The 128,165-nt window shown below is 38.1% G+C and overlaps 1 protein-coding gene and 1 non-coding gene across 6 annotated transcripts; both read left to right on the top strand.

Annotated features, from left to right (window-relative positions):
• Nucleotides 1-11,292: 11,292 nt before the first annotated feature.
• On the top strand, nt 11,293-124,283 carry LOC134792076 (calcium-activated potassium channel slowpoke). Of its 5 annotated transcripts, none has more exons than XM_063763209.1 (27): nt 11,293-11,963; nt 88,858-88,919; nt 91,236-91,332; nt 92,487-92,598; nt 93,221-93,372; nt 100,873-101,040; nt 102,055-102,146; nt 105,814-105,924; nt 106,824-106,929; nt 108,209-108,361; nt 109,154-109,309; nt 110,728-110,840; nt 112,307-112,462; nt 112,663-112,739; nt 114,075-114,140; nt 114,760-114,810; nt 115,871-115,933; nt 116,615-116,650; nt 116,735-116,864; nt 117,784-117,849; nt 119,110-119,281; nt 119,824-120,048; nt 120,394-120,688; nt 120,966-121,102; nt 121,231-121,367; nt 121,733-121,958; nt 122,551-124,283. In XM_063763209.1, the coding sequence occupies exons 1-27, from the start codon at nt 11,637-11,639 to the stop codon at nt 122,647-122,649; spliced, it is 3,585 nt and encodes a 1,194-aa protein (XP_063619279.1). In that variant the 5' UTR covers nt 11,293-11,636; the 3' UTR covers nt 122,650-124,283. The 5 variants fall into 5 exon arrangements, with proteins under 5 accessions (XP_063619279.1, XP_063619280.1, XP_063619276.1 ...); XM_063763210.1 differs by lacking the exon at nt 114,075-114,140 and adding an exon at nt 113,097-113,132 and having other exon boundaries at nt 11,294-11,963; XM_063763206.1 differs by lacking the exon at nt 114,760-114,810 and adding an exon at nt 113,097-113,132 and having other exon boundaries at nt 11,294-11,963.
• LOC134792563 (U6 spliceosomal RNA) lies at nt 95,662-95,765 on the top strand. The gene has a single exon (XR_010144459.1). It is a non-coding gene; the product is annotated as a U6 spliceosomal RNA (small nuclear RNA).
• Nucleotides 124,284-128,165: the final 3,882 nt, after the last annotated feature.

Genomic DNA, 128,165 nt, shown 5'->3' with positions numbered 1-128,165 from the left:
TGGTTTGTTTGTGTAATGGACGCAATCCTAACCTAACCTAACCTACTTTTCTGGTAGCGGTTCGTTTTATGTAGGGGTCGCAGTTCTTAACCTAACCTAACCTACTATTCTGGTAGCGGTTGGTTTTGTGTAGGGGTCGCAGTTCTTAACCTTACCTACCTAGTTATAAATAGCAGTTTGTTATACGTAGAAAGAGTATCGTTTTTTGTAGTGTGTAATAGTAAATGTGGAATTATATATCTAATACATTATATCAACACAGGTTATAACAATTCTACTTTAGATGAAATAACTTTATATCATAAATTCGGTATAGGAAATGGGTAAGTAATATAAGACATAAAAACTTATACTATAATATTCATATTATATACGCTCATATTGTATAAGTTTGTTTTGTATACCGTGCAAGGTGTATAACGAACGTGAGATATAACATCAAAATATCTATTTTTGTTAAGTATAACGTTATTTAAGTATAATATCATTGTCTATAACGATCATTATGTATAACGTTCATAATATCTCAGATTTATAATGTATATTACTCAATACATCTAACACCAAAATGCATAATGCTCGTATAGAATAAACCAGTTCGCAGTTCTAACCTAACCAAACCTACTTTTCTGGCAGCAGTTTGTTTTCTGTAGGGGTCGCAGTTCTAACCTAACCTAACCTACTTTTCTGGCAGCAGTTTGTTTTCTGTAGGGGTCGCAGTTCTAACCTAACCTAACCTACTTGTCTGGCAGCAGTTTGTTTTCTGAAGAGGTCGCAGTTCTAACCTAACCTAATCTACTTTCTGGCAGCAGTTTGTTTTCTGTAGGGGTCGCAGTTCTAACCTAACCTAACCTACTTTTCTGCCAGCAGTTTGTTTTCTGTAGGGGTCTCAGTTCTAACCTAACCTACTTTTCTGGCAGCAGTTTGTTTTCTGTATGGGTCGCAGTTCTAACCTAACCTAACCTACTTTTCTGGCAGCAGTTTGTTTTCTGTAGAGGTCGCAGTTCTAACCTAACCTAACCTACTTTTCTGGCAGCAGTTTGTTTTCTGTAGGGGTCGCAGTTCTAACCTAACCTAACCTACTTTTTTGGCAACAGTTTGTTTTCTGTAGGGGGCCCAGTTCTAACCTAACCTAACCTACTTTTTTGGCAACAGTTTGTTTTCTGTAGGGATCGCAGTTCTAACATAACCTAATCTACTTTTCTGGAAGCAGTTTGTTTTCTGTAGGGGTCGCAGTTCTAACCTAACCTAATCTACTTTTCTGGCAGCAGCTTTTTTTCTGTAGGGTCGCAGTTCTAACCTAACCTTACCTACTTTTCTGGTAGCAGTTTGTTTTCTATAGGGGTCGCAGTTCTAACCTAACCTAACCTACTTTTCTGGCAGCAGTTTGTTTTCTGTAGAGGTCGCAGTTCTAACCTAACCTAACCTACTTTTCTGGAAGCAGTTTGTTTTCTGTAGAGGTCGCAGTTCTAACCTAACCTAACCTACTTTTCTGGCAGCAGTTTATTTTCTGTAGAGATCGCAGTTCTAACCTAACCTACTTTTCTGCCAACAGCTTGTTTTGTATAGGGGTAGCAGTTATAACCTATTTAGTATATCATACGCTATTATATTTTATAATAATTATACTAAAAGATAGTATATACTATGATCGATATACGTTATGTATGTTATATAAAATGAATTTATAGTATTTGAGTGTTATATAAAAAATCATTATACAGAATGAGTATTATGTTAATTTACCGTTATTCCTAATAAAAATATTGATTTTGATGTTATAGCAAACGTTCATTATATCTTGTGAATGTTATTAATATGAAATGATATATTATGTAGTTATATCTCATGGGACGCACCCATAGGAAATATGCATTATACTTCAAGAATGTTATGCTAAATATTATTAGATCAATTAATCATTATATAAAATGATAATATATATCATATGAAAATATATTAAGTGTTGTTATATCATTTAATAATTATACTAAATAAGCGTTATTGCAACTGATATTATAATAAAAATGTTTATAGCCATCGATACGCACCCCATAAATAAGAATGGGACAGCATGATTCGTCCCTGAATCGCTGTCAAACTTCGGTTTTGTAGGAAGTTTCTTTTCTGTACGGTAGTACTATTAATTATTCTGTGATGGAGATGACAGCTGTCACCGTACCAGTGGGGAGACACTCCTTACTTCGGGCAAACCCGGCTCCGTTCGGCTCAGCATTGCTCCGAGCAATTATTAGGGTTGACACAACTTGACGTCCCTTTGCACGCACGACCACAGATTAGATAATTACTTGAATTTTGACAACCCTAAATAGTAGAAAGGAATAGTGCCATAAGTTAGAAAGGGATATCATGATTCGACCCTGAATCGCTGCCCTGTCGAACTTCGGTTTTGTAGGAAGTGTCCTATCTGTACCGGTAGTTACTATTACTTATTCTGTGACCGCACCCAAGCAATGTGAAAATTACTATAATTTGAGTAATAGCACAAGATTTTCTGTTAGGACTGAACCCTAAAACGGGCATCAGAAGCGATGTCGCCGAAGACAGATCGGGGGCGAATGTGACAAGATGAACGAGCTGATTACAATTTGTGGATCGGAGATTGCGATTGGACTAATTGTAACACGATAAGAAAAGGCAAGTAAGTAGGTACGTAAATAACTTCTGTAAAAAATAAAGGATTTAAAAAGTATGTAGTGCGTTGAGGTAACTTCGAAAGCGAAGTTATTTTCGAAAGTACCCGAGGCACTTCTTACTCGTACTTTAGCAACACTTACCTATTGACGCTACTGCACTGTTCAGTTATCAAGGCATCTTGCTTACCTACTGTTGCTACAGTAGAAAGTGCTTCTAGTTTAGTAGATATTTGCCATTTTCTAAATTAACCCGCTTTCGAAGTAACCCCAGTTCGGTAGGTACACATTTAGTATTTGGCATGGTATAATAATATACTCCGCCTGGTACTCTATTCCGAGATTCGCGTATGACCTAACTGACACGGGCCTACGTCATCATGCTGTTTACAGGTTCTCAAACTTTAAAATGTGGGAGAATTTTAACCAACGGTGAAAATTATTTTAACGGCATTAATTTTAAGTTATTCATGTAGAAACATAGTAAAATAAAACAAATCTAATGTATTAAATTAAACTTTATTTATCTCATGGTATAATAATATACTCCGCCTGGTACTCTATTCCGAGATTCGCGTATGACCTAACTGACACGGGCCTACGTCATCATGCTGTTTACAGGTTCTCAAACTTTGAAATGTGGGAGAATTTTAACCAACGGTGAAAATTATTTTAACGGCATTAATTTTAAGTTATTCATGTAGAAACATAGTAAAATAAAACAAATCTAATGTATTAAATTAAACTTTATTTATCTATACATGACAAACGTTTGAAAAACGAATTCACAGTTACACATTAATTACCAAGCTTACGACGTGAAAAGTTGGAAAACACTGCGACTGCTGACACTGAGCGAGAAGGAAATAACAACGCGTTCGACAAGGATGACGGTCAGGGCATGAAGTTATCTAGATCCGAATTGTCAAATGTGACAGCGCTATCCTGTGTTGTCAGTAATGTAAACAGAATTACCCGAACGTCTGAAATTTATTTCGTGAATCGGAAGATATTGCTAACGAATAATTAAAAATGACGTGTTATTGTAAAATTTAAGATAAAATACATATAAATGAAAATTATAAACTTATAAAGAAATATTTTAACTTATTAACCATAGGTATAATGTACCCATGTAACATGTTATGTTGAAATAAAGTGGCAATGTTATTGTGACGTAGGCCCGTGTCACTCTGGGAATAGAAGACCATGTTTTATTAGACCATGATTTATCTATACAAGACAAACGTTTGAAAAACTAATTCACAGTTACACATTAATTACCAAGCTTACGACGTGAAAAGTTTGGAAAACACTGCGACTGCTGACACTGAGCGAGAAGGAAATAACAATTAACACGCGTTCGACAAGGATGACGGTCAGGGCATGAAGTTATCTAGATCCGAATTGTCAAATGTGACAGCGCTATCCTGTGTTGCCAGTAATGTAAACAGAATTACCCGAACGTGTGAAATTTCTTTCGTGAATCGGAAGATATTGCTAACGAATAATTAAAAATGACGTGTTATTGTAAAATTTAAGATAAAATACATATAAATGAAAATTATAATATTATAAAGAAATATTTTAACTTATTAACCATCGGTATAATCTACCCATGTAACATGTTATGTTGAAATAAAGTGGCAATGTTATTGTGACGTAGGCCCGTGTCACTCTGGGAATAGAAGACCATGTTTTATTAGACCATGGTATTTGGTACAAAAAGTAGGCAGGGTTAAAGCAACTGGTGAATGGTGATTCTATATCGGTAAATAGCACTTAATGGTAGGTTGCGACGAGACTCACCCGGTATGTTGGTATCGGTAGACAGGTAGGTACATAAATGCAGTCTTAGAACAATTTCGTCTTAATATTGAGCACAAATTGTTAGAGTTACACAAAGGTTTTTGTCTAAGCTCTAAACACCAAAAAAGCTCCAACGTAAACAAGTCGCGAGTCAAGATAGATAGCGGCGCGGGGGTGAACGTGACAAGATGAACGAGCTGATACAATCTATCAGATCGAGCGGCAATTGGACCGACTAATTGTAGCACGATAAGGATGCACAAGAACCTACTGACATTATTTTTTTTTTTATTATGATAATTTTATACTTTTAAACGAGCAATTCTTGTATATATATTTATTTATATATACAGGGTGTCCCAGAAATCGACGTCAAGCCGTAAACGGATGATAGACCAAGTCATAACAGTTATCATAAAACTAAAAAAAAAATCCAACTCATGTTCTTTAAAAAATTATGGTCACTTTAAAAATTGACTAAAAAATCCACACCCTTTAATGGTTCTTTAACTCTTGTTACTGCAAATTCCATAATTTATTCTAATTTTTTTATTATTATGTAATCTTGAATAATGGTTCTGTCGATTTTTGCCTAAAATTTAAAGCCAAGTGCTATTACTTGGAAGAAAATTACACTTTTTCAAAACCAAATTATTTAAATTTACTGTTTCGCCCAACTTTAACTGACTGTACTGAAAAAAAATGTACTACGCTAGTTTGGCAAGTAACGTTAAAAACTGGCGCGTTTAATAAGGATTCCAAAATGGTATACCACTTGCTAGATTACGTTTTAAATAATTGGTAATTTTTTTTTTGTAAATAATCCCAGTTTTTCACAAAATGTCCATACTTCCTAAAAATTACTTTAGCTTACCTAAAGCTTTGCTCAACGCCGTTTCTTAGTTTGATAGAGACGGGAAGAGTCATTTTGGAGTATGAGCGAGATAAGAAATCAAATTTCCACGTAATTTAAGAGCAAGGTTATGATATTGACTCAATTTTTTACTTTAATTTAAGACCAGTTTTCTCAACAAATTATCAGATTTGAATTATTTTTTTACAATAAATGTTCAAACCGCCTTCCTTCAGTGGCAATGCACGCACGACATCTTCTTAAAAAAGATCGGGTTATTTTCCGGGCAAATCTTCCCCTATTTACAAATTTAACCGCGTAATTCTCAATTGTTTTTGAGTACACTTTCTCTTTAACCGCTCCCCAGTAAAAAAAATCTAGGGGATTTAAATCAGGCGAACGGGGTGGCCACAAGACTGTCCCAGCGCGCCCTATCCACCTGAGCAGGTATTCTTCATCAAGATGTTCTCTTACTAAACGGGCATAGTGCGCTGGGCAGCCATCTTGCTGGAACCACATTTCTCTGTAAATGTTCAGTGGCACGTCTTCTAATAAATCTGGTAAAGTATTTTGAAGAAAATCCAAATAAACTTGTCCATTCAAAATCTCTGGCAGCTCAAAAGGTCCAATTATTCTGCCATTTAGTATCCCGGTCCACATGTTTACTTTAAATTGATGTCGTGCGTGCATTGCCGCTGAAGGAAGGCAGTTTGAACATTTATTGTAAAAAAATTAATTCAAATCTGATAATTTGTTTTTTATTTTTATTTTTTTCTTATGAGAAAACTGGTCTTAAATTAAAGTAAAAAGATTGAGTCAATATCATAACCTTGCTCTTAAATTACGTGGAAATTTGATTTCTTATCTCGCTCATACTCCAAAATGACTCTTCCCGTCTCTATCAAACTAAGAAACGGCGTTGAGCAAAGCTTTAGGTAAGCTAAAGACCTAAAGTCATTTTAAGGAAGTATGGACATTTTGTGAAATACTGGGGATTTTTACAAAAAAAAAATTTACCAATTATTTAAAACGTAATCTAGCAAGTGTTATACCATTTTGAAATCCTTATTAAACGCGCCAGTTTTTAACGTTATTTGCCAAACTAGCGTAGTACATTTTTTTTTCAGTACAGTCAGTTAAAATTGGGCGAAACAGTAAATTTAAATAATTTGGTTTTGAAAAAGTGTAATTTTCTTCCAAGTAATAGCAGTTGGCTTTAAATTTTAGGCAAAAATCTACAGAAGCATTATTCAAGATTACATAATAATAAAAAAAATAGAATAAATTATGGAATTTGTAGTAGCAAGACTTAATGAACCATTACAGGGTGTGGATTTTTTAGTGAATTTTTAAAGTGACCATAATTTTTAAAGAACATGAGATGGATTTTTTTTTTGTATTTTTATGATAACTGTTATGACTTGGTATATCATCCGTTTACGGCTTGACGTCGATTTCTGGGACACCCTGCATAGATTTCGGGGATCTCGGAAACGGCTCTAACGATTTCGACGAAGTTTGCTATATGGTGGTTTTCGGGGGCGAAAAATCGATCTAGCTAGGTTTTATCTCTGAGAAAACGCGTATTTTTGACATTTTTTATGTTTTCCGAGCAAAGCTCGGTCTCTCAGATATTGAATAATAAAGCCTTATGGAGTAACTTTGAAAGCGGGATTATTTTGTAAATGGCAAATATCTAAAAGCACTTTCTACCAGTAAGAAAGATGCCTTGGTAAGCGTTGAAGTAGCGTACGTGTTGCTTAAGTTAATATGAACTGCTTCTGGTTTTATATATAGATACTAGGGGCTGTCCATACATTACGTCATCGATTTTTGACGATTTTGTGACCCCTAATAGTGAACGTGCATGAACTGTAGGAGGCAGCACAGGACCCCCTGTTTATTGGCGACAAGTGTATATGTCGAGTTTAAGCTTCCAATGTAGCCCACAAAATGGCAGAACCTATCATGGTCTAATAAAACATGGTCTTCTATTCCCAGAGTGACACGGGCCTACGTCACAATAACATTGCCACTTTATTTCAACATAACATGTTACATGGGTACATTATAGCTATGGTTAATAAGTTAAAATATTTCTTTATAATTTTATAATTTTCATTTATAATGTATTTTATCTTAAATTTTACAATAACACGTCAATTTTAATTATTCGTTAGCAATATCTTCCGATTCACGAAAGAAATTTCAGACGTTCGGGTAATTCTGTTTACATTACTGGCAACACAGGATAGCGCTGTCACATTTGACAATTCGGATCTAGATAACTTCATGCCCTGACCGTCATCCATGTCGAACGCGTGTTAATTGTTATTTCCTTCTCGCTCAGTGTCAGCAGTCGCAGTGTTTTCCAAACTTTTCACGTCGTAAGCTTGGTAATTAATGTGTAACTGTGAATTAGTTTTTTTAAACGTTTGTCTTGTATAGATAAATAAAGTTTAATTTAATACATTAGATTTGTTTTATTTTACTATGTTTCTACATGAATAACTTAAAATTAATACCGTTAAAATAATTTTCACCGTTGGTTAAAATTCTCCCACATTTTAAAGTTTGAGAACCTGTAAACAGCATGATGACGTAGGCCCGTGTCAGTTAGGTCATACGCGAATCTCGGAATAGAGTACCAGGCGGAGTATATTATTATACCATGGAACCTATAAAGCACAAGAAAACGTAAGCGGACTGTAGAGGGCAGCACTTGCTTTGGCGTGAAGAGTCAACTACTTGTAGCTACATATACCTACACTCGCACGGCAAAAATCAATTGTAAGTTGAATAGGTAGGGTAAACTAACATTATATTGGCACGGCTCCAATTAATTATCTTTCACGCACGTTTAACATTGGGTTGTAGGTATTCAGAAAAGCGAGCGTAGGTAACGTATGATATCAATTGATATTGATACAAAATATAGGCAGGGAAATGACAGACACATTTATCAATAGGTACTTCTATAAGTAAGCGGTAAGCAAGCTAATGTCACGTAAACGTAACTTATATTTTCTCAAAAATGGACGGCAAAGTCGACTTTGCCGTTTAAAAAATAGGTAGCGAAGCGCGTAGTTTATGGTCAGTCAAAAATTAAAAAGTTAAAAACATTGCAGTCTCGATTTTGGGACTGCAATGTTGCATACAAATTCCATTGTTTGTCGAGTTCCAAACTTTTTAAAAGTTGAAATGGCCATATCAAATGAAGGCACAGGCCCATTAAACAGCCAAACAGATGATTAGTACCGCAACTACTTAGCTGTCTCAAATAGGTTGGCGTATTTTCGGCAGAAAAATACACTTCTACTTTTTTATTAATAAAATTAAAAGGCGGCAAAGCTAATTTGTTTCAATTGTTTCTACTTTTTTCTGTGAAAATATATACGTAAGAACGTTGCTTTTGTAAAATATTTCTATGATATTTATATTTCTTGCACCATTTTTGAGAAAAGCACTATATATGACTCGACTGGAAGGCTACTTGCTGGCTTCGGATTCAATTAAATGGACTCCCAAGGTCGTCCGTTTAAAACGAATCCTCAGCCTGCAAGTAGCTACTTCCGAGCCTCGACAATAATGTACTATTGTATGTCTTTCCCATCACGGAACAATGGTGTTTCGGGCATTTTGTAGGCGTGCGCGGAGCCGAAGTCAACACGTATTTTAATATTTTAACGAATTGTAAGAGGTACTTGCCTACACCGAACCGAGTGGATGCTGTCCTTGCCCTTGTCAAGGGACGCACGCAGAGCCAGCACCGGCAAGGGGGTAAGGACTATTGAGAGCTGATGGAATTTAAAATGAACTAGGCTATTGGGTGAAAGCGGGTGGACTAAATACCTACTGGGCTATGGGATATTAAACCGGACGCCTGCCTAATCAAATGGTAGGTATACAATTTTATTTCCGACAGACAGCGACTCGCCCCCACAAAAAGCGACATCTACGACGGCTCAAGGGCAACACCGGTGTGAAGGCTGAGGGTAGAGAGGTGTCACTAGACTTGCAACATAATTATAGCCAACTAGACACGATTCCACATCTACCTCGAGAACGCAGCTCGATACAGACGAACTGCAACCCGACTGAAATTTGTATGGGCACTGCGCGCCAGCCTGCAACGTTGGCGTGCAGTTCCCATACACGTTGCAGTCGGGTTGTAGTCCATCTGTACCAGCCCTAAGGCAAGCCAGATTGTCCCGCGATCGTTTATAAATATTAATATAGTTTTCTGTATGTATCATACGTTCTCCTCATAAAATAGAAAACCCAATAAGTGGAAACTGAATGGATATTGGATGCGTTTGATATGCTAATGAGGTTTTCCGAAGTTGGTCGGTTGCTTCAGTCGCTAGAAGACTCGGAAGAGCTCTTGACTACATAATGCGATGGATGATAAAACTGGGAGTACTTAATACAACATTGCACACTAACAGTAAGGGCTGAATTAGACGGCGCGTGAAGTCGTATGCGATTTTAGTTAGGTAACATTGAGGACTATTGGTTGCATCCAATTCAGCCGACCAACTAAATACCGCAATGTAATGAAACTCGCATGCGAGTTCGCGCACCGTCTAAATGAGCCTTTATTTTAATGAAAATGAACTTCATCGCGTTACTTTTTAATCCATTTTTAGTGTTCCGTACAAAACTTAGTTCACGGAACACTTAAAATGGGATCACTTCCCGTTTGAAGTAGATACCTAAAATTTGGAACAGTTGTAGCAATTATTTCTTCATGGGAACTGATTTTGATATTAATATATAAATACAATTTTATCGTCTTCGCTAATATTTGCTATTGTTTGTAAGAAGTGTGTTTATACAATAAGTGCGCTTGGTGAGTTATTTATTTAGAGACAAAAAAAATTGTTGAATTCTCTTATTCCGTATCGGATGCATGATTGTGTTCCTGAGGGCCTAGCCAAGGTGACAATCGTTGATTGAAAACATCAATAGACACTTAAATTCTTATGGAAACAGTCATGTGACTTTTCGTAGCATCTGCGAAGTTGTGAAAAGAGAAAGTGTATCGGCATGACAGACGTATGAAAAGTCACACGAGTATTTTCACGATCGGTCTGGTCTAGTGGGCAGTGACCCTGCTTATGAAGCAAGTACCTACGGCCTCTGTGTACACTGAAGAAAGCAGTTGGCAATCTGGAAACTGTTAGGTTTCGTGGGGTGGTTAGAGTAGCGCTCGTATTAGATACAAAATAGATAATGGCCGTCGATTTCAGAAAAAAATGTTACTAAATAAACATAAATATCTGCGAGACCGAGCTTTGTTCGGAAAACATATAAAACTGCGCGTGTTCCCGGAGATAAGACCTAGCTAGATCGATCGCCCCCGAAAACCCCAAATAGCAAACATCTTCGAAATCGTTCGAGCCGTTTCCGAGATCCCCGAAATATATAAATATATGTACTTAAAGGAAGGCAACGAAAAGCAGACCCTGCAAAAACTAAACGATAAAGATTTTAAATATTACCACTGTTTTCTTAGGACTTTAATTTCAAACTTTCAAACTTATTTAGAATAAAACCTCCCTCGCAAAATTTAATATCGATATCAGTTCAGTAAGGAACCTCAAGTACCTACACAAAGATAGATACAACCACATTCGAAAGTTGCGTTCGCTTTCCTCCGTCAATCTTACTGCGTTCTCCAAAGAGTTGTAAATTTTATCGAGTTTCATAATCACATACGGCTTTTTAACTATGAAAGCCAGGATCGCGGCGTAGCGGCCGTCTACGACCCGTAGCAGTGACGCAGTCTCCGTAGCGCTACGGAGGCTACAGGCTACGGCTCCGGATTCAACGACCTTTGTTTAAACCTCCGCATTCCCCATTGACAAATTTCTATCTTAGATTTTTTTTAAGTGTATCGGTTCTTCTTGTGAAACGTTGGAATGAATTCGTGTTAGTAAAATCATCATAAACAGTCTTAAGTTTATTTGAATCGTGATATGGCCGTAGTGAACACGAAAACCTCTGCAGTCATAAAAATCTGCCGTAAATCGTCTGGAGGATCGATGAGAATGTTCGTGTGAGTTGCACAACGTGTCACATGGTGTGGTGAGGAGCGTGGAGCGTGGATGATGGCGGGTGTCGGCAGCAGGGCCCGGCAGTGGCGCGCGTGCGCGGATCGATCGCGCGGCATCGACCGACGCAGCGCGTAGGCTCGGCGCGCGACCGGCGCGGCGCGGGCTCGGCGCGCTCTCAGTCGCGCGCGGTCACGGCGTGCGAGCGCGCGCATCTAGACACGTGCATGGCGCGCCGATCCGCATGCCTCGCGCCCTCGGGGAATGGCTTCGTCCGAGGCAGATGCGACTACCGCGTCGATACTTGAAGTCGAAGTCGAAGATGACTGCCTCAGTGTTCGAAAATGGTGGTGTTTTCTGCTCTCGTCGATCTTCACGTTCCTCGCGGGGTTGCTCATCGTGGTGCTATGGCGGGCCTGTGCGTTCGTCTGCTGCCGGAAGGAGCCGGAGCTGGCCCCGAACGATCCGAAGCAGAAGGAGCAGAAGGCGGCGCGGCAGGGCAAGCAAGAGTTCGAGGGCACCTTCATGACCGAGGCCAAGGATTGGGCCGGCGAGCTCATCTCCGGGCAGACCACCACCGGACGAATACTGGTAAGTCTATCTCTCCGTTATCCTGGGCTACGTCACGTCACCTCCACATTCGCGCATACGAGTCCTTTAAAACGACATCCATAAATAAATAAACCCAGTTCCGCGCCCTACTTTCGGAGGTTTCCGTTAGCGGGACCGCGGCGGACCTTGTCGATTTTCACAGCCTATCTATCAATTAAAGATGCCCTAGTTTCTCCGAAAAATGAGGGTCGAAAGCATTATATGGTTAGGTTAGGCTTCATACAGATGGCAGCTCTCGCCATGGGAGTCAATGTCTCGATTAACCACATAACTATGTACCTACATCAGATATCGCGGTATCGAACTTTCAACTTTGGCAATGTCATGCAAAATTGAGCCCAATTTGAGGTGCGTTAGGGTGTTGATTAGATAACGAAGGGGTAATTTTCAAAGGAGGATATCGAATAATGATTACCTAACCAAGGCCGGGTATACATGACGTCAGAGGGTAACTTGTCCCAACAACAAGCACGGGTTTGCCAATTTCCTTACTTTTTGCCATCCATCAGTTATGAAGGCACAGGGTCGTCCGTAGTGGTATATTCTCGTTCACACATATTCGTTCCGAGTTTCCGACCCCCGCGCTTCAATTTATTTTCTTCAGCAGTTTGTAAAACGTGGGTAGTATGAAAAAGTATGATTACGTTTAATATCAAATTATTAGGAGGGTACGTTACATTACAGGTCGCTAGGTCGATACACCAAATTTGTATCATGTCAACAAATTAAATAATTAGATATTTTAGATGTAGGTATGAATTGAATGAAAAGTTAATTAACATTTAGACACCTTTAATGAATTCCAAATATATCTTATTATTCCTACTGTGGCGACATGTATTTTATATTAAACCGTATGTTGTTATTCCTTGTAAGAAATCAAGCCCTATGGAATAGTTATTTGTACAACAAGAGATCAAAGTTTGATATTTCTTCGAGTGCTTATTTTGAGTCCCGTGCAAGCGAAAGATTCTATAATAGATTCACGAGCGTAGCGAGTGAATCTAATTTAGAATCTTGAGCGTAGTAAGGGATTCAAAAGCGCACGAGATGTAAATAACTTTGATCTCGTGTAGTACACAAAATTTTTCACCCTAAGCAGTGAGAACATACCTAGAGGGACAGAGATAATAGAACCCCAGTATATCGAACTTGTATTAGACCCCGCATGTTGAAATGACATTTGATTATAAAGGTAACTTGAATGTAATTTTGTCTCACTCAGTGAGCAAAATCGCATTTTGCTCACTGAGTGAGACAAAATGACTCAGTGAGCAAAATCGCATTTTGCTCACTGTTTTTAAGAAGCAAAGTACCCTTGTTCGAGCTGCTGAGGTGAAAAATTAATTATAATGTAAATTATGTAACAACCAACACAAAATATAATAACAAAGACCAGCCAGAAATACTACTTTATAAAACTACTAGCGACCCGCCCCGGCTTTGCACGGGTTAACAAATTATACACCTAAACCTTCCTCAATAATCACTCTATTGATAGGTGAAAACCGCATAAAAATCCGTTCAGTAGTTTTTGAGTTTATCGCGAACATACAAACAAACACAGACAGACGCGGTTGAGGACTTTGTTTTATAAGGTGTATTAGTGAATTTATATTAAATTTAAACTAATAAGTCTAAATTAGTTGAAAATGCACTACTATGACTGCATACTTGCATAGTTTTACGGTTGATTATTATTGAATAAGTACGTATTTAAAACTTGGTACATCGGGGCAATTTGATAAGTTGATAACCTCTTTTATCGTAATAAAAATTGTTATTGTTAAGAGCGCTATTACATTTCGGCGTTGAGCGAGTTTAGGTATTTTACGCGCTGCGGCAGGCCGTGCGAGCTCAGTACGCCGATCCCTTCTACCACACTCGCACTACAATGATGGATTAAACATTCTTGATCCTTCGCGAAGCATATTGAAATCAACCATAACAACACTAACTGTACTTAACTTTTAAAGTTCTAAAACTGTTATTTGGTAAGTACGAAAATACTAAATGCAGTGCAAATGTACATAGGGGCTGTTCATAAATTACGTCATCTATTTTTGACGATTTTTGACCCCCCCCCCCCCCCTCAAATCATCCAAAAATCAAGCTTCGGATGAATCTGTTTCCTCCTACGTCATGTTACCATCATCCGATGTCCAGACCCCTCCCCCCCCACTCCTCCCATTTGAAACGACGTAATTTATGAATAGCCCCATACTCGTACTTATGAAGGTATATTACTCGAAAGAAATTATAGGTACCTACTCGCTTATTTACATGTTTCGTCATTGCATTTGGTACCTATAGGTTGTAAAGTTTGTATCAACGAGGGTTTAAAAACGAACTGGTACTGAGGATCTGATGATGATTAAGGTGGTCACGGATACCAATCAACCATGTAGTAACATGATTAGGCTCGTTTGATTCGTCTCAACAAGATCTTTGACACTGAAGATACACAGGGTCTGATGATGGAGCTGGAAGGTGGCCACGGGTACCAGTCTATCATGTAACTAAACAACTTCGTGTTTGGGCTCGTTTGATTCGTCTCAACAAGATCTTTGACACAAGACAGTACTCAGGGTCTGATGATGGAGCTGGAAGGTACCATTACCAATCAACCATGCAACTAAACCACATCGTGTTTAGGATCGCTTGATTCGTCTCAACAAGATCTTTGACACTAGGTGATACTCAGAGTCTGATGATGGAGCTGGAAGGTGGTCACCGGTACCAATCAACCATGCAACTAAACCACTTCGTGTTTAGGCTCGTTTTATTCGTTTCAACAAGATCTTTGACACAAGATAGTACTCAGGGTCTGATGTTGGAGCCGGAAGGTGGTCACCGGTACCAATCAACCATGCAACTAAACCATTTCGTGTTTAGGCACGTTTTATTCATCTCAACAAGATCTTTGACACAAGGTAGTACTCAGGGTCTGATGATGGAGCGCGAAGGTGGCTCATCATCAGCTCCATCATCAGACCCTGAGTAGTATCTTGTGTCAAACATCTTATTGCGACGAATCAAACGAGCCCAAACACGAAGTGGTTCAGTTACATGGTAGACTGGTACCCGTGGCCACAGTCCAGCTCCATCATCAGACCCTGAGTACTAACTTGTGTCAAAGATCTTGTTGCGACGAATCGAACGAAGCCAAACACGAAGTGGTTTAGTTGCATGGTTGATTGGTACCGGTGACCACCTTCCGGATCCATCATCAGACCCTCAGTACTACCTTGTGTCAAAGATCTTGTTGCGACAAATCAAACGAGCCCAAACACGAAGTGGTTCAGTTAAAGTCTATTTCAATAGAACTTGCTAACTGTGTTAACAAACCGCCATATTGAAATTGTCTCTTTATGATGAATTTACTAGTGATGGCCAAGACTCCTACTTACTACTTTACTAATGTCAAACCATATCGAATAATAAAATACCAAAAGTAAAAAACAAGTAGTTACTTATTTTTAATTTGTTTAATCACGATCAGAAGACAAATTAGTACCTAAGAATGATGTATTGATGTATTTTATAACCTTGGCGGTAGGTACAGAGCGTGGGTTGGGTAGTGTGTAGCGGGTTTATATCACAAACTTTAGTCACAACACTACCCATCATAGACAATTGTAGAATTTAAAAGAAACAAAACCGTCATTCCAACAGGTCCTAATAACCTAACTTATGAACCCATTTTAAACTTTTAATTAAATATCCAAGATACAGTTATATGTTTGTGTATTTTACGGAACGGACCGTTTCTATAGTGTATATGTGTATGGTTTCAATGGTATTTGATGAGGTGGTGTGAAAATTCAAAGAGAAACAGTGATAAAACAAAGTTAAGTTGTTTGTTTACATAGTTAGCAAGTTCTATTGAAATAGACTTTACATGGAAGACTGGTACCCGTGGCCACAGTCCAGCTCCATCATCAGACCCTGAGTACTAACTTGTGTCAAAGATCTTGTTGCGACGAATCGAACGAAGCCAAACACGAAGTGGTTTAGTTGCATGGTTGATTGGTACCGGTCACCACCTTCCGGATCCATCATCAAACCCTCAGTACTACCTTGTGTCAAAGATCTTGTTGCGACAAATCAAACGAGCCCAAACACGAAGTGGTTCAGTTACATGGTAGACTGGTACCCGTGGCCACCTTCCAGCTCCATCATCAGATCCTGAGTACTATCTTTTGTCCAAGGTCTTGTTGAGACGAATCAAACGAGCCTAAACACGAAGTGGTTTAGTTGCATGGTTGATTGGTACCGGTGACCACCTTCCGGCTCCAACATCAGACCCTGAGTACTATCTTGTGTCAAAGATCTTATAGAAACGAATAAATCGAGCCTAAACACGAAGTGGTTTAGTGGCATGGTTGATTGGTACCGGTGACCACCTGCCGGCTCCATCATCAGACCCTGAGTACTATCTTGTGTCAAAGATCTTGTTGAGACGAATCAAACGAGCCTAAACACGAAGTGGTTTAGTTGCATGGTTGATTGGTACCGGTGACCACCTTCCGGCTCCATCATCAGACCCTGAGTATTATCTTGTGCCAAAGATCTTTTTGAGACGAATCAAACGAGCCCAAACACGAAGTGGTTTAGTTGCATGGTTGATTGGTACCGGTGACCACCTTCCGGCTCCATCATCAGACCCTGAGTACTATCTTAAGTCAAAGATCTTGTTGAGACGAATAAAACGAGCCTAAACACGAAGTGGTTTAGTTGCATTGTTGATTGGTACTGGTGACCACCTTCCGGCTCCATCATCAGACCCTGAGTACTATCTTAAATCAAAGATCTTGTTGAGCCGAATCAAACGAGCCCAAACACGAAGTGGTTTATTTGCATGGTTGATTGGTACCGGTGACCACCTTCCGGCTCCATCATCAGACCCTCCCATACAACCATTTCCAGTCGCCGTTACGACGCGGTGTTGACACATCTTGTGTCGACACCGTCTGTTTCGGTCACAATTCCAGTCGCAGAGTCGTCGCCGTGTCGACACAGTTACCAGAAATGGGGAAGGGTCGACACATGACACAAAGTGACATAAAGTGTGGTCGCCGTGTGCACACATTGTTTCGGGTTTGCGACTACTTTATGCCAAAATCATTCGTTCATTCGTTCATTTTGTTCCTGTCAAATGGAAACTGTCAGATGGAAAAATACTTAAATAAAAATAAGTGACATTAATACGCCATCTCTTAAACGGATTACAAGACGTAATTATATATTGTTTGCATTTATATTACAATATGACTTAAATTATTATGGGGAATTAAACTGCTCGAGTGATTTGATAAACTAAGTGTAATATAATCAACGCGCCACCACATTGTTGTAGTTTAGCCGGAAATGAAATTGTTTACTTCTCAGTGCCTGTGTTCATAACTATATTATTTGAAGCATTTTTAGTACTTCGATGCGTATACTATACTTAAATAACAGAAATAACGCTTTACATACTACCAAACTTGTTAATTATGATGTATAAATATGGTTTAAGGCTGAGAAATATTGCAGTCACAAAGTAGTTGCAATGTTTCGACTTTGTGTCGACTCTGTGTTGACACATGACACGCGCTGTCAAAAGTAATAACAAAGTTACTGGATTTACAAAATGGCTCCTTGTGTTGATTTGTTTTCAGATATTCTCAAAGTGTAAAAATGCCGTGGTGAGAGATGGGCATTAATCGATTAACTGTTTATTCGACTAATTAATGGAATAAAAAAAGTTAATTCTCAAATTTTAATCGCGATTAGTTTAGTCGACCTAACATAGATTGAAATTGAATTAATCTGAATATTAATCGAATAAATTATCGATTAAATCTCGATTGAAAGTTGACAGGGGGCCATTTTTGTACGTAAAAATAATAGAAATGTCTTGCATGCAGATGGTAGCAAAACACTTTGTCATAAAAGTCGAGATGGGTGTCGATATATAGGTTTTAGGGAGTGCCGATTTCGAAAATAATGATCATTTTGGAATCCGAAATGGCGGCCATGCACTGTGTCATAAAAGTCGTCATGGATGTCGTTTTATACGTTTTAGGGGGCCCCAATTTTGAAAATGATGACCATTTTGGAATCCAAAATGGCGACCATGCACTATGTCATAAAAGTCGTCATGGGTGTCGTTTTATAGGTTTTAGAGGGCGCAGATTTCGAAAATGATGACCATTTTGGATTCCAAGATGGCGGCCATGCACTATGTCATAAAAGTCGTCATGTATGTCGTTTTATAGGTTTTAGGGGGCCCCGCTTTCGAAAATGATGACCATTTTGGAATCCAAAATGGCGGCCATGCACTATGTCATAAAAGTCGTCATGGGTGTCGTTTTATAGGTTTTGGGGGGCGCAGATTTAGAAAATGATAACCATTTTGGATTCCAAAATGGCGGCCATGCACTATGTCATAAAAGTCGTCATGGGTGTCGTTTTATAGGTTTTAGAGGGCGCAGATTTCGAAAATGATGACCATTTTGGATTCCAAGATGGCGGCCATGCACTATGTCATAAAAGTCGTCATGTATGTCGTTTTATAGGTTTTAGGGGGCCCCGCTTTCGAAAATGATGACCATTTTGGAATCCAAAATGGCGGCCATGCACTATGTCATAAAAGTCGTCATGGGTGTCGTTTTATAGGTTTTGGGGGGCGCAGATTTCGAAAATGATAACATTTTCAATTTAAAAATGGCGGCAATGCACTATGTCATAAAAGTCGTCATGGATATCGTTTTATAGGTTTTAGGGGGCGCAGATTTCGAAAATGATGACTATTTTGGATTCCAAGATGGCGGCCATGCACTATGTCATAGAAGTCGTCATGGATGTCGTTTTATAGGTTTCTGGGGGCGCAGATTTCGAAAATGATGACTATTTTGGATTCCACTTTTATGACAAAATACGTAGCCGCCATCTTGGATTATAAAATGATCATCGTTTTCGAATTCTGCACTCCCTAAAACCTATAAATCGACATCCGTGACGACGCAAGTTATCTTTATTTTCAGATCTAACAAATTGCTACAGAATACAAAGGACAAAAAAGAAGCGAGGAGGTAATGAAACAAGCAAAAATACAGATGATTCCTCGACGCAATTGGGTGATTCTTAAATTGTGTCCAGATTTTTTTTGTCATAAAAGTTTATATTTTTCACATATTACTCTCACAAGTTCCGTGACATTTCGACCTTGTAATTTTTTAAGTAAATGTTTTTGTTTATCTATGAGGATCTCACTAGAATAGTATAATCAAGGTATGTTTATATTTGATGAATGAAATAGTAACGCAAAAAAAAATATATTTGTGTCTTATATTCCTGCCGAAGACTTTTATTTTACCTTTTCCTTCTACACAAGTTTGGCCAAGTAATAAGAATTTAGGGCTCTCAATTTTATTTTGACTTCTACAACAGTAAAGCTACGAGGCCATGTTTGGTATCGTTTTCGTATAAATTCGCAGTACCAAATTTAGTTAAGGTATCACATTGACACCATTCCGAAGTAAAAACATATAAACTTATTAAAATACTTTCTTTTAAACTCCTCTTCACGCTTAAACTGCTGAACAGTTTTAATTTAAATTTGGTACACATATATTTTGAGTCCCGAGACAGGATATAATAAGTTATCTCAAAAATCATCCTTTAAAGGTGTGAAATGAGGTGTAGGGGGGAATTCAGAATTGACTTCTTGAAGAATACTGTTTAAGTTTAGGTTTGAAGCATGTTTTTTCATCATTTTTAACTAAATCAAAGATGTAGACCATCCCAAATTTCATATAAATCGGTTCAGCGGTTATTGATTTCCCGTACAAATTTCCACGCCACTTTTCACACCTTCAAAAGATGATTTTGGTTATAAGATCTATCCTATGTCCTGTTCCGGGACGCAAACTATTTCTATACCAAATTTCAACGAAATCGGTTCAGCGGTTAAGCGTCAAGAAGAGTTTCAAAAAAACCGGCCAAGTGCGAGTCGGACTCGCGTATTAAGGGTTCCGTACATTAAGTCCGACTCGCGCTTGACTGCACATTTCTAATAGGTTTTCCTGTCATCTATATGTAAAGAACTATTTTGTGTATTCAGACGGACATACATACAGACGCACGAGTGATCCTATAAGGGTTCCGTTTTTTCCTTTTGAGGTACGGAACCCTAAAAAGATTTATTTTTATTTTGGGGAATGGTGTCAATGTGATATCTTAAATGGATTCAGCACCCCAGATTTATACGAAAACGATACCAAACACGGCCTAGCACCTTCACTGATATAGATATATCAAGATAAAATTGAGAGCCCTAAATAAACTTTCAAGAGCGGATATCTCAAAAACTATTCAACATATCGAAAAAATTGACTGAATAAACTTGTAACAAATTAAATAAACTTTCATTTTGTATAAGTGGCCATGTCGCTGAGATGCATAGTTTCCGAGATATAATCGAAAAACGGGAAAATGGGACCTTCAAAGCCCCCTCTCTCCCCCCCCCCCCGCTCAAGGGCTACGGCCGGGGACTTTTGATATGTTCACCTCCTAACTTGTCAAACCGAGTTACGGAGTCAAAAATTGTGTTCCGAGCATTTCTCTCTACAACTTTTGGAGCATTCGTTGCCTGACCTAAGTAGCTTATTGAATTTCTTTAAAAACTTTTCTGTAAAAGGTTGACGGGTGTTGGGTGTTTATATGGTTTCGGTCGATTATTATCATTTGCATTGCCCATGATGACTTACTAGAATTACGAGCACACGAGATACTAATAGTAGTTTGACAAACCTTGGTTTTCAAGAGGTATTTTATATTGACATTTGCTGTCACAAATTTGCTGTCAGATTTAGTCGCAAACCGCACGCAAAGTGCACACAAATGTGTCGACACCTTGTTACGGAAAAGTGTAGACACGGCGACGACACTTTGTTTCGAAACAATTCTAGACACATTGTGTGGACTCTGTTACGACACATCTGACATTTAGTTACCACTTTGTGATTCTGCGACTGGAATGGTTATATGGGCTGAGTACTATCTTGTGTCAAAGATCTTGTTGAGATGAATAAAACGAGCCTAAACACGAAGTACTATCTTGAGTCAAATAAATACATATAGAATGTCAGGTCGTTTCAAATATTTTTAATCCTGTCCGGTAGTTTATTAAACTGTACCATTATAAATTATAATACTATAAAAACAGTGCTAGGATCAAAGTCTCTCGTTGCGGTTTACACGCACACAGTATAGCGTTTTACACGGCGCCCGCCGCACACAATGATAAAAAACCTCGTCGTCGCCGTTGAAAATGTGCGGAGCCGACCGACACACGTCCTGCCTCTACAAGCTCTGCCGCGGCACTGAGCTGGCGCAGCGCGCGTCATCGGTAATATAGAGTAGTTTTCAAAAAATTGCCAAAAAATTATAGTAGAATTTCATAAACACTAATGTATACCAACAGTATAAGCAAACGTTGCAGATTGCTTGAGTATGAAAATGACTTCGATATTAAGTAGATTTTCGTAGGAATTGACACTTGTTTCGGAAAGAAAATCGAGTTCGTTTTACTTTGATTTTCTCTTTCTCAAAGGTATGTAGGAAAAATATAGTTTGATATGCCTAAAGTACAGGGTATTAGTAATACAAAATAGCCAGGTTTAGCAGAGTAAAATTCTCAACATTTCCAAATAAGAGCTCGCCATTCAGTGCTTCACGGGGTTTTTCGGAAACGACCATCAGAAAAAAAATCATTACTAATTTAATAAGTCCTTTTTCTAATATTCACAACGATATTTATAAAGATAAGAAGACGCTTTTACTGGAACAAGTACTCATTGTTTCTAATAATGAGCGCAAAGTCCTGAATTTCGTCGACTAGTATCATCAATTTTGCATTATTTCGACTTTTCTTGTAAGAGCGCTCTTAAATATGTAGGTGTTACTAATTAGTCTATCGCAATTCACAATAACAGTGATATTTATCATATTACTTTTATAAACACAAATACCTATGTACTTATTTGCAATATTGTCACTACCTAGGTCATACGTAGGGTAGGTACTAATATCATAATATCTGGGAGACCGAGCTTTGCTTACATATAAAACATATAAAAACTCAAAAATGCGCGTATTCCCAGAGATAAGACCTAGCTATACGTAGATAGATTTATCGCCCCCGAGAATAGCAAACCTCGAAATCGTTAGAGCCGTTTCCGAGGTCCCCGAAATAGGTATACCTATATACATATATATGTTACTGTAAAAGCCCGAAGTACGGCAAAACCTAGGTTTTACCGGTAAATCCTAGTTTTTACCGATGCCGATCGGTAAAAGCCCGAAATGTTAAATCTTACTAGTTTACTTCCGGCTTTTACCAACACCGATATGGTAAATCCTAGGTCTTACCACGGCGACCGGTAAAGTTTGAATCATGCACTGATTCTTGAGATTATTAGATGATAATTTTTAAGAAAAAAAAACCGACTTCTATGGGGCCCGATGAAAGATTATGGTAGATGGTGCACTATGTAGAAAAGGAGGTAAAAACCACCCACTTTTCTAGTAGCATTTCGTTTCTGTAAGGGTCGCAGTTCTAACCTAACCTAACCCACTTTTGTTCGGTTCTGTGAGGATCGCAGTTCAAACCTAACCTAACCCACTTAACGGCGCATGCGGTGCGGTGTACGGGGGTTTGAGCGGGAGGGGTTGAGAATCAGTGCATGATATAAACTTTACCGGTCGCCGTGGTAAGACCTAGGATTTACCATATCGGTGTTGGTAAAACCCGTAAGTAAACTAGTAAGATTTAACATTTCAGGCTTTTACCGATCGGCATCGATAAAACCTAGGTTTTACCGGTAAATCCTAGGTTTTGCCGTACTTCGGGCTTTTACAGTAACATATATAAATAAACAAGAATTGCTCGTTTAAAGGTATTGATTAGCAATATGTACAATTTATGAAATAGTGACGGCCAAGGTAGCCAAATATATCGAAACACATCCTTATTTCTATGGTAACAAAGGTGTTACGATAAAATATGTATAAATGTTACGATATATTTAGCCACTTTGGCCGTCAGTACATATTTGATGCTGACTATAGGTACATAAAGTATTGATCTTAGCCAATTCGAGATTTGTGCCACAGTAAAAATTGTTCAGTATGATCTATACTATATTATTAATTAATCTAATATCTACAAAAACATTCTTCGTTGCGCGATTTTCTTGTATACTGGATGGCGAAAAAACAAGTGTATTCCCGTTGCCAGGAGGGTTTCGGGATTATACTGAGTAACTTTTACTATGGGACCAACCCTGAAATCTCGAAAAAGAAAGTACCCTTCCATAGAAAATGGACCAGCCAAAATGTATGAAACAGCCAAATTTGTTTTTCGCGATTTCCGTGTTGGTCCCATAGTAAAAGTTGCTCAGTATAATCCCAAAACCTCCCTGGCAACAGGAATGCATTTATTTTTTGGCCACCCTGTATATGTAATATAATATGTAACTACACTAACTACCTACTTAATAAAATTGAGTTGAGAAACCAAATATTATCGAAAAATGAACTCCATTTCCCTTCTCCACGTCCTAAATTCGGCTATTAGCCGTTAATCCTAACCTTAATAACTTAATTGCGTGTGTAACTTAATACTAATAAAACTGAAATCTAAGTAGAAACAATACTCGTAAGTTATAATAATTGGTAAGCTCTTAATAAATAAATTAATAATATGAATAAAAAATATTTTCAAACTGCCAATCGACAGATATCCATCTGGCAAATGCTAACAATTGACACAGTTTCCTTTTGTTATATATACGATCTCATATTCGACCAAAAATGTTTATAGCTAGAGTTTTAGAAGTATGCCAATGAAGTATTCAAACTGACCAATAATTTTGGCATACCTTCACATTTTCAAGAAAAGAGCGAACTCCCATATTGAAGGCCGGCAATGCACTTAAAACGCCTCTGGTGTTTTAAGTGCGTTTCCAGCTCGTTTGCCTCTAATATCATAAAAAAAAAGCAAAAACGATATCATCAGAAAAAGGAAAACAAACTCTAAAACGTACATAGCAAAAACGTGCACACACACGTCACGCAAGCAGGGTGCCGATGCCGTCTCTCATAAACTCATAAGGATCTGTATATTACAACGCGCACGTGGACATATTATCTACCTTTAAATTTACAGTGGAAGCGTGCTGGGCCCATAACCTATAATTAATAAAATACGTTCATGTTAACCGAAGACTATTTATTGTGTGACAGAACGACATGACAGCGATTCATATCTAAAACATATTTGGAACACCACAGTTCCATATTTAAATCAACACTGTAGATGGCGCTGCTGGATATCATAAAACTACAATTTACCTACCTACCCATGACGCGTTAAATATAGCCGAAACTCCTGCATCTGGCTGTATCTGGGAGACCGAAATTTCTTCGAAATCCTTAGAGCCGTTTCCGAGTTCCCCGAAATATATACATACTTATACAAGAATTGCTCGTTTAAACGTATAATATAAGATTATAGAATTTATACAAATTCCCTACCCGAACTCTAACGGAATCAATACGAGCCTGCAATATTAAACCATTTATTATTTAGACATAGGTAATAAAGTGTTCCGGGCGGGTTCTGCAATAAACCTATTGTATTCCAGCTAGCTTGATTGTTAGGTTAAGTGGAGCACGAATCTACTAACAAATTAGATTCCGAGAGAGCAGGTATTTTAGGTAGAGGATTTCATTTATGTAGAGGATTTATATATGATTCACCCGAACATTAGATAGGTACCTGGGTACAGTCACCTGCAATAATATGTTCCACAACGAAGGCCGCAAAAATATTTGACACGATCTTATTTGTAGAGCCATTAGAGCGTGTCACATATTTTTGCAGCCTTCGAAGAGTAACATATTATTGCAGGTGACTGTACCATCACGCTCCGCGATTGTTGCCCCATTTAGGGTCCCAGCTAAATTGGTTGTCAATACTTACGCTATAGAATTTCCAATTTAGCAAGAACCCTAAATGGCGTAACAATCCCGTGTGGTGACTGTACCTATTTGACTACCGTTGACTACCTTTATTCTGATTGTAATTGCAATTTGTGAATTTGATCTAGATTTATTTTGGATATGATCTGTAAGTGTAAAAAGTGGCCTTTACTTAACCAGGAACCGACTCTTGATCAGCCTAACTGGAAAAGCGCCTTCACCTATATCGTAGCCACAATAAATACGGCTTCTTAAGGGGCCCACTGATTAACAGTCCGCCGGATGGTATCGGCCTGTCAGTGAGAACAAAATTTTGACAGTTCCGAACAACTGACAGGCCGATACCGTCCGGCGGACTGTTAATCAGTGGGCCCCTTTATATTGTGTTGGTATTTTCTATGAGCCTTTAGCTACTTTTGCAATTAAAAAAATTGACCAGACACGACTGACAAAAGCTGATCCCACATTTCAGAGTGCAATTTTCAAGGGACACGTTTTCCTTTTCTTTAATTCAAAACCTGTTATGATTCCTTCATGTGCCAGCGAGAAGCTATGTTCTTGAACTAGCACGCCGCAACTGGGTCACGGACGCTCCGATTGCTGGCAGATCGAAGCGTGCTAGGGATTCACTTCGAAGGTGTTCCATGGCTTTAAACTACTTACAGTTTGCATTGATAAATATCAAGAGTTGTTGACACTTCTTAGCTCGGGATAATGTTGATAATAATAACCACTTTTGATAACTGAAAAAAATGCATAACAAAATTTGGAATGATATTATCATAGAAGGGAAAATAAATTGAAGGAGAGGGAGGGAAAGACCAAGAAAAAGTTATATGAGAAAAGTAAAGGAGCATGTAGGGGCCGTGTCGTACCAGGACATTAAAGGGGTGGCTTCGACCAAGGTGGAGACAACTTCATCACGCTGCACCGACAAGAGCCCAGCTCTTAAATTGAAAGATGATGATAAGGATAACCTAATTTATTTTCTTAATTTCCAAATAGACAGGATAGTTTATAACAGGAAATATTGTAAAGAACGCAAATGCGACCCGTTTTTATGAAGGCTTGTAATGTGATAATATGATTGGCAATATTTTATAGATAGATAGATAGATAGATTTATTTATTGGTACTGATCATACACTGTCAACATGGGTTAATATTTACAATTTACAATGAGATTCAAGTGAATTACAATTAATGATTTCATAGTAGGTATATAAAAATTTCAATTAGATATCAATTCAAAAAATAATAATACGATAATAATCAAGTCCGTACAATAAAAATTACAATAAATTAAAATTAAAACAATAATAATGCATTAAAAACAATAAATTTATAGTAATAATAGTGTCAATGTCAATTATGTATTTTTTATAGGTATTTTTATTCATCAAAGAACTCGTTTACTGTGTAGTAAGCCTTCATTAGACAATATATTTTCAGCTTGTTTATGAATTGGCGTTCGGTGGCAACGTCTTTAATTGCCTCAGGAATCTTATTATAGACTTTAGCACCCATTATCTTGATAGACTTGCCGGTTTTCTGTAGCCTGTGTGCGGGGACAGCCAGCCCAGGTTTCCTCCTTGCGGAGTAGCTCCTTACTACGGGGAATTCATCTGGGTTCTTTCTCACGTACTTACCCACCTCAAAAATATAGAGTGAAGGCACTGTCAAGACTCTGAGGTGAATGAAGAGCTGTCTGGCTGTCTCATCCGGAGGAACTCCGCATATTAGGCGGATCACTTTCTTTTGCAGCAGAAATGGCCTGTCTCTGTCAGCTGCTAAGCCCCATAAGTCTATGCCTCTGGTGAGGTGCGTGTGGAAGTAGGCATAGTATGCCGTCATTAGGTTTCGCTGTGTTAGCATCCGCTTTAGACGGGATATAGCATAGTAGGCGGAGTTCAGTTTCATGCATAAGGCGTCTATGTGCTCTCCCCATTGTAAACCTTTATCAAACGTGAAACCGACATAACGACCATGGTGCATAGGTTCAATTCGATCACCATTGATATTGACATCCAGCGTCGACTGCGTTACACAGCTGAGTGAAAAATGGATTAGGTTCGTTTTTCCTATATTCAGTTGCATGCCATTGACGTCAAACCAATACTGTAATTTAAGTGTCACGTCCCTAATGTTACTCTGTAGTTCCTCGGAGTCGTAGCCTTGAACAATCGCACAAATGTCATCCGCGTACATAATAAATTTTACGATTGCGCTAGGAAATGGCAGGTCGTTCATAAGTAATGCGAACACAGTGTTTCCTACATTGGAGCCCTGGGGAACTGATCTCTCTCCGATTGCTCCAGACTCGGACCTGTCACCATCTACTTCCGTTATTTGGCTACGGTTTGCTAAGAAGGACTTTACTATATCTAGGGCCATACCGCGCATTCCGTAGTGTTCTAATTTGGCAGCTATAAGTCTATGGTCAACCAGGTCAAATGCACGAGAAAGATCAAAGAAAATAGCGGCAACGTACCTTCTTGCCTCCAAATTTTCCAGGACAGTTGCAACTAATTTGCGCGCCGCGCCCACTGTAGAGCGACCCCCTCGGTAGGCGTACTGCTGGTTGCAGAGTGCCCCATTCATGTTGAAGAACCGAACTATTCTGTCACAGAGACCCGTTTCGAAGACCTTGGAGACCACGGGTACAAGGGAAATTGGACGGTAGCTTTTCATCGTGTCTTTAGCACCTTTCCCCTTGTAAACCGGAGTCACCTTGATCTTCTTAAGGGAGTCTGGATAGTAACCGTTTAAGATGGAGTCATTAAAGTGCTCACACAGTTCGTGAATGAAGTTAAAAGGCAGTTTGTGGAGAATTGAGGTCGGGAATCCATATATGTCTTTAGTTCCCTTAGCTTTAATTCTTTTAATTATATTTAATACCTCCTGGGCTGTAAATGGTGACACAAACATGGTGGACGCCTGCAACGGGCAGGTAGCACGCAGTAGACGTACTGCATCACCCATGCACGGGCGTACAGGGGTGTCGCGCACAACGCTCAAGTAGTGCTGGTTGAGCACGTCGGCCAGCTCCCGGCCAGTGCCGCGCTCACCACACACCGCTCGTCGCAGCACGCCTAGCTCGGCTCGACCACCTGCCCGGCTCTTGTTTGTCTCCATTTTAATTATATCCCATAATGCAAGGGTTCTGTTTGAGCTAGACTCAATTCTATTGTTCATAAAAGCCTTCCTAGTTTTACTCAAAAGGCTGTTATGCTTACATTTGTAGTTATTTACAAACTGTGTTAGACTAGTATTATTATAACGAATGTTACCGATGTAGCAAACTAAGTATGCAGGCTGAAGTGGCAATGTGTAGGGCCCATAGCTCGCAGAACCGATGGCCGTTGGGGCAAAAAGTTTCTTGAGTGGAGACCACGTACTGGCAAACGCAGCAGGTAACCTATAGGACGGCGGGTGCAAGGTGGTCGGACGACCTGATTAGGATTGGTTTAGCTGGTGTGACTAGTCGTATGCCTATTGCCTAGTATTAACCTCATTTTCATTACAAAACACAGAAAATAAAAGGAAATACCTTGTAAAACTAAAGACCTCTTCAGTTGCATATTTCATTCATGATTCCACCTAACAATTGAAACTTGAAGCAATTCCATGGTAATCCATAATACTTATCACGTGTCTTTCTTTTTTTTTCATTCTCTATTTTAACTTAGAAATAAACAATATAAACCCTCAGGAAATAATCAACAACAAATTGGTATTGACGTTGACAATAAAACTGATGAAGACAGCTCAACGTTCCGTTACGCTGATGCTCTAGTACAATTTCAAAACATACAATCTAAAAATTCATAAGATAAATATTAAAATAATTAATTCTCTAAATTCTGGATGTCTTAAATAATATATTAGATACTAATAAACATAAAAAACTTCAATACAGGAACGTTTTTCAGAAGTAAACTAAAAATATCTCAAAGTAAAATAATGCTTACAAATTCGTACGTGATGAGTTTTCGAACGTTCCCTTTTATCGTAATTTAGTCTACTCCAACTGACTACTCGACTATTGCCTATGAATGTGTGCGTAGATGTCATTAAAAATAGCTCCGTCTTTCTCTAAGCTGCGTGAGTAAAAAGGACATGATTTATATTCTGAAGTAAGCAATAGTGAACCTTAATATTTAAGACATATAGTTTAGTAAACAACCTGGAACTTATGATCTTTCTTCTTGAATCAAACCTTGTTACACGCCACGAGGTTAATGACATCTTCCTCAGTTCTGGTATCCTGGTACTTTTGGTAAATGTTTGTCTTAATAAGACACCTGTTGTTGGTTACCCGCCCGAGGCAAACGACCTCTTCTGCGATTCTGGTATCCTGGTACTTTTGTAATAATGTTTATCTCAATATGTCGCTAATATGTCGCTAATATGTCGCTATTATGTCGCCATTCAGTCGCCGTTCAGTCGCCGCTCAGTCGCCACTCAGTCGCCACTCAGTCGCCACTCAGTCGCCACTCAGTCGCCACTCGGTCGCCATTCAGTCGCCGCTCAGTCGCCACTCGGTCGCCGCTCGGTCGCCGCTCGGTCGCCACTCAGTCGCCACTCAGTCGCCGCTCAGTCGCCATTCGGTCGCCATTCAGTCGCCGCTCAGTCGCCACTCAGTCGCCACTCAGTCGCCACTCAGTCGCCGCTCAGTCGCCATTCAGTCGCCATTCAGTCGCCACTCAGTCGCCACTCAGTCGCCGCTCAGTCGCCGTTATGTCGCCGTTATGTCGCCATTCAGTCGCCATAGTAAAAGGTATAAAAGGCCGGTGCGGAGCGTTGGGAGGGGCATTCATTCTTCGACCGGGCTAGCAGTGACTCTGGTTTTCGGGTGTAACGTAGTGCGGGGAGGTGAAGTTTCTCCGCGACTTTTTCTGTGTTTGTTTTTTACTTGGAATTATCCTAGTGAATTTAAACTTAGAATTTGTGTCTGTGCTTGGTTTTGCGGGGATTTTAATCGTCGTAACGCTAAGTTTAGACTGTTGTGGAGATTCTTTACTACCATGTGTGGGTTTTTAGTTATTGTGAAGTTTTCTCTACGCTGTGTGTTCTAAGTGCCGTCATGTTATGCAGGGACAATGTCAATGCATGGCCGGGGCTTGGAATTGTGTCTGTGTTTGGTTTTACGGGAAGAAATTCTCGTAACGTTAAATATAGATAACGGTGTTTAAGGGAATTTCACTTATTTGTTTAGTTAATTTAATTGTGTAATAACTTAGTTACATTAGTGTTTTTCTATGGGGTATTTTTGATATTTTAAAAGCCAGATCATTGTTTGGACTGACAGTTTGTCCAGCTAAGCATTCACTCCGCCTAACGGTGCCAAAGGATTGGATGGTTAGGAGTCTATTGCTCCAAGTTTGAGAGGACTTGGCGTCTCTTTTATATCAACATAAGAGACGAATTATCTCACTAGTCTCAAGGCCCAGCTGTTTAGATGGATGTGGGGACGTCACGTGCGCGTCATCCGGAGTAATCTGGGCCCACTGAAGTCGACAGTAATTGAGACTAGGTCTCCGATTAAATTTATTTATATATTTCGATGCTCCGGTTCATGCCAGTGCTGGTTGCGGGGACAAACTTCTGTCGTGACTGATATTACACTTAGTCTTTGTTGCGGCAGAGTTTCCCTCGTGATTGGTGCGTGTATGTGCTAGGGTACTGGTCCACTTATATACACGGAATAGGGCGACTTATTCTTATCCACCATGCCCGCGGGCGATAAGGAGGGAGTCAAATACACTGGCCTGTAGGTTGCCTTCTCGGTTTCGCCTGCCGAACTTTACAGCTTCTCGTAGGGACCACACTTGCGTATATTACAAAGCATTAGGTCGATGGTAAGAACGAACTATGCTTTGAATGTACTAGATTAGGGACAATGGGTAGAGTTAGGGTAGAATCACACACTCATTTTATTGTGTATTAGGGTTCTTTTTTAGTTCTGGTCTATACAATTGATATGGTTGATATATATTTATCTTTAAGGGTTTTAAAATATGGTTTCTTAATCCTAAAATATGTGTGTTTAAAAGGTAAAGAGTTTAACTGCCTAAATCTTTCTAATTTCTAATTTATATGGGGAAAGAACTAATGTTTCTATAAAATTTTATTTCTATTTTTCATTTCTGGTTGTCTGGTGTAGGGACGAGGTACTGAGTAATATAATCAGGTAATACATACAACAACATACAACATAATCTCTTAATTATCAATCTGGATTTAGGAACGCAGACTATTCTGGGATTGAAGAACGGTTTGTTTTAGGGAACCTTTGTCAGGCAAGAGCAGTACAAAGCATACATTGAGTGAATACTCAATTTCGGCTTCGATTAAATATAATAGTTAACAAATAAACTCGGTGCTTCGTTTATACATCTAGAAAACCAGGAATTCTGTCTAGATTATCAGTTTTGGGGAATGGGATTAAGGGATTAGCATCCCTAGCTTTTGAATATAAAAAAGATAAGTAATTATGATGATTGATGGATACTTTGACACTTCTTTTCATCATCATCTAGGTGCGCTTAAGTTACGAAGTGTTGGTCTTAGCCCTTCTGGCTAAACTGGTAGGGTAGGTGTTCCGATTAATACTTGCAAATCGGACTAAGAGCTTCCAGACCTGCATCGGGCGTACGGAGCAGCACGTGTGATTAAATCACACATCGTTTAGAAGATGATAGTTAATTATAATTAACCTTGATATGCTAGGGTGTAAAAGAGCTTATCTCAGGAGTGCTGCTTCTATGTTATCCCGGAAGCTTAATAGGTGTGGCAGGATTTTACCAACAACATTTTTATATATTTATATCATCATATATGCTGTAATACTTAAATACATCATAGTAAATTTACACCATCATTTACGTTGCACTAATAAATTCTGAATAATTTTCTATTTCTCTGAATAATTTTCTTTAGGTTATTTCTTACTTCCATAAATTATTATATTTATTACCATAAATATCTGTTCTCAAAATCTAGGTAATAATAAATGAAGTCAGAGTCCAAAATTTAGCTGATACTCATTAAAGAATTTGAGGTTACCGCGGTTCACTTCAAGGGGTCCTAACCACTAGCTAGACGATCACATGGCCATATTTTAAGGGTAAATCTAAAGGGGATGTTATATTAAGGTAGGTTAGGTAAGTAAGTAAGGGGGGAGTTACACTGGATGCGGATCGCTTCTACCCGGCCAACGTGGAATCTATTGAGGGCTGTGTCCAGCAGTGGACGCCTGCTGTTGATGATGATGATGATTTTTTGTGACTTACCAAATCTACAATTTTCTACTATAATATAATATAGCTCAAACCCTCGCCTAGGTAAAACGAGAGAAGCTTTGTTTATGATGATAGAATATCGTAGCTCGTTAACGCCAAGGGTAATAAAATAGCACTTCATTAATAAAGTATTTTATCTCGATCCCACAATAGCCGTTAATAGACCGTATAAAGTTCCGCATCTTAATTGCAAACGCAGTAAATGCGCAATATATTATGCGGTGCACAAATATACGCAAATATATGGGTGCGTATTTTGCATACAAGGAAACTTCTGTGTGGGTAGGTTGATGTGATGCTTCTAAAACAATTACTCATTGCGATGCTTATTCGAAGTTTACAATCGCAATCGGTCTTGTGTTACAATTTGGATTAAAGTGTTTATGGGTAAAATTAGGAAGATTTAAAAAACATGTCCATAATTTAAACACACACAATAATTACAACCAAAAAAACATACATTCTTAAGACGAAACGGGAGCTGAGCTAAAAGTCAATTTTGAGATTTCAAGCTGAATATACCCGTCGCTCTGACGGGGCGTGAGAGACTGTATTTGTGTGTGTAATGCACGCACACAGATGCGTACGCTTGCACCCGCGCGCGCCTCATTGCCGACAATTTGCAATGTTATTTTTCGTGCGTTACTGCCACGAGGCGTTCACTTATTACTTACTGTGTTGCGATTGAATTTTTTGACCCGGCTTACGTTTACGGAACTCGATAATCTTTCTACTACTGTGACTTGGCTTTGTTTACTTGACTTTGCTGATCAGCTTATTGTTTTGGACTCCGTGAGTTGTGGTTACCTATTGGACCGCACGCAATTCATCTACCTTTATTCAAGTAATTAAGCGTAATTAGCCGAAACCTTTATAAGAGTGTAATTCATAAGAAGTACATAAGATATAATTTATGTACTGGTTTGCTGTTAGCTTTTAATTGTATCACTTTACATATATGTTACTCAAATAACTAACACGGTTACACTGTTGTAAGAACAGTAGGCCTTATTATACCTACTATAGGCCTTATTACCTCCTAGTACCTTAGTAGTACTAGTACTACTACGGAAATTGATTCAAAGACTCAAGACTGACTTAAGTGGCAGTAGGGTGTAGGGTTTTTTCTAGGCTTAATGAGTTCGCTGAAGCTTATTTTTTATACTTAGCGCACAGAACCACTAGTTTAACAGTATCAGCTCTAACCACATGTCACCATTTTGTCATTTACGTAACAAACTCAGGGGCCCAGAATATCCGATGTACCTATCAAATCAAGGTTCTGTACCAAATAAGGCCCGGTTATTATAGTTTGTTATTTTTTAGCATTAGAAAGAAGGTAAACAATCATGACGTGTCTTTTTATTAATAATTATTGAAAAACGCTTTCAAAAATTAGTTTATATTACTTATGAAGAATATAAAAAAGTATATGATTAATACATACATACATACATACATACAATCACGCCTATTTCCCGGAGGGGTAGGCAGAGACCACGGATTTCCACTTGCTACGATCCTGATATACCACTTTCGCTTCCTTCACATTCATAACATTCCTCATACACGCTCGCCGGTTTAGGGTGCTCTTGCTCATTAATATGATTAATATGATTTATAATTCTAACATATTTGCTATGACTTATTTTTCAATGGTAATTTTTAATAAGACATGTCAAAATCTGTTACCTTAATGCAAAAACTAGGGTTCCGTACATAAGTCCGACTCACGCTTGACTGCACATTTCTAATAGGTTTTCCTGTCATCTATAGGTAAAGAACTATTTTGTGTATTTTTCAATATTTTAGACCCAGTAGTTTCGGAGATAAAAGGGGGTGAATGGTCATTTTTTGGCTGTTTTCTTAAATAACTTCGAACCTATGTATTTTAAAATTATAAAAAAAAACATTTCCATCTTTAGGTCACTAATTTTCATATGTGTACCAAATTTCAACTTAATTGGTCCAGTAGTTTCCGAGAAAATAGGCTGTGACAGACGGACAGACAGACAGACGCACGAGTGATCCTATAAGGGTTCCGTTTTTTCCTTTTGAGGTACGGAACCCTAAAAACGAACTTTAAGCGTGCTAACTTTCAAAATTTCATTTTTTATAAGATAGTATAAGTAGATGGGCAAAAATTTTGCGTCCATGTCCACCAGTGAGTAAGTGATTGAGATACCTAAACATTTAACTTTATAATGTAAAATGATATAATTTACTAACCTACTCGTTTAATTTCAGGTAGGTTGAATAAGGAACCAAGTAACCATGGGGAGGAGCAGTATTTACTAACATTTTCTTTTTGGGTCTTCAGAGTGTATCGTTTCCTTTTTTTTGCACATATTACACTTAAATATATATTCTCTGTGTAAACCCTTACGTCTTTCAATGACAAAGGTAAGATCAGCAAATGTACAATTTGTATGATCGTGCCTGATATTTGAGATCACAGAAAATAAATATTTTAAATCCACTATTCTGCGACCTTCTAAAATTTTGTTTTATCATGATTCATGATCAAAAAGCTCGGATTCAATAGTCATATCAAACGTCGATTATGCAGTTGATGATGAGCTTGCATTTTCTACCATTGGTGCTGCAAATGCATCAACCGGTGGCGATAAACTTTGCCCTCTTGTAAAACAAATTACTGTTGTGATTGTTTCCAGCAAAAGGCTAAAATTCGGTTTACTTTCCTGTTTAAAATATTACTAATTTATTCATATTTCAGATTAGGTACATAGGTAACTGTCTGAATGTTACAATGCCAGCTGGCAAATTCTATCACATTTGTTTGTTTGGTAGTCATGGTAACATTCACTTACATTGATATCCTTATTAAGATCTGTATCCTATTATCCAGACCTTAAAATATTGCCACCGTTGCCCTTTAAAAAAATACTGTTTAAATAATTGGCTACTCAAACAATGCTTCTATAGTATAAATAATGACTACACAAAAATGGGTAGTATTGTATATAATGCACGAAATAAGGCCCGATTCTTAAGCGGGTTTAAATTTTGAGGCCATGTCCGCTAATACTATAGACAAAATATCAAGTTTAATAAACACAAAAAAAAAAACATTGATGGGCCTTATTTTATAATTTAGGCCTTACTTTGTAATTTAAAGTAGAGTTAGGCCAAGAAAAATCTATAGCGATTTTGATAGAACACGCAGTGCAAGTATTATTTCAAACGTCGCGTCTATGAAATTATGACATATAAATAACACTTGCACTGCGTGTGCTATCAAAATTGCTGTAGACTTTTCTTGGTCTGACTCTAAAATATTCTTTATTACACCACAAACATAAAAACAAATTTAAAAAAAAACCGGCGTAGTGCAAGTCGGACTCGCACACGAAGGGTTCCGTACCATTATTTATAAAAACGGTCACCCCTCCAAGTACTGACCCCGCCCGACGTTGCTTAACTTCGGTCAAAAATCACGTTTGTTGTATGGGAGGCCCCACTAAAATTTTTATTTTATCCTGTTTTTAGTATTTGTTGTTATAGCGGCAACAGAAATAAATCATCTGTGAAAATTTCAACTGTCTAGCTATCACGGTTCGTGAGATACAGCCTGGTGACAGACGGACGGACGGACAGCGGAATCTTAGTAATAGGGTCCCGTGTTTTACCCTTTGGGTACGGAACCCTAAAACCGATTTACAATGTAGATAAAGGTAGCAACAGGCGGTCTTATCGCTGTTAGTTCTTATTCTTCGTTTGTTTAGCATTAGAGTGAAGGTGACGTGTCTTTTTTAAGCATGCAATCGTATAATTATTTAGCTTTTTTTGTAATAGTTATGTACTTAGTGGTTAATATTAGTATTTACTATTTTTTTTTTCAATAATGCTTAAAAACGAAGTATAGACATGACAACCAAATATTAACGCCATTGTAGGGCAGGATATACAGAACATGAATCATTTGTACTGTCACGCTCCGTGATTGTTGAGCCATTTAGGGTTGTAGCTAAATTGGACATTCCATAGAGCACGAGTAAGTATGGAACAACCAATTCAGCTAGGATCCTAAATTGCTCGACAATTACGAAGCGTGCCTGTAGGTACCTAAAAATTTTGTTAACCCATTTTAACCATGCAATAAAATATTTTTGATTTTGATTTCTAATAATTTGAAATATTAGAATCAAAAAGTTCATAATAGATAGATAATTAATATTTATTCATCAAATACAAATACAAAGTCAATCTTAAAATCTACTTAAATAATTTACATGCAATTTCCTAACTTAAAATCATAATAGATTGATAATAGATTGTATATCATAACTACAAAAATGTGTTCCCTACTCTCAACCCAAAACCCCTTGTATCTTAGGTTCTAGATATTTTCACACAAGACGGTTTATCGATAACTTCTTACATCACTAGATTATCGACATTAAATGTCGACTATTGCCCATCACTTTTCTGGCTGTGTACGTATTTAGAAACTTGACTCCGCCCCTAAAATTAGTGCGATAGGGACAACTGCAGCTGAGGCGAAAAATCCTGCGTAAAAATGACAAAAATCGAGGTTTCGTAGTCCTCTTTTTCCTCCCCCAAAACTTAAACAATCGTAACCAAATTTGGAAATCTAAATGATTATGAAATTATCTGTGTCGGACCGTTTTGCTTTTTTGGCTAATTGATATCAGTTTTGAATACCACGCCTCTCATTGCGGCATAGTCTATTAGGCCATTTTGGCCGTTTTTGAAGGGCTCTAGCGCCTTAAAAAACAAAAATATCAAAAAAAGCAAAACGGTCCGACACAGATATTGACAATATTAATCTGTGTTGAAAAAATCATTGCTCTAGCTTCAAAAACCACGGAGGAAAACGAGGACTACGTTTGTATGGAGGAATGACCACTCCTGTTGGCTCTTAAGCTATTTTAAAGGTAGTATGTAGGTACATATTTAATAGTCGTGTCAATCATAATGTATTGGGCAAGTCGGAGTAATGTAGCCATTTTTTTCTTGAATAAATATATAGGGTGTGTCTTAAATTAGACAAGCTGGTGAAAATTGAGTTCTATGGCGCTCCGCCACTACTATTTACGTAATTTATTCAACAACTGTCTACAGTAATTTGAAGTAATCCCATGTATCTTGTAAACTGAAGGCCACTTTACACATACTGTGTCTATTTACCCCCCCCCCCCCCCCCCTGTTGTATAAAACACTTCCATAAACACCGTATGTCGTCTAGTATTTTTTTATTGTTCCCCTGAGAATTGCGTGACTACAACTACTCGCTAAAAACGACAAAATTATATTTGCCGATGTCAAACATAATACTTAATGCGGTCGCCGTTGTACTGTCAAACTTTTGCCCCAGAGGGTATCTTGGGCTAATGTTCCTATAAACGAAATACCTAACAAAATAAGGAACTAACCACAATAGTTGTTTTACAAGGGGGCAAAGTAGTAGTAGTAGTAGTAAACTCTTTATTGTACAAAAAGACATATCAAAAATAACATACAATTAGTAAGAAGTACAAAGGCGAACTTATCCCTTTGAGGGATCTCTTCCAGTTAACCTTTGAGTAGATGAGAGGAGAAAGTGAAAAGAGGGTGACAAATGCAGCAAAATGTACAACAAGGTACCAGAAAGATAAAGGATATAAATACATACAAAATTTATAGGATAAACATACATATATTACACAAAAAGGAATGGGGAAAATACACTAAAAATTGGAAAGAATTAGAACGATATAAAGCAACTATACAATAGAAATATAGACAAATTAATCAGTCAGATCAGATAACCATAGTTTCTTTAACCTCTCCTTGAACGACGCAACCGATTGTGCCTGCCTGACCGAAACAGGCAGCTCATTCCACAGCTTCACTGGACGCACTGCGAAGGACTTGTTGTATCCTCGAGATTTGTGAGGAGGGATGGCAAGTGATAAATTCGCGCTCGAACGCAGACGGTGGCCACTGCCTTCAGCCAGAAATTGAAATTTTTGAGAGAGGTATAAAGGAGAAGAAGGTGTAAAAAGAACATTAAAGAGAAGAGAAAGAGTGTGAAGATCTCTACGGCGGCGGATTGGAAGCCAATTGAGTTTTTGACGGTAGTAAGACACATGATCGTACTTCCGTAGGCCGAAAATGAATCTTATACAGACATTCTGTAAGCGCTCTAACTTGTTCAGGAGTTCTTCTGTCATGTCCAGATTCACAGCGTCGCCGTAGTCGAGTAAAGGCAGTAACAGTGACCGAGCCAGCATGGCTTTGGTATCAAGTGGAAGAAAGTTCTGAAGGCGCCTTAAAGAATGGAGAGATCCAAACAGCTTTTTGCTCAATTCAGTGACATGAGGCGCCCAGGAAAGTGTCTGATCCATGGTGACCCCTAGATTTTTAACAGTGGGTGAGAAAGGAATTGGTATACCATCAAAGAAAATTCTAGGTGCCACCTGCTCAGACAGTATGGAGATGTAATGTGGACTTCCCAAAACGATCGCTTGCGACTTCATGGCGTTGACTTTTAAACCGAAAGATGAAGCCCACAAACAGACGGAATCTAAATCGGCGTTAATTTGGTTTACGAGGGAATCGAAATCATCAAGGTTGGCAGCTGAATAAATTTGCAGATCGTCTGCGTAAAGGTGGTAAGAAGATTTTAATGACTTTGTAATGTTATTTATAAAAATGGAGAAAAGCAATGGAGAGAGAATACCCCCCTGGGGGACGCCAGAAGAAAGTTCACACCAATCAGAAAGTCATCCGTCAAAGTTGTTATTTAACCTCTCGTGCTATTAATATTGATACCCGAGCAAGCGAAAGATTCCAAAATTGGACCGTGAGCGTAGCGAGTGGTTCTAAAAGTGGAATCTTGAGCGTTGCGAGGGTTTCAATGCACGAGGGTCAAACACATTTTGCCACCGAGTGAAACACAAAAATTTTTACCACACCAACGCAAGGAACATACTAATTGTAAAATACCGAACAGAATCAATTGAAAATGAATGTTTATTAAATATTTATCATTCAAAAACATCCACATACTTATGGCATATATTTTGTTATAGGTACATATATATACTTAGGGAACAAACTATTTGTTTACATTTAACAAGTTAGTGATAACGAATTTTACAGCACATATAAGCTAAATAGCTGCTCGCCTATAATTATATAATAATAATAATAATATGGTCCTATTTTCCCGCACTAGTGCGTAAATAGGTAATTCGCAACTCGTGTCGATTTAAAACACTCCCTTCGGTCGCGTTTTAATTTATCGCCTTTCGTTTCGAATTTCCTCTTTTCCGCACTTGTATCGTAAATAACGAAACGTGGACACTCACGGTAGGACTGGTCCATAAATTCAAAGTCGCTCAGCGAGCTATGGAAAGGGCTATGCTCGGAGTCTCTCTGAGGGATCGTATTCGAAATGAAGTCATCCGTCAGAGAACTAAAGTCGTCGACATAGCCCACCGGATTAGCAAGCTGAAGTGGCAGTGGGCCGGTCATATTAGCCGTAGAACCGATAACCGTTGGGGTAGGCGAGTTCTGGAGTGGAGACCGCGCATCGGCAAACGTAGCGTAGGACGCCCTCAGACTAGATGGAGCGATGACCTTCGCAAGGCGGCTGGCAAGAGCTGGATCAGAGTTGCCGCAAATCGTGCTCAATGGCGTGCAATAGGAGAGGCCTATGTCCAGCAGTGGACGAGAGTAGGCTGATGATGATGATGATGATGATGATGATGATCGTAAATAACTATTACGTCACCCTAGGCCCGTAAGTGGCATTTTCTCCCCGCTACGCGACGAGAAAATCTCACTTCCTGGCCAAGGCAAGACGTAAAACTTTAGACAAACCACGGGCGGTAAATCGTAAAGCCCCAGATCACATATTTATGGCCCTCACCTTCGGTTCGGGCCACAAACACCTGCGATCTGGAGCATTCACGAATTCACCTTGGTATGTAATGTACTATTAAACAGTTGTCACTGTCCCCGTCGCGTTGTCGCAATCGTCGTCATATTCTTTTCATTTAACAATGCCTTGCAGTGTTACAAAACAGGGATGTTGTCAACTGCAAATGTAACTTTGTACTGGTTCGGCGCTATGCTGTGTGGCGTGTTTACCACACATACCCTAGCTTTTAATTACTTAACGGATAGGTACTATCGCTAAAAGGCGTCAGAATCAAGTGATAATAGACCCTTTTGCGATGCCCTTAAAGTGCAGTTTAGCTTACTTGAAAATTGGTTCCTTTCCTTGTGTAGTTTTCAAGTAGGTACCTATCAATGGCCTTATAGCCAGGAGTTTACCTATGTGTATCGATGGAATATATTTTTTCACGCCACTGTTCGGAAAAGTGGCAATAGATGGTCTAAAACCAAGCTGCAAAGTAGGCAATAGCTGTAGCACCTGAACCACCACTACTACAATGTTTCATTGTTATCATCATCTGTCATTGGTGACGGGTCGCTACAGCAATGAGTATCATTTAAAACATAAAAATCAATAAAAGGTCTTTTTTGGCGCAACTTTTTCCTTAAAAATAAAATAAGGTTATTTATAGGACCAATTTCTTCTATGAAAAAAAAGAAATGTCAAAACCATTCAGTTCATTTTTTTTAACAATTATCCATTCAGTTCACGCTTAAGGCGTTTTTTACTTTTGTAGCTGTTTGTGGTTTTTTTAGCAAAAACGCTTCTAAGTTTACAGTCGGTTTGAAGCAAATAAGAGAAAAACGTCTCTTAAGTGATAAAAAAAGTAAAAAAGGCGGGATTTGATAATACTTACTGAATTGGATAGTGTAAATTGTGTTTGACTAAAAAATACAAGAAACGCGTATATCTACGCTCGCTATAAAAATGAGTTCTTCTAGTGAAGAAAATGATATTCTTACACTGACGCCTACCGAAATTCAAGAGACAGCACAGGCAGTGGCTAGTAATTTGCTACCTGAGAAATCGCGGGCAAGTACTTATAGTTATGCAAATGTTTTCTTATTTCCTCGCAGTAGTCGTGAAAAGCACTATGTAATGCCTCGGCCGGAAACGCTAAAGATGGACTCGTATTATTTGAGGGCCTCCACTAACGTGTCGGCCCTCAAACGACTCGTCCATCTTTTAGCGGTTTTCCATCCTCTCCTACAATGTACTATAGATATTTTTCGTAGGTACCTACCTATTTTGTACGATCCGTATTTGGTTTTGGGAGATGAAACATTATTGAAGTGATTACATATATAAAAAGAGGGATGTTATATGTTTGACGCCAATGTCTGTCTGTCTGTGGCATCGTAGCTCTCCAACGGATGTACCGATTTTAATGCGGTTTTTTTCACGTGAAAGCGAGTTTCGTTGCGGTGGTTCTGAACTTGATAGAAATCGATCGAATCGATAACTCGATAGAGTTTCAAGAGTATATCAGCGTATTGTCAAAATGATGTATGTAAGGCAGTTTTGGTATAAAATGGTTTTTTTTGGCACATAGCCTACTTATGGGGCTTTTCACATTTTTTATTTTATTTTAATGGAAATCAAGGGGAGAGGCCTTTGCTCAGATAGACTAGAAAATATTTTACGTTTTATTACTATATATTAGTTAGGTACCTGTACATATTATCTAATAAAAATAATTTCTAATCTAATCATCGTTTCATTGGCCAACTTATTTCTAGCTTTGTCGATAAGGACTAGGCCTAGAACAATAGGTAGGTACACTAAAAATATTCTTGCATAGGTCAGTAAAATACAACAAATACTACAATCAATTGCTATATACCATAATGCTTTATGAATAACGTTATTAGACAACATTATTAGGGTCAGTAACTATGGTATGCAACTTTATTTGCTTTTTCATGAATTTTCCATTCAATTATTAGGGTTCCGTACCCAAAGGGTAAAACGGGACCCTATTACTAAGACTTCGCTGTCCGTCCGTCCGTCCGTCCGTCCGTCCGTCCGTCCGTCCGTCCGTCCGTCTGTCACCAGGCTGTATCTCACGAACCGTGATAGCTAGACAGTTGAAATTTTCACAGATGATGTATTTCTGTTGCCGCTATAACAACAAATACTAAAAACAGAATAAAATAAAGATTTAAATGGGGCTCCCATACAACAAACGTGATTTTTGACCAAAGTTAAGCAACGTCGGGAGTGGTCAGTATTTGGATGGGTGACCGTTTTTTTTTTGCTTTTTTTTTGTTTTTTTTTTTTTTTTTGCATTATGGTACGGAACCCTTCGTGCGCGAGTCCGACTCGCACTTGCCCGGTTTTTTCGCAACCCGATGAAATAAACACATAAATTCACCAATCAAATTTCTGCCGACAGCAGATCCGATCTCTGATGTCATGGACACATGCCCGATACTTTATTGAAAAATTAAATGTCGCCTATGCAACATGTTGCCAGCAAAATTTATGTATATGGATGTATATATGTGTGCTTGTGTGTTGTGTAACATATCTATTAACCTGACCATCATATTGCTAACTGCACATTTAGGTATACATTATTATACGAATATTTAGCGCATTTGCCAAGAACACGTCGAAAAATAGGTACAACTAGGTGGGTACTTTGATATCGTTTTCTTTTTTTACGTCGATACCATATGACTGAAGGTCTACCTTCATTAGAACAGAAATCTAATAAAAACCGAAATTCTACGGAAAACAGTGGAGAACAAGGCCTGTTCACTTCCTAAGAAAGTTATGTCCCCAAATAATTGCGCATGTGTGCGCCTTAATCTTCTATGTGTGCGTTGGCCTCCGGGAAAAAGTTGCGAGTAATAAAAATAAAAACATTTTTCTACAGCAACATTGCTCCCAACTCTGATTTAAATTATCACGAATTTTATACAATATTAATCATAAAACGGGACTTAAAACGCTTAAAACTTAATTACATGCGATTAAGTTTTATAATGAATATTTGCTTCCAACTGTCTTTATCAAGGCCTGTTCACTTCCTAAGAAAGTTATGTCCCCAAATAATTGCGCATGTATGCGCCTGAAGCTTCTATGTGTGCTTTGGCCTCCTAGAAAAAGTTGCCAGTAATCAAAATAAAAACATTTTTCTACAGCAACATTGAGCAATGTTGCTGCCAACTGAGATTTAAATTTTCACGAATTTTTTACATTATTAATCATAAAACGGGACTTCAAACACTTAAAGCTGAACTACACGCGATTAAGTTTTATAATGAATATTTGCTTCCAACTGTCTTTATCAATGTTCATAAAATATATGGAGGGTAGGTACGTCTACCCACCATAATAATAAAATATATTTGTCAATGATTCTGTCCAACTGCTGTGGTTAAAGTTCATAACGAAAATTTTATTTATTAAATCTTTAAATAATAAGTACAACGTAGCGGTACTACCACTTAAGACTCTGTAAGTCTGTACCTACATGGATTACAGCAATGCACGTAGAAAATGTGCTAAATGCGGAGCAACGGCTGTTGAAGATACATATTTGAGTGAAATTCATAGCTTTAGTGGGTTCAGAAGGAACCGCGTCATAACGCATATGGAAAGCGTATTAATTAACCGTGAAGAAATGTATGAATACAAGTTGGAAATCTGTGTAAAATCCCGTGTGTAAAGTGTAGTGTATCTGTGTGTGTAAAGTGTAAGTAATAGGTAGGCATGCCTATAAAGTTTTCAGTATATTATACTGAAAACTTTGTGAATGCGCTTTATTAACGTCTATTTTTTTATTAAGTTGTCAGGGTTTAATTTTCAGTGTATATTTCTATATGTAAAACATTTTTTTAATAAATAAAATAATACAATGTTATAAACATAAACATGCCTTTTATTTAAATCAATTGATAATACCACAAACAAGGGGTAATATTTGCATCTTTTATATATTTCGTGATATGAAGATAACAAATATGTTTATCAACAGAATTACTACCTATACCTACCAATACCCGCCAGGCTAAACCGGTTGTCAACTTTAGTTCCATTGGTACACAACGACGGCGCCACTAGTATAAACGTATAAACGGTTGGGGACATTTTTTTGTATGGAGTTACCGTTCTTCTCCTAGTGAGTATTATATTCTTTGGTCTTTATCAATGTTCATAAAATATATGGAGGGTAGGTACGTCTACCCACCATAATAAAAAATATATTTGTCAATGACTCTGTCCAACTGCTGCGGTTAAAGTTCATAACGAAAATTTTATTTATTAACTCTTTAAATAATACATACAACGTGTACCGCTACGTACCACTTAAGACTGTAAGTCTGTACCTACATGGATTACAGCAATGCTCATAGAAAATGTGCTAAATGCGGAGCAACGGCTGTTGAAGCAGCCAGAGTGAAATTTACAACTTTAGTGGGTTCAGAAGGAACCGAGTCATAACGCATCTGGAAAGCGTATTAATTAACCGTGAAGAAATGTATGAATACAAGTTGGAAATCTGTGTAAAATGCCGTATGTAAAGTGTAGTGTATCTGTGTGTAAAGTGTAATAGGTAGGCATGCCTAATGTTATTTGTATAAAAGGTACTGAAAACTTTGTGAATGCGCTTTATTAATGTCTATTTTTTTATTAAGTTGCCAGTTGCCAGTTTTCAGTGTATATTTTTATATGTAAAACATTTAGACAACAGACAATATATATAATGTTATAAACATAAACATGCGTTTTATTTAAATCAATTGATAATACCACAAACAAGGGGTAATATTTGCATCTTGCGTATATTTCGTGATATGAAGATAACAAATATGTTTATCAACAGAATTACTACCTACCAATACCCGCCAGGCTAAACCGGTTGTCAACTTTAGTTCCATTGGTACACAAAGACGGCGCCACTAGTATAAACGTATAAACGGTTGGGGACATTTTTTTGTATGGAGTTACCGTTCTTCTCCTAGTGAGTATTATATTCTTTGGTGGAGAAGCTCGCTTAAAACGGGCTTAAGTAGTTGACACACGTACATAATTAAATTACATGTTAGGTGCGTACCTACTTGTAAAAGTGGTCTTACTGACAAAACCACACCTGAATAACTAATATACCTACTCGTATATACCGATATGTACAATGTATAAAGATCCTGAAGAACAGTAAATAAAAATAAGTAGTTTATAGTATCCATAATACATTACTGCAGTAAGGATAGTCTACAGGTGTGGCCTCATTGGAATTTTATACCACGCCGAGAAACGTGCCGCATTGCATGCATTGTGTTTCCCTACAAAATAAATAGAATGAAGGAAATAAATATGTCGAGAACTTAGACATGCATAGAGCTTCTTATACGGACGTTTATTTTGAGTGTAAGCTCGTAATCGCATACCTACATACACATCCTAGAATTTTCGCATCTTAGGTAGGTAAGTACACGGACCTGAATCTGATTTAACAATTTGTTACGGGTTTGATCTTATTTTGATACGACCATGAAGATCGCTCCCGCTGATTGGTGCAGCATGCGAAATGAAGTGAAAGTTGTGCGTGAGATATGCACCAAGCAAGACGATCGTCAAGGTCGTATGTCGTATCAAAACCAGTTTAAAACCATAACAAATTGTTCAATTAGAATTTATCTCACGGTTATTATACTCTAACAGGGTTAGTTAGACCTGTCAATATTAGAAACAATATTTTATCTGGGAGACCGATCTTTGCTCGGAACACACATAAAAACTCAAAAATGCGCTTTTTCCCAGAGATAAGACCTAGCTAGATCTATTTTTCGGCCCCGAGTGTTTATACGCTCAAAAAACCAGTTTAAAAAGTGGGTAGTATTTATTTAGACCCAAAATATAACCAACACGTACCTATATCATTATCACGCGTATGTTTTACACGAGTCGTGTATTTTTACTACCCGTATATTTTCATGTATCTTTGATTTTTTCGCCTTGTATCCGTCTGACTGTCGTTTTCGTCACATAAGTTTACATAGTCTTTCATGTTGATATCATGTTTCACATACATCGTTGCTTTATGCATGGAGTAAATAAGTATAATTTCCACAGTGTTGACGAGTTTGTAGTTACATTCATTTAAAATATGCCACAAAACTGTTTCTAATAAACTGTAAGCCATTTTTCTTAGTTTCTCAAATAATAAAATTGCCATAAGCAACCATATACATACTTCGTCTTTGACTTGGCGGCAGAGGCAGCAAGTTATTAAAATCAATTCTGGTTACGCTGCCAATTCCAACAATTAATATTAATTTCATTATTTCGTCGGAAATCATAAATTTTGATGAGCGCCTCACTTTTCATGAGCATATGCAGACCCTCGCCAAAGGATGTTTTCGTAAACTAGGCTTCGTGATCCGCAATGTCAAGGATTTCCATTGCGATGGTTTTCAACGCCTTAGTGAGGAGCAAGCTTGAGGCCTCATCTATTATTTGGAACCCGTACGAGTCTTCTTACGCCCTACTTCTAGAGAAAATCCAAAAGGCCTTTCTGAGATTTATGTACAAAAACAGATATGGGTACTACCCTTTTTTGTACCCAACAAAATTCATACTAGGCTGCCTTGGATATAATTCTCTAGAGGTAAGGCGTAACAACATCTTACTGACTACTGTTTGTCGCATACTGCGCGGTGACTCGGACTGCCCGGAACTGATAGCTCGAGTCGTGAGGTTGTACGTCCCGGATATTCCTCGAGTCTGTTTGAGGCCGCGAACGCGTCCACTGTTGGCCGTGCCGGCGGCGCGCACAGTATCGCACAGAAACTCGCCACTCCTCCGCGCGTTATCGCTGCTCAACGCACTCCTGACATCAGCACCAGAGTCTGACTTGTTTGCGTGGAGATGGGCGAATGTGTGCCGGGAGTGTCTGAGGTTTTGTGAGATGATGGATGAAAGGCTTTCCAGCACTTGCATTTGACTTTTAATGTTTACCTGTATTTTACTTTATATATATTTATTGTGTTTGTAATACGTAATTAGATTAATTATGCGGTGTATTGGCATATGCTGTAATGCCGTGTCCAATAAAACAGAATGAATATTTTTCAACTTTACCTCCATAACAATTTAAAAAATATAACTACGCGTGTTTGAGTAGACCTTTTTACCGCTAACGTTTAGATGAAATATTTTAAATGTTTTTATTTGTGTAGTTAAATTTATAATTTAAAATTATAAAATTATTGAATGTATTATTTATTAGCATTATTAAGTTCATGTTGATTTTATACAAATAAAACTGCAAATTATAGCAAACATTGTTTTTTTTTTTTTATAGGCGTAGTGGCAGAGTGTCATTACGAACCATAAAGCAAATACTGCCTCTAGTTTTTTTATGGATGAATGCCACGATGCTGTGTCACAAATATCTGTGTAATGAAAATTAAAAAAGAGGACTTTGCCGGCCTAGGCCTGCAAGATGTGTATGAAATTCCATTAACGACCTTTTGTCCTAGCCGCACCTGAAACGTCATACTTCGCAGCCTATTATAAGGAACATAACATCAATATTTCATTGCATGTTTGAGAAATAGTACATTACTACAGAGGCCGGGACGAAAGGGGTTGCCGGCCGAAGACATATAGACGGCCGAGCGAAGCGAGGCCGGCTAGGTCTGAGCGCGGGCAACCCCATTTCCCGCCGAGGTATATATAGTGCTTTTCTCAAACATGCAATGAAATAAATAAAAAAAAAATCCACGAAACCCAAGTTTTATTTATAGAAAAAACTAAAAGTAAACTACACCAAAAATATAACCAACGCGTACCTATATCATTATCACGAGTATGTTTTACACGAGTCGTGTATTTTTACTACCCGTATATTCTCATGTATCTTTGATTTTTTTGCCTTGTATCCGTCTGACTGTCGTTTTCGTTACATAAGTTTACATAGTCTTTCATGTTGATATCATGTTTCACATACATCGTTGCTTTATGCATGGAGTAAATAAGTATAATTACCACAGTGTTGACGAATTCATTACATTCATTTAAAATATGCCACAAAACTGTTTCTAATAAACTGTAAGCCATTTTTCTTAGTTTTTCAACAAATAAAATTGCCATATACATACTTCGTCTTTGACTTGGCGGCAGAGGCAGCAAGTTATTAAAATCAATTCTGCTTACGCTGCCAATTCCAACACCTACGATTACAATTAATATTAATTTCATTATTTCGTCGGAACTCATATTAAAGTCAAAAAATCAACAACGCACCATAAATCCAATAAAATAGAATGAATATTTTTCAACTTTACCTCCATAACAATTAAAAAAATATAACTACGCGTGTTTGAGTAGACCTTTTTACCGCTAACGTTTAGATGAAATATATTAAATGTTTTTATTTGTGTAGTTAAATGTATAATTTTAAATTATAAAATTATAGAATGTATTATTTATTAAGTTCATGTTGATTTTATACAAATAAAACTGCAAATTATAGCAAACATTGTTTTTTGTTTTTTTTTTATAGGCGTAGTGGCAGAGTGTCATTACGAACCATAAAGCAAATACTGCCTCTAATTTTTTTTAATGGATGAATGCCACGATGCTGTGTCACAAATATCTGTGAAATGAAAATTAAAAAAGAGGACTTTGCCGGCCTAGGCCTGCAAGATGTGTATGAAATTCCATTAACGACCTTTTGTCCTGGCCGCACCTGAAACGTCATACTTCGCAGCCTATTATAAGGAACATAACATCATTATTTCATTGCATGTTTGAGAAAAGTAAATTACTGTAGAAAATGTTTCATTCAAATATATGATAATTGGTTAAATGATAATGAGAGTCATTGTTGAGAAATTCTGCATAATATCTACATTCTCTCTTAGATAATTTCAACCCTTTTCCAAATATAAATCCCTACAATGGAGTATGGAGTGCACTATTAGTCCATTATCTCACTAATGGCATTCTTTGTTTAAACGCATTATGCGCGGCATCCTGTCCTAATTCCTTAGGAGACAAACTGCCATAGCGTTTCGACAAACTAAAGAAATAAACTCCACAGATTCTAAGACAGGGGCTTAAGAACGCAATAACACTGGGTTTAAATTTGGACAATCTATAGTAAGGTGTATTTAGGTAACTTAAACGGGGTAGTTATGAAAATATTAATATCTACTATACTAAACAACATCTAGTATTTTCTGCTATACAAACAGTCACCTAATCAAAATGCTTTAGTAAGCGTTGCAGTAGAGAAAGTGTTGCCAAAGTATGAAGTGCTTCTTGTTTAGTATCCATTCGTAAATTTCAAAATCACCCCTTTTTCAAAGTTACCAAAATGCACCTTAGTGCTAAATGTATGGTGTTATTCACTATATTGACCGGCCGGTCACACATACTTTAGTTTCAGATTTTCCATTTCACTTCCCTATTAAGGATTAAGATCATGTGGGTATTTCAAAGGTTTCCCCACATAGGTATGTCAACGCGGAATCGGTATAATCCGATATGAAAAAGCTTTATATCTGCGCAATAAGAGCGAAAAAGTCATCGTTCGGCTCGGCTCGCATCGGCCGGCGCCTGCCGACGCGTCGACGGCTGTTTCGCTCTTATTACGTGGACATAAAGCTTTTTCCTATCGGCTTTTGCCGATTGCGCGTCGATATATCTGGGGAGACCCTAATAAGAGTAATAAAATAAATACGAGTCTTAATATTTCTTATTGCCCATGAGATTGCACATGCCCATTCCCCCAATCCTCTCCACAGACACCTTTCGACCTATAAACTTTAAAACTATCGACCTCCACTTCATATTTATGAATTTGGCCAAAATAGCCGGGTCTGACCTTTCGAACTAGGTCCCGTTATTCCCAAACTGTCGCGCTGGCAACTATTCCGCCGGTGAATATTGAAATGAATAATATATTCAATATTTGGCCCATTAAGTTATTACTAATTCAATAGGCCAAATCAGCTATGATTATGAAACGTTAAAACGATTTTGCAAATGTGAATTAGGCAGTATGAAAAAGTTATTGCTGTGATATATCGATAGAATAATTAAGCATTACGAAATTTTTTTTTCATTTTGAAATCATATCTGTGAAACATACCCTACGTACCTACTTATGCGGGAAACACATATCATGTCGAAATATAATGAAATCTTTCAAAACCCCTTTGTCCACAAATAAACTACATAAATACACTTAATCCAAAATGTTGTAACATCGTGAACCGCGACAGAGTTCAAAGGGGTGACTTAAGAACCATAAAACTGAATTCATCGTGAACGTTTACGCAATTCTGTGATGTAATCACCTAGCACTAAGTGTCAAAATTGTGTGTACAAATGACAGACTTGAGTCCTTTAGAGGTTAAATACACGTAAGTATTCGGTAGCTATTTCTGTCAAACCAAAATTAGTGGAATAACTTGGTGCTGCCATTTGTCACTGTGGAAAATACCTTCACCAAAATAACTTTTTCTAGTGTCCGGAAATACTTGTAGGTGTGCATCCTGATAGAGATTGTTGATGTTTTTCCCTAAAAAAAAAAAGATATCTGTTTAATATGATAGGTACCTAATACCTATATGCAGGTAGGTACAGGTAGGTGAAAAAAAATCACAGGGTAGAAGGTAATATTTTAATTTAAATACAGTGAACTTAAAGTCCATATACTTACCTAATTATTGTCTTTTACGTTTGGAAATACGGCTTTTCAACCGTATTTAAAAAAACCTCGTAAACCATAAGCACACAAGGATTGAGTTAGATACCGAATGGAGGAATCATTAAGGCGAGGGCCACACTTATCCCACGTACGCAACGTATGCAATGCATTATAACATCTGAACCCTGAAATTTGTACGCTTAGAAACATACGTGAGATAAGTGTGTCCCTGCCTTAATAATTTATAGTTAGGTACATCATCATCATCATCATCATCATCATCATCATCATCATCATCATCATCATCATCGTAATCATCATCATCATCATCATCATCGTCATCGTCATCATCATCATCATTCTATAGTAGCCCACTGCTGGACATAGCCCTCCCCTAAAGAGCGCCATAGCGCCCTGTCCTCAGCTTGCCGCATCCAGCATCTGCCTGCAGTCTTTCGCAGATCGTCATCCCACCTGGTCGGAGGGCGTCCTACACTACGTTAACCGAGTCACGGTTCTTGAGTTCTCAAGAACGTGTTCACGTTTACACGTACACGTTAGGTACATATATTATGTTAAAAACCGGGCAAGTGCGAGTCGGACTCGCGCACAAAGGGTTCCGTACCATAATGCAAAAAAGAAAAAAACGAAAAAAAAAGCAAAAAAAAACGGTCACCCATCCAAGTACTGACCACTCCCGACGTTGCTTAACTTTGGTCAAAAATCACGTTTGTTGTATGGGAGCCCCATTTAAATCTTTATTTTATTCTGTTTTTAGTATTTGTTGTTATAGCAGCAACAGAAACACATCATCTGTGAAAATTTCAACTGTCTAGCTATCACGGTTCGTGAGATACAGCCTGGTGACAGACGGACGGACGGACGGACGGACGGACGGACGGACGGACAGCGAAGTCTTAGTAATAGGGTCCCGTTTTACCCTTTGGGTACGGAACCCTAAAAAGCTAGTAAATTATGCCTTTTTTTCCTAAGGGCGGTATTAGATACCGAAGCCCTAATTCGTAGGCAAATTGCCCTGGCGGCCGAACTCGCAGGCTTTATTAGATTAATGGCGCCGCGGCACCGAATAAAGATAATAAAGTTTGGCTTCAAATTATACGTCTTGACTTGTTTTGCACCTGCAGATTTAATATAATTTATCCTCGCAAACCAAATAAAACGTACATACTAAAACTTAGTATGTACGTATAATGGTGATATTTTTAGTGTATTTGTGGGTATACTCGTACATTACGGACATAGTAAAGGGACATATGAAAGGATGAATGCGACTTAAACGCACGATAATAAGCTAGAAAAAATTAAAAAACCTTGAATAAACAGCTAACTAGCTGTTCAATTTGCTATCGGTACGAAAAAAAACACTATTTTCAAAAACTTCGTAATTATATGATAGGTACTTTGTTGTTGTGTGCGTGACTTCAACTCTAGTGCCCTTAACTACGCATCTCTCTATCATTGGATAAATTGCAATTATAAATCCCTTAAAATAGCTAGTATGAGTAGTTTCATATGACTACGCGATGACAGCTGTCAGCGCCATCTTTAATTACCCGGTTCGTTGAAGCGTGTTCGGTGGTTTATAATTAACCCCGCACTGGAAAATAAATGACAGGTAAGTACATAAATATTATAGGACAATTTAAAATAATTTTCCATCGTATTTTCATGGAAACTTACGAACGTGTCTTGCTATTTCAGTCAGTCTCGATACAAAAAGTACTGAGGTTGACTGAAGTAGCATGACAAATACGAACGTTTCCGAGAAAATACGATGGAAAACAATTATGCACTACTTACATCTCTACACTTGCATCTACAGTCCAGATGCAAATGTAGCTAAATATGCAGAATAACCTCAATTCACTAGTGTGACTCGTCTTAGGAATTATTGTGTCGGGTGTACAATCAGCTGCAGAGAAAATGTACCCCCCTGCATAGAAATTTGTATGCAAAGGAGCTAATAGTATTTACTGACTGTACATAATTTTGAACACTTTGGTTATTAAACTACTGCTACCGATATATGTACTTAACTATACTTAACTTTATTCCGAGATATAAAATACATGCGCTCTATTTGCCGAAATTTCTATTTTTGTGTACATGAAAGTTTGCGTTTGCGCAAATGCCAAAGAAGAGTGTGTTCTCAGCATTACTTAATAAAATTTTGTAACCCTCGGAAATTCATAAAAATCTCTCATTTCCAGACACAAAACCATGAACTGAGCTTATTTTAATAGAAGTATTATCACGTTATTATCATTTCCGTACGCTAGATACCAGCGCGTGGAGGCTCATTAGTTTTTATTTCAACTATAATGGCCGCGAACAGCATAGTGAAATGGGCGGGAACGACCCATTTTACTCTCAAAATGTTAAAAAATAAAATTATTATTTTTATTTTTTAACACATTTATTTTTATTAGGTACCATAAAATGACTCATTCATTCTTAATCAACGTTTGTAGCGCTACAGGTATAGCGTAGTCTGTGGTAGTAGCGTAGGTAGCCAAAAAACTTCAGAAGCGTAACGACACTGTCGATCGTGATTAGCGCAAAATGTGTTAACAGCTTTAAGCGGCACACGGCACTTTACACTTATCTAATTATAATTATTAGGAGCAAAGAACGTAAAAATCGCTTATTAAATACCAGCTTATACTCTATATCTTTAGGTATTTAAATAAAAGTAAACACAATCTACCCTCAAATGGCTCGTTAAGCCAGTTGAGGGTAGATGAAAACATTACACGATCAAATAATGTAGGTTATGTAAAGTCAGGTCGTTCAGTGACTGATCCAGGCGGTTTTGTAATTGGTCGGCTAGCCAAAAAATGTTATAACTACCCGAAAATATACAAATTGTTTGTTTACTTATATTTAAATACCTAAAGATACAGACTATAGTAACTAGTAAATGCTGAGAAGTCTATGTCAGCAACCGAACATGTTGTTTTGAGAATCGTTTGCACTGTAAACAAATGGATATTCTAACTAAAAGACCCAGTTAAAAAGAGTTGACGATTTTGTTTTTGCGATGTTATTTCTAGTCGTTTTCATTCTGCTTCTCACTAAAAGGCTACATGATGATATTGACCTACTTTTCTTGAAGCTTCAGATTATCATTCTCAACCAAATATGCGGCACTATAAAACATATTTAAACTTACAAAAAATTGTACCTAACACCAACTAACACCTAGAACACCTAGGTATAATTTTCCGTAATCTCTAAGTTTCAGGCATTCCCACACTTCATTTACGCTGCCACTTAACACTGGCATTTGATCCAAAGCCGACACGCCACAGATACGCATTTCCAAAGCCTGAAACACAAGACGTAAGGCGCCCGCTTCCCTAAATAGGTCAACGGGCGGGTCCGATCGATCGCGCGAGGAGCAGGTCACCGGTGGGAAAACGGCTTAACTGTAGGACTGTTAGTGTGGGAACGTTTGTTTGTTGATCTAGGGCTGGTGTAGAACACACCTAAGTTAAGACTATAATTAAAGCAGATAAAACTCCTTTAAATATCTTTGTATTGGGTGTTTTTAACCCTTAGCTATGTTTGTTTTCTATAGAAGACAAACATAGCTAGCTTGGAGAGGAAAACATTTTTTGCGCGATTTCGGGGTTGGTTCCATAGTAAAAGTTGCTCAGTACCTATGACCTCTATACCTAGTATATATCAATCTACAAAATTTGGCTATGAGTTGAATAACCACCCTGTATTAAAACATCTTCTGCGTCTAGTAAGACTATCTCCGTATTCTGTATTCTGCTATCACACAGCTTGTCATGAAAGTGTAATAATTTTCCTTTATTTCAAAAAAACCTGGTGAAGGTAAAATGTTTATCTAATCGATCAACTCTCCAAGCATCAATTCCTTACCGGGCTGTATTTGTTTCGGGCAACTATGTATTTTAGCCCATAGTCGTAGCACGGGAATCGGAAACTAGTAACATTTTGGATTAGACTAGATTACCTATACCTAGGTATTGAAATTGAATTGCGTTCAGAAGCTGGTTAACTGTGGGAGAATTCATCATGGAACTCGTCACCAGAATTGGGCCTAGACAAAAATGTTGCTTAAAATCTTGTTAAATAAAATTAACGTGTCGTTAAGGAGTTCTGTTCTGGTTTTGATCAGAACTTGCATTCCTTGAAATAGCATTTTCTGTTTTTAGAAATATAAAAATTGCTATATGCTATGTATTGCTATAAGATTTTATGAGCTCTTTTGATTCCTTATGGGGGAATCAGAACTGGATTTTGACAACAATGGGACCAATGCGGATTTACTTTTAACAAAAAAAAAATTCCTATATAATATAAGTAGCTATACTTTCCTGGTTTATTTCGACCACAGAAGGAGATTTGCACCCATTAAAAAAATAATTAAGCCCTCGTATGCCGGGCGAACGAGAATCCGCGTACGAGCAATCTAATAGAAATAAGTAGTACATTACGATACAAGTGCGAAAAGTAGGAAATACGCAACGAGTGGCGATAAATTGAAACACGACCGAAGGGAGCGTTTTAAATCGACACGAGTTGCGAATTACCTTTTCGCACGTGTATTGTACAACGTTTTACAGTACGTATGGCCCTTTAAATTTTCTTATTGTCCTTAATACCGCTCTGGCCGCGTAGCCAAGATGCCAATCGCTTACGCTCCGTAGCGATCAAAATGCAACTGTCACTGTCGCACTAATAAGGAAGAGTGATAGAGAGACATAAAGCTTTTCGTTGTCGAAGCGATAACTATTGTAACCTTGGCTATGCCGGTAGGGCGGTAAAGTAGAGGAGAGAGGTTAAACTTAATTGCTTGCCGTAATTTCATTTTAAGACCTAAACAATCTTTTCAACCCTAACCTCTAAATTTCTTGTCATTGTCTCATGACGTAACTCATTTGCACGGCGATTTACGAATTGCCGTGCAAATGACGGCTTTCCGCCGGTTAGCGGCTGTGAAATGTCACCTGTCTGTCTGGTGACCTTTGGCCTAAAGTTAGCCCTTTGCGCCCTTGAACGCCTTCGGTGCGCCTTGCCAAGTTCTGCACGTGGAAGAATATGTAAACTTTTCCTCATACAGACGTTAAAGTTTTGGATCTTGGGATTTATTCTTTATTATTATATTATATATATTAGACGAATGACGCCCACTGCTGGATATAGGTCGACGGCGACGCCCTGCCCTGCGCTGTCCTTTTTCAGCGATGCCCTTCGGTCTTGACCACATCCAGTCAACTTGTTCGGGGCTCCAACAATGACTTTTTCAGTTTGTGTTGGCCTCTTATGTCTTTCTCCCGCCGCGGCCATCGCTTCTGAGAGCATTGTGCCCCGCCCACCGCCTCTCGCAAATGGCAACTGACTGAGCTATGTCGATGACTTTAGTTCTCTTATGGATCTCTTTATTGCTAATTTGATCTCTTAGGGAAACTCCATAGGTCAATATACTTGTACTTAGCCCTTTGAGAGATTGAAGCTTTATTCTAAACAGTTGTTTGGACAACTTTAGAATTGGGGAAACATATTTAGCCCTAACGGAACAGTAGAGTTATATATGTTACACAATTGGTAGCGGTTTACCTAGCGTAGTCTGCGTGTTGCTAAGGCGTGTTGTAATATTCAGGTTTAAATGAGCTCCTGCCGAGTGCCCGCACAATAGGAGTCATCATAGAGAATACAATGGTATGTTTCTTGATGCAAGTTCTGGGAGGAAGTAAGACTCACTTAATGTGGTGGAAAAGATATTGTGAAAAAATTTCACAATGTCTTTACTAAAGACTTAAAAGTTTAACTAACTAAACTAAAAAAAAGTAAGAAATCCTTTAGAAATTCCTGTAGGTCGATGAAAATAGACAACCGGATTTTATCAGATTTCATTGGTGAACAAAATATGTAGATAGATTAAACAAAACATACATAAACCCAGATATGTTAGGTTTTAGGTTAGACGTAGAAATCGAGACTATCGAGAGCATGTACCTATGTTATTATGGCGCTGAGAAAATGTCATTTTTTACAAAATGAACGAAGAACAAGACCGAATAATAAAATCATACGTTGCCCATTTATTTTTCTGCAAACAAAATTACTCTTCATGATCTCTTTGTCAGCAAAACCCGAATTACTTAACTAAAAAAAATAGGCGTGTTCCTCAATATACCTACGTATATAAAACATATTTAAATAGAATCAAAGAGATGTTAGTTCTTATGATGACACTGACAAAACGACAAAGTAAATTGTTATTTTGATACTAGTAAGAAAATTATTTATATGACCTCTTTGTCCGCAAACCCCGAATGAACGGAAAATATAGGCGTGTTCCTCAATCTACGGATGCAAATAGTAAAATCACCTAGCGTAGTGAAGGTTGGTGACACTCCGGAGTTGGCCGCGCGCCACCTCAGCTGTCCCGTCCTCTCACGATTATTATTTCTCGTATTATTTATAAAATTCTGTTTTGTTTTTAATCGAAAACCGCTTGCCAAACACCACGTAATGCTGGAATTGCTATATTTGTTAGGATTTGTCATTTCCAAAGATGATTCAGGGTTAATTTTGTTCATAATGGGGTCAATTGCATAAATACTTTATATGCAGTTTTCGAAAGGATCGCGTATTTCTTTGATCTTTGCTTAACATAAAGCATAAAGTGTGAGAGATTGCTAGGCACTGAAATCTAATAGAGTTCGAATTAAATTAGACAGAATAAGTTGTTTCTAATGCAGGCCAAGATTGGAAATATTTATGCCAATAAGGAGTACATACATACTTAACTTGACATTACTTACTGGTATTAAACTATTTTAATAAATATAGTAAACAACTATTTTTCACTAAAATTCGTCTATGACGATGTTACTAAGCTACCGCTGTCTGTCCGTTCATCTGTCATGTCATATATGTAGGTAAATAACGTTTACTTAGAAATACAGTCTACATTACTCGATACGTAAATAACCTATTTTTTTAAAGATTTGCTGTATTACGAGTATCTCCCTCGTCGTGACACCGTTTGTAAACAACCGATCTTATCAAAGGCGTATTTTTATTTTTAAGGTAGTTTACGCAAGTTATTGAAATACTTTTTGCTCGGGTTATATTCACATTGAATATATTTACATAATATATCGTGTTTCAGTGTTATCGTGAGACGATGATTTAAGTTTCTGATTTTCTCGCTGGCCAATATCAACATATTTAATACATAGCAACATCGTGATGGTTACCAAAAAAGACGTGCAGCAAGATAATCCTCACAAGATCCGGCCAAAATATGCTATCAAATCTCAACTTTTACTTCATAAAAATAAAGATCAAAATTGCAACAAACACTAGATAAATTTTACACGTATGTTTAGATCATTGTGTACTTAGTTGTGTTCTAATGAAAAACGGCCAAGTGCGAGTTAGACTCGCGCACGAAGGGTACCGTACCATTACGCAAAAAGCGGCAAAAAATCTCGTTTGCTGTATGGGAGCCCGTTTGAGTATATGGGGGACTATTCATTTTATTCTGTTTGTAGTATTTGTTGTTATAGTGGCAATAGAAATACATCATCTTTGAAAATGTCAACTGCCTAGGTTGTCACGGTTCATGAGATACAGCCTGGTGACAGACAGACAGACAGACGGACAGACAGACAGACAGCGGAGTCTTAGTCACCCTATTGGGTCTCGTTTTTACCCTTTGGGTACGGAACCCTAAAAGTGCAAAGGTTTTTTCTTGAGACTGTTTTTGCGGCCGCCGTCTTCTGTGACTCACGCCGATGATCAAATACGTTGGCGATCAATAAACTCATCATTAAATTCATGTGCGATGCCATAAAGAACATTCCGTTTTGAAAGTTTGTTAAAAATCTATCTAAAGATGTTATGACAGTACCTTATAATGATTATACTTTGTTTAAAGAAACAAAGATAATACATAGTATACCGGTCTGGCCTAGTGGGTAGTGACCCTGCCTCTGAAGCCGATGGTCCTGGGTTCAAATCCCGGTAAGGCCATTTATTTGTGTGATGGATGAGCGCAGATATTTGTTCCTGAGTCATGGATGTTTTCTATGTACGAGTATTTAAGTATTCGTATATTACATATATCGTTATCTCGGTACCCACAATACAAGCCTTCTTGAACTTTATACCGTGTGACTTAGTCAATTTGTGTAAGAGTGTCCCTATAATATTTATATTTATTGTAGCAGTCATATCATATGGCTTAGTCACATATTCAACAGTAAAGTATGTATTGGAAAATTACTAGTTGAGCCAAATACGAATGTTATAACCAATTACTCAAGCTACTAACAATTTTACGACTGAACCACTCTCTACTAGCCAGATTATTGACATTACAGACTTCAAAATGTGATTGTGTTAATGGATTATAGCTCTTAAGTGATTGCTTTAAGATGCTTCTCATAAATCATCTGTGTGGTATGTTTAATATGAGAAATACTGGAACGTAAGAGCTATAAACGCGATTGTTGGAAGTTGATCTAATCCAATAAAATTAGGAGTCGGTATAGAAATATCAGCGAACGCATTATGATTACCTACAAATGCTCGGAATTCCCGGACCCGTTCTCAATGTGTTAACTCACAAATCGTAACCCTTATTGCAAAGAAATAAGATCTACGTATGATCAGTTCAGTGTTGATGTTAATACATATAGCATAGCAACAACTCGAAACCTATACTGCGTAGTAGGATATATTACATAAGTACTTATTCAAATTAATGTTTGCTTATTTGAACTCATAACGCACGCTTTTGCACTTAATAATATCAACAATCTAGGTAGATAAATAAAAGTCTAGTCTTGTTTGATATGCTAGATAGGTACAGAATAATAATGAACTAGTCCATCCTATTCTGTTTTGACTTAATCTTGAATTCGAAGAATAGGTATGAGCTAGGTACCGTAATCTTGGTTTTCCCAAATTAAAAAGGTTGATTCTGTGTACCTACACGTTATTTGAATTCCAGATGAGATTATGAAGACCTTTTTTTCTTATTTTTTTGTTTGTTTCTTATTACTTATAGCAAAAATATTTATGGATAAGTACACTATTAATAAAATGCACCTTTGACGGGTAGACGTAGACTAATTTATTCCGTGTCAACTACTGCTTAATACACAATAAATGCTACCATATTAAGTATTATATCTAGATTATTATATATTATATTAAGTATTATATTAGTTTATATTTATAGGTACCTATATCTATACCTACTTACTTAATCAACAGCGATACAAACATTATCTTAACTTCAACAAACATTATTCTAAACTATCGGCAGTTTTGTTATAGGTACAAGTAGGTACTTACAAGCTTTCTTGCAACAGGCACATAGCCGTAAAATTACTATAATGATTATACTTTATAGATATACATATTTTACACCCCTACACAAGTACACATGTATTTGTTGTGAGCCAACCAAATGGTAGTATTATCTACAGAAACCCCTACGAGGCTGTAGGAGATGATGTTGTTTGGTGATAACCCACTACGACAGCCATTCTGCTATTCTCATTGCATACCGAGTGTATCACTTCGGACGGCCCAGTATAAATGCGATCCCAAAACCCGTAATAACAATGCGAAATCAGAGATCGTAACGTATACTGGTTGGTTTCCCAATGGCTTGCTTCTAGCGTAACGAATATTGGCTCAGCTACGCCAAAAGTTATTGTATGCCATTTACACTGTCCAAACAGCCCATCTAGGAGTATTTGTGGATAGGCACCGACTGTTGACGTTGTAGGCGACGACATTGTCAGAAAAAGGTCACCTTAAACAGGTTGCGTTTAAGATGACCTTTGTTCTACATTTCATTGATATGGTCGGACAAATACGTAATAACCAACCAACGATTTCATGAAAAATTATTAAAATATAAATAGCATATGTGTATGCCATGATTGTATATGTAATTATCATCATTATATCCGCTGAAAGACGCCCACTGCTGGACAAAGGCTCATCCAGCAACATTCACAGCGATAAATTATAAAACACGACCGTAATACACGCTAGAAGTTCTCTATAAAGCATTTTAAAGCGGTTTGAATTTAATAATAGCTTCATGGGTTATATAACTGTCTTATTTATAGTCACCGCTTCCGAAGAACATCAAAGTGTCAGAAAAAAAGTGCACGGACACCGACGATGCTGATCGACATGACTGGGTGCCGAATTATAGTCCTTATTATTGAGACGTTATAGTATTATTTTAGTCAAATTCATGGAATGCAAGATCTATAAGCTCGTACGTAGGTTGTCACCAAGCATATGATGGGTGAATCACATTTGAATCATTTTAGTCTCGCGATGTGTGTGTGTGGTAATTGTGTGCTCGTTTAATGTCTATTCGATATTTCAATCACACTTACGTATAATAACATTTTGAGACGCACTTATTTAACTGAAATAACATAAAAATCACGTCATAAGTTTTCTAATAATAATCTTAAAAGGTATTATGTGTTCTATATACCTACAGACAGCTTACACATATAAGACAACATACAAATAAAAAAGCACAAATTAGTCAAAATTGCTCGTACTTAAACTTGGTATTATTTCTAGGAGGAGCTTAATTTGCTATAAAACATGAATAATTGAACATGCTCTTTATTAACCTCACATAATTATTATAATCGTTAAACGGAAGTTACCTTTAAGATATGTATATGCGCACAAAAATAATAACTTCTTATATATTTTAGGTACGATTTTCTTTCCACAGAGACATACATTTACCTACATAGAACGTTCAGCCACGGTGACAAACGATAAGTAGCGCCCATTTCAGCCCCTCGAGAGCAAAGTGCTAAAAGTTTGAAAAAAACAAAACTTACGCACATGACAGAAGATACTGGCCGGTTGTAAAAACGAGTGTCATCGCTAATGACGCCGAATTGGCATTGATGGCGTTCACACCCACATTTTTTGCCAATATCGATCCGGTGTCACTGACCCTGCCTGTGTGCTATTTCGAGACAAGGCTTCTAAGTCGCTTACAATATTATACTCGGTATCTTAATGTTTTTCAGTGACTTTTACAGGCAAAAGAAACTTACATTATTTATAATTCAGGGACTTGTAATAGGTACACAAATGGCCAAAACCTGTTATTGAAAATCTTATAACAGAATGATTTTGCTTGAAAAGGAATTATCAATGCCCATTTGACAAACGGTCTTGCGAAAAGAGGTGTCGCTCCAGGGGGTCCTACATGGTTCTAATTTGGGCAACTATAGGGTACTATTTATTTTGCTAAAGTGTGTCATAGTAGATCAACTCCATAACACTATTCCAGCATTTATTAGTTACTATTTTGTATATTTTGACACAATAATCCATGTGCCCAGAGCAAAACTCTTTACTCGTAGTTTTTTTACGTAAAATTTGTAGTAGGTACGTACCTAAGTTGATAAATAAGAATAAGGTGAGATATTTTTATAGCTAAAATCAATTAAGTAAGCTATTAAGGCTAAAGTAGGACAGCTCGCTAATCTTCTAAGCATGACGCGTATCACATGACGTCAGTAACTGCCTCATCTAACATCAAAGGATTAACCAAACCTCAGGATTTACCCCCGTCGCATAACGCTTGCCTCAGGCCAACCAGTATATGTGTGAACTGGAAGTCCGTAATAACAACAACATAACAGAGATCATTATTAAGCTAGTGAGCGTAAGTTTGTCTAAGATGGTAAGAAAATGGGATTCAAAGTCAGATATTACTGGGATTACTTCCGGGGATCAAGTTATGTGCAGAATGTTCCAGTGAGTGTGTACTAACTTTGGAACGTTAACCGCATAAATGTCTAAGCAATATTAAACCATATCTATTGGCATTCATTCTAAAATTGGCACGTTAGTCAGCTATGTGAGTGTGCTTTCAGCGGGTGCGTAACATGTCATTGTATGAATCTTAACGCGAAATGGGCCCACCCATGGTTCCCGACTTTTTTATCGAGCAAACTTTATACAATCGTGTAGATGAGTCTTAAGACTTCTTGAGTTCTAACAAGAGAGTTTATACAGTTTTTTTTTAACACTTTTAGTCGAATAGTTAGGAAATTGATGGATTTTGCCATCCATATATTTTACTGCGTAAACGGTGTCATATAAGTTCTAGTATAACAGATGTAAGGCATAGTTGGCATACTAATCCCCAATCGATACTACCCTATAATTTTATTTTATTGCGTACATTGTGAAACCTGTAGCCCAGTTCAAAATCACAGTGTCAGTGTGTTAAATATTATCCATAGTGAGATCAAAAGCAATTTCCCACTTAACCACATTAGCTATAGTTAGCACGCCATCGACGTAATTGGGGGCCAAGCTATAAACTTTTACTACACGTGCAATGTGACCGACCGTGTAACCATTATTAGCTATTTTCCTAATCGGTTATGCTAATTTATGACCTCTTTCCGACCTAACCTCAACCTGCTCAGTCTAGATCTAGTTTTGACTTGACTACTCTGGAGCTATTTGGACAATAGGGGATATTACTGCAATGTTCTGCCGCCAGAGTGCGGCACTACCGACTCAGTAAATTCATAGACTAACTTATACATACTGTGCCTTTACAGTTTTTTGACAAGTTTTCACAGACAATAAAATATGTCATTGATGCATCAAGGCGGTTTGTTAACAAGGGCCTACCGGTAAACGCGAAAATCGAAATTTACTATCTGCCTCTTTATCGCTCGAATATGCAAGAGTGATAGAGAGATTAGATAAAGAAAATTTCGATTTTCTTGTTTCGCGGTAGGCCATATTGTGATTGACGTGACGTGTGATGTGTCAATGTGGTTTGTTTACTGTATGTGCCACAAAGGTGCCACCTACGCAGAGCTTTGCCTAATATTCCCTATTGCGAATTCAGGTAGAAAAAAAAACAATATTTTTAAAAAGTTTTTAAAACAAATTTACGAAGCTTACTATAAAGTGTCAGAATATTTAACTGATAAAGATGTGAGGAAAAATTGTGCGCCTAGTTTTACTTCTACTGCGATTAATGTCAATCAAATCAAGATAAGACTTTGAAAGTTTGAATGCCGCTCCAGAGTCCAGACACGTAAAATATCACGTCTCAATAGCGCTTATGTGCCAAATACCGGGCGCGTATTCGAACGTTCATCTCTACTAGCAGGGTTTTCCGACATGTCACACAGGAATGCTTACTCTAATGGCAAAGATTAAGAAACTGATTAATGTATAGAGTGAACAAAGATTACACATTTTTGTAAAAAATACTTTGTCAAATTAAGTGGTAAACTCGGACATTTGTTGATTTAGAAAGATTATCGAAAATTAGTAAAATCCCCCGCGTAGAGAAGTCTGTAAAACTATTTAAATGTCATTTCGTTGAGGGTAAATTCAGCCAATGAACGGAACGTGAAGGAATTAAATATAACGATGTTGACCATTTAAAATAAGGCTTTCTCTGCAGACGTTTCATTTAATTTAAATCAGAGCACACATTTACAAATAAGTATGTAAGTAGGTGTAAAGTGTGTTTACTGATGTTTACCCTATTTAAGTAAACAGATCTAGGTACTTTAGATATAATATAACCTAGATCTATTGCCAAAATTTTACTCTTTTTTTGCCCACCAGTAAACAACATCGGCCCCATTTCACTGCCTTATGATAACCTCTTCACAAGAACGCTGCTCATTTTACGTGAGATTAATTGGGTCATAGTCCTCGCTGCGGCTAGATGAGAGAGATAAGCGTTAATAAAGTAGAGGGTGTTGTTTTGACAAATATTCTGTTTATGCATTCGATAAAATTTGTGAACACTGTTGCTTTAGAAGCTTTTAGAGATGGGTAGGTACAGTCAACTGTAAAAATATGGGTGTAGCCAACTTATTCAAAAATATGTCCCATAGTTTTTAATTCGCTGACATAAGAGCTATGGGACATATTTTTGAGATGATGTGCACCCATATTTTTACAGTTGACTGTGCCTGTACTTTAGCTCTCGATACTTTTTTTTGACAAATAATATACGGTTTCAAAGAAATTTGCTCATGCAAATGCTGTGAAAACACCTTAACGAGACTGTCGAGCTTCTACCGACGGACAACTATAGTATGAGGTTCTTCAAAACGGAATGTAAAGGGTTTATAGGGAACGTGCATGTTCTCTTTCAGTTGCAAGCATCTTAACATTTGTTTGCATCGACTTAAGATCTAATTGAATCATTATTAACGCAAATTTTAAAGTGCCACCTGTAGCTTTTACTTAATTTTATAAAAGCTACAAGTTTAGCTATAAGTTTTTTTGCACATTGAAATAATATATTGTAGCGATACTGAAATATATTTAATATTAATTCAATGTGCATGATGGCAATGTCTTTGGCCTAACATTAAACGTAAACAATGTCGCGTCCACGTATTGACTCTGTGTCCTAGCCCGACATGTGAGTGCTCTATATTCGCCGCGCTATATTTACCCGCGCGACATCGGGACGCACGCGGTATAATTAATGCGCTCAAAAACGCCTCTACACGCGCTCTCTAATTTAATTATTTACCGGTAAACGCGAATTCTGCGGCTATTTCGGACTAAAATGAAGCGCAGTTTGCACAGTAAGCAATTTATAACGACTAATGCAATTTTGCGTTTCTACTATGTATATTTACAATTAGCCAAGTATGAAAAGATAAATTTTCACTTGTTTAGGTTAGGATAAAATCGTACATTCCAATATACAATACATACAATAATGCCGACGTTGCTTGTAGGACTTAATGACCGTGATAGGGGCGGAAAGTTTCTTAAATCAGCAAAAATAACGTGAAATATGCCTAAAAAATTGTGGACCGACGATCTGGTCTAGATCACAGGGAACCATTGGACGAGAGCTGTGCTTGAACATCATGAATGACATGCAGATTACTCGCATCATGCGGTCCCGAAGGACAATCCTCAAAACCATCTCCAAACAGCTTAACGCATTTCGCTCCCAAGAGCACATAGGCCTTTTTTTACATCAGTAAAAAGTAGCCGTTATTTTTTTACCGCTGCGTTATTGACCATTGTGCCTTTACAGCGGATGATGACATGGATTACTACGGCGATAAAGCTTTTAAAAAGGTTTCTGCGTATTCGGAATTCCCACTGGGATTAGGATTGTTGGGAATACGAGGAATGAGGCACTGTGAGGCGAACATAAAGACTGATGCCATTAAAGTTGACGCCTCCTTCCTATATATTCATTTGATTCATTTGACATTCAATATTTTAACATACTTTACTATTATATACTCAGTTTAAGAAGGTAGGTATAAAAGTAGGCTTAGAATAAACGGTAAGGGGTGGTGTAGAGATTTGTACCTACACTATTTTTAAATAAGCCATTTAAAAGAAAAGTTACTTAATTGATTTCAATAGGTATTGTTAACAATATTCATTTTACCAACAGTAATAAATTTATAGAAGTCTTTTCTTTTGTTTACAGGTACGTTGCCAAGTCCTTATAACGGTTTAAATAAACCTACTGGTTTAGGTAAGTTAAAATCATTTTGGAACGATGTTATATTGCCGACTGAATTTGAGCATTATAACGCTTTAGCCAAGATAAAACTAGTATAGTCGACGTAAATAATTGCAAACAACCATACTTTATACAAATCCTCTATGCAATCCATGCACAGATATGGACAACTGTAAAGTTAGACCAAGAAAAGTCTGCAGCGATTTTGATAGCCCACGCAGTGCAAGTGTTATTTACACGTCATATTTCATAGAAGTTTGACGTTTAAAATAAGTCTACAGCGATTTTGATAGCCCACGCAGTGCAAGTGTTATTTACACGTCATATTTCATAGAAGTTTGACGTTTAAAATTACAATTGCACTGCGTGGGCTATCAAAATCGCTGCAGACTTTTCTCGGTCTGACTCTGTAGTGGTTGAACGTTGAAACTGCTGGCATCGTCAGCGACAAGAGAGTGCGCTCGGAGCGTTTTAGTAGCCCATTGTTCCCGACCTCACATACAGGTTTGCCAAATATCAAAAAGAAATAAATTAGTCTTCCCTAATTTTTCAGTTTAATCTGATAACAGCAAGTGAATAATGATTACAAAATAAAATATTGATAATTTTCGTTGACATAAAATATCTATACCTATACTATATAGTATGTATTTACATAGCAAGTTTACAAAGATTTCCAAAGATTAGTAAAACAGTATATTTATGGAAAGATCCTTTCTATGATAATAACATAGATTTGTAGGTATATTAGTCATTATTTAAAAACGCCATGCCAGGTCATTGCCATCACATTTTCTGGTCGTATATTTTTCAAAGGGGCTTTTAAGCCTGTAAGTACAGTCAGCAGCAGAAGTTGCTAAGCGGGCGAGGTGTTCAAAATGATCTTGACGCGACTTTATTGTAAAGAGAATAAGAGCGTTTCAAGGTAATTTTGAACACCTCACCCGCTTAGCAACTTCTGCTGCTGACTGTACCTACCCACAGAGTACTAGCTCAGTGATTTGAACAGTAATTGTTCAGTGATTTATAAATAATGAAATGTACCGACGCTCGAGTAGGTTTAAAAAAAACGATTTTACAAAACAGTGTAAACCAAAGGAGGACACCATACTTGCCCCTTGTTTACCACGATGAAATCACCTGACGATGAAAATTCACCGTACATTGATTGTACCTACAAGTACCTAGGTACACATTGGTATTAGGTACCATCGTCACCTACCCAGAAATGTACAAGAAATGAAGAAATTGTCGTTGTCACGTTGGTGAAATAGGCCGCGATCACTTTGGATAGAATGACAAATGGGTATTGGTTTGAAAATTCGGCCATGACAATAAGTAACTGTCACAGTGTGCAGTGATTGATTTGTTTTTCGCCGCGAGACGAAAAACAAATTAAGAACCTATTTAGAACTTTCAATTTTAGAGTGGGTAGAGCCGAAGCTCAAAAACAAAGTTTACAGAAAGTACGTTTTTTAGGGTTCCGTACCCAAAGGGTAAAAGCGGGACCCTATTACTAAGACTCCGCTGTCCGTCCGTCAGTCACCAGGCTATATCTCATGAACCGTGATAGCTAGGCAATTGAAATTTTCACAGATGATGTATTTCTGTTGCCGCTATAACAACAAATATTAAAAACAGAATATAATAAAAATTTAAGTGGGCCTCCCATACAACAAACGTGATCTTTTGCCGTTTTTTGCGTAATGATACGGAACCCTTCGTGCGCGAGTCCGACTCGCACTTGGCCGGTTTTTTTCCTCTAAATCCGCAACGCAAATGAGTTACGGCAACCAAAACTAAACAAGCCGTCAATCGTGGCCTTCAGTGCATCTGTTTACAATTACACAGTTTCCTTTCGAGGGCAGTAAAACGTTAATGGCGTAGTGTCAACGCCCTTTAACGTCATTATAATCACACTTGCTCGAAAAAGACCTTATTTCATGCAGGTATACTGAAGGACAAATGCCTATATTGTTCCCGCGGGAGTTATGAATTCTGAAAAAAAGCTATAACTCACTCGTAAATACTGACGTTTAAAATTTATTATTTGTTGTTTCGTGCTTAAAAATATTTAATTTGATTAATTGAATAGCCGTTTCAAATATTTTTACACAATTTTCAATTGTGGCTGAATGTCGATGGGTCTGTTCCTTCGATGCCTACACTGCCAAAAATTTCAATATGGCTGACTAATGTTTGAAATGTAACCGTATTTAAGAATGATGTCGCTTAAAATTTGGTTTTTTCTTCGCAAGTGTGTTAAAAAATATTGTTATATAACAATATTCTTACCCCCGGAGTTTAAGTATAAGACTCTTGTACAATATTTCACTAACGTTGCACAATGTATGTACTAGTACGTATTATCCACCCATAAGAGTCACGTGACTTTAGTGAAGTCAGTGTGACGGTAATTTCGTTGGAATGTTTTTTTTGGCGTCTAGGTAATCATATTTTCATGGGTTTAAATTACTTTCTTTTAATAATATTGTGCTTGGACGATACGGTTATTTACTAACTGCTTAATTGCATATTCATTTTTAGCTTGGAGCTCTCAGATGGGTAGGTAATAGGTATTATACGTACAAAGTTAGTCCCTAACGAGATGTGACCGTAGCATATACTGAATAGCATGCATGTTACATATTTACATAATTAAGATATGTATATGACGACTCAATTCACTCCTAAAAAGAAATATATTTGGAATTATGATCAGGTATTCAAATAATCCTGACAGTTTGTTGTTTGTTATATTCCAAGCATTTTTTTTTAAGTTTTCTTTCATAAAATAATTATAGCTAGTATAAATAAACATCATGTATATCAGATAGTACTCTTTTACCTAAAGTTTTATTCTGTATGATTATTAATTTATTAATAGGACAAGTCTGTTTACACTCATGTGTAGTGGTAGTATTTATTTAGTGGTCATATTTTATTTTATTGCGCGTGTAATATATTAACATACCATTTACCACGATGTTGATTTTTTACTACCTTATTACCTATACATTAACCGCGAATTGCCAATAAATTAATATTTGGTGGGTGTTTATTGAGGTTTGCAAAATAAATAACTTCAACTATATGTAAATACTCGTGTATGATAAATAGTTTTGTGGAAAAAACATGTTGATTGGGTTCTAAATTATGAATATTATGATTCATTGTCCATAAAGGTTACATTCGGATGGCGACTGCATCAGCGTCAGCGTTGCAACATTACTTGCTGCAGCGTTGTGGCGTCACTGTCAATATCCCTGATAAAATGAGTGATGCGCTAATTATCGAGGAAAATTGCTTAGACACCGCTCTGGTCAACGCTACGATACAATACAATAGTAATACTAATCGCTCATAACACAACATACTAATAGGTTAGCGTAGCGCTGTTGATGTCGCTGTTCAAAAGCTCAAAGGATGTCTTTATGGTTAAGGTACTTATCAAAAAAAATAACGGCCCCGTTATATTCCGCTACAGAAATTAAAATTTTCGCTATCGAAATCCAACCCAAATGAAACGGTAGAACGACCGGTTTACATTCATACCTTTATTTTCCGGTTATATACTACTTGCTTTCAGGATTTTTTTTGTTATTCAGCCTCCTTAAAACACAGCACTCACAAAACGTTATATAACGAAGGCATGATTCATTTTTCAGTTCCGTTTGAAGTAGCTAACCATTTTTTAACCTGAATTTATGGCTGTGGCTGTTAACAGCCACTTCCTTGGCCTTTATAAGTTTACGAGCGGAACTGACCCTGAATCGAGACACTGCCAGGTTGTTATTCCTATTGCTTATATTTTTAGGTAACATTTACTGAGCTATTATTAAGAGCCAGTATATTATGGGCACCGGAGTCTTATCTGACACCTGATGATGATCATATTGTGTTTGGTGTCGTTAGAATTATCTCGGTGAGTATTAGTTGCCTGTGGAAAGAAAAGTCTGTACTTTTCTTAAGTAAAGCTCTGTAGCTTTAATTAGGTACCAAAAATGATTTTTTTACCAAACACTTATTCTCTCTATATTTTTGGATACCTACTACTTAAATATTCGCGTTTCCCTTACAAACTCCAGTTACACGGTTCGCTAACGCTGAAAGCTCTCGAGTAGGTACTTCACAAGCGATGATAGAGTCGCACCAAGAAAAGTCTGCAGCGGATTTGATAGCCCACGCAGTGTAAGTTTTATTTATATGTCATAATTTCATAGAAGTTTGACGTTTAAAATGACACTTGCACTGCGTGGGCTATCAAAATCGCTGCAGACTTTTCACGGTCTGACTCTAATACTTATGTTAAATTTTGCAGTACCTAATCTATTCACGGTTATTACCTCGCCGGCGCGATTACCATGGCGAAGGCTTTGCGGCTCTATTTCGGGACACCTCAAATATTTAGAGACCGGGCACGTGGAATTGTAAAAGCTGTATTATAGCGGCTAAGACATTGTTTCATCATCCTCACCATCCTAAGTATTCTAGTCTACTGTTAATCCTACTTAATAAAGTCCATTGAGCACGATCCTCAACTAATTTTATTCAATTATTGTCAGCAAACTTATCGTCATATTACTGTGCTTAGCCTAAACTAAAAAATGTATATATGCGCATCCATACCGTTGATAACTTTGTTATTGTTGCTCCACAAAGTTAACTGTGCGTGGATGCACCTTATCGGGCTGATATATGCAAACGAAAATGGTCATATCCATATTTCTATATGATTGTTAACTTTTATTGAAGTTAAGTCATTTAAAACTGTCATATTATGAGCTTTCTGTAAGGCTTTAGGGCGATTCTTACTACCACTACGTCAGCCGACTACGTTTCAACAAACACATTTAATTAGGTGCAGCAAGCTTTAAATTCTCTGCTCTAAACTCTGAAGTATTAAATAAAAAGTAAGAACAAGCACAAATACCTTGTTCAAATCAACTAGAGTACATACACACACACACGTTCACATACACAAAAAGAACAAAAAATAAAGGAAAAGTACCTAATGTATAAACGTAACCTACCTACCACAAACGTTAACAATTCGATATAAACGTTATCTATCGCCGCTTATTCGCGACGATATCGGTTTCCTACACTGCAGTAAAATCAAAGGGAAAATTCAGACACACGTATAGGTACGTATGCATGAAAAGTCGAGTCAGCGCGACGCGGCAGATAAGTGTTCAGATCATATTCACAAAGTACCATGACTTTATCAATAAGTGAACCAGTACAAGGATGATATCTGAATGCTACGAATCTAGGGGTCAGATTACACTAGACATTGGGTTAAAATATTAGTGCAAAACCTATTGTGAACAGTCTAGTGCGAAGTGGCCATCTTGTGAAGCTTTTTCTCAAAGCTGGGATGGAGCTAACTGCTCTCAGCCGACACTTGTCATGGAGGCTTATTGATTTAGCTCCCAAGAACTGGAAATGGGTTAGATTTAAATGATTTCACATTATTGGGAGAATAGTTGTGTTTCTTGACGACTTCTATATATTTTATTATATTTGGGAAAATTGAAAATTGATTACAAAAACGATTAGATAATTAAAAAAACGCGACTTGTATTGTAAGAAATTAGCAAGACACAAACGGCTATCGGTGGCAAACGTGTAAAATGGTATTAACGTAAGTAAACGCATTTATAGCATGGTTTTGTTAAATAAGTATAACAAAATATTTAAAATGAATTTAAAAGTGGAAAAATTACTGTCTTGGGTGATACTTGAACTCACGGCCTCTGGATCGATACTCCGTAATATGGTGGAAAGATTTGCTGGCAATGGATGAGGTCTTGGTGGCTCAGATGTCAGAGCGCTGGAGTATCGGTCCAGAGGCCGTGAGTTCAAGTCTCACCCAAGACAGTATTTTTTCTACTTTTAAATTTATTCTAAGCTTAGTAGCATCGTTAGCAGACGTTTCTGCTTGTTAAAAATTAAAATTGCACTAATAAAACACATTGGAGTGTCCCCGAGTGGAGTGGAAGAACCTCGTTTAGAGTTATATTAAAACAACTCCACTTTCAATTGTTTTGTGGTTTTGGTCATTTTCGTTTAACTACGCCCAATTAAATCAGTTTGAGTTGGCCATTCTTTATTAATAGTCAGGTTGAAACCAAGAGAAATCACCGAGTTTCAGGAAATTAACTTTACCGTAAAGAGAATTCTTTGCTACGTTGACTGATTTTTTATTATTGCGTTCCGTTCGGGTAAATATTTGCGATATTAATGGTATGGTTCCATGAAATGCCATTGTAAATATTATATGTTCGTGACATTGATTACATTCATAATGATATCAATACATATCGCTTGGAGATAAAATGCGAGAATGTTATGTTTAGATTTTTTATCAACAAGAGTACTTTTTATTACTATTGCATTGTCGCCGAAGTAATGTAACTTCAAAATTATAGCCATAATCGGACATCGGGAACGTTAAATCTGCATAGATCTTTTTTGCCTTAAGTAACCATAAGCAAGCTAAAAAATATTACCTAAGAGTTAAACAAAGTCTTGTACATATGTCTCATTAAAGTGATTTCGATACGAAACGAAATGTTTAAAAACACATCTGTACCCTACTCAAATAATTTTCACATTAATTCAAATATTAATTGCAACTTGCAACTCTCGTTAACGTCCGCTACTAGAACACTATACCTCTAAATAAATAAATAACTATATTTACTAACATCGTTTATTTGCCTAACGTTTAAGTTTATTAATACGGCTGCACGCATGTTTATTTTCATGGCATAAAAACGACACATAAATAACATTCGCAGTAGTGGTAAAATATTTTAACAGCGTGTGATTTAGTACCGAATGTGTAATGAAGTTAAATACACTCAAGAGCAATGGAAACGAACCCGACCCGATCAAAGAGACCCCTTTTTATTAATAGGCAGGTAGGTATATCATTCTAATAACGTTGACAAACATATAAAACGCCACTTGAAACTTAAACAATGTATACAAAGAGTCACGGGACTTTTCGTAGCACGGTCTTTCAACCCGATACATTTTTTTTTCAAATGTGTTGAAAAGAGAAAACGCAGTGCTGCATTACATTACATCTATCTCATAAAGGGAGGTCATTGACATCGTATTTTCCTCCTAGCCTAGTCGGTAGTGACCCTGCCTATACGAAGCAGGAGGTCCCTGGTTCGAATCCTGGTAAGGGCATTTATAGATAGAAGATTAGATAGAATACTCATTGGCACACCTCAGTAAAAAGATACAAAAGAAAAGAACAATTGGTTAAAAGTAGAGGCAGACAATAGGCGGTCTTATCGCTAAAGACCGATCTCTTCCAGACAACCTTTGGGTAGCGGAAACAGAGAAATAATCGAAAAAGTAGGTGTTGCAAAAACATTATGGAGCATACGTTCACACACACAATCACATTGAATAAACATACACATATACGAAATACAAATAGACATACATAAACATACATATATAAATATATATAAAATAAACCTAAAGATATGACAGCAACATGTCAGCCACAGAGTAACAATAACTATGTATGTCTATTAACTCTCCCCTAGTGTTATTTGTATAGTACAAATAACACTAGGGGAGAGATAAATAATGTTCTTTTAGTAATTTTTTGAAAGCAGCAAGAGATTCAGCGCGCCTAATGCCTACTGGTAAAGAGTTCCAGAGTCGGACAGCTTGAAAGGTAAAAGAAGTGTTATAAAATTTTGAAGAAGAAGACGGAACGGAAAGAAGCAGACTGCGCGACAGCCTCACAGAGCAATGAGCCTCTCTCATTTATTTGTGTGTTCATCAAAAATATTTGTTCCTGAGTTATGGATGTTTTCTATGTAAGTATATAAGTATTTATATATATATGTGTATATATTATATATATCGTCGTCTAGTACCCACAACACAAGCCTTATTGAGCTTACTGTGGGACTAGGTTGATCTGTGTAAAATTGTCCTATAATATTTATTAAATTTATTTACGTCCTCGACTCGTTGCCGTCGATGATTAAGTAAAAGGGTAAATTGATTGTACATACAATACATTACAATACATTTTAATATATGTGAAATGTCATGTCATAAGCAGTGATCGTACATTTTCCAGCATTTTTGGTGCACGAAGTGTTGTTAACGGAATTGGTATAAATAATTTCAACCCTAATGATTAATTAGCGTTTATTACGTTGAAATTAACCTTAATTTACCATTTCAGTTGAAATTATCTGTACCAATTCCGTTAACACCACGCGAATCGATTTGGTGCAGCGGAGTGGTGTTAACGGAATTGGTATAAAGAATGTCAACCCTAATGATTAATTAGCGTTAATTACGTTAATATTAACCTTAATTTACCATTTCAGTTGAAATTATCTATACCAATTCCGTTAACACCACTCTGCTGCACCAAAAATGCTGGAAAATGTACGATCACTGGTCATAAGTTACGTTAATCGTTGTCTATTGTGTGTGCAACCGGACCAAAGAATCATTCTTATTCTTATTCTTATTCATGTCCGGACCTACTAAACCGTGACGTACCTACTTACCTAACCTAAGGGCCTACCGCGAACCACGTTCGACGTGTTGCCTCCCTGTCACACTTACGTACGAATTTACAAAAGCGACAGAGAGGCAACACGTCGGACGTGGTTCACGGTAGGCCCTCTACATTAACAAATCAAATAAATGTCAAACATTTTAAAGCATAAACCTTGAACTTCTAACTATAGGTACCTAAATTGTACATGTCAGTCGAGGTTTCCCGGACGCTTTTAGGTTATCTCTTCTGACAGGCCTTTAGTATCAAATAAAAACGTCCTCGACCTTTCTGCCGGCTGGTATCGTCTGTCGACTGAAGTATTCTCAATTTCTCAGACATCGTTCCAGCCTTTTTACGACTTCAACACTCGTTGTGGAAGTAGTCTTACCTTTCGTTATATTATATGTATGTTGTATATGTATGTTTATTCTCGTTTTTCCGTGGGGGGTAAGAGGAATATTGCACGAGAGTCTATTATATTCACTACAGCCGTAGGCTGGAGTGAATTAAAGACTCGAGTATATAATAGACTCTCGTACAATATTCCACTTACCCCCCCCACGTTGCACAATGTACTATTTCATCACACTTGCTCGAAAAAATACCTTATTTCATGCAGGTTTACTGAAGGATAGAGACCCATTGTTCCCGCGGGAGTTATGGTTTGTGACAAAAGAACTCCCTATTTTTCGAGCAAATGTGATGAAAAGTATTTTTTTTTCTATATCTGTCTATTACATTTGGTTGAGTTTATTTTAAATGCCCACCAATTGCATTTAATTCATTGTTAATATGCCCCTATCAAATTGATTGTTCAGTAATTACATTATCCATTAGATATCAAAATGGCAAATACAATTACTAAAATAACATATTTTTAATGTAGGTATACCCTATCATATTATATATCACTATTTTATGACCTTCCTTGAGATCCAAAATCTTGCTTCAGTCCCATAATTTTTCAGAACATTTTCCAGAAAGCAGAGATCTCATACATTCCATAATTAAGTTCAACTATCCCTCTGATGTGAAAGTTAAGGGCTGTCATTTGTTTATTTTTATTTATATTCCAAATGAAACATCAAACGGGTTCACACATGGCGGACCGAGCTTTGATCCATCGACTGATTGGAGTGAAACTGGGTCGAATCGGAAAAACTCAAACCAACTAAATGGGATAACTGTGTTTTTGAGAGTGCTGTTGGCTCACTAGGCCGAGCTTGTTATGTGCCCACTGTTTAAAATCAGTTTTTTTTTTAACAAGCAAGTGTGTTCGCGATTTTTACCCTTTCAAGTATTTGTTCGTAATGTTGCACGGGTCTCTCTCTCTCTTTGGTCGGTCCCTCATGTCTAAGGATCGTGGTCAGTCCTATCAGGGTTGCATCTGGAGCGGTTGATCTGCCTCCACCGATTTCTGTCCAACGCGTCTCTGTCGTCTCTGACGACCGTGTAGAAAGCAGAGGATGACGAGTCATTAACTTGATCGGTCCATTTTATTGGTGAATGACCGCGTGAACCTCTGCCTTCGGTGTTTCCAATCACAATCAGTTTTTCCAAACTTTCGTCGCCTCTACGCACGGGTAGTATGTATCTATTAAAATATTCAGACTCAAAGCTTAAGATTATAAAATAAAAAAGCCTTTAATTTCTCAAACACAAAATAATAATACACATCCGATAAGATTAACAATAAGAAAGAATGTATGAGAACCCCTTTTTATAGAGTATAGAGGCCTCCTCCAAGGTTTTCCAGAGCTCTCTGTCTGAAGCTGTCGTTCGGTATCCTTTCCGTTAAGCTTATGATTATTGAGTTCCAAATAGCCAAAGTATTGTTGAGTTGACTCATTCTGTGTTTTTACTATCAACAATACACACACAACACAATACTATGTAGCTAGTTAGCTCCAAAATTCATCGCATGTCGAACCTCGTTCGACCCGTTCCTTGCACGAAACTCCCTCCATTCCTTATTTATACACTCGTTCCGTACACCTTTTAAAAATATGGCTTTTCTTTAATATTTCATAAGCTTTTCTCGCGGAATAAGGAAATACGACGAGGATGAATTACCAGTCTCTTTGTAAGGATTACGCTGTTTTGAATAGAAGCTTTCTTTCTGACATATCGATCGTAAGCTTTGACTTATGGCGTGCTCGGATAACGGTTTATTGTTATGCGCAATACTTCACGGCACGAATATGATACTTTTCAATTTTATGCACGACTTGGTGAAAAATATTGTCGACTGTACATTGTGATGCTATCTGCGGTAAATTATGTGTCTTTTTCATTGTGTATGGTATTATTTATGGCATTGTTATGAAGAAGAGATCCTCTTTAGTGATAAGACTGTCTGTTGTCTATCATGCCAGTGAGTCTGTAATTCTGTTTTTTTTTTGTATCGGTATTATTTTGGTGTGCCTTAAACTCGTATTTCCAATCACGCTATCTTTCAAGGGAAAACCATCACGTATTCAACAATACTATCCAACCTACTAGCTACTGTGCCATTACTATAGGTTTACTAATTAATACTAAAATCTCGGAGAGACTAGACTGCAATGAGGCACATATTGATGATGATTAGCGTTTAATGGGTATAGGATTTGGAGAATTCCCTTTTTTAAATAATGAAAGGTAAATTTGAATGATGGTAGTAAATACTGTTAAAATTACTAGCCGTTACTATTTCGATCCCCCAACTCACGCAACTCTAACCGCTGTAATGTTATAAGTTTCAAGCCTTTGTCTACCCGTGTCTATCTGTACCATTGTACAGTCCCGCCACGGTTCATGTGTTTTAAGCGCCAAGGGTAGCGACTTAAGTTTTTTTTTTGTTCTGGTCTTAGGCAGTTGATCATTTTGGTTAGCGGTGACCAGTGTTGGCCGAAACGTTAATGCAATTGAAAATGTTGGCCATTAACCATTATAAATTGAACGTTAAACCGTAACGGACGATTACAGTTTACGATTCGATTTATAATGGTGAATGGCCAACATTTTCAAATGCATTAACGTTTCGGCCAACACTGGCGGTGACACTAGCTGATGTCCAGCCCATAGGACTCCAGCTTCTTTGTTACTTAATTTTCTCTTCTCTTTTCTCTTGGGTAGTTTTTTGCACAGTGTAGTTTTTCCTCAGTCACCCGTTGACCAAGAACGCTGTAAATTTCGTTATAATGTTTCTATTTGTTTAACTTTGGTGTTGTTTTATTTATGTACTTTAGCCAACTTTATAACATTGTTTAATTGGCATCATGACTAAAAACTGATTGAGATTTTATAAAATATTAGATTCACTCACTTTATTGTATTTGTCAAATCTGTCATTAAATTTAATTTCGCGTAGCTTCCGCTGGCGCTAGTTATGCGCGCTTAATGCCGCGCCACGGTATGATCCGACCGGACCGGTACAAGTTCGATCGATTAATCCGTGTAACTTAGTGTCATGTATTTACTTATGTCGTTATGTTGTATCTCTTTTTTGTATTAGCTGTGTAAACTGTGTATAATTTATTTTTCGACTTATTTTATGTTTCTTTCCTTTGTGTTTCTTTTTTTTGTCTGTAACCTTCCATGATTATTTCTCACTTGATGGTCTCATCGGAAGATCAGCGCTGGAAGTCGCCAGCAATATGCTGAGATGGGGCCATTTCGTGACATTTTATTTTTCACTATGTTTTTTGTATGTACATATGTCTATTGTCTGTGTGTTTACGAATAAAAAACTATTCTATTCTATTCTATTCTAAAGGGTTCGAAACGTCGGGATGTTTATGTAGTATGAATTCAATATACGCGATATAATCCGTTTCAATAGTTTTATTTAATGACTTTCATGAGTAACTATTGCAGTAACCAAAGACAATATTAAGTACAAATTGTTATACGGAACGACTTCAGCATCTGTCCAACGTGTTCAGTGTCTACTCAAAACATTAAAGCAACTACTTTTTATCCGCGTGTTTCTATTTCTGTACCTAGAAAACTTTTCCTCAGTGCTACTGACAATCAATCGGACCTAGCTCTGACGTCATAACACTTCAATCTATTCTAGACGATTGACCTTGTTATAGACTAGCAAAGGCTTTATTTATTTTTCTTTGTCCTACATTGTTCCCCGCATTTCATCTTGGAAGCTAAAACGTACGAAGTATGTATGAGGACCGAACAGGCATGCTACGTTTTTCTCAGGGTATTTGCATACTGCTCGTCATTAGGGAACTAGGGCGTAAGAATGTGCTTAGTTTTTACATAAAGCTATGCTAAGTTGTACCGCAGTAATTAAAGCTGTACAGGAGGTACAAAATACGACTTGACTGAAAATGCCAGTACTATGAGGAATTTTAAATTGTTTTTTTTTTGTAGAGTCTGCATATACTTATCACTTTACTGCATCAAAAAGATCGATCGGTGTCTACTTATAAAATGTTGTTTTCTATTTATTTAAATTTTATTTGGCTAATAAAATAGAAACATGGTGGGCGACCAACCTTTACCAGTCAACTAAATTTTGCTAAACTTTTCTCTGTACAAAAAGATTGGATTAGTTGATACATTTCATTAACTTATCCTGATCCACGATAGGTTCAAGACTTAGGAGGTCGCAAGTTCAAATTTTGTTAAGACTTCAATTATCTTAACAAATCTACAACATCACATAAACTTACATATGTATATATATCGTGTAAATCCAATACGGGCAATAAATTAATATATCAGGTACCCCATTGGTACAGAGGGCCTTCGCTCCTGTCCTGTGCTTCGCGCTCCGCGTCCCTCCAACTCAGTCCAGAGGGCCTACCGCGAACCACGTTCGAAGTCTTGCCTCTCTGTCGCACTTCTAAATTCGTACGTAAGTGTGATAAGGAGGTAACACGTCGAACGTGGTTCGCGGTAGGCCGTCAGCTACCCGCAGCTCGACGTCGTCGACAGTACGCTGCCACGTGCGCGCCGGCCGGCCCCGTAGCCTGCTCCCGTGCGGCTTCCACGTGAAAGCGATCCTGGCCGTGTTGTCCTCTGGTCTTCAAAGGGTGTGCCCTACTTTCGCTTCCGTTGAGCGATTTCTTGCTTGACCGGGACTTGGTGGAATCGATTCCATTGGTCATTCTTGCTTCGTTGCTAATAGCAAAGACATATGTAACTTCGTATAAGACGAATAAAGTCTAAGGAAAAAACGTGCCTCGGAATTCAAGTAAAAGTCATTCTCGAATAGATGCCGCACACACCTTTAGCCTATCCTCGGCTAGATGGCGTGACGACACCGTTTCATATTTAACAATTTTAACACATAGATATCAGTGAATGAACATGGATCAAAATGATATAAAAATAATAAAATCATTTATCCATATATATACATTTTTTGATAACTTTATACGGTTTCATTTTGAGTTTTAGTCGTGTGTCGATAGATGGCAGTAAATTTACTGTGACTACAAAATTTACAATGACAGGACCCCTCTATACTATCTATTCTTTTTGCTAATAGGTATATAGGTACTTAATTATTGCATCGTAATTAATTTTTGAAAATTTACTGAGCAGCTATGCGAGCATTAAAACTACCCAGCCCGTAAGCAATAATTACATAAATATCGTAAATAATAGTATGTTTGAAGAACCAATATGTAAGAAAGCCAATTAACTACACCACTACGGAAATAAGGTAGGACTTACATTAACAGATGTTAAATTACTCTGAGAAGAAGTTAGAAATACCAGGTAAATACCTACACTAAATATACTCCTACTTTGGTACATGGGAGATATATATATACAAAAGAACATTCTGAAAAAGCACTCGAGGCGTACGGCACACATTTCAAATTTTATTATCTTTTGCATAGTCGTTTCTATAACCCATCCAATATATCACATTACATCGGAACAAACTGCACAAACGTGTCACATAAAACGTTCGGTAAATGAAAATTCCAAACCCACATAACTTCTAAACGACGTAACTTCGTTGCATTTCCTTTGACTACCCTTAAATAACGATTTGAACCTTATGACAAAGGATGTAAGATCGAATATATATATCACTTGAATGTGTCTCCTTCGCGATATTTTTACCCCTTACCGAGCGCAGACAAGTGTAATCGTTCAAGGGAACCAGTATAGTGATCAAAAGAGAGGTAGGGCGCATCCAAAAGTCATCTCGCTTATATCTGGAGCAACTCAACTGGAGAAGACCCTTTACAGAAGACAACAACATTAATAATATTGCTGCTTAGCTATTGGTACGTAGAGTTGGATATTATTGATGGCAGTTAAGGTAACCAGAGCTCCCAAAGATACACTGCGTTGGTCGTGATAGTCCAGTATTTTTCTCAAACCTTGTCAACGGTAGGTAATTCGTTTTTTAATTTATTAGGGAGTTACAAACGCCCGGGATAGGTTCCCTTACTATCCCCATAATACGCGCCGTACGCCATGTGGTGGTATACGTACAAAATGCAATTTATGCATAGTTCTTACGAATCTCAAAGATACACTGACTCCTTCCAATCTCTTTGGAACACTTGGGCGAACCTACTAATCTTTACTGCTACAATAAGGTTTGCTTAGTCGAAGAGCACACTTATACTGGTTCAAATTTGACTCGCCCATGCTCCCTTAGCAATAGCAATGCCATCCCTGTTATTAAATCCTTGCATGGCGACCTTGCGGAGTCATGTCAGCCTCCGCAGTAATTGGATGCCCCTAACTGGATTAGTCTACGTGCACCCCGTAATCTAATAACGGAGCCATTTGCCTATTTTAAGCGCGGGAGATGCTCTAGTTGAGAATGGTGACAATATAGGTATAGGTATAGTGACGAAAGAAGAGGCCAGCCAAACGAGAATACATCGTGTGCAGACATGAAGCCCGATTACCTAAAAGTATACCTACCTCTTTCAGCCCGATTAACATTGAAGAACTTGCACAGATTTGAATTTGGAATTCTTATCGCCTTCCTTTTTTAACTGAATGATCAAAGCGAATGAACGATAGTAACAGCTGGTAACAGCCTATATAGAGAGATATCCGTTATAAATTTTCATCCATTTGTTAATGTGATTGAGACCGATATGTCTATAAGAAAGCATATGACATGGAGAATAAGCACTTATCTGATTAGAGCCTATAAATACTCATTACCAGTGATCGTTAATTTTCCAGCAACTTTGGTGCAGCATAGTAATAAAGGATTTTCTTCAATTTTTTTCCAGGGAGAGGATTGGTCAAGGTTAATATTACTGTTATTAACCCTAATTATCTATTCCACCTAGAGTAGTAGGGCATACATATGCTTTTAACCAACAATGCTGCACCAAAATTGCTGGAAAATTAACGATCACTGCTCATTACCCACCTAATAACGATATATCAACATCTTAAATATCAACTGGCAATAAACGTCAGAACTAATTACGTCTCACGCTTAGCAAACGCTTATTTACTTAGGAAAGTTATACATTCGCGACAATTTAAGCGTAGTCTGAACGTCTAGGTTGTCCCATTAGCGAGTTGGATCGGAGTGTGCCAAGACGGAAACTACTTAAGTAACAAGAAGCAATTCCTAACTTTGTCTTCTTATGATTTAAACTCTAGTGAGGCCGCGTTCTGATACATTTACCCGTTCGATTTTGAACTATCCAGCCAGTAATTAAAGCTCAAATTTGAAAATTAAGAAGCCAATTGGTTGAGTGGAATTTTAGGTGCTATTTCATATGAACTAAAAAATGTGATTCCAGTATGTTAGTGCCAAACAGGGCCGGATTAACCCTAAGTCAAAGTAGGCAACTGCCTAGGGGCCCCGCCTCGGCTAGGGGGCCCCGACAGCTCAGCGCGCACCAAAAAAAAAAATTTGTTTCATAGGGTCAATTCACGAGTAAATTTTTTATTCTTAATAATAATGAGTACCTATGCTTTGTTATTGTTTTTTTTTGTTCCATTCTTTAATTGAATGAAACTGTAATCAAATTGAAGCAATACTTTCAGTTTACGGGGCGTATATGCGTACCTGGGGCCTGTTTCTCAAAAGCTTGTAACTTGTAATACAAGTGGAAGTCTCTTTCTAACAAAAGCTGTCAAAAAGTGACATCCGCTTGTATTACAAGTTACAAGCTTTTTGACGGAGAGCTACGGAAATAGGTTTGCAATTAATAGAGCAACGAAATCCCTCTAGTTAGTGTGCCATACTATCATTATTAATTAATCCGGGCACCTGTCAGCTGTTCAGCTCTTCGACCATTTTGAGAAACGGGCCCCTGTTGTAAAGATTTTCTGAAAAAATGTTAATATTTATTTTTTTCGAACAACCAACAACATCTGGGTTATTTCGACTTAAAATCACGAGGACTATTGATGAAAACAAAGAAAAAGTGTCCTTAGTTTTTCTTACGAATTTTCGGTGTCAGTTTAGTGGCGGTCCATACAAAATGTATGTATGTAAAAATGCGTCACAAAAGTGACCTTTTTTCGACGATTGGTTCATGTCAGAGCGCTGCTTCCTTACAGCTCGGCCTTCGGCGTCGCTTTTTAAGAAATATTAACATTGATTTCAGTAGCTTGGCCTTTTGCCTCGCATGAAAGCTCACTTCGCTAAAAGACGCTTCGGGCTTGTCGAGCAATGCGGAGATTGCTGAGCTCGACCTTCACTTCAGCCTCACTTTTTACCTCAATTTACCATTGGTTTGTGTTCGTTATCTGCTCTACTTCAGCTTAGCCTTTGGCCTCGCTGCGCCAAGCTCGGCCTGCGGTCTCGCTTTTTAATACAATGGAATATGGTTCGTGTCTGTGCTGAACTATGTACCTATCCTGAAGCACGGATTTGACTTCGCAGCATGAAAGCTCGCCTCACTGGGGTACTTCGGACTTTTAGGCCCAGGTGAAGATCGGTACCCGGCCTGGCCTTTTAACAGGCTTCTCACAATTTGCGATATTGTTAACAAAAAATTTCGCGCTCGCTGCGCTCGCGTTTTTGGTAGGTTTTTTGGTTGACCCTTTATCTATATGTTAGCTTGACTGGTGAATTAATACAGTTAGACCAAGATAAGTCTACAATGATTTTGATAGGATACGCAGTGCAAGTGTTATTTATACGTCATAATTTCATAGAAGTATGACGTTTAAAATAACACTTGCACTGCGTGTGCTATCAAAATCGTTGCAGACTTATCTTGGTCTAACTCTAATAATTTTAACATATGGAAATTCTTTATTACTATGTTGATTCTAATCATGTGGCTCGGCGTTTTGTCTTATGGTCGGACAATCGCTGAATTAATTAGCTTCGCAAAATATTAAATATTGAAAAAATCAACTTTGCGGCATTGAGCGTAGCCTCGCTTAAAATTTGCCATTAGAGGTAGATAGGAAAGTGACGCTCAAGCTCACAGCTTTGGTATTCCACTGGGAATTGGCCTTAAGCCTAAGGGCGATTGTGCACTACAATTAATTTTACTGTCCGGCAGTCCGAGTTTTCATGGTCCGATATGGCATGAAAAAAACGGATGATTGACTTGTGCACTTGTCCGTATTTTTACTCGCAGATGCGGCGCAGTGGCATGAAAAAAACGGATGATTGGCTTGTGCACTTGTCCGTCTTTTTACTCGCAGGTGCGGCGCAGTGGCATGAAACACACACCCCCCCCTAGCCCGCCCCCGCCCGGCCAAGTCATGAATAATACTAATTCCAGACACAGTGCACAAGCATAAACACGTTTTTCATAGCTTTCATCTCGGACCGGAAAAAAACTGTCCGGAATGGGGAAAAATAAAATGTCGGACGGGTAAAATTACGTCTAGTGCACAAGCTACTATATACATTTAATGGCGTGCCATATCGGACCGTAAAAACTCGGACTGCCGGACAGTAAAATTCATTGTAGTGCACAATCGCCCTAAATGGCTCTCCACACACTTGATGCATCGCGGAATCGGCAATAACCGATAGAAAAAAGCTTTATGTCCAAACAATCAGAGCAACTAGACTCGGATCGTCTCGGCTGAAGATTGAAATTAAAAACGCAAACTTATTTCCCTGTACTGAACATGCTGTACCTATGCAGAATTTACTGTAGGGGGCCCCGAGCCTTGCACTGCCTAGGGGCCCCGACATGCTTAATCCGGCCCTGGTGCCAAAACTTAGTTTTTATCAAATTCGTACGAAAACAATGCCAAATTTAAGAGGGAATAGTAACCTATACGGGGATACTTGGAATTACCTGGCTTGTGTCCAGCTTACGCCGCTTTTAAGTGAATGAATTGTACAAAAAAGGACGTACTCTAAGGTTATTGCTGCCGTAGGTACTATTCGTAAACAATTCGCTTACACAACGTGTTCTTTAAGGTGCATCCAAACCGCAATAAATGATATGAATATAAACTTTTGTGGAGCAAGAACAGTGATATTATTATTTGATGATAATTTATTTTATAGACGACAATGCAAAGGTCCTAAAAACCATTATGTCATTCGAAACAGCAAGAAGCAGGACGACTCATAATTAAATTAAAGACGTGACTGAATAACAAATGGGCGAGTCATGCAATCTGCAAATATTAACACCTAGTATGCGCGCGGTGAAGTCATTAAGTTCCATTCAAATGACTAGAATGTTTAATATTCCATTCCATTAATGTTGTATGCTAATCGAGACGTGGTTTACATCCTAAGATAAATAATTACCTACAGATTGAATTAAAAATGGATGCTGACATTTCTTTGAAATAGTAGATTGTACAACAAGGGCATAAAGTGACCCATTTTCACCCGAGGCAATTTTTTGGTCTGAGCGAAGCGAAGACCAAAATAGTAGACGAGGGTAAAAATGGACATTTATGCCCTTGTTGTACACTCTGCTTTTCACTTCGATTGCGAGGAAAATATACAAGAAATCAAATATTTTAGGTTATCTTGACGTATTTATTCAAGACTAAAGAAAATTGTTCTTGGGCCAGTCGGAGGCGCGGGGCACGCCGATCGGGAAAGCACCGGTCGGGGGCGCGCCGGCAGGGCTGGCAGTTTGTATGGCAGAATTTGGACTTTATTGCTAAGTCAATAAGGGTCGTAATAGATGAATTTACTTTATGCTCTAGAGCATAAAATGCGATTTTATGTCGTCTACGCACGACATAAAGGTGCACTTTTTGAGCATGAGAAGTGAAAAATATTTTTTTGGCTTAAAGTACCTTGCAATGTGATTTAAAAAAACATGGTTGGCATGACAGTAAAAGTATTATCTGTTTTTAACAATATTATACCGCTGACTACGAGTACTCGTAGGCACTGATGATATTTACTTATTAATTAGGTAGCGTTAATTCAGAATTTAGTATCTAGCTCGAAATTAGCCATTGTATAGAACTATGTATACCTTCGGCTACGCCTGATATGAGGTAAATTAGGTACTAAAATATGTAACTGCAGAATTCATTTATATTTAGACTTGTCCTTTTAATGGAGCGCATCAAGATGTCTATAGCCAAAACAAAAGATCAACTCTTAAGATAGGTCTCTACTAATTTACATTTTAATTAGTGTCCGACCGAAACATGTTTTTTTGCCGAAACCGAAACCGAAACCGAATGTTCGGCTTTGGCTCTAGTTTCGGCCGAAACCGAAACCGAAACCGAACCTTTTGTAGACTTGTTAAAATCGTTTAAAAAATGTCTTAAAACCGCTTTTACACACATATTATGGAGCTGTCAACACCCAATGTCCTTGAAATTGATGTTACATAAGCAGTTTTTTAAGAAAATTACTAGAGTTAGACCAAGGTAATTTTGCAACGATTTTGATAACACACGCAGTGCAAGTGTTATTTTAAACGTCAAAACATCTATGAAATTATTATTAGTTGCACTGCGTATGCTATCAAAATCATTGCAGAATTTTCTTAGTCTAACTCTATTCATTCACCAGTCAAGCTAACATGTAGATACAGGGCCAACCAAGAACGCGAGCGCAGCGAGCGCGAAATTTTTTGTTAAAATATCGCAAGGCCGGGTACCGATCTTCACCTGCGCCTAAAAGTCCGAAGTGCCCCAGTGAGGCGAACTTTCATGCGAAGTCAAAGCCGTGCTTCAGGCTTCAGGATAAGTAGTTGAGCACAAACTCCAACCAATATCCATTGTATTAAAAAGCGAGATATTTCCTTGAGCGCTGGTGGCCTAGCGGTAAGAGCGTGCGACTTTCAACCCGAAGGTCGCAGGTATAAACCCCGGCTCGTACCAATGAGTTTTTCGGAACTTATAGGTATACGAAATATCATTTGATATTTACTATTTGCTTTTCGGTGAAGGAAAAACATCGTGAGGAAGCCGGACTAGTCCCGATAAGGCCTAGTTTACTCTCTGGGTTTGAAGGTCAGTCTGATGGCAGTCGCTTTCGTAAAATGTAGTGCCTACGCCAATTCTTGGGATTAGTTGTCAATTGGACCCCAGGCTCCCTTGAGCCGTGGCAAAAATTCCGGGTTTACGCGAGGATGATGATGAGTTTTCTTATTATTCCTTTGCCCAGGCCCAGTAACTGCGACAGTGCTATCTCATTTACTCCGATACAATTAGACAGTGTGCGCGTTAAAGGTATTAACAGCCTCTTAATACTGCGTCGACCGTCTAGTGGCGTCCTCATTAGTGAAATTGTGTTTTATAATAAACCAATTAATTTCTGTACCTATACATGAATCAGTATACCTATGTAGGTACATATTAATATTGTTGTCCTACTTATTCCCCAACTTTTAGTCTTTGTCACATAGTTTAGTTCCATAGTACGAAGTACCATTTCGTAAGTTTAGTCCCTCATTAGTGGAATTGTGTTTTGATAATAAACCAGTTAATTACTGTACCTATACATGAATCAGTATATGTAGGTACATATTAATATTGTTGTCCTAGTTATTCCCCAACTTTTGGTCTTTGTCACATAGTACGAGTACGAAGTACCATTTCGTAAGTTTCGGCCCGGCCGAAAGGTTCGGCCGTTTTTTGGCCGAAACCGAAACTACAGCCGAAACATGATTTTTTGGCCGAAACTGGCCGAAACCGAAACCGAAACCGAACCTTCGGTCGGACACTAATTTTAATTGATTTGCGTTAAGACATGGTTAAGATAATCAATAAACAATAAGGCATACATACATAAACAAGTCCCGCTTAATTAGTATGTATCTTATCTTATAGATGGTATACCGTAGTTCTGCTTTGTAAGCCATATTTCAGCTCACGCTCGTAATTAGCTAGGGTCGCCGTGGCCGATCACGGCATGGATAGCTATATATCTTATGGATAAGTATACCTACCCAAACTCACACATCACAAATCTGGGTCAGAATCATAGATGGGGATTATTGCTGATTCATGTTCGTGCTAATTGACTGTCTAATTCTCCTGACCTATTGAACCGGTCTGATTTATTTGGGACACACACACTGGCTGGACTATATCCTAATATATCAAACTACAAGTGTGTCAAATTATTTCATATTATCCAAGATGTTCCATAAATAATAATAAATTGCAGATTACCTAGAATTCAACATTGATAGAGCTAGTTATATTGGTACGGTATTTACCACACAAAAGAATCGATTCTCAATTGCTTATTTCGAATGCCTTAACCTACTTATTAAATAACGATACCCGACAACGATTGCACAAATGCACCTATACATGAAAATCATAATCGAGAGTTAAAGTTTAAACTTTTTAGGGTCTAAGGGTCTTTATCTACAATCTCTTTGTCTCTATGTTTTACTGTGGTTCTTGCTATAGACGCATAACTGATTTCAATGTTTTCCCTTTCCAGGTAGTGTTGGTGTTCATTCTGAGTATAGCATCGCTCATCATCTACTTCATTGACGCATCAAGGTAACTATCTCTCCTAATACTAAAAATTATTATTTAATTTAGCTGCATTATTAATTCGTTAAATCTTGATAATGCTGAATTAAGGAATATGTGAGTTAAATACATAAAATAAATGTGATCCAAAATGTCTGTGTAGTTAAATGTTAGCTTTTGTTCTGGCTGGATCGCGGACCAAATTACTATCGGATTCCAATACAACAGGGCTTCACGAAACACATCTATAGCCAATCCCCTGTACCATCGAGCTCCATTGGCCTAGTTCTCGGTTTAATCCATGTCTGTCTATCTTGAGATTTACATTCTACTGCACAATCTGACGAATATGATCACAAATACATTTTGACTTAAAATTACTTTTTCATACTTAACACCAACATAAAATCTTGTGCAGTATACAAAATTACACTTAATGTCAAAGTCACTTTTAGAATCTTGGATAGACGTGACGTCGATCGATCCTGAGGATAGGCTAGTTTCCTTTTGATATTTAAACAAAATTGTTTCAGAGAATAAACTTACTCTAAAGTATAAAGTCATATAGGCTTTTTTTTCAACGATTATTAGCCAATAACTAAACAAATTTAATTCGATAATTACAAATAGAGATATAATAGCATTTTTTTAATACACCTACTTACAATCTTCATAGTAGAAAATCATATTCCCCGATCATTTTTTTAAAACTGTAGCTGATTTGACTTTAGGAAACTAGCCTAACTAGCATCTTGGTACTCGTATTGTATGAAATATCGCATGTAACTGTTTAGAATTCTGTAAAAATATATGTTGGGTCTCAATGGCACCGTGGATTGGACCTCTTTACCTTTATTTGGACATGTAAAGTGATACAGTTGTGATATCACTGCCAGCGAGCATAGCACTTATAAGCTCTATCATCAGTGTTACCGCAATGTAATCATTGCTTTGCAAATCTCAAATAGAGATTTCGAATGCACATAGAACACTTATCAACTATTATCACTATTCACTGAATCACTCTTGACTGTACAGTAAATGTTTTTTACCTTATCATATGTCTAATATAACAAAGTTAATTAATTTTCTTTCTACCATTTGACATCGGCAAATGACCTAGATAACACATAGAGCTTTTAAACTACGTGTTTTATTCTATCCCGTTTACCTATTAGGTGAACTGAACTATTTGGCACTCTTCCAATTTATGTCGTAGACACATGCAACTGTAAGTTGTGCAAATAAAGTACAGGTGTTCATATTTTTTTACCTACTACCTTTAACTTTCTCCAAACCCTTTCTCGACTATGCTAGGAAGTAAATGTCTGTAGTTAACATTTCACTACTAAGAATCTAAATAGTTTAATAACCTAAAAAAAGTTTTAACGTGGAAAAACTGTATAATTGCCGAACTGTCCAGTGGTAGATTGAAAATCATGAATAACGATATTTTCACTTTTCTATAAATGATACTTGATGAAAACTCAATTGAAAAACAATGTTTCAATAAAAATTGCAGCATCAAGCATATTTCAAAAGCATTCATACTCGTAATCATTTACAAACATAATATATGACTGGCGTCTATGGCATAGAGCGGTTTTTTTTTGTAACACACTAATGAACCTTAATGTCATAAAAAAAAATCTGAGATGTATCTTCATACAAAAAAGATTAATAAAATGATCTTTAAAAAACGAAAATGAATGAAGCAATGTACATACAAGAAAATTAATTTAAGGTACAAAACAGCAATTTTATTGGCTTTTATTTCGACAACCGTACCGCAACACGTAGGTACCTACTAGTGAAACTGGTTAAAAATATTTAGTACTTATTACAATTAATTTGATGATGTATAAGGGTTAGTACCTAAATGAAGACAAGACAAGCCAAATATAAGATAAGAATCTTGCAAAGATAAGAAATCGACTTAAAGAAATGTTTTGTAAAAGCTGTTTTTGCTCAGCATAATATTCATTTGTTGAAAGGTTTTCTCTACCTACACGAGATTGCCGGCCACCCAATTATCCTTACAATGCTTCTCGTTCACTGATATGCAAAGAAACAATCATGAGTATGATGTTGAATGCCGTCTAGACATGCAGCAGCATCTTACATGTTGTCATTGCAATTAAGACCGTAATTTCAACACATAAGCTTCATTATTACGTCTCCGAAAAAATCCATACGAATGGACGCCAGCTCAAAATCTCCGTTGTTCTTTGGTCCGCGCCCGCCATACCTTGCATTTGGCTTCTCCGTATGACGTCACACTATGTGTTGTCGATGTCAACCCGTGTCTCGCCGTCCATTACCGTTTTCATTTACGCTTTTCAGTGAAGAGGTGGAGCGATGCCAGAAATGGAGTGACAATATTACTCAGCAGATCGACCTTGCCTTTAACATATTTTTTATGGTCTACTTTTTTATACGAGTAAGTACAACATTTATTATGAGTTTGAAAATATGGATACAAAAATAACACCGATATTTTTGTAAAAAAAAATATTCAGGCGAAATAAACCCTATTTGTACGGTTTTTTCTTCTGCCAAACTGCAGGACAGTTTGTTGGCAGAGGGAACATACACACCCGTACATACGTACTATTTACGTAAATTAGAAACATTTAATTAGCTAACATATTCAGGGCCAAGAACCCGACTGTCGGGTACACTGTTCGTAGCGACTACGCGCTACATACGGCGAAACCGTGACTACGCGCTACGAGCATAACCTATAGTAATTAGTGGCAATGAATGTGTTAAGTATTTACAAATTAATGATCAAAAATATGTTTTACTCAATCGATTTGCTATCGGTAAAAACACGGAGGCCGATTCAAACGTACGTTTTGATATCAAAATGTAAGTTCTATTTGGTCTCACGGTCATTATTACATATACGGCCTATCTTAACAAGCTACGGGTTACGGCGTAGCGCTACGAGAACGTGATTTTCTTGGTATACTTGGTAGTAATAACTTTCTAATACAAGTGTTGTAACTAAATGAGTAGCATATCCATAAATTTCTTAAAACATAAAAGATTAGTTTCATTGAGGTAACTTGGAAAGCGGGATAATTTTGGAAATTGCTGATATCTACTAACCTAGAAGCACTTTCTATTGTAGAAACAGTAAGCAAGAGATAGCGTTTGAGTTTTGCTAAAAGTGCTTCTGATTTAGTAGATAACTATTAGCCATTTCCAAAATTATCCCGCTTGCGAAGTTACCCCAATGCACCTTAGGTATTTTAAGAAATTAATAGTGTGTTAACAAAGAGAGTGTATAAGGGAGAAGTGGAAGTTGGAGTTGGAAGGGGTAGACCTCGGCGGACTTTCTCTGATCAGATTGGGGAAATCCTGAAGAAAGACCAGGTCAAGAGCACTCTAAACCGGCGAGCGTGTATGAGGAATGTTATGAAAGTGAAGGAAGCGAAAGAGGTATGTCAGGATCGTAGCAAGTGGAAATCCGTGGTCTCTGCCTACCCCTCCGGGAAATAGGCGTGATTATATGTATGTATGTATGTAATAGTGTGTTATTATACTGTAAGTAATGTGTCCTCAACTAAACCAAAATATTTGTTTCAGTTTATAGCAGCTAGTGACAAACTGTGGTTCATGCTCGAGATGTATTCATTTGTAGATTATTTCACGATACCACCATCCTTTGTATCAATATACCTGGATAGAACGTGGATAGGTGAGCTTTTCTTTTTTAATCTATTTTATATATTTATGTTCCTATATCTATTTTTTGGTGCCTTGTATGAAATCCGAACTTCTATTTGGATGGCAATACTGACATTAGATGTGTTTAATTCTGACAATGAAATAAAAGTTAATTTAAATACACCGTAAAAATTTGAGGGAAAAAATCTTAAAGATACGGCTTTTTAAAGTTGCCGCTGTTTATTCACTTCCAAGGAGTAAAAATTTCATACGATGACTGTGATCAGCTGCTAACACAATATGCACATTTTCTAAAATACTTAAATGATTATTTAATTAAGACTTTAAACTCTCGCGTTTTGTACACATAATTAATGTCATTAAGGCCCACTTGCACCATCCCACAAACGAGGGGCTAAGCGGTTAAATCGTTAACACATTGTCAAATAGTACTAGTAACCATGGTAACTCCAGGTTTAACCGTTTAACCCCGGGTTAGTGGAATGGTGCAAGTGGGTCTAACGGGTCTAACCTGGCTAATCGCGTTAGAACCGTTAATGACATAAATTATGATATTTAATTTACAAAACTTAGGACTATTTTATTAACTATGCAAAAAACACTTCTATATCTTGATATTTTTCTGTTTCCAGGGCTAAGGTTTCTAAGAGCTCTACGCTTAATGACCGTGCCTGATATTTTGCAGTACCTCAATATATTAAAGACATCGAGCTCCATTCGGTTGGCGCAATTGGTTTCTATATTTATATCTGTGTGGTTAACAGCGGCCGGAATTATTCATTTGGTAAGTTCTATGTTAGAAGATTATTTGTAAAAACTGTAGTTAGCAAATACACTGATTGTTGGTTGCTTAGGATCAGTTCAATTGCACTTTATAAAATTTACATTAATTACTAATTATACAGATTGTCCCATAAATAGCACGTCACAATAACACTGGAGATAGGTCTACCCAAGAGACACTGAACCAGCTTAACATGACCCCTTAAAAGTTGAACGGTTTTCAAGTTATGGTTTTTTTTTTACTTTGCCAGTGTGTTTGAATTTTCTCTATTTTTCAAGCATTTTGAGGAAGATTTCGAATTTTACAGTAATTATTGACATAATAACATTTTTGTCATCTTCATTAACTATTCATCACGCCGTACATATTTTTTTACTTCGAGAGCTTTCCAAGTGAATACTGGCGTTAACAATGTTAAAAAAGTAAACATATATGAAAAACTGAAACTGTCCATAACTCGAAAATCATGCTGCTTTTACTAGGGCCATGTTAAACCGGTTCGTTGCCTCTAGGGCTGGTCATGGTCAACCTCCAGTGTCACTGTGACGTGCAATGTATGTAACACCCTGTATAAGGTTCAATGCATTTTGGGTCTGCCAGTCGAGAAAACATTCGTGTCTCTTGCGTTAACATATGCCGAAATTAAATGAATAAATATTTATTTTAATATTTGCATCAACATATTTTTATTTAGGTACAGTCTACACCTGCAATAATATGTTACACAACAAAGGCCGCAAAAATATCTGACACGATCTTATTTGTAGAGCCATAAGAGCCTGCCACATGTTTGCGGCCTTCGAAGAGTTACATATTATTGCAGGTGACTGTACCACCTCTGCCTGAGTTTCCTTTGATGTCTAACGGAGTATGAAAAATATAGGTATATTATTAAAATAAGTGTATTAAATTTAATATGTGCGTACCAGGTGGTACTTATTTAAGTAAATCAAATCCGATGACGTCAAAATCTAGCAGAACCTGTCTGTTTTTCATTTAAATTTAACTATTAAGTACCTACTTAATTATTTTATTTCATTTTATTCATTTAGGGATAACAAACAGCTACTACACAATACAATGTTACATTTAGTAGTAGAATTAAGATTAACTTAATGCATAACCAACGACATTATTCACGGATTACAACAAAATTATGCAACGGTTGGCACAAAAAAGGGAACAGTTAATTATTTGATTTAGATTGTAGGTACTTATTTAAACAGGGAAACAATCAATTCAATCAAACAAGCAAAACAATATTTCTTGACGATTTCCTTTTGCGTAGTAAATTACATAGTAAATATACCTACTTATTTACGAACTTCTTAGGGCCCGATTCGGATTTTGAAATAGACATCTATTAGATATATTAAACAACTGTACCGATATTCGGAACCTAATAATAATATTGAGAATGGCAACACTGCGTAGTCGGTCGTATTGTCCTTTTCTAGCATATACGTCCTTCTCTCTCCCACACTCCCACCACTCAGGCAGGTTGCTTTGACAGTTAAACAAGGCAATTTTTCAAGTCATTGGCTTGCTGTTTTTCCATCTGGAAGGTCGTGAAGCTAAACTGCTGGTGAGTTTTTGAATTTGTACCCCAGTCTATCTGACTATATTGAAAAACAGTTTCTAACGGTTTTTGCCGTTCGAAATAAATATTTAAATGTAGTTGTCCGATAAACTATCTAGCAAATAAAAACGATCCGGAATAGTGATGTGCAAGTGTTTTCAAAGGCTGCCTGCGCGCACCGTGGCTATGCCAATGAAAATACTAAAACACATATGTTAGAAAACACATCGAGCTGGTAAAGCGTGCACGTGTCACCATTAGAATTTAATTTTATACCTACATTAAGTCTCTTCCGAGTCTTGTTAGTTTAAATCTTTGTGTGTGTATAATAACGGTTGAAATTATAATACTTAAATGGTGATGTGTGGAGGCATACCCTTCAGTTTTCAAGTGATTTGTGTTTTCGAATACGAAAGGATCGGATAGTTAATACGTGTTAAGTAGAACCTATGTATTGAGGTAGAAGTTTATAGACGTGTAGGTTTTATCTGCCCAAGTATCTATCAGCAATTTGTCTTTTTATCCCGTTCCGGGTTAATATAATATTGCAAAATTAATTTTTTTGTGAATTAAATTGCTGATAAATAAGTGTACCCGCTTAGGAGTCGACGAAGCCCCGCCTTCGCGGGGCTTCTATTTCCGCTCTGAGGGACACAAGGTAACGAACAAACCTACATCGCAAACATTGCATTTATTTTTGTGGAAAGTGAGTACTTCGGCAGTACATAAACTTAAATCTGACTAGACATAGAGAGAGATTAGCATGGCTCTGCGCAAGAATGACATGCGAAATCGTAAAGTATTTCACTCTTGATCTACCAACTTATATCTCTCCAACTAGATATTTAATTTTGAATTGTTAAAATGTAGGTAGGTTAAAATGTAGGTACCTACTTAAATAAATAACTTAGCAGGTACTTACAGCTTAAAAGGTTAAGGAAAATATCTATTGCATGTAGTTGCTATATGTGCTTGTGTTATTTTGGATTTGAATAACTTGATTATTAAATCGTTACGTAACTACATACACGAGGGTCAATTCTTAAACCTACCTACCTACATAAATAGTACACTTGGCATTAACGATACGGGAATCTTTAGATTGATTCATTGACGAAGACGCATGGTTTGGTTCATATTGTCAAATTATATTAGTTAACTGAAGAGTTAAAGTTTAGTTTTGACAAATCTGCGCGTCACCGTGAATGACACTTTCTAAAAGTGCCTGTAAAAGCCTGCATAAAGCCTTTCACCTTGTCGAGCAAGGAACCCGCAACTAAGGGAATATTACCCATAAACTCAGGGTATTCGATTTGAATGATATTCTTAAACCTACGTCTGTTATGGTTCCACCTGCGTAAGGTGTGCCTAAGAAAATCTTTTATTCGTTCACAAACTAACGTCAAGTTATTTGTGATGAAACCAATATATTATGTACCTATCTAAGGCTGCGCAAGCCTGCCATGTCTCCACCTGCGTAAGGTGTGCCAAAGAATCTTTGATTCATTCACAAACTGACGTCAAGTTATTGATGATAATATTATAACCTATGTAAGCCTGCGCAAGGCATTTCAGACATATTCACAGAAATATAAATGATATGGTCATAACACATGCGAGCAAGTAAGCCACAATCAGAAAAATATTACAAAAATGAATTTGTAAATATCTCCTTTTAGAGAAAGTAAAAAGGGTTCTAACAAAATCAGTCGAAATAGGCAAGGCTTTGTTATTAGTTTTCATTTTCGTTTACCAATCTATTCTAAAAGGGTCCCAAACACCCTATTGGCTAAGCCCAAAATTGGGCTAATTAATTGTGGTAAAAGTGAAAATTGCTTTCCATTTACATTACATTTCTAAAATTATAAGGTATAAAATAACCTAAGATTCCAGGCCTATTTCGACTCATTTTTCTTTTAAAGATGAAAAAATCTTTGCACCCTATTATAAAATTGTGGTCTGGAGACGCTTAGCCTCATAACTTGGGCGGCATAGAGAATACTAAGAGATTTAGTCACCTAATTTCGATTATAAGCCCAGGCAGAAAATTGATAATTAGAATCAGGAGTGGTCAATCCACCAAGGTCCAGACAATCTGTGGACTCTAATTTAATCAGACTATGTAAGCTCACGACAGTGCTTACGGTTCCATTCTGAAATAAGCTATGTTTACAATATAATTCAAATTATATTTCTCATGGTGTGAAACAAACAGCCTGCTCAAGGTGTACAAAGGGTCCGATTAACGGCCCTATGAATATCTAAAAAACCTTTGAAGTCTAGGCCTGCTAAGGCAGACTAGAAATAAATACATATGATCACAATGTAAGAGCAGCTCACAGTTGCATAAATTATATTTGCCTCGAGAGCACTAGACTTTCAGTTAACATGTTACGTTAAGTTACGAGTACCTACCTATGTACACAACATGACCAAGGTTACCTATCTATTTAACTATTATATCCCTGACTGCCATGGTATAGGAAAATTATCATGTGCTGGCGGTGCTGCACAAGCATGTTTGAAATAAAATATACAAAACTGGCCTGACGGGCGTTTATCAATTATGTATTTTACACCTTGTGTCTGTATTGTGACCCAGGAAGTTTTAAACCACCTGTATCGTAAGTGCTCCTATGCACGGATTAAGTTTATTTTAAACTACCCATGCCCTAACCTCAAGGGCAAGTGCTTCTATGCACCGACTAGATACTGTTATCACTTAATTCACTTATCATGACTTGTCATAGTTTGATACTACACGTTTAACAAATTTAAGACCGTGGAATGTACCCACTACAAAAAGGTTTTTAAAAACAGTGACTGAATGGTTTGCACGAACGGTTCTAGCACAACTTCTGGGCGGTCACGTCTAGGGCATGACCCTCTAGTTCTCTATTTATACATAATTATAACATTGTGATACTGTTCACTTTGCACAATAAAATAGGGAAACAGGAGCACGCCTTGCGAAAAGGCGAAACTATTTTGAAACGCGAACTTTTCAAAAATAGATTGAAATATATAAATATGTCTTTGATGTGGAACATGTACACCCAAACAAATGCAGTCATTTATTATATGTTAGCAAAACTCTGCCAAAGTGTTAGTCTGTCTGTACAGTGTAAACGGAAGGCATCAATGAACAAAAATCTTGAAACATGGTGGATTAATTAATTTACACCCCGTCTGTGTCTTGCTCCTACCAAATCCACAATTTAAGGACCTCAACCTATCTAGGTACCCTTCTTGCTCGAGAAAAAAAAAAATGTTCACAATAATCTCATGCAGTCAAGTGTCGGAAAACTAGGTCCACACACTTAGCGCTACCGTGAATATATATCTAAGAAGTCTGTATACTGCCTTCCAGGAGGCGGGATGTTAATAGACTAGCCTATATCGTAGGCCAGAGATATAGTATACAAAGGCACACTGGCCCAAATCCAGTAATATTATAATTTCAGAATATAAAATAATTGACAATTCTGCGTATACTTGATATCAAAAAGTTACAGTTATCCTTAGTTCATAAGGAGGATAAGTATACATAAATATCAAATAAATTCGACAAAGTGTTGACTCTAGCATTGGATGAAATAGGTCCCTCTTAAAGGGCCTCTGCACTGTTGGCTTTGGGCCCACGGGTGCCCGGCAAAAGGTCGGGGACCCCATGGTTCCGCACAGTTATTGCAAATAATGTAAAATCACTAAATAAACACACAAATCTGCATTTTGGTTAAAACACATGCGATGAGCTAAGGTTTCGAATTAAGTACCTTATTCTTAATAATTTACACACTGGAAAGAGGAAACTGAATATTCAGAACTATGCAATGTCTATAAATGCTTTACATAAATTAAGCCACTTAAGCGTTCAGAACCAATCAAGCTTATGTCTACTAGTAGGCACCAGATAAGGTAAACTTACTGCATATATAGAAATTAATGAGTACAATTTAGGTCACTTGATGATAGCTAAACATGAATAATCAGAATGAGCCTGCACCTATACAAATATCATTGATAAGGTTCTGTGGCATTTCTATATTAACCATTTGAACGCCAAGAGCACCAAAAAGTGTCATTATCATTACTAGTCGTGCCAACATGAGTGTTATGTTATGGCTTAAGCTCTCAAAGTAACCTTCACAATTTTAAGTAAGGTTTGTTTACGTACAACGCGCAACGTGTAACGCGTTCGCGTTAGTAAAGCGTACAAAGGATTAAATGCATTTTATAGCTATAACCAAGTATATAGCTCACATTGGCTCACAGTCATGAAAGGAATTCAGTAATTCCCTATGACATTTTAGTAAGTAGGTACCCAATACTAACTTTGTGGGTAGTGATAGTGATATAACGAATATGTACAATATTCGTCTACTTAATCCCGAGAGATTTTGGAAATAAGAAAGGTCTTGTCCTTGTTATATTCCTGCAACTCCTTACTTTACTAGATAATTATTATCAAATTTGTTAATAATTGGGAGTTATAAATAAAAACTACTCGAGTACTTTATAAATAATTCTTATCTCTTCATATTTTAATTACATCACTCCTTATCACAGATGTTGTATGCTCCTTGAAGAGTAGACTGACTTAAAATCTCATCTTCTTTTACCTAGTTTCACATACATATAATTAAGTATAGCACCCTTGTGGTGACTCAGTTATCCTCTTTGAAAATTTATAAGTACCTACATTAAGTACATATATAAAATGTAAAGTTAGTATCATAATATAATTTTATATCAAAATGTATGCTTTACTAAATACCTCTCTCCTCACAAGTGTTAAAATAAAGGGTGTACTACATAATTAATTAAACACTCGTAATATAATAATATTACATATACATAATAACTACATGTATAATCACATTGGCTTGGCGTCTTCCCACCACCAGGCGATAACAAACACGTCTCAATATTATTATTAGGTTCCGAATATCGGTACAGTTGTTTAATGACAGCGTTTTACACAAAAATAAAACGCTAATTAAATAACTTACCATATTCGGAACCTAATGTTTTAATCCTGCCTGGTGTAAATATGAATAATTTTGAGACAATGACTTGAAAAATTGCCTTGTTTAACTGTCAAAGCAACCTGCCTGAGTGGTGGGAGTGTGGGAGAGAGAAGGACGTATATGCTAGAAAAGGACAATACGACCGACTACGCAGTGTTGCCATTCTCAATATTATTATTAGGTTCCGAATATGGTAAGTTATTTAATTAGCGTTTTATTTTTGTGTAAAACGCTGTCATTTTAGACATCACCAAGATACGATAACGATATGTTTAAGATCTAACCTGTCAAATTTGACATTTGCGCGATTCTGGAGATACACTTGAACGATTTCCACAGGATATGACTTAGAGATCCAATTCACATTTAATAGATATCTTACTTTATCTAACATAAAAGTGACATTGGTTGCCCGAATTGCGCTGCAAAAGAGAACTAGTTGAGTTAGAATGGATCTAGTACGTGTCGTCTCTTGTGAATAACTTGAAGTTAGAATACGGCAGTTAGAGTATTTAGATCAGAATCAACCGATAATCTAATTTCATAAAAGCTCAATATTTTCGTACAAGGAAATCCGTGGTGTAACTTTATCTCTTAATGTAGACGGTAAACACATTATTACTTCACGTCGGTCATCATGTCGGTTTCCCGTGTTTCTCGTCAACCCAAAATATACATTAGAATTATTACGTGAAAGCATTATTTGTAATACATTATGTTATTAATAAAACCCTATTAAGTCCCACATAGCTGACAGCATATAAAATTCATGTACATGAGACCGTCCTCATTCATAACATAACCTATAATGTTACATGATGATACGTACATTATATGCAGTTCCAATGTAGAACTAAAGTCATGAAAATGAAATATTTTTGCCTCTTTCAGCTGGAAAACTCCGGTGATCCGTTGGACTTTACCAATTCGCAGCAATTGTCGTACTGGACTTGCGTATACTTTCTAATAGTCACCATGTCTACAGTAGGTTACGGTGATGTGTTCTGCCACACAGTTCTTGGCAGAACCTTTTTGGTTTTTTTTCTTCTCGTCGGCTTGGTAAGTTTCACTTTCAATTACTTATTTCTTATAATATAATAATTAAATTGAATCAAAATTTAAAATCAGTATATATACGAAATATTTTAAAGTTTATCATTGCAAGGAGAGGCAAGTTTTAGTTTATCGTAGTTCTAATGGCATTGAAGTAACGTCGACCTTCATTATTTTGCCTACATTCTAGTTTACGGCTCGGTCAAAGTTTGCCACGCTTGCGATTCCTTGCATAAATAGCAAAATGAATAACAAAGCAAAAGGAAATTATCTATACGATAACCTGTACCTATAAAATGTTACATCAACTAGTGACATGGGACTTGTTTGACAAGTTGCGGATTAACGCACAGCTCGTGAATGATTGTAAGCCTGTCTAGTGCACTCTAGCGAGCATGGTTCTGTACTGTGAGAGGCGCCCCCGCGCCCCGGGCGCAGGCCCCGCCCGCGCCCGGGTGCCACGCGGCCGCATCGCCTCGCTGCGTCAGTGTGCAATCTTCTAACTTCTGCCGCTTCGACTAAGAGCATCACTCTATTACCGCATCATGAAATGAGCTTCGAGCGATGATTTTCAACTGCATGGGTGTATTTTGTTTTTTCTTTTGCTTTGTTACGTGATACTTACCACGTATGCTGCCGGAGGATCTCTCTTCCCGTGCTTAAATATTGGAAATGTGTAATATGGGGACAGTGGTACGAGACGAGTATCGTAGTCGTCCGGAGTGGAGGCGTCCCGGCCTGCCGGCCCGCCGCCAGCCGGCACTCCCGCGCCGCGTCCCACCCCTCCCACCTCGCGATCTCTGCATGCCGCACCTGTGCCTGGCTGTGTTCAGTTGCTCACCTCACCGGTAGACACACACTCGTTCCTTTTATTTTTTTATTTCGCTCCGCTACCGGCTACACTTTACGATTACGTCACCATAGTGATACTGAGACTCGAGGTGGACATTGTCGTGCACCACGCGATGGTGTCCGCGGCACCTAGACTTTATACTCGATCGACACCATGGTCTGTTGCAGGCAATGTTCGCTAGTAGCATTCCTGAAATTATAGAGCTGGTAGGAAGTAGGTCCAAGTACAGTGGCGAGCTGAAGCGTGAACATGGAAAAAGGTATCAGTTTAACATATCAATTGACCGACGAAAGTGAGGGCGATTCATTCCGCCGTGCGCGCAATGCTCGACCCGCATCGGCCTCGCGGCCTGGCTCGCCCGAGCTCTCGGAGACGATGTTAAATCATCACCTACAAAAGCTTGCTCAGTGCCGTCAGATGTATTGTGTCATCTACTCGCTCGCACTCGCCGGCCCCCCGCACGCCGGCGGGCAGCGCTTCGCTCGTCACTACCCGCGTCGCGCCCGTAGCGCCCGAGCGAGCCGCCGCCCAAGCCGCCGCGCGGGACGGCCCGCCTGTGCCCGCGCCTCTACCAAGCGTCTATATCGAATGCCCATCGTCTTAGTTTAGGAACCGGCTAAACCGATTTCTTTTTAAGTTCTGTTCATCGATTAGTTAGCGTATGTATCCTTAGGCTTTGCATGCACCCGGTCACGAGTCCCGTCACGGCTTGCGCCGGTCACGTAGCTCCCGCCGCTAGCGTAGCTCGGCACGGCACCCAAGTCCCGCACATCCACACCCTCAGCCACAGCCACCACGCAGACAGACGACACTCAAGCCACACAGCCTTGTGCGAGCGCGAGGGTACGCGGCCGCGGGTCGGGCGGGGCGGGCGGCGGGCGCGCGGGGTTGGCGAGGTCACTGACCTCACGGTGTTTGCTGTGTATCGTAGGCTGTGTTCGCCAGCTGGATCCCCGAGATCACGGAGCTGGCGGCGCAGCGCAACAAATACGGCGGCCGGTACAACAAGGACGTCCGCCGCAGGTACCCGCTCACACGCCCCCGCTCCACACGGCTTCCTGCCTTCTTACCTCTCACGGTTTCGATCTGACTTGGTTGAATGAATGCGGAGTTTGCTAATGAAATTTATTAATCCTTCACTAGAATCGGTCTCTCGGTGCCGTGGCGCATGCTCGAAGAGTTAGCTCCCGGCGGCCGCGCTCCTCTCCCCGCCCTCGGGAGACAGGCGCGCGGTCGACCGACGCATTACTACATGCCTTTTTTCGTAAATTTTACTCGAGATACCATTAAGCTTTTTAATCCTTCTAACGAGACTAGATCTGGAGAGAGCCGATGTAAAGTATTGTAATGCTGTCGATGAAGTAGTGTTTGGTTTGTTCGCTTGCACACGATGCCTGTCGCCACGCTGTAGCGCTAGCTCCGGCACCTCGCCACGAGTCCCGACGATCACACACAGCCAGTGCCCGTGCCGCGCCCGGTCCGCCCCGCCGACCCCGGCCCGCGCCGGTCGCCGCGCCACAGAGAGCTGTCGGAGAGAGCCGCCCGCCGCCCCCCGCACCAGACTGCAGGCGGCGGCGGCAGGCGGCTCTCCTCCGCCGCCGCCTCGACTCACTCCTCGACTTGAATGTGAATGTCTTGTTTTGTCTGTCGGCGTCTAGGCGATATTTGCCAGTTGTATCCCAGAGATAATTGACTTAATCGGCACTAGACCCAAGTATGGCGGCACCCTCAAGAATGAGCGGGGACGCAGGTGAGCCGCTGTCTTCACTCCGTTCCGTTGAATGTGTTCCGTGTTGTGACATCTATATCTTCCTTTTCCTCTCTTAGCACGCTTCTGTGTTCTCACTTTATCTCGGGACGCGAGTCCCGCGAATTGTCTTTGTTTTTATGAATCGATATTCATGTAAAATACCTTTGAATTTGAGTTCAGTTGAATAGTGAAAAGCAGATAGTGGCTAGTGTTATCGCTCGTCATTATAGGTTTCATGATTATGTTCTGTTAGTTATCGTACGTATTTAAGGAATGTTAATGGTAAAGCTTAGTTAGGAAGAGTTAAATGTTGAGTGGTACCGTAGTGTGTTGTTGGAGTCGCTCGTGTGTCAGGCGTCGACAGCTCCTCTCTGTGGGCGCCAGCGGCCGCGCAGCCCGGCGCTCGGCGCCCGGCGCTTGGCGAGCCCCGAGCGGCGGGCTGGCGCGCCCCGGGGGGCTGTTGATACCGCCCCACTGTACCGTACCGTACCGTACCTAGTGAGTGCCATCCGCTCGCCTCCTTCTGTACTCCCTGCCTGCACGACATCTGTAACTGTACTGTACTCTTATTCTTAATGTTGACCCTCTTTACTGTTTTGCAATCTGTAATGTACTTTTAAATCGAGCCCCTCGGTTACTTTAGTTTAATGTATTTACGTAAATTCATAGAGCGTGGCAAGGCTGTGTGCATTGAGGACATTTTTAATTAACGCAAATTTAGATTAGTTGTCGACTTACCATTGACATGAGACATCATCTTAGTAGCGACACACAAATCATTTGTTCCAAATTTTTGGATTTATTAATTTGGAGATTGTTTACGTTGTTTGCAAAAAAACAAGGTAGAACATTGTTATACAATTGATTAAAAATAAATCAGTTCCTTTGCCACACCTTAGATGAATAATACCTAGTTTGCATGTGAATTGTGAGCATATTCTATTCTATGTAACTTTCTGTATTGTTGAGTTTAGTTTTGGTGTGATCTTAACCGACACTTGTAATAGTTTGGTTTTTGAAATGCAATCTAACCCATTTTCTGCTACCATTTTGGCACTGTGAACTGTTTACACGTTCCGGATGTATTTTATTTTCCTATATTAACTCTTGCATTTTCCGAGACGAACTTATAAAGAATTGATACCATGTCCTAAACAGATCTGAGTTTCCGAGTCACTAGACCTTATGAGCATTCAAAAGTCTTTACACAGGACTGTACTGAGACGCAAGCTTTTATCACTAGAATATGATAATCATAATTAATGTCAGTCTTGTTAAACACACTTAATATGACAATGCCGCAACCCCTTGTAACTGTCAAATTTTACACTTTGTCATGGCAAGAAATCCCCACACATTTCCAAAAGTCCCTGTTGTTAATGTGGTTATTATTTTCTTATCATTTATTAGTTTATTAGATAGTGTCACAGAATCCTGAACGAAACTGAGCTTTCTAGTGAACCATTGTTCTATTTTTGTTGTGGATGTTGTACTATGACGTTTGTTTGTCAGTTGGTAAAACTGGTAACTATCGAGACTGCCATATCTAGTTCAGATCGACCACAAACTGATGAACAATTTCATTGTGATCATTTAGAGTAACAGATGCAACGCCTTTATTTTCGTTTTCTAAATTACAAACTCTCTGAAACTTTAAATTTCTAATCATCTAAAGTTGAGTGTAGCTATTCGTATGCTAATTCAAACACTGTAGCAAAATGAAGACGTTGCTAGCTTCGTAGTAGTTCGTGCTTCTATCACTTGTTTTATTTAACCCTGTTGCGACCTTTATCCATTCTTTCTAAATATTTTTTCTGTATTAATGTAATGTGGTCCCAGGTGTTAAATGAAACGTCAAATTGCTGTACTTCTATCTTTCTGTCCTCTTTTCTGAATTAATTAAGGCTTCTTTTGAAATTTTGCTGTTTTAAAGCGATTCTGCGCTCTGCAAAAGTTTTGATCAAGAGCTGCACAGCTTCTTTCGATTTCTCTGCAAAATATTACTTAATTGGAATTGTACTGTTTATTAAATATTGCCAATAAAAATTAAAAAAATAAAATTTTCTATAAACTCGCTTGAGCTTATTTCGTTTCTTTCACTCGCAATTCTGTTGTAGCAGCAAAATATCAAAACGCTTCCGAGGACCGATGTTATAATATGTGCGTACGTTTTCAGGCACATTGTTGTTTGCGGGCACATAACATACGAATCAGTGAGCCATTTTTTAAAAGACTTCCTACATGAAGACAGAGAAGACGTGGACGTCGAGGTTGTTTTTTTACACAGGTCAGTATTCTTCAATTGATCCTTTACTAGTCTATTTAGACTACTATAGTAAGAATATGATATCTATAAATAATATAAATAAAGTGTGTATGCCTAATATTTATGACACTGATCATAAGCACACTGATAATATTTGCAAGCGAAGTTATAATGATATTCATAAATGTTATCACAACTATTTTCCATACTAAAGTAAAGCACAAAAAAATGCAAGGTTAACAAATAAGCAAGTGGTAAGACTAAAGAGTGTAAAAATTAATTTGAATGAAAATCTTTGGCACATTGCGCAGTTTTTCTATTTTCATAATTTTAAAGACAATTATCAGCGAACTATCGCAAAGAAATTTAATATGGAAAATAGTATAAGAGTGTCTACAAAAGCGCTGGCATTGATTGCAACGTACCTGATGGTGTGTCCGCGACGACGCTTTCAGAAAAGAGCCCGACCTTGAGCTGGAAGGTCTACTGAAGCGTCACTACACCACCGTCGAGTTTTTTCAGGGTACAATGATGAATGCCGTCGACCTTGAGCGAGTCAAGGTTAGAACACGACTAGCAGGCATTAGTTACCGCACGGCCACGTTACCATTCAGAGCGTACTACGTGAACCAGTATTTTATTTGTTTATGTGCATAAGACAGATCTTTTTTCTTCTGTATCAAAGGTGCTGTTTCATAGTCACAGTAGGATTTTATCACCTTGGTAAATTTATCTTGTGATTCTTTTGATGCAATCATGGCTTCTCACGGCGGAACGGGCGCGCCTCCGCTCCCGGCGCAGGCGCCTCCGTTCCCCCCACGACTGCGTATTTTGTACTACATAGAATGCATGGTAAGGTCGGCCCACGACAGGCGGCGGACTGTCCCTGGTCCATAGTGTTAACTGAGCGTTGATGACAGGAAACCGCCCGACCTGGAGCTCGAAGGCCTGTTCAAGAGACACTTTACCACTGTGGAATTCTTTCAAGGCACCATTATGAATCCAATCGACCTACAGAGGGTAAAAGTAAGTAGAAATGCGCGATGTGTTCTTTGGGCGTGGTGTCGGTTTGAAGATGTACAGACTCTTTCCATATACGTAGAGCGATGCTCGTTCACTAACCTCATTCGAGACGTTGTTCTGTTGGAGCGGTGTACCCACAGAACCCTTCTAATGTCATGAGCGCTGTCTGTGCGTGCCTATCGCTAGCTGGTGTGCGTGCCGGATCCCGGCTCTCGCATGATCGCAAGGAGTGTTAACAGTGAGTCGGCTTCGCTGACCTTGCTCTTAAGGCTCCTGTCCCCCGGCGGCCTCCCGGCGCTCACGCCCGCGCCCCGGCCCGGCTCCATGTGTCTCACTGTCTGTACCGATAATGGGTGTTGTATGCGATGCTGGCCCGTGTATTCATAAACTAACAATCGATATCGCCGACTTCTCTAACTCAACAACTTTAGTCTCGCCCTCGCGCGCCACTCCCCGAATCAGTGCAGCACTGACGGATTGACAGCGCGATCTCTCCCGCGTCTTTTATCATAGTCGGTTTACACCGATTGCTTCCAAACATCGGTAAACAATTGGCATTAATGGCTGCTGAAGAAAGGATTTCCGTTTCAAAATTAAATTTCTTTTGTAGTTGCGAGTAAAGTTGTCGATAATCGATACTGTTGAATGTTTACGGTAAGTCTAGATGTCGATGCACGGCTTGTTCGTATTGTTTGTTTTGTTTAGACGTAGTCCTTCACATCTAACAACCACCTGCTTCTTCCTTAACGAAGTGAACATTACGAATCTTAGTATATATTCATTATTGCAAATTGCAATATTAAATTAGGTATAAAACCTAATCAGATAACCGCAATGTTCGTTTCTGCCTGATTTTGTTTTGCATGCTCTTTCATGCTTGTAAATCTTCACTGTATGTTACAATTAAGATAATTAAACACACAAACTTTAACTGAAACTTATCACAATAATTGAAACAGCTCACTGCGTATCGTATTCTCAGTTGAATGATTAACTTCAAGCATTATTTAAAATAATCTTTTTTAAAATTACCCGTATTTACATCGATATCCAGAATCAGACCCTGTACCCAGAGCACAAAAGACTTAATTTACAGTGCATCAGCTTTATACATGCGCACGGAACTGGCCACCAACACCTTGTGTGACAAGCCGTAGATGGCCACGCCATACCAACGCCGTGCGAATATGACAGTAAAATCTCTCAGCACGCTTGTATAAAGCTGCTTCTCTGGCAGTCCTCTCTGCCCAGTGTGCCGTGTATTAAACAGTGTGGTGTGTAGGTTCATGAAGCGGACGCTTGCCTGGTGCTGGCCAATAAGTACTGCCAGGACCCGGACGCCGAGGACGCCGCCAACATCATGAGGGTCATCTCTATCAAGAACTACTCTGATGACATAAGGGTCATCATTCAGCTGATGCAGTATCATAATAAGGTACATTTTGTATGTTTTCCTAATTATACGCCAACCAAGATTAAAGTAATCTAAAATTCGTTCTTAACCGGACCTTATGGGTTTCAAATTCTAGTCACTAATTAGTTTACAATGACATCACCATCAGTCAATACCTACTGATCATAGAGACTTGTATACAGATATAGTGCATAATGTTTTCCATCGTACTTTCTCGGAAACGTTCGTATTTGTCATGCTACTTCAGTAAATCTCAGTATAGTATTTCGATTTGTAACTGGCCCCGAGCCGCTAATACTTTGTCTATTGTTAAGTAAAACCGCACGTGCCTCTACCTGTAAAAAAAGGGTCGCGTAACTCTCTACGGTTACTCAGTGCCGGCGAGTTGAACCAGTCTAAAATGTGTCATCGAGATGCGTAATAAAGGCGCGTTATCGGAGAGCGCACCTACGCGTTGGATTAGCCCGCGCTCAGGTGCCAATTAGTATAATTAAGACCCCTTATTTGCAGGGAAGTAGCACGCGCCGTTTTACATAACAATAGACAAAGGATTTGCCGTTCGGGGCCAGCTACTAATCGAACGACTATACTCAGTACGTTTCCGTGAAAATACGATGGAAAATAATTATGCACTACAACTTTCAGTTGATAAACACAATTTTTACAAAAATATGTTTATCTAACATTATTTATTTCGAGATCTACATTTTAAGTATATTATTTACTGTTCATGCACCAATATTATTAGGTTTTTGTGTAAAGGAAATGGGTTTCAAGCTAAATACAATTCAAAGATATGTTTGTAAATTGCAGGCTTACCTTCTGAACATTCCATCGTGGGACTGGAAGCAGGGCGACGACGTGATCTGCCTGGCGGAGCTGAAGCTGGGCTTCATCGCGCAGAGCTGCCTCGCGCCCGGCTTCTCCACTATGATGGCCAACCTCTTCGCCATGAGGAGCTTCAAGACGGTCAGCCCCCTTCATGAAAATCACTGTTAATATAGCGCCTTTGTTAAGGCTAAAGTTTACTTCGTGTAATTATGTAGTTTTAATAAACACCTGGTTATATTCAGGCATTTTTTGGCGAAGCGATATTAACAAAACACTGGTGATACTCTCGCGTGATAAATATTCATCTTTGTTTATTTAAGAGAGTACGAATGGCAGCGTGTCATATGAAGTTCCTATTACAGAGCGCATGCAGACAATGTAAGACGGGCTGTGTGCAAGCATTTCCTAAGATACAGTTTATAATTGATATATTTGATGCTACTGCTTCAGTAATTCTCTTGTATGATGTTACGGGATCTACTCGTTAGGTACGAGTAGATCATACCAAATAATCTAAATTGATTATTTTTTATTTAATTATTTATATAGATTTCCAAATAAAAATATACCTAATAAAAACACGAAGCTAATCTTTAAGATCTGATACATACATGTTAAAGGTGATAAACGTGCCAGTTGATTCGAATATCAGCGTAATTTGCCTAGTATTACGTATACCAGGATTCCCGTGTAGTTGTAGCCCAGTAAAGCTGTCAACGGTACCTTTGATCAGCATTTTGTCACTATTTATACGACGGTGATGTCACAGTTGCAACATTCTTATTAGCGTGATCAGCGGCGATACCCTATGGCTAAAATAAATAGAAAAAAAAATAACGTCTCTAGAAGATACGGAGACGATAACGTTTGGTCAACTGCGGATATTATTGTAACTAAAGTGTAGGTAATGTGACAGAATTGATAACATAGATAAATACGGTGAATTATTAGGTTTTGGATGGTAATATACGACATTTTATCTCGGAACTGCATGTCGTCCGGCTCCATTTTAATCAGTCTTTTGCGGCATTTCCACAGTGCCCAGACATGTCTAAATGGACTTATTACTACATGCGAGGTACCGGCATGGAGATGTACACCCAGATGCTAAGCACGACGTTTGTCGGGATGCCATTCAAACTGGCCGCAGAGTAAGTGGGCAACCGAGGCCAATGTGACACGTACAGTCACACACTCAACTATCCTATACTGTACATTGTGTTGAGCTCCACATTCCATCCCCAGGTCTTTGCCCGAGGACGTCACTAACTAACTACGAACGCATAGCTTTTTCAATCATTTTAGTGTTGTTTGAATTTAGTTTGCAAGCTTCAAACATTTTAATCGATGTTTTACCTAAATGTCACAGAAATTTCTCAGCACTGAAGTCAATAATATATGCGGTAACATCTCCAGCCTGAATAGAAAGAGTGACTAATATATGATTGATTAGGTCTAATATAGATGGATGGGATTGTACAGAGCGGTGATGTCGCTCGGGAGCCGCTGTGACTAACATAGCACGAGTTTGAGCGTCTCCTATTGGTTGATTGCAGTCCCCCGACACACAAGCTTGGCAGAATGATTACCTGCAGGGTACGGGCTGCGAGATGTACACGGAGACTCTATCCACCTCATTCACTGGAATGAGCTTCCCTTCCGCGAGCGAGTAAGAGACCACCTCGTCCTCCCTCACTGCACTATAGACTATGTCTGCCCACGTAATACCTTGCTAATGAATGTGCACTTTTCCTGTTGATAACCCTTGTAGGTATCCGAAACTAGAACTAAACAGTGTGATTTCCTTTCAGTCTATATTGATTGTGCATGTTGAATGGGTAAATAACATTAGAAGTATATTGGTATGTATAGCATAGCTACAACATATTTCGTTTATTGGCAGCTCTTGATTTACATATATAGTATTTTGTTTATTATCCGTTTCATTTTAACATATTTTCTTGTACCTGATTAATTTTCTAGTTTGGATTTTTGCTAATAGATCTACAATAAAAAACTAGTTTTCACTTATAACGTGCCTTCAATGATGTGGGTAAGTAATTAGAAGAGTAATTTTATAGTGTGTAATTATTTGTTTTAAACAACATTCTACATTATCTGCATTATAAAATATACTTCTATATAATAAATATATATCTAAAATGAGCTAAGTACATAAAATCAACAATCATTCTTTACTGCCCATCATGCTCAGACACATTCATTTTAATCGACCTGAAAATTTTTAAAGAAAAATATTATGTACCTACATTATCTATGAGATATATATTAAAGCTCCATATTATAAAGTCGATCTATGTACATAGTTAGACTTAGAGCGATAATTTCATGACAACTGGTTACAAGAATGTACCTAATAAATATTTTAGCAAGTCTCCGAAAAACATATGTTTTCTGTCCCTTTCATATTAACTCAATATTAAAAACGGTGCATAACATTCGGGTGGTTATCTTATAATAAACACTATAAGCACGCCACGCCTTCTTTAAAACACGGTAGTAAATGCTTTGTCCTACTCGCTTTATATGTTCGATGTCGTGCACTTGCTTTACAATACACACTGCACATACACTACACACTACATATTAACTGTTTATTTTATTTACTGTTAATTCTGATTCGGAGTTTAAGACCTATCTATTCGTGTTGAAGTATATCATATATCAAACTCGCATGGCTCTCTATAAATCAGAATTTAAACTTGATATTTTGGTATGCATCGACACGCTTGTAGTGCATGAGTACCTAAATAAAAAAACTCCATTGCAACGATGCATGGAACATAGTAATTTTCCTGCCTGAATTCAATTTAATAACTCTTTAGAACCCGAAGGCACACATTCATACATAATTATATTACTTAACATGAAACAAGGTTTTATGTTTAGAATGTTAGCCACTCTCCAATTTCCCAGAAAATACGTAGTCATAAATTAAAAGGATTTTATTACACCGGCTCTTCAGACAGAGGTATTGCTTTACGAAGAGCTGGTACCTATTTTTCTGTGTCTAAATAAAAGAGTACAGATCCCTGACCTTGGGTTTTTTGGAAAGTGGTTATTCTGAACATTAGCCTAGCTATAAAACGGTGACGTCACAAGCCTCTTTGGCAGGTTGTGCTTCACGAAGCTGAAGCTGCTGCTGTTAGCCATCGAGATCAAGGGCGAGGAGGGCGCGGACAGCAAGATCTCCATCAACCCCCGCAGTGCCAAGATCCACGCCAACACGCAGGGCTTCTTTATTGCGCAGTCCGCTGATGAGGTTAAAAGGTAATTAACCATAACTTGAACCTCTTTATTAAACTGGCTTCATAGTTGCCAAGAAAATGAGTAATGGAAACCGGCAGTTTCGCGGTCCTATCAATTAGACAGTTTGGGTTTTTAGAATATTTACACGTAATATGAGAAAGCGTGAAACATCATCCGACATTGTAGAAAATTATAAATTCTGGATTTTTTTTTCTTTTCAGGGCTTGGTTTTACTGTAAGGCTTGCCACGATGACATCAAAGATGAAACACTCATCAAGAAATGCAAATGCAAAAACTGTAAGATCATTTTCTTTACACTTAAACAAATTGAAATTTCTTGTAACGAGTATAAATAGCTTAGTCTACTGTGAAAAGTGTAGGTTCAGACATAATACGCAATGACAATGACTAATAAAATAAAATTCATAGCTAACAATAATTCTGTGACATTCTTTCTGGGAAACAATAAATGTTCACGGACTGTGTCTTGTAGAATTGATCACGAAAGAACACCTCTGTTGACTCTTCCGATGATTGTCACATTGTCTAACACTGTACCACGGACACGTTGACACAGCAGACTTGCTATCGACCTCACACTGTTTACCTTTGTTTCTGTGAGATTAATGGAATCTTGTTCGGCTAAACTTTTAGTGACCGCCCACCAGCGGAAGGTTGGAGCCGACCTAGGTAACTTGCACCACACCTAACCTCACAAATTGACGTTTTCCGATTATTTTTCGTGTCTATATAATTTTTGAGTTGCTTTAGTGGTGTTGCGTCCTGTACCTCACAGACTGGATCGGCTGCAAAGCATCTCTTGACCCGTGCTCGTTCACCACCCTATATTTAGCGATCATTGTGTTTGTCCGCCGCTCGAGAATGGATAATGCCACGATAGGATCAAGCACTCTGACACTTCACCATTTTTCTATGCCTTTTGAGAATCTCGCTATGTACTGATTTGTATCAATATTGAGAGGATTTAGTGCATCATACAATACAACCGACTACTGCCAATTGATTGTCAAATAATTCGGAGCAGGGACTGGACCAACTTAGCAGTGATCTAAATTACAAATTTCTCGAAGGATGAAACTGAACAGTTCGGTGCAACATTTTAAATTAAACGAATTGATATGATGCACTTCAAAGCCCAGAGCAAAAAGTATATTGCATGTAAATAGGAACATTAAATATATGTAGAGTTTATATCACATGCGGCAAACTTGCACCGTCATTTGTCCCAAAACACTTAGTTTATTGTGTCTGTTAATCCACGAAAGCATGTCTCAGAAAAGTCAGAGTGTGAAGAGAATCATAAGTGCTAAAATAAATTATCTCATCGAGATTGAGCTAAATAAAAAAACAAAAGACTTTCCAGAGCAGTTCCGGCTTGTCTGTGCTAATGACAGTGACTAACGCCAGGTCAACGGAAACCTAACGACGTCGCTATCTCATTACCTCATCAGACATTTTGGTAGGATCGAATTCATACTGCAATGCGCAGATAAGTTGAAATAACCTAAAATTAAAAGTGAACACGCTCCTACCAAATTCTTAACCGATTGATCCTACAACAGAAGAGACAGGAGCGTACCTTCGTATGTGTCAGTTTTTGCATTTTTACAGATGTTGGAATGATGATGATGCAGACTGGGATGGTGAAACAGATTAATTCATATCGGGGTTTAGACGGTACGAGGCTGAAACAAAAGCTATTACCTATTACCGTACCTCACAACACGTTTAGTTTGTTTGCATCAACTAACCATGCTCATGATCGACATAATGTACCTACCCGGAGAACAGTAAAACGCTAATCTCACGATTAAACGACACACGCAGCGCTCTAGACTAGTGCAGCAAAGCTATTGTCACAATGTATTAACTATGAACTCGCTTACAGTACTAGGGCTTGGTCCGGACGAACTTCCTACTTCTAAACACAGCTCACGGTGACGGTCGAGTTGTAGGCTATAGGCTAAGGTGCTATATTATATATATTGACTTCATTTTGATTACCTGCAAAGCCTAACGATCTGCCCCAGTATTTAAATGCTCTTATTCCATTAAAGTAATCTTAGAAACAAGGCAGATAGTTCAGGTGTTGGTAATCAAACTGTAACAGAGGCAACTCTCATCTAATTCCTTTTCATTCTTAAACTCTACAAGAAGAAGACTCCTCAGCTTTGCATTTCTGTCTGCATAAGTGCCTATGATTTGCAATCATTGTGTAATGCCCACGAAAATCAATGATTAAATAGTAGGTACCTATTAATACATGATCGCTTAAACGTGTTGTTTCTCGGTTCAGTGGCTACGTTCAGGAAGGGCGTACGAGCCGTCCAGATGGTTGGCCGGGCAAGTACGTAACCCAAATGTGTTTAACATTCAGTGTACATGTCAATGTGATGTTCTATCGCGACGCGCGGGCCTGTCGCGGCGGCGGTTCTATATAGCAATCTCGTGTCCTGTATCATTGTCTTGTCTGATTCGTTACTCTATGTGCATTATTCAGCAGTTAGATGTTTGCCTCTCTATTAGCGGAACTAAAACATGAGAAGACATTTGTGATGTCATTTGTTTATTTTGGTGTTGTTGTTATTATAATTATATCAATCTCTAAATTTCCTAGGAGTATTTAAAACCCTGATTATTGCATCGAAATAGCCCCTCTGATATTGATGTTGTAAAGTGTAATCTGCTTTCAAAATTAAAGATTAATGTAAAGACCCTGCATAGGGAATGTTTAATTTAGTTAGATGGCCCTGCCTCGATAGCTCCAGGACCGGGGGTCAACGGTGGCAGGTCTGCCAGACTGGTATATCATCTCCAGAGTAATTATCTTTGCCTTTATCGTTGAGACGTTGAGAATCGTTAATTGCTTTAGCCTTTTAAGTAATTACAACGTTAGTACGCTCGGTGCCATCTCCTGATAATTTACGTCCCTTAGCCATTTTATCATTTCCTCTTACATTAGCTTTAAACTCATTTATAATTAGGATTATATATTCATCAAGTATTAATGCGTTTTATGATATACTTATATAGTTTAGAGCTTGTCTATTAGAGTTTATTTATTGTGTGTTAACTTGGAAGCATGCTGCACGTGGATGTTGTAGTTATTAGCGTGTTGTGTTGTGTTACTGTTTGTATAATACTATAATATATCATTAACAGATTGTTTAATAATATGTTGTGTAACTCGATTCGGTTTCATATTTGAACTGGATGTTGTATATATTCAAGTCGTCAGCTTAAATTTTGCACAAACGCTTATAAAGTGAAACTGAATTGGTTACTTTTAAGACGGACTCTGTACGACGAGTGTTTGTCACTCGCTGTCTATAATCGCGACGCGCCAGTAGGTGATGTCGTTGACTGATTGGTGTATTGGAATGCGAATTTGTGCTGATGTTTTGCAGATGACCACCATCCTCCCCCCACCTTCACGCCGCCAGAGTTGCCCAAGAAGGTGCATCATCGAGGTACATCTCAGGATGAAAGACTGAGTGTTTTATTTTAATTTGTTTTTCTCATCGGCCCACTTCCATTGAACGACCAGCAATGTGCTTCCACCGGTGACCGAAAGGTGCCCCGCACTTAGTTGCTTTATCACGCATTTTCATAGCGAGCACTAAAGGAATTTCGATAACGATTCGCGGATGAGGCTTTCATCAAGCATGATCCCAGCTGAAACAGTAGACAAGAAGATGCGTACCTTCTAAAGGACAGTTACATGATCCACATTTTTAGTTGTGATTTTTTTTCTACACGAAAAACGTTTCGTTTTTGTTTTTGCATCACGTTAAGAGATTTAAAAATTGCAAACCCCATCGACCTGCGCTTCTTGGTTAACTCTAAAGCGGATGTTTCATTGGTTTGTACTCCCGCCAGGCATTGCGACCCATTGCATCCGTCCGTTTAATACATATTGTACCCTTGAATGCTTTGTCAATACGCTTTTGTTGTAGACATTAAATAAGTTCTTAAATTGCCTTGAACCCTATTGAATGGAATTAATGTAAATATCAAATATTTTATAAGTACTGTTAATTTTGAACAATAAATTGTTTAATCCAAAGTAAAGTAAAACACACTGCACTACACACCTATTTTTAAGGCACGTCATATTTTTATTTTATAATAATTTAATTACAATATTCCAGGTGAAATCGCGAGAGAACGAGGTGAAGACATTAGTTGTAAGTACTAATTAACCAATAATTGCAATCCCCTCTAATAGTTTTAAGATCAATTTATTTAACCTATTTGACGTTTGTTTCCAGTAATAAACAGAAACCATAGAAGTGCACCGAATGCTCTCCTGTCTCCAAACGCGAACCAGCTGATGAACACAACAACGACGAGGCAGGTCAACAAGGTCAAGCCAAACGTAAACAGAGCTCCACCTGACACGTAAGTTATAAAACCATTAAAAAAATTAACCTGAATTGTAGTCTGTGGCAGCCCTGAACCATGATTGACTGTGCTTTGAATGTGTGTGTATTCAACGCGCTTTCGATTGGTTGTGGCCATGTGTGAATGAACCTAGGGCTGCCCCATATTCATTGCTTCACCTTTAAAAGATATTTTCGTTAAAAAGATGTTGCGTATATATGCCTTAAATGTAAAACAATGGCTGCATAAAATTATAAACTTAACACATAAAGAAGATTATTAATAGTCACATATAAAAAAACTTGTGTTTATAGTATTTTCTTTCTTACTTTTGAACTAAACAGCTTGATTAGATCCCGAAACTTAGCAACGCCTTCGACCCTATTTCGTTGTCACGAGATGTGTTTGGCACTGTGTGCACTGTGTACACGATATATAAATGTCTATATATTATATAAATACAGTGAAAATCAGTTTTTATAGAATTTAATGTTTTCATGACTAAATTTGGTAAAAGTGGCCCATGATTCCTAAGCTGATCTCATCCACACATTTTGATCTTTCACACGGGGCGACCAGCAAGGAACTATTTCTTAGTCGATCCTTAAGATATTTTTCTATCAATGAGCATCATTACCCCTAGCTGCTCAATTTATACTCTCGCTGACTCTAAGTCATTTTTTGCCATAAAAAATATAACTCGTCTCTCGACTATGAAATGCTAGAATAACAAAGAAATACGGATAAGCAAAAGCCACATTGGAATTACAAGTGTCAAATCAGCAATTAACTGAAGATAATTGAATACTGTCGATCTGTGTTCTAAGACTGCTTGTACATAGTATTACCACATTAATATGAACTGATTTTCACGGTATGTCCCCAACCCGCACTGATTGTCAAGACATGAAGCTACGGAGCTGTTTGGGTGTTACAGGAACCCTCCGGAACAGGACACGAATTACCAAGCGTACCACCTAGCCTACGAAGTGAAAAAGCTCATGTAACTCAACTTATATATCAGCTAGAATTTTTCAGTAGTTTGACTTTACTATTGTATGATACCGTTGTTGAGACTTATATAGATGCTTGCTTATGGTTACTTTAGTTTATGTAGGTAGAACTCATATGTACCTATTTGTGAAGATAGGTTATTTGGAAAATAATACTTGATTTTAAATGCATGGACAATAATCGGAGAAGCGTCAAAACCTAAATTTTTCTAATATCTGGTACATCTTAATATTATCAAATTCAAATATTTTTATAGTATTCTTTAAATAATATTTCTTAATACAGAACCACTGCACTCAACGAAGCTATTTTGTGAATTGCAACTGGAAATATTCGTAATAAGAATTCGTTCATAAAGCTAATAAATATAATAATTTATGTATTTAGAGACTGTAACAGTAGAAGCTTTCTCGGCTATATAAATATGTGTTCTGTACGAAAATTTTCTAGTGACAATTCACTTTATTTCCTATATTTTTCGTATATTTTGGCACCTGTAAACAGCACGGCACTTTTAGTCTTGAGACGACCTAGCATGTCTTATCGGTTGTATAAAAAAATCGATCCACAAAATCTATGCGTATTTAGTATAGTGTATTTATTAGAGTTGCTTACTTTAAATATTTGTTATTTCGGTTATTATCAATTACTGACGTAAAAGATTAGTTTTCATAAATACTCGCCTTTTGTTATCAGTTTTTAATTTAAGAATAATACAAAGAAAACTTTAAATCTTGGACGCCGGTGAAATAATTAAAATTTCCTTACACTTTATTTTCATTGTGAAATAATAAATTAGCGCAAAAACAACATCAGCTTAACCCTTTAACCATTTCACATTCCTTTCTTGTCAATCGATTTCGAACCGTAAATCTTACAGTAGAGATGCGTTTTTGTTCTAAGTATGATGGCAAGTATGTTGCCGCTACGGACTAAAGGGTTAAGTAATTTTCACAAATTTGAAAATTACTTATATACAGTTTTATTTTTGTAAAATATTACTTAAGTGTCATTTCCTGTAATTACAAATACAGCGACACTAATTTGAGCTTGTAGCTTCGAACTCAACCAATTTATATCCAAAATAACATAATTTAAATACATTATAAATATAACATAAACCACCAACGCACTGATTCCCGCCATTTTTTTTAAACTTTCTGCACAACGATAACACTTACATAGCCTATCGCCCGTTATTTATAATAGGTTGACGTTCGAAATTTTAAAATATTTTGTATGCTTTCAGGCCGACGAGTAGGAGCAGCGGCGGCAACCAGAACAGTAACGGCGTGAGTCTGCCAGCAGGCCTGGCCGACGACCAGTCGAAAGATTTCGACTTCGAAAAGACTGAAATGAAATACGACTCCACTGGCATGTTCCATTGGAGTCCCGCCAAGAATCTGGAGGATTGTATATTAGTACGTAATTTTCTGTGTCGATCTGTCGATTTGCTTAAACAATTATTGTTTACCATAATTCAATCGATATACTTATATACGTTAGAATACAGGCCTCTCAGAATGGTCGCCACAATAGTCTGTCCTTTGCCAGTCCTGCCACGCTCATTTACCACTCTTTGCTAGATGACAGCGGTTTTAAAAAGTTGAATTATTTGTGTACTCTTCAACTTTTCCCACGCCTATTAACAAAACGTTTGCTAGAATTTTACCAAGTGCTGAGATCTAAAAAGATCCCGAAAGAAAAACGTTATTAACACATTCAACACCAAGAACCCGACTGTCGGGTACACTGTTCGTAGCGACTACGCGCTACATACGACGAAACCGTGGCTACGCGCTACGAGCGTAACCCGTAGCACTTAGTGGTATTGAATGTGTTAATATAATAATGGAATAAATACGTATAACAAGGAATCGAAAACCGTTTTTTAACAGCATCTACTCTCCAACTACAATCATGTGTTCTTTCTATGAACTCATTTATGAATTTGATGCAACAGGACAGAAACCAAGCGGCGATGACCGTCCTAAACGGCCACGTGGTGGTCTGCTTGTTCGCGGACCCCGACTCGCCGCTCATAGGGCTGCGGAACCTCGTGATGCCGCTGCGGGCCTCCAACTTCCACTACCACGAGCTGAAACACGTGGTGATTGTTGGGAGCGTCGACTACATCAGAAGGGAATGGAAGATGTTGCAGAATCTGCCAAAGATTTCTGTTTTGAATGTAAGTTTTTTTTATTCTTCCTCTCATTTCCATAGGTGACTCTTACTCCTTGCGACATCATCCTCACTAAAGAGTCGTGAATCCTCTGTTGAATCCATTTGCATTTCGGTATTTATAGGTAGATATGTATTTTTTATGATTTTCTTCTCTCAGCTGAGATTCATACACAGCCCGGTTTAATATTACAAGTCCTTTATGCTGAAAAGTCAATCAGTCAGCCAGAAGCTTGTTCAAATTATTCTAACGTTTCTTTTTGACAAAAAGGTAATCACGGGGAAGTTAAATACCTTCGATTTTGCCAGCACCTTTCATGACATTACACTTAAGCTAAACTATGCTTGACAGGGTTCACCGCTAAGCCGAGCCGACTTGCGTGCAGTGAACGTTAACCTTTGCGACATGTGCTGCATACTGTCCGCAAAGGTGCCGTCCAACGACGACCCGACGCTGGCCGACAAGGAAGCTATCCTGGCTTCGTTGAACATCAAGGCGATGACCTTCGATGACACGATAGGCGTGTTAAGTGGGGGCGCGACGAATGGGAGCGCGGCGGCGCAGCCCCCGCCCGGGGCGCCGCCCGCGCCGGTGCTGCTGCAGCGGAGAGGGTCGGTGTATGGTGCCAATGTGCCTATGATTACTGGTGAGTCGCAAATTCCAACACTGAAAGTTCATCCGGCTCTTTATCTTGGCGTCATCCCAGTTGCGTCTTAAATGATCTCGTGATCCAGTTGGCTACTTACTTAAAATCAAAAGATAATAGTTATTATCTTCTCCAATAATTCATTGTGCATTGACATAGAGGATTTAATCATCACTCCGATATGAGAATACGTTATGATACTTATGATCCTCCCAGTTCTAAAAGAAAATATGTTTTTCGTTCTGTGACATTTCTAATTATTTTCAATGTTATGCAGAGCTGGTGAACGACAGCAACGTTCAGTTCTTGGACCAGGACGACGACGACGATCCTGACACGGAGCTGTACCTCACGCAACCGTTCGCCTGCGGCACCGCCTTCGCCGTCAGCGTGCTCGACTCCCTCATGTCCACTGTGAGTTATACAAGGCCGAAATAAATCCAAGGTGCAGTTCTTGGACCGTGACGATGATAATCCTGACAAGGAGCTGTACCTCACGCAACCGTTCGCCATTCGTAAATTCATTTGTTCCATTGTTCCAGACGTATTTCAACCAGAATGCCTTAACCCTGATCCGGTCGCTGATCACGGGCGGCGCCACGCCCGAGCTGGAACTGATCCTCGCGGAAGGAGCTGGTCTCCGAGGAGGGTACTCCACGCCCGAAAGTTTAGCGAACCGGTAAGTTGTTTCCAATCAGCAATCTTCCTCGGGAAAGTTCCCAGCACTCTGTCATTTTGTATCGCGTAAATTCTTTAATTTTATTGCTGTATTAAAAAACGATATTAAAGTATGGTAAATGGCTTAATAAACAAATGAAGAGAGCATTGGGCTACCAATAAAGGACTATTTTCGTTTAAATAAACCGAATGAAGAAATCTTAAAGATATGCTTAGATCTCGCTTTCTGATTAAAACGGTGCGAAATCTGTTATCTTTGACATCGCTTATCGTTTGAGCATCATCTACATCTTTAGCGGAAAACTTCATAAGGCGAAATTTCGAGACATAACTTATACATTGTAACTAGTAACTGTTAAATTCCAGGGACCGGTGTAGAGTAGGTCAGATCTCCCTGTACGATGGGCCACTGGCCCAGTTCGGGGAGGCTGGCAAGTACGGCGACCTGTTCGTGGCGGCACTGCGCGCCTACGGCATGCTCTGCATCGGCCTCTACCGGTTTCGGGATACTTCGTCCTCGTGCGACGCGAGCAGCAAGAGATACGTCATTACCAATCCGCCGGATGACTTCATCTTGCTGCCCACTGATCAGGTATGGCCCCTAGAGTAGTCGATAAAATTTCATATCGGCTTGCATCACTTTGACATCGTCACCATGCGTCGTGAGCAGCAAGCGATTCACTATCACCAATCCGATGAATGAATCAGGTGTGTTACATACGAAATGCATCCTGTAACTTTTTCGCAAACAGCAAACAATGCGTTATTGTGACCAATCAATCCGTCAGACGATTTCATCTACCCTACTTTAACCAGTAGGTGTACTTAAGTATGATGCCTAGGGTGCAATACTTACAGTCTGATGTAACTCTAGCAACAAGTGACAAGTGCAAGTGCTGTCGTAACGAGAAGACTTCGAGTCTCGTTTCTTATCTTCTTGTGAGATTGTATGCAATATAAATGTTAAAGGCATCTTCGTCTTCTTCAATGACTATCATTTTCATTAATTTACAATGTCCTTTACGTTTCACGATTAATAATTTTATAAAAATGTTCAGCTTATTTTCGATGAAATCTATAATTTGAATGCATACCATCGTCATGATTAGTTAAATAATAAATCATTTTCATGTTTTCACGGATGACAAATAGCTGTTCCATCGTAAAATGTTAACTTTGTGCAGGTATTCGTCCTCATGCAGTTCGACCCCGGCGTGGAGTACCGCTCGTCGCGGCGCGCGGGCTCGGCCACGGGCAGCGGCGGCAAAGACGACGCCTCCTGACTGCTGCTGTGCAGCGCCCTTACCGACGGACCCTACTCCTACATATAAGCCTCCGGGCTCATAGGCGGTAGGGCCCGACGCCACTCCACAAGCCCCCCAAACAATTCACTTTTGAGTTATACTATTTTATCTAGGTTGCGCAAATCCTTTGGTTTTATCTTCACGATTCTTTCCATTCGAAGCCAAAATTCAAAGTTTTTGTGGTGATACCTTTTTCAAATTATTATAACTCTTACCCGATTTTATTTCTTCTTGCGTTTTAATTATTATTTGGAATTGGCTAGCTAAGTACAAGTTATTTTACACTTCCACTGACACGGCACAGCAATCTTCACCATACTCTTGAAATGCACCTTTTAAAGATGTATAGGGAAAGCCATGTTCAGGTTCCTATGTATCTTTTGCACAGTGAGCACTGCCTTCTATCTGTCTTGTAATTTGTGAACACTATCTCTTTGCATTGGTACACAGAGAAAACATTAAGAGGTTCCTTGACTGTTAAAATAATGACACTTCCATCAACGAGTCCAGTAAAATGAGCCACGTAACTTATTTAGCCTGAAAAAGTACCTATCTAATGAATATTTTGGCAGTCATGGGACTATTATCAAACAACTTATGGCAATCATGAAAAAATGCATAAACAAACACTTCTAATGCTGAGTCTAATGAGTAATGTAACATCAAACATTTTACCAATTGATACCACACTAATGTTGAAGTCCAAATTACTGAAGAATATTTCAACATTTAATTCAGTGCAACACTTCGACACTTTTTCATTTGAAACACTACACAGTCCATTTTGAAAAGTGATGGTCGACATTCGATTTTATCTACGGTTTTGACAATTGAATTAAAGTAAGTCTGTATAATTGTGTAAGTAAATATAACCATTATTTGTAGCGATATAATGCTCAATATTCAATGAACCTTTAAAACTTTTAATTGCACTACCGTGTAATTTCAGAACGAATTTAGTATAGGTAATGCATGCTTTATTTACTATTTCTTCTATTAGTGTAGGTTTATTTCTTTCTCTGTAGTTTTTACTATTTTTCTCGCATCTTTTGACTCATTCGGGACGCTTTCTCGGGGCTAAAGTATAACTTTTAAGCATTTATATTATCATCGACTGATCGAATACTCTTAAGCAGAACACTTCATACATCATGACACAAATGTGTTATAAGTTACTCGACACTACGTTAAAGTTATTGTTTTATATGGATTCACATTGAATCCATCACTTATACTTATATTTATATACTTAGTTTTAAGACACAACTGTTCAAAACTTGAAATGCACCTGTGGTAGTAGTATGCATACAGTTCCATCGCTTAGCTTACGTTTTATTTTATCGAACTTCAATATACTTTCATGTAAAATGTCCACTAGTTAAGGCAGTTTAGTTATTCTTTGATTTCGACGGCTTGAGACAGACGCGATTTAAATACACATCTTGGAACTTATCAGCGAGGGTAACTACAAGTGTTGGCTGCTCCAGCGCTTATTGTTGTCTTCGGCTAAATTCACAGACGTGTATATCTTTTCATCTGTTTCTGGTCGTCAAATTCTTTTCAACCTCATCTAGCACCGCATTTTGTTTATTTTTTTAATAAATTTTTATTGAATGATTGGTTTGTTTTGGTTTTATTTTGTTTTCCTATTGGGCGGGGGATCGGTGGACGTGGATGGCGGCGCTGCACACACAGAACACGCTCGCGACGACGCGTCGCTCGCGCGGCGCGGGGACGTCAGTGCAAAGTGTAATTTTGCTGTAAATGTGTGATATTATTTTCGAATCGTCGTTGTTACTGGCTTGTAAAGCCTGCGATGTATTTAGTGTTAACTCCGGGTGCTTTGACGATTGTGGACTCTTCATAGTTTAATGCCCTTTATTGTATTAGATAACTAAGGCTCAACTTTAATCGACTCCACGTGCAGACATACAATCGACTCGAACACCGGTGCAGTTGATTAGAGTTCCTTTTTAGAACTTTCTAGGTAATACGTGTAGTTACATTCGCCTCGCCAATATTAGTGTCATTTCTTCAGATCTGTCGGTGACGTCGAGCCGAACAAACTGACAAGATGTTTGATGAACCTTATGATGTAGATAGATAATGTGAACCCTTAAGTCCGCCACGGCGTCGCCCGCACGCAAATAGCACTTATTATAATAATAATTAAAAATACCTCAATTACCTGATAGTAAGTAAAGTTAGTTGAAATATTTTATTAATTTTCATCAAACATCCTGTGTATAGTTATCCACCATCACGTCATAGCATAGTGCCACTGACTTGCCTGCAATAGGCGGCCTCATTGCTCACTTCATCTAGAAAACTATACTAATGCAACGTCTGTTGATCGCTACGCGGGCATACGAAGTCAAAGTTCGCGCCCAACAAAATGACTGGATACTTCAATTGTAGAACTTTAATAACAGCACCATTGCCTGGTAAGTAGGTGGCAGTATAGACATCATTTCATTTTTCAAATAGAATAGGCAAAGCCGGCCTTATTGCAATTAGATAGTGGGTGTAATGTGACGAGAGAATCCAAGTGTGAACGGTCCCGACAACTCTGACAACTGATCCTAGTTCGTAAAGGAATTGAATGCAAACATACTGCCATATATTTTGTAATTCCGCTACATAATCCCATGGAAAAATACACATCAATAAAGTACAAAAAAATATCCGTGAGACATAGAGTCAAACAAAAGTCCTAAGTGATTAAAAAATAGAAAGCACCATTGGTACACCAAGTTAAAATTGGACAAATAAATATCAGAAATGTGTTCCATATATTCAATGAACAAAAAGGAAGTTATTTACCCTAGAGGTAGTATTAGAGGTCCAGTCGTGGGGTACTCAGGCTTCCGATATACCCTAAGATCTCAAGTTACCAACATTATATGTGGGCAGGAAACCACCAGTGCCAGCCAATTCTCTAGTTTTATTCGAGATTCCATAGAAGCAAAGAGAATAGAGCGCATAGAGACGGATTGTCAAGGTAAATTATGTAGCCACTGTAAAATTAGTGCCATCTTTCGACAGAACATAAAATTGTTAGAACGCCATTTGACTTTGATCCTTATTCTTTCACTGATATGTGTTAACTTATTAAATATTAATATTAACGCCATCTACTCGGCTATAGGCCAAAGGTATGGTGCAATCTTTTTGAGTGATGGCGCCATAACCTTGAGCCTACTCTCGAGTAGATGGCGTTAATATTAATATTTAACAAGTTAACACATATCAGTGAAAGAATAATGATCAAAGTCAAATGGCGTTCTAACAGTTTTAATCGTCTGTCGAAAGATGGCAGTAAATGTACTGTAGCTACATAATTTAATATGACAGTAACTCTCTATTTCAAATTCTCTTTGATAGAAGTAATTACATTATTTGAATAATGGAGATGATCGAACGACCGGAGAATAGTTCACAGCACGCATCGACAACAGAATGAAGATATAAGATAAAGTTTTGAAAAGGTTGTGCACGTTAAATTATTAAAATTATACTAAATTCGTCCGTCTGTTCTGTACTTACAATCGGAGCAGTGTCTTGGCTTGGGAGGCACTCGGGCGGCTGTTAGTTCGTATATGATCAGATGTTAGATGTATTCAGAGCTTGGTATCCGGTCGGTAGTGTCCATGCATGCAAGGAGCCCTCCTAGACGCCAAACTAGGGTAATGAGTAGAGTACCTGCAGCGTGCTACATTCAAAACATTTTTAAAACGATTTAGCTAGAATGTTGTATATAGTCAAATGTAATTTTGTATGTTACGTAAGAATTTTTCAAAATACATCTCCTTTGCATTAAAATAGAAGGCTATGACTACATTAAAAAGTTTATATTCAATACTATCGTGTGTAGATTGTTGTAAATTAGGCTTTATGTCTATGTCATTTAGGAATAGTGTTCGGAAGTCTCAATGTAAAAATGTAAAATACACGCTATTATTTTGGATTAATATGAATGTTAAATAAGATTAATATTAACATGACGATTTTTCCTTTAATATTTTTATACAGCATTACGAATATTTATCGCAATTAAAAGTTTATAGAGGTGGGTCAGTGTGCAATTTAACATAGTGTTTAAATTTGTATAATCGCCTTAACGAGAGAGAATATAGCCGTGTCCGTGCGTCTGCGCGTTGTAGTCCCGTGTGCATGAGCGGCTCCCGTTTGCTAGGTGATGTCTAAGATAGCCGGGGTCGCTGCTACCTCGCCGCTCCATCCAATACACGCAACTTTGTATTTGTTGAGTTTTGCATTCTGCTGTCCAGAGTGGTAGGCATGTAACTTCTGATCCCGATTATCCATAGTGTGCACTGTAACTTCCCAACGGCAGACCTTTGATGATTCTATACAAACCCGAATGCGTTCAACAAGTTTGTATAAATCCACTGAAGAACCGCGGTTTGGAACGCCAGGGTGCACAGTCTCTAAAGCATTACGCCCCTCGCGCTTTTTGCTTTAAGTATTAAATAATCGTCAGCGTGCTAGATGGGCTGATCGCATAAAAAGGCGACTTTCGGCTTGTCTGGACCGCACAATGAAGAACACATCCAAGAAACAAAGTGCTAATGACTTTTAATATCATATTCATCTTTAAATGTCTTCATCCATAAGAATATACAGGGGAGGTAGCGACGACGCCTTTTAGAAATGTATAATCCGCGGGCTTTGCCTGTCCCGATAGTTATAAGTACGTCACGTGATTCAGTTTTGTCAAAATATGCGCATATACCCGTATATATTTACTGTCTTGATGTGTTTTCATTATAATTACAGCGACGGAACTATGACATGTCATTTATCATCGAGTATATGCGCCGTATAGTACGGATGATGCTTCTATTCACCACTGATGCTAAATAAACTTTTGAGCTATTAAGCGGAAACAAAATTATGGGAGCGCGTCATTGAAATCACGTCATTAAAAACTTATGACGCATTCCACCACCAGTCAATTTTGTAACGTGACGCGAGTACACGTGAAATGAGTTTTAAGCGTATTCGTATCGCAAACTGACTGAAAGATTTTCTGGACCAAATACATCAGGTTGTATCTATGTTTATACGAGCAGTTCATTAGTGTCAAATAGAAGCATCCTGGTTTACCTAGAGTATTGAATGGATAGTTTAAGAGCATGCCGGGTCCTACTGTGATGGACACTACATATATTACAGTGCCTACTACTAATTCCCTTTTGTTACACGCAAAAAGGTCGAAAATTGATACCCGATTACGTTCGGCAACTCAGAATACCAAAGAATTTCGAAAATCCCTGAAAGTTTTTAGTAGGTTCAAATGAAACAATTTGAATGTTCTAATTCTAACGGTAAACAGTCTGTGATTGGTCCAGATCTGCCAATCAGAACACAAACCTTTGGATCTACAGTCTGGTCGAACTTATTGGGATTCTGAGATTGCCTATTAAGACGCGTATCGATCACTTTAGACTGTTTTAAGAAATATCAGAGAGTAG

The sequence above is a fragment of the Cydia splendana genome, chromosome 7 (assembly GCF_910591565.1).
Source record: "Cydia splendana chromosome 7, ilCydSple1.2, whole genome shotgun sequence".
Lineage (NCBI taxonomy): Eukaryota > Metazoa > Arthropoda > Insecta > Lepidoptera > Tortricidae > Cydia > Cydia splendana.
The sequence above is the reverse complement of the archived record's forward strand: the minus strand, read 5'-3'. Positions and strand labels throughout refer to the sequence as shown.

Excerpts from the sequence above, each read along its gene's own strand:
- LOC134792076 (XM_063763209.1), top strand. The coding sequence starts at position 11,637 with ATGGCTTCGTCCGAGGCAGATGCGACTACCGCGTCGATACTTGAAGTC. Across the intron at positions 116,865-117,783 it reads AACAGAGCTCCACCTGACAC|GAACCCTCCGGAACAGGACA; the intron begins GTAAGTTATAAA and ends TGGGTGTTACAG. Across the intron at positions 120,049-120,393 it reads CAAAGATTTCTGTTTTGAAT|GGTTCACCGCTAAGCCGAGC; the intron begins GTAAGTTTTTTT and ends TATGCTTGACAG.